This window comes from Mytilus galloprovincialis, chromosome 12, assembly GCF_965363235.1.
Source record: "Mytilus galloprovincialis chromosome 12, xbMytGall1.hap1.1, whole genome shotgun sequence".
Lineage (NCBI taxonomy): Eukaryota > Metazoa > Mollusca > Bivalvia > Mytilida > Mytilidae > Mytilus > Mytilus galloprovincialis.
The window spans coordinates 16716938-16839518 of record NC_134849.1 but is presented as its reverse complement, the minus strand read 5'-3'; the positions used below and the strand labels follow the sequence as shown (position 1 = coordinate 16839518).

At 32.1% G+C, this 122581-nt stretch overlaps 3 protein-coding genes across 5 annotated transcripts in view; 1 reads left to right on the top strand and 2 right to left on the bottom strand.

Annotated features, from left to right (window-relative positions):
* Positions 1-16180: 16180 nt before the first annotated feature.
* On the bottom strand, positions 16181-78274 carry LOC143055525 (uncharacterized). Its single transcript, XM_076228685.1, has 35 exons — positions 78158-78274; positions 74352-74471; positions 73430-73522; positions 72845-72916; positions 72295-72360; positions 71280-71456; positions 70759-70846; positions 69583-69644; positions 67525-67608; positions 66413-66538; positions 65593-65665; positions 64878-64973; positions 64376-64488; positions 63245-63299; positions 62155-62301; positions 61748-61875; positions 61249-61335; positions 60203-60393; positions 58124-58226; positions 56255-56346; positions 55318-55399; positions 52490-52609; positions 47730-47849; positions 31930-31989; positions 31041-31272; positions 29524-29781; positions 27296-27445; positions 26482-26730; positions 25576-25640; positions 22564-22635; positions 20284-20409; positions 19127-19829; positions 18382-18443; positions 17179-17362; positions 16181-16661 (listed from the first exon to the last, which is right to left on the bottom strand). Exons 1-35 carry the CDS (start codon positions 78167-78169, stop codon positions 16549-16551), a joined length of 4581 nt encoding a protein of 1526 aa, XP_076084800.1. The 5' UTR covers positions 78170-78274; the 3' UTR covers positions 16181-16548.
* Positions 78275-79125: 851 nt separating this feature from the next.
* On the top strand, positions 79126-93292 carry LOC143054338 (uncharacterized). 3 transcript variants are annotated; one of them, XM_076227322.1, is made up of 6 exons: positions 79126-79485; positions 80352-80432; positions 81377-81457; positions 85494-85703; positions 89749-90019; positions 90831-93292. In XM_076227322.1, exons 3-5 carry the CDS (start codon positions 81403-81405, stop codon positions 89775-89777), a joined length of 294 nt encoding a protein of 97 aa, XP_076083437.1. In that variant the 5' UTR covers positions 79126-79485; positions 80352-80432; positions 81377-81402; the 3' UTR covers positions 89778-90019; positions 90831-93292. The 3 variants fall into 3 exon arrangements, with proteins under 3 accessions (XP_076083437.1, XP_076083435.1, XP_076083436.1); XM_076227320.1 differs by lacking the exons at positions 79126-79485; positions 80352-80432; positions 85494-85703; XM_076227321.1 differs by lacking the exons at positions 79126-79485; positions 80352-80432; positions 81377-81457; positions 85494-85703 and adding an exon at positions 85716-86188.
* Positions 93293-114128: 20836 nt separating this feature from the next.
* Positions 114129-122581, bottom strand: part of LOC143055662 (uncharacterized) — a 13676-nt gene continuing 5223 nt past the window's right edge. The window contains exon 2 of the mRNA XM_076228826.1: positions 114129-115185. Within this exon, the coding sequence (XP_076084941.1) occupies positions 114135-115185 (1051 nt within the window). The 3' untranslated portion in view covers positions 114129-114134. The remainder of the gene's footprint in view (positions 115186-122581) is intronic.

The window sequence follows — 122581 nt, the reverse complement described above, 5'->3', positions numbered from 1 at the left end:
AGACTGTGCGTCCGTTAGTTTGTTCATCCGCCAGTCTGTCCCACTTTAGGTTTTAGTTTTTAGTCAAGGTAGTGTTTGATGAAGTTGAAGTCCAATCAATTGAAACTTATTACCCCGATAGTGCAAGTGGGGCATCTGTGTACTATGGACACAATCTAGTTTTGCCATTTCTTTGGTTTTTGTTCACTTATGATTTTGATATTGATGGCAAAGAATAAACAAGTAAAACTATAAGCTACTGCTCACTCAGTCTGATGATACCCCTACTGTGACTGCATTATATCAATAGTATAAAAAGATGTACGGTAATTGTTTGGTAAACAGGAAGTTGTTGATTGATGAATCTGAAAACCCATCACAGGGTATAGCTGACTCTTAAAACCTTGAACCCAAATTTCAGAAATCATTGAAATGTAGTTCCTGAGAAAGATGGGACAAAAAATATCGATGGAACCATGCAAGGGTGAACAGATGGGCCCGACCTTTTTTAAAATAATTACTATGCCAGGTCTAATCATTTATAGCTTGTTAAGTCTTTGGAGTGATTTAGAGATGAATATTATTTTCCATTTTAGACTACATGTTGACCTCTACATTTTTTCATTTTAAACTTTTATTTGCTGCCTCATTCATGTCCAACCTTTTGCCTTACTCTCTTACTTTCTGATTAACTTTTAAGTTGTAACCATGCCACATTCTGTATGTGCCTGTCCCAAGTCAAGAGTGTAATTCAGTGGTTGTCGTATGTTGTTGTGTAGCATATTTGTTTTTCATTCATTACTTTGTACATATTAAAATTAGGCGGCAAGTTTTCTCGTTTAAATAGTTTTACATTTGTCATTTCCGGGCTGACTATTGGGTATCAGCTTTGCTCATTGTTAAAGGCCATTCAGTGACCTATAGTTGTTAATTTGTGTCATTTAGTGACTCTGATGGAGAGTTGTCTCATTGACAATCGTACCACATCTTCTTAATGTTATATATCAGACTTCTATAATTTGTTGCAGTTAGAAGTTGAAGCTATTTCACTGGAAATTCTAGATCATATTGACATTTTCTTAAAAAATTAGGGCTATTGGTACTTTACGGAACGGAACGGAACGGAACGGAACGGAAAGGAATTTCATTTAAGGTATCCAAAGGGGGCACTTATCAAAATTTCGAAAAATCTTTAAAACAAAACAAACTTTAAAATTTCTGTGTTTTACGGTTTTCAATATACAAATAACACAAATGTATACTTAATCTCATCTTCACAGGTGAAATGTGTAATAATGTATAACATCGGGAAATATTCTGTAGATGAATATGTCAGATTGTTCTGATAAATTATCATGAAATTAACGCATTTGCAAGTCATGCATTATGATATCTAGACTGACCTCACGTCGTCCTTGATTAGAGACAGTGATCAAAAGGAATCTGATTTAAACTTTTTAATTTATTTTTCCGTTCCGTTCCGTTCCGCAAAGTACCAATTGCTCTGAGGAATTGGTATTTAACGGAAAAAACGGAAACAGACATCTTTAATGTAATTAAAGCAGTATGATAAAAAAAAATTGTCTGACACCTCTTTTTGCATGAGTGGTATGTGTTTTAGATAGCATTTTCGACTTGATCAATAATAAAAAATTTAACACAAAGGCAGGTTACACAAAAAGTCTTTCTCCTTCCATCGGTAATTATATTTTAAAAAAGAGGCCTTCAACAGCCCGTTCCGACGATGATTAGAGACAGTGATCAAGTTGAATCTGATGTAAACTTTTTAATTTATTTTTCCGTTCCGTTCCGTTCCGCAAAGTACCAATTGCTCTGAGGAATTGGTATTTAACGGAAACAGACATCTTTAATGTAATTAAAGCAGTATGATAAAAAAAATTGTCTGACACCTCTTTTTGCATGAGTGGTATGTGGTTTAGATAGCATTTTCGACTTGATCAATAATAAAAAATTTAACACAAAGGCAGGTTACACAAAAAGTCTTTCTCCTTCCATCGGTAATTATATTTTAAAAAAGGGGCCTTCAACAGCCTGTTCCGACGATGATTAGAGACAGTGATCAAGTTGAATCTGATGTAAACTTTTTAATTTATTTTTCCGTTCCGTTCCGTTCCGCAAAGTACCAATTGCTCTGAGGAATTGGTATTTAACGGAAAAAACGGAAACAGACATCTTTAATGCAATTAAAGCAGTATGATAACAAAAAATTGTCTGACACCTCTTTTTGCATGAGTGGTATGTGTTTTAGATAGCATTTTCGACTTGACCAATAATAAAAAATTTAACACAAAGGCAGGTTACACAAAAAGTCTTTCTCCTTCCATCGGTAATTATATTTTAAAAAAGGGGCCTTCAACAGCCCGTTCCGACGATGATTAGAGACAGTGATCAAGTTGAATCTGATGTAAACTTTTTAATTTATTTTTCCGTTCCGCAAAGTACCAATTGCTCTGAGGAATTGGTATTTAACGGAAAAAACGGAAACAGACATCTTTAATGTAATTAAAGCAGGATGATAAAAAAATTGTCTGACACCTCTTTTTGCATGAGTGGTATGTGTTTTAGATAGCATTTTCGACTTGATCAATAATAAAAAAATTAACACAAAGGCAGGTTACACAAAAAGTCTTTCTCCTTCCATCGGTAATTATATTTTAAAAAGGGGCCTTCAACAGCCCGTTCCGACGATGATTAGAGACAGTGATCAAGTTGAATCTGATGTAAACTTTTTAATTTATTTTTCCGTTCCGTTCCGTTCCGCAAAGTACCAATTGCTCTGAGGAATTGGTATTTAACGGGAAAAACGGAAACAGACATCTTTAATGTAATTAAAGCAGTATGATAAAAAAAAATTGTCTGACACCTCTTTTTGCATGAGTGGTATGTGTTTTAGATAGCATTTTCGACTTGATCAATAATAAAAAATTTAACACAAAGGCAGGTTACACAAAAAGTCTTTCTCCTTCCATCGGTAGTTATATTTTAAAAAAGAGGCCTTCAACAGCCCGTCCCGACGATGATTAGAGACAGTGATCAAGTTGAATCTGATGTAAACTTTTTAAGTTTTTTAGATGAAAATAACAAATCTTCCAACAAAATGACTAAAATGTATAAAACCAATGCATGAATATCGCCCAGCAAACATCCATGTAATCTATATTTATTGTAGCATGCTAACATAAGAAATCCGAGCTATTTAAAACGTTTCTCTTGTTAAAATGTTTCTTAGGAGAGGATCTGGTTTTGCCAAACTTTTAACAATTATTTAAGAGTGCTCAACTAAATAGAAATTTGTATAGTGAAAAAGTCTTCTCTATAATAATAACAATTATCTTTGCTGTTTCTGAACACCTCAAATATATGTACACAACTCTTAACATGGGCGATCTAATATTAAACAGAATTTTAATTTAACCAAGGATTTGTATAGTACTATACAAATCCTTGATTTAACTAAACAAGTTGTACTATTACACCATTGCTCTTGATGGGATACAGCGCTCACGGCGACTTTAACAGCGCCTCATTATATAGATCAAGATCCGAAATCGGCAGCTTTTAATTATGCGTGTTATATTTGTTTATTGCTTTTTTTTCTATAAACCGGAAACGCTGTTTTTCTCGCTTTTTATTGGTTTACATTTAGTAGTGAGTGCAAGTAAAGGGGTCTCTTATAACTTACTATATTGGATGTGCTTTGTTCATTGTTGAATGCCATTAGGCATACGATGTTTTATTGGGGTATACATCTTTATTAGTTCGTCTTTTGATAAAAGTTGTCTCATTTGTAATCATACCCATTATGTCTGCTATGTTTATATAGACTACACTGCATTGGCTCTGCGATTCCAGTTTCCTTCTGTCGTCGTCAGACAAGTATAATATTACATGAACATTCCGTCTGTCATCGTTGATTGAATTTATTTCCAAAAGAAGAATCATGAAATTTATAGTAGGATAAACAAAGAAGATTAACACATAAATTTTTATTTATATTCAAACCAAATTAAATCAAAATTCAAATCCCGTGTCTACTCTTAAAAAGTTTGCGTACAAGGATCTGACAACACTCCGTTTTACTTTCTGTCCTGGTAGTTTTTACATCAGCTAATAAAAATTTAAGCTTTCAAATTTTAAAAGTGTGTATTAATCCGACAAATCAAGAGAACCTCAAAAGATCTTTAAACAGAAAGTAAAATTTTGCGTTTTCAGATCCTTATAAGCAACGTATCGACACATTTTATATGATCTTTAGGGACGGACCATTTAACTTGCAGAGGGGGAGGCATGCGCGCATTTTATTTTTATTTTTGGGAAGTGGCGCGACAAATTATTTTTTTCAAATTTAACATTATTTTTTATGGTAAATATCCTCTGTCAAAATTTTTTTTCTCCCTTTGCTGGCCAAATTATTTATTTTCTCTATTCAGAATCAACATATTTATTTACGAAAAAAAAACATTAAATCAATTTTCAATAAGGCTCTCTATAGACACAATATTAACAACATGAATAAACATAATCTACTACTACGGTTTTTTTTTAACGACCTTGACAAAAGCCCTTGCACGGTTGATATAAACCAAATCAATCTAGCAATACACAATGATGAATAATAGTATAAATATTAAATTACATAAACAAATACATGAACAAAACGGATTACATGATAGTGTTTTGAGTTTTATTGTTAAAATATATAATGATTTGTAAGTATACTTGAATGACGATACATTTTTTTGATTTTTTGATTTCTTTGGATAGTGAATTCCACACCTTTTGACCACTAAAAGAAAAGCTTGGTTTGTATAATTCTGTATTTGATTTTGGAACAATACAATTATCTGAAAATGAGAGTCGAGTACTGTATGACTGTTTGCTATTTGTAGTTACAATAAGATTTGACTAGTATTGGGGTACCAATCCATTGTTTTATTCATACATTAATAAGGACTTGTGGTATAATATTCTATTACATGTATTTACTGGAATTATTCCAGATTCTTTAAAAAGTTCAACAGATGGTTTTTGAAAATCGTGTTCATTTAAAATAATTCTAGCTTCCCTTTTTTGTAATTTAAGCAAACTGTCGATTAAAAATGTGTTACAGTTGCCCCATATTGAACAACAGTAGTCAAAATTTGGAAGAATGTATGCATTATAAAATAAAATTCTTGCATTATGATTTAAATATTTCTTGATCCTTTTTAGGTGAGCTAAAGGAAGAATTTACCTTAAAGTTTTTAATAACATATTTGATATGATCAGACCAAGACAGAGTTGCGTCCACAAAAATACCAAGGACTTGTTCACGCTGACTTTCATTAATATATTGATTATTAATGAAGATATTAAAAGGTTCATTACACATGACAGAAAGTTTGTGTTTTGAACATAAACACATTTTCTTTGTTTTGGAAAGATTGATTAACATTTTGTTTTCATCACACCAATGAGAAATATTTTCTACAACAGTATTTAGTGTCTGGCTATACAACTTTTGTTTTTACCAGTAACAGAAATAGTACTATCATCAGCCACAAGATCACTGTTATGATTTGGATTACACAAAGGCAAAAAATTAATGAATAATAAGAATAATATGGGACCTTAAACGAACCCTTGAGGTACACCTGTTTTTACTTTTAATACACCTGAAAAAGTATTTGAAATGTATACAACCTGCTGTCTATCAGTTAGATATGAAGTAAGCCAGTGCAGTGAAGAATAAGAAAATCTGTATTTTTGTAATTTCTGGAGGAGCAGTTTATGATGAAGAACATCAGAAGCTTTACAAAGATCCAGAAATACTGCTCCTACTAATTCGCCTTCATCAATTGCTTTTAACCATTTATCTAACAAAGTTGTCATGGCAGTTTGACAGGAATGGTTCGAACGAAAACCTGATTGCAGGACATACAACAGATTATATGTGTCCGTATAGTTCATTAAATAAGTTTTTAAGTATTTTAGATACTAATTGTAAAAATGCAATTGGTCTGTAATTAAATACATCATTTTTTAACATTTATTTTCAAAAACTGGTATGACTTTAGCTAGTTTGAATAATGATGGATAAACTGATTTTTTAATGCTTGAATTAAAAATTTGACATAAGGGAACTGAAATAAGATGAGAAGTAATTTTTAAAAACTTTGCACTGATATTATCAAGACTGCTTTTATTACATTACAGATGCCTGTTTCCGTTCGATTCCGTTAAATACCAATTCCTCAGAGCAATTGGTATTTTGCGGAACGGAACGGAAATCAGATTCAACTTGATCACTGTTTCTAATCATCTTCGGAAGGCCCCTTTTTTAATTTATAATTACCAATGGAAGTAGAAAGACCTTTTGTCTAACCTGTCTTTGTGTTATTTTTTATACGTCCGTCAATTTTGACGGGATGTATTATGGTATACAAATGTCCAGTGTCCGTCCGTCCGTCCGTCTGTCCGTCTGTCCGGTGTAAACATGTCGCACCGTAACTTGAAAACGACTTATCCAAATTTCATGAAACTTTACATAGTTGTTTCTTATGATGGTAAAATGATCTGTATACTTTTTTGTGAAAATAAGATTACAACTTTTTGAGTTACGGCACTTTGTAACTAAAACAGGGGTGTGTTTTTTTCACATGTCGCACCGTATCTCAAAAACGATTCTTGATTATGGCTTAAAACTTAAAATGCTTCTTAGTTATATTAATCTTAATATCTGTATACTTTTTGGTGATGATTCAAAATTTCAATTTTGAGTTATTGAGTATTTTGTAAAAAAACTAGAGGCTCTAAAGAGCCTGTGTCGCTCACCTTGGTTTTTGTGAATATTAAACAAAGGACGTAGATGGATTCATGACAAAATTGTGTTTTGGTGATGGTGATGTGTTTGTTCATCTTACTTCACTGAACATTCTAACTGCTTACAATTATCTTTATCTATAATTAACTTGGCTTAGTAGTTTCAGAGAAGATTTTTGTAAAACCCAACAACAGGTTGTCCGATTCACCTGAAAAATTCAGGGCAGATAGATCTGGACCTGATGAACATTTACCCCATGTCAGATTTGCTCTTTTTTGAGTTATAAGCCAAAAACTGAATTTTACCCCTATGTTCTACTTTTAGCCTGGGACCGGGTCACGCCACACATTTTTTAAAACTAAATACCCAAATGATGATTGTGGCCAAGTTTGGTTTAATTTGGCCACGTATTATCAGAGGAGAAGATTTTTGTAAAAGATAACTAAGATTTACAAAAAATTGTTAAAAATTGACTATAAAGGGAAATAACTCCTAAAGGGGTCAACTGACCATTTCGGTCATGTTAACTTATTTGTAAATCTTACTTTGCTGAACATTATTGCTGTTTACAGTTTATCTCTATCTATAATAATATTCAAGATAATAACCAAAAACGAGAAAATTTCCTTAAAATTACCAATTTAGGGAGAGCAACCCAACAACAGGTTGTCCGATTCACCTGAAACATTCAGGGCAGATAGATCTTGACCTGATGAACATTTTTACCCCTGTCAGATTTGCTCTAAATGCTTTGGTTTTTGAGTTATAAGCCAAAAACTGCATTTTACCCCTATGTTCTATTTTTAGCCGGGGTGGCCATCTTGGTTGGTTGGCGGGGTCACGCCACACAATTTCTAAACTAGATACCCCAATGATGATTATGGCCAAGTTTGGATTAATTTGGCCCAGCAGTTTCAGACGAGAAGATTTTTGTAAAAGATAACTAAGATCTACAAAAAATGGTTAAAAATTGACTATAAAGGGCAATAACTCTTAAAGGGGTCATTTGACCAATTCCGTCATGTTAATTTATTTGTAAATCTTACTTTGCTGAACATTATTGCTGTTTACAGTTTATCTCTATCTATAATAATATTCAAGATAATAACCAAAAACAGCAAAATTTCCTTAAAATTACCAATTTAGGGGCAGCAACCCAACAACTGGTTGTCTAATTCATCTGAAAATTTCAGGGCAGATAGATCAAGACCTGATGAACATTTTTACCCCATGTCAGATTTGCTCTAAATGCTTTGGTTTTTGAGTTATAAGCCAAAAACTGCATTTTACCCCTATGTTCTATTTTTAGCCGTGGCGGCCATCTTGGTTGGTTGGCGGGGTCACGCCACACAATTTCTAAACTAGATACCCAATGATGATTATGGCCAAGTTTGGATTAATTTGGCCCAACAGTTTCAGAGGAGAAGATTTTTGTAAAAGTTAACGACGACGGACGCAGGACGACGGACGACGACGGACGCCGGACGCCGGACGCCAAGTGATGAGAAAAGCTCACTTGGCCCTTCGGGCCAGGTGAGCTAAAAAGGGGGGGGGGTTTACATGTCGCACCATATCTCAAAAACGATTTATGATTATTGCTTAAAACTTTACACACTTCTTTGTTATATTAATCTAAAGATCTGTATACTTTTTGGTGATGATTCATTTTTATATTTTAGAGTTATTGAGTTTTTTGTAAAAAAAGAGGTTTTTTTTCACATGTTGCGCTGTATCTCTATTGCTTAAAACTTAACAGGCTAATGTTGCGTCGGGTTTCCAAATACATCTTGTACAATCTTCCTATTGAGCGGGAATAAGGAATGAGTCAGGATATACTAAGCATGACATCCTGTACAACCCTGTGTTATTCAAAAAAGATTTATGTTTTTTCACAAGACGACGGGCGTATCATGCGCTCATGGCGCAGCTGTTTATTTAAATATTGATCAAGTCGAAATGCTATCTAAAACAATTACCACTCATTCAAAAAAGAAGGGTCTGACTTGTTTTTATCATACTGCTTTAATTACATTAAAGATGTCTGTTTCCGTTTTTTCCGTTAAATACCAATTCCTCAGAGCAATTGGTACTTTGCGGAACGGAACGGAACGGAACGGAAAAATAAATTAAAAAGTTTAAATCAGATTCAACTTGATCACTGTCTCTAATCATCGTCGGAACGGGCTGTTGAAGGCCCCTTTTTTAAAATATAATTACCGATGGAAGGAGAAAGATTTTTTGTGTAACCTGCCTTTATGTTAATTTTTTTATTATTGATCAAGTCGAAAATGCTATCTAAAACACATACCACTCATGCAAAAAGAGGTGTCAGACAATTTTTTTTATCATCCTGCTTTAATTACATTAAAGATGTCTGTTTCCGTTTTTTCCGTTAAATACCAATTCCTCAGAGCAATTGGTACTTTGCGGAACGGAACGGAACGGAAAAATAAATTAAAAAGTTTACATCAGATTCAACTTGATCACTGTCTCTAATCATCGTCGGAACGGGCTGTTGAAGGCCCCTTTTTTAAAATATAATTACCGATGGAAGGAGAAAGACTTTTTGTGTAACCTGCCTTTGTGTTAAATTTTTTATTATTGATCAAGTCGAAAATGCTATCTAAAACACATACCACTCATGCAAAAAGAGGTGTCAGACAATTTTTTTTATCATACTGCTTTAATTACATTAAAGATGTCTGTTTCCGTTTTTTCCGTTAAATACCAATTCCTCAGAGCAATTGGTACTTTGCGGAACGGAACGGAACGGAAAAATAAATTAAAAAGTTTACATCAGATTCAACTTGATCACTGTCTCTAATCATCGTCGGAACGGGCTGTTGAAGGCCTCTTTTTTAAAATATAATTACCGATGGAAGGAGAAAGACTTTTTGTGTAACCTGCCTTTGTGTTAAATTTTTTATTATTGATCAAGTCGAAAATGCTATCTAAAACACATACCACTCATGCAAAAAGAGGTGTCAGACAATTTTTTTTTATCATACTGCTTTAATTACATTAAAGATGTCTGTTTCCGTTTTTTCCGTTAAATACCAATTCCTCAGAGCAATTGGTACTTTGCGGAACGGAACGGAACGGAAAAAAAAATTAAAAAGTTTACATCAGATTCAACTTGATCACTGTCTCTAATCATCGTCGGAACGGGCTGTTGAAGGCCTCTTTTTTTAAAATATAATTACCGATGGAAGGAGAAAGACTTTTTGTGTAACCTGCCTTTGTGTTAAATTTTTTATTATTGATCAAGTCGAAAATGCTATCTAAAACACATACCACTCATGCAAAAAGAGGTGTCAGACAATTTTTTTTATCATACTGCTTTAATTACATTAAAGATGTCTGTTTCCGTTTTTTCCGTTAAATACCAATTCCTCAGAGCAATTGGTACTTTGCGGAACGGAACGGAACGGAACGGAAAAATAAATTAAAAAGTTTAAATCAGATTCATTTTGATCACTGTCTCTAATCAAGGACGACGTGAGGTCAGTCTAGATATCATAATGCATGACTTGCAAATGCGTTAATTTCATGATAATTTATCAGGACAATCTGACATATTCATCTACAGAATATTTCCCGATGTTATACATTATTACACATTTCACCTGTGAAGATGAGATTAAGTATACATTTGTGTTATTTGTATATTGAAAACCGTAAAACACAGAAATTTTAAAATTTGTTTTGTTTTAAAGATTTTTCGAAATTTTGATAAATGCCCCCTTTGGATACCTTAAATGAAATTCCTTTCCGTTCCGTTCCGTTCCGTTCCGTTCCGTTCCGTTCCGTAAAGTACCAATAGCCAAAATTAGAACTAACACAAGGTTGATATTTAAAGTTTTTTTATTCATTCAACTTTTAAAATCAATGTCATTAAACTAAATGCTAAAAAGGATTATGATAGTCCTTGGTCATTTTTTGCTGGTCAGGTGCAATTGTTTCTTGTTTCTCTACTGAACCAGTGCAGTGTACTCCCCCATGTTGAGGAGCTGGAGTATTGCATGACCTTTCCCTTTCTCTGTAACCTTGACAACCAGAATTGACGGTACATGATGACCATTGTCCCCAATCACTGAATTTTCCATTGACAGCTGTCCTAAATTACAGCAAAAATTATCCGTGCAGAACAAAACTTAAACTTGATCTGTAACTAATCATGAGTAACTCACATATAAAAAAGCAGCCCAATATCTGAAAGCATTTAGAAAAGAACTCCGTATAACAGTGATTTTCAACAATTTATCAAAGTCCATAGCCCGTAATTTGTCAAAAATTAGCGGAGCGAAGCGGAACAAAACTTAAACTTGATCTGTAACTCATCATGGTTAACTCATATACCAAAAATCATCCCAATATCTGAAAGCAATTAGAAACTAGATGTGTCAAAGCGACACAAATGGCCCCATCTCAAAAAGTTGAAAAATCTGCAATTTCAATAACACATGTGGACACAAGCATGATGGAAGTCTAAACATATAAAAAATCAGCTCAAAATCGGGATGCTTAAAGAAACAAGAGGCTCTCAAGAGCCTGAATCGCTCTCCTTAATTCTTTTGGTTAAATCTCTCATCAATGATTATTTTGGCTTTTCAATTTATTTAAATGTTTTTTGGATCGTCCTATTTTCTTCAAAAGCCAAAAAAAATAATCATTTTCTCCTATGTTCTATTTTAGCCATAGGAGCTATGTTTCTTGACATACAAGGAAATAAAATATAAAATTTATACTAGATACTCTGAAACTCATTTAGCCTAAGTTTGGCTGAAATTGATACAGCAGTTTCAAAGGAGAAGATTTTTTAAAGTAAGTCAACATGATGAACAAATTGTGAAAAAAGTCTTTAAAGGGCAATAACTCCTTAAGGGGTCAATTGACAATTTTGGTCAAATTGACTTAATTGAAGATCTTACTTTGCTGAACATTATTGCTGTTTACAGTTTATTTCTATCTATAATTATATTCAAGATAATAAACAGAAACAGCAAAATTTCCTTAAAATTATCAATTCAGGGGCAGCAACCCAACAACAGGTTGTCTGATTCATCTGAAAATTTCAGGGCAGATAGATCTTGACCTGATAAACAATATTACCCAACGTCAGATTTGCTCTAAATGCTTTGGTTTTTGTCGAGCCTGCAACTTTTGTTGCAGAAAGCTCGACATAGGGATAGTGATCCGGCGGCGGCGTTAGCTAACTTCTTAAAAGGTTTATATTTTAGAAGGTGAAAGACCTGGATGCTTCATACTTTATATATAGATGCCTCATGTAAGGAAGTTTCCGTCAGTCACATGTCCAATGTCCTTGACCTCATTTTCATGGTTCAGTGACCACTTAAAAAAAAAGTTCAGAATTTTTGTAATGTTGAATTCTCTCTTATTATAAGTAATAGGATAACTATATTTGGTATGTGCGTACCTTGCAAGGTCCTCATGCCCGTCAGACAGTTTTCACTTGACCTCGACCTCATTTCATGGATCAGTGAACAAGGTTAAGTTTTGGTGGTCAAGTCCATATCTGAGATACTATAAGCAATAGGGCTAGTATATTTGGTGTATGGAAGGACTGGAAGGTGTACATGTCCAACTGGCAGGTGTCATCTGACCTTGACCTCATTTTCATGGTTCAGTGGTTATAGTTAAGTTTTGTGTTTTGGTCTGTTTTTCTCATACTTTATGCAATAGGTCTACTATATTTGTTGTATGGAATGATTGTAAGGTGTACATATCTAGCGGGCAGATGTCATCTGACCTTGACCTCATTTTCATGGTTCAGTGGTCAAAGTTAAGTTTTTAAGTTTTGGTCTTTTTATCTAATATTATATGCCAAAAGTCAACTATATTTGGTGTATAGGAATATATTATGATCTATATGTCAGTCCCGTAGGTTTTATTTGACCATGACCTCAATTGCACGGTTCATTGCACAGTGTTAAGTTTTTGTGTTTTGGTCTATTTTTCTTTAAATAGAAGTAATAGGTCAACTATATTTGTTGTATGGAAGCTTTGTTAGCTGTACATGTCTGCCTGGCATGGTTCATCTGACCTTGACCTCATTTTCATGGTTCATTGGTCTTTGTTTAGCTATCTTGGTTAATGTTAAGTTTATGTGACAGTTGTAATAAAGCTTTATACTTAGGACTATCAACATAATATCAATGATTAGTAAAGAAGGCGAGACATTTCAGTGTGTGCACTCTTGTTGAGTTATAAGCCAAAAACTGCATTTGACCCCTATGTTCTATTTTTAGCAATGGCGACCATGTTTGTTGATAGATCATAACTTCGGATACAATTTACAAACTAGATACCCTAAGGAACATTCAGTTAAAGTTTGGAAGTATTTGGCGCAGTAGTTTCAGAGGAGAAGATTTTTGTAAAAGATTACTAAGATTTACGAAAAATGGTTAAAAATTGACTATAAAGGGCAATAACTCCTAAAGGGGTCAACTGACCATTTCCTTCATGTTGACTTATTTGTAAATCTTACTTTGCTGAACATTATTCCTGTTTACAGTTTATCTCTATCTATAATAATATTCAAGATAATAACCAAAAACAGCAAAATTTCCTTAAAATTACCAATTCAGGGGCAGCAACCCAACAACAGGTTGTCTGATTCATCTGAAAATTTCAGGGCAGATAGATCTTGACCTGATAAACAATATTACCCCATGTCAGATTTGCTCTAAATGCTTTGGTTTTTGAGTTATAAGCCAAAAACTGCATTTGACCCCTATGTTCTATTTTTAGCAATGGCGACCATGTTTGTTGATAGATCATAACTTCGGATACAATTTACAAACTAGATACCCTAAGGAACATTCAAATAAAGTTTGGAAGTATTTGGCCCAGTAGTTTCAAAGGAGAAGATTTTTGTAAAAGATTACTAAGATTTACGAAAAATGGTTAAAAATTGACTATAAAGGGCAATAACTCCTAAAGGGGTCAACTAACCATTTCCGTCATGTTGACTTATTTGTAAATCTTACTTTGCTGAACATTATTCCTGTTTACAGTTTATCTCTATCTATAATAATATTCAAGATAATAACCAAAAACAGCAAAATTTCCTTAAAATTACCAATTCAGGGGCAGCAACCCAACAACGGGTTGTCTGATTCATCTGAAAATTTCAGGGCAGATAGATCTTGACCTGATAAACAATATTACCCCATGTCAGATTTGCTCTAAATGCTTTGGTTTTTGAGTTATAAGCCAAAAACTGCATTTGACCCCTATGTTCTATTTTTAGCAATGGCGACCATGTTTGTTGATAGATGAAAACTTCGGATACAATTTATAAATTAGATACCCTAAGGAACATTCAGTTAAAGTTTGAAAGTATTTGGCCCAGTAGTTTCAGAGGAGAAGATTCTTGAAATAGTTTACGACGACGACAGACGACGACAGACGACGGACGACAACGGACGCCAAGTGATGGCATAAGCTCACTTGTCCCTTCGGGACAGGTGAGCTAATAAAAGATATTTAATAAATAAGGGGGGGGGGGTGTTCCTGGGAGTCGGAACCCCCTTTTTTTTGGACGATCAATGCATTTGAATGGAGACAAATTGGCCGCCCTGAAAAAGCCCAAAAGTTGCGCTGAGAAGTGGTGTTAAAACACCAACAATCAAACAATCCATAAGAATAAGAACTATGAGCGACAAGGGGAGATAACTTAGCTGCATCTATTTGAGGCTAAAGGAAAAGACATTATTATAAAATAGGTAACTTTTAATCATATATAATTAACAAATAACAATTTCAAATTTGTTCTTCAATACTTTGTTCAGTACTCACAAGAATATATTGATAACTCTTAAAAATTAATACATCAAATCTTAAATAGAGCCCAAAATTAGTGATAATATTTTTCTTATAAAATGAATTATTTCTAAAAATAGAAAGGTTCATAATCTAAACAATGACCTAAATAGTTTAGACGGTACACTTGCTCACAATAAAAACTTTTATTTCCCAATTAAGGTGGTATGGGTGTCTTCCTCCATCTTGGATTGTAAAAAACAGAGAATCAAAGGTCCAGATTTTCCATCAAGTTAGCAAAATTTGATGCAGGAATGCAGATCTTTAATGTGAATTTTCATTTATAAGAACCAATTTATAAGAATATAACTTATAAATATTAATATTTTTGCAAATGTTAACTATTTTTGGTTGTTTTTAGTTTTTTTTTTAAATTGGCATTTTAAGGGGAGATAACTCTAAAACAGTGCATTTTCTGAAGGAATCTACATGGAATTTTCCTATTTTTTATTTTAGCCGGAAAAAACGTACGGTGACCCTATCTTTTCTTTTTATATTCTCAAAGCAGTGTCTGAAAGCTATCTTTTCCTGAAGTATTTAACAATTCTATCATTTTGTTTACTTTCTAATCACAAAATGGTGCTTTTTCCTGTATAATCCATACAAAATGTGTCATTTTGTCCCGTCCTGTAGCTTGAGAAAATGCGCGGTGACCTATTATTTTTATTATATTTTTCGACATGTATCAATAGATACTACGTTGTGGCAAAGTATGAATAAATTCTATCATTTTTATTTTAGACTCCCATACCACCTTAACTGTAAGATGGTTGAAAAACAAGGCTTAGTTACAGGTGTCTAAACTTATAATTTTTAAAGGCTCCCTACCCGTAATTCAAAACTATTAAAACTTTGAGAAGACCTTAAACAAGACTCAGTCTTAAATTTAAAGATGGAATGTGCAAATAATTTGAATTAGGTTTAAAAAAGTACTGTAAATTCAGGTTTATACTAATTAGAATAATTCCACCTGGTAAGTATCACATTAATAAGAGCTCTGATATATCCATATATGTTTGAATGCAGATTTTTCTGAAATCAAATAATTCATCTCACAATTTCGTCCAATTTTAAAAAATTGCAATAAATAAATTCTCAGAGTAGTTTCTAAATTTACAAAATACAAAAAGATCTTTGCATTTTATTTGGTGATGCTGATTTATGTATTAAAAGTCTTAAGTTTTGAAAGTAGAAATGAAAAAATAAATAAGTGGTGCACAATGAAATTAAATGTGCTGTGAAAAGTGCAGTAGAATCCATTCTGATGTGCGTTTCGTCTACAAAAGACTCATAAGTGATGCTCAAATTCCAAAAAGTTAAAAAGGCCAAATAAAGAACACGCTGCATATGAACTGACATTAACACATACTTAAAACCGTAGCTTAAGTAAGAAACTTTATAAATACTAATATAAAATTATGCCATGGTTTTATCTAAATAATTAACATTACATTTACTGTTACATACAAGTTTTCTCTCACAACAGAATTGGTACAAGTTTTTAATCTCAATCATCTGGCATCTTTTACAATGTATTTCCAGTCCTATGATTAATTTCTAAATTAATTATGCTGAAGAAAGATTTTTTAACAATCAAACTTTTAAGGTTTTAATTTAGATCTTTTAAATAAAAGTTATGTTGAACTTGGATGAATTTTTATTAGCCCGTTTTATAAATCTATTGCTTCATGCTTCCCATTTAAAAAGGGGGGAAAATGTAAAGGTTAAATTACAGACAATTTGTGTCAAAAAAAGGTCCTCTAATTCCCAATTTCATAAGTCCACCTGTAAAGTGTGGATATCAATAAATAATCACAGTATGCAATCAACAATATAAATGACAATGTTTCTATTTAGAGCAATGTTTCTATTTATAGAAATATTTCTATTTATAGCAATCATCAAGCTAATGGATCATCAAATATATCATCAGAAGTTGTGGTTGTTTTTGTTGTTTTCTTAGGTTTTTCTTTCTTTTGTTTAGTTGTTGGTGATGCTTCAGCAAAAATGTCATCTGAAAAAAGTAAATATTTCAAAATATAAATTTATACAGCCAACTTCTGGACAACATTAAGAGATTGATGTCATATGAAAAGCTTACTTCACATAGATTGAGGTCGGAAAACAATTGTTGCAAATTAATATATTCGACATAAATTTTCGTGTTTAAATTTATTTTTATCAAAGTTTGGTCTTTCATATCTGCAGAATTTTTAAAGCAAATAAGTCATAGAAAAAACTTTTGAACTAAGTTTCTAGTCAATATGTGATCTTTTGATAAAATGCCTGTACAAAGTCGTGGTGATTCATTTGTTTTGTGTGTTTGAGCTTTTGATTTTGCCATTTACTTAGGGACTTTTGGTTTAGAATTTTCCTCAGAGTTCAGTATTTTGTTATTTTTCTTTTTTTTTTAATATTTTTTTGATCTGAGTTCTTAGATTAATAACTTAGTCAAGCATATTCATGCAGTGCTTACTGGTTGAATTTATATCTGAAAAAACTTTCTTTTAAAAGAATAAACTATTCCTTACCAGTATCATCTTTAAATATGCTCTTTTTAGTAGCAGCTGTTGTTTTTTTCTTTTTCTTCTCCTTTGGCTTTGCTGCTGGTACATCAGCAAAGATATCTGTTTCATCTTGGAATAAATCTTCGTCTTTTGTTTGGGCCTTTTTTGCTTTCTTCTTTGTTGTCTTTGAGGCAAATAAATCATCAGCCTTATGTGAAAAATTTAGGTCTCTTTTACATGTAATATTTGATTAGTTATTTTTTCATATAAGTGAGAGAGAAAAATATTTATATATTATGAACAAAATTTATCCTTGATTTTCTTTGTTTTTTTTGTCTTTAAAATGTGATTCAAGATACATATTGTAGCAAAAAAAGTGAGTGAAGAGTATTTGTATTTTATGAGAGAAAGTCAGAGAGCGAGAGAATGTAATCAAATAAAATTTATATGCAACCGTAATTACTATAATTGTAAAAATCAATTTGTCAGTGATATATATTGTATACTGAATTATTTTCTATATGTAACCCCTTGATACCCTTGTCAGGTGGTAGTGTAGGGGTACATGTTTGTTAAATCCTGGCTATTGCAAACTTTTAAACAAATAAAACATGAAAAAATAAGAGAAAATGACATTCCTAACACAGTGTTGGAGAATTTTAGGTTAACCTAAAACATTGTACTGGAATTAAAGCTGCTGCCATACCAGCAAAACAATTGCATAGTGACTAAAAGAAATCCTTTTTATTTCAAGAGTTCAAAATACAAGTATGCATTGAGGTACAAAAAAAACCCACCTGGTACTATTGGTGGTAATTTATCTGTCTGATGTGCAAAATTATTATATGGCATTGTCACTTTTTTTTATAAAGAAAACTTTCAGTTTTGTTTGGTGAAGAATGTTAATGAAAATATTACTGTGGATCCAGTTTTTTTGAAAAGGCAATTTGTACTTCATGAAATATTTAAATTCTTCATTTCTATATCCAGGAAATCCATGAAAAACTGGTATCTCACCAATTGTTAAAAATCCACAGTAAAAAAAAATTAAATTATTTATGCTAATTTGAAAATGGTTGAGTACTAATGAAAAAGTCTATTGTTAAATACTTCTAAAGGTGTCTTATTTTTTCTAATTTATCGAGTTTCTGTTGTACAGAAGTATCCACATCACTTTTTTTTTAAATTTGTTATCTGAATTCCAGATGACTAAATTTGAACACTTACATTTTCTTCCGTGGTGTTTTTGGAAGAATCTGTTGTCTTTGTATCTATTGACTTTGGAATAGCTGTAAGAAAGAGTATATACAGATATAAAACAGGATCATCAGCAGGTTCTGCATCAAGACTGTACTAGAAAATAAATGCTCATTAGTACCACACCATGTAGGCTTACTACCCATTTCCCAAAATTTTAACCCTGACAATTGGTAAATGTCCTTTACAAACATAATGTATATAATTTCAACAATAAAGATGTTCTCTAATAATACGGGATATTTCAAGAAGATAGGGATACCTAAATACAATATAGGACATTACGCGTTGTTTGTTTATTGTTTTGTACTTGTATTGTTCTGTTGCACCATTGTCAGAAGATTAGATGGAGGGTTGGGCTTCCACTAACATGTTAAACACTCAGCCACATTTGGTTTGTGCCTGTCTCAACTCAGGAGCCAGCTGTTGTCATTTTGAGCATTTTATAGCTGACTATGGGCTTTGCTCATTGTTGAAGGCTGTAAAGTGACCTATAGTTGTTAAGTTCTATGTCGTTTGGTGTCTAGTGATGAGTTGTTTCATTGACAATCATACCATATCTTTTTTTTTATATTGTATAAAAAAATCAAAGGCTGGCACAAAATTTGAATTTTTGCACATTAGTTGCTGTCTCATGGACCTCACCTCCACATTAACTTAACATACATGATGTGCTTAATAAGTATCATTTAAACTTTATAACATTTGTTCTCACCATTTTTTGGTTTTAAAGATGAATCTTCGAATATATTATCATCTGCACTTTTGGTTGCTGTGGCTACAGGTGGCTCTGTGGCAGGGGTTGGTGTAGTTGTAGTGTCCTTAATGGACGAAGAGGCAAATATATCGTTATCATCATCAAAAATTGTTTTTTGTTTCGTTTTGTTTTTCTTTTTAGATGCAAATATGTCCTCATCATCATTCAAGATATCTTCTTTCTTCTCTGTCTTTTTGGGGACCGGGGTTTTCGCAGAAAATAAATCATCATCAAAATTAGTTGATTTTGGCACTTTAGGTTTTGTTGAAAATATATCTTCTTCGCTTGTTATATCATTTTTCTTTGTTTCTTTTGGCTTTGAAAAAATGTCATTTGACTCTTTAACTTTCTTTGTTTCTGACTTCGATGAAAAAATATCATCACTATTGTCGTTTATTGCACTTTGGGTATCTTCTGTCGATTTTGAAGGTGAATTTGTGTTAATGTTCTCCTGTTTTGTTTTTGGCAGTACCACAGCAGCAGGTTTCGGAGGTGATGTGCTGAACATGTCTTCATTACCAAATAGGTCAGAGGTCGGACGGGGGACTCTATCATTTTCAGGAATAACTGGAGGCGGACTAGTATCAAAGGAAGGTTCTGGTGAGAAGTGCCGACTGTGGCGACTTGGTGGTCGTCTTTTGGTCTGTATTTTTGCCCTATCCTACAAAACAGAAGCCAAACATCCAGGTATAATACGCTGTAGTAGAAAGTACATGTACAAAAAGAAGAAAAAAATATTTTGTCTTTGACACTGAACTTATATTCTCATTGAAAACCAATTATTTGAGCCTTTTGTAATTTACATTTCATGCATAAATTATAAAAAGGGTCAAAATTATCATCCGTGAGCACAGCTTTTTTTTCCCCTGAGGTAGGTTAGCTTAACATACTGCTTTATGATGCCAAAGGCACTGTTATTGAAGAACATAATGGAAATACATCATTCAGATAGTATAAAGTTTCAGTGTTATTTATTTAACAATAATTAAATTAATTAACCCACATTTTAGAATACTTTCACACCTTCCGGCACCGAGCCGACCTTGCGAAGGCTGAAAAGCCAGTCAAGGTCGTTAAACACTTCCATATATATAGAATACTTTAAAATTCCATACCTTATTTGCACTTTGTAATGTTTTAACCTCTGCTGGTTTGTCAAACCCTATAGCCTCATTTTCAATTTTCTCACTAGGTGGGGCTGCACCTGGTAACAATGCAGCAGGGTTAATACCAAGATTCATCTACAATACAAGGTGATACTTACATTACTAGATGCATATTTATTTCATTGAGTTCATTTCTGTCATACATGTATTTGGTTTTATTTTTATAAATTGTTTTGTAATAAATTACACCATTATCATTTTTCTTGTTTGAATTGTTGAACATTTTTCACAAAATGGCATTTAAAAACCAACTACACAGTATGAGTTTTTCTCTTTGTCGAAGGCCACCTGGTGAACTAGAATTGCTTATAATTACTTCATTTGAACTCTGACGGTTAGTTGTCTCTTTGGCAATCATACTATACCTCCTTATTTTTATATTTCCATATTAGTTTCTTTCAATCAGTTTTATTAAGTCAATTTAGATTCTGTAAATTCATCAACTAAGCCCACATTTTGTTTCCCAGTTCATATATGATACATAGTAATACCAATATGGGGAAGAAGAAAACTCAGATGGATTCAATTACATACCTGCCAACTGTCACTATTTGCAGAGGATTTCCCCCATGGAGGCTCCCAAATTGAAATTTTGAAAGAGCAATTCTGTTCACAATTTTAAACAAAACAAGTTTACAATGGCTTTAGTCGTAACTAAGTATGAAGAATCCAAAAAACAACATTAAAATGTATTTGAAGACCCCCTTGAAGGTTTTTTAGGACTAGGTTAGCCATTTTGCACGCAAAACCCCCATGGTCATTTTGAAAAGTTGGCAGGTATGCAATTTTTTACATGGATCATGTGGATTAAGTAAAACATGTACTTTGTTGAACATTTAAATTTGTGGAACATAATCCACAAAAATTGGTATCCAACAAATAAGCTGTGTCAGATAGATTTCAAAGTTATGCAACTGTATAGTTTGGGGCTTTGTTTGTCAATACTGTAAATATTCATATTGTTTGAATTGATTAACTTTATTTCTATGGGACTTAAAATTCCCTTATTTTATATTTTCAAAAGGGTCTTTTTTCACATATTCGAGCAAAATGTTGATTTGATGGTTACCATGGCAACGGGCATAATACAGGGAGAATAAAGACAGAATTTTACTCATCTACCAAAGTTCTTATGATATAGGGCAAAAACAATTACTTCTGTGACATGTCATGAATCATCTTCTGCATGATTTTTACAAAGACCGGTACTTAACATGTACATTTCTTATACTTTGATTGATTTTAGAACATTCAAATACGAATAAAAATATGATTGTTGGCCTGTTTTGTGGGGTTCTTATATTGCCTCAATTTTCTAACAGTTGCATAGATATTTATTTTCAACCCAAAATGAGTTAACAGATGTATTGATAATCGTTTCCATATGGTAAAAAATGATTTCTATCAAACACAGCTCAAATAAAAATGAATCCATAGAAATCAATTAAGGTGGTACCCAACACCTTGACTAAAATTAATTTGGCTCATTTAATTTTCATAAAATTTTCACAAAATATTTACTTTGAGCCTTTGAAAAAAGTATAAAAATTTCAAAAAACTTAAACCAATCACTTTCTCGGAATAAATTGGTTGGATATATAGCAGTTTGACAAACACTGATTTTGATCATTGAGAAGCTTAATATTTCCTTAACAATACAATGTGATTAAAACGTTTAGCTAATTTTAACAGAGTTATCTCCCTGTAGTGTTAAGTACCACCTAAATAAGGTAATATTTGAGAATTTTTCATCAAAGACACAATAATTTTACATTGATTAAAAAACAAAACAAGAATTGAACTTCATAAGATAAGTTGAAAGAACTTGAAACTGATCAACGTATTGTTAAACAGTAAGAACAGATCAAAGTAATTAAAATCAGGTCAAGCATATGTCATGTAATAAAAAAGAATAAAATAAGAATCCCTTAGTGTGAAACCAGATGCAGTTTTTGAAAATACATACCGGTACTAATAATATAGTGGTTACAGGACAGAAATTTGTAATGCTTTGTAGGCTATAACTAGAAGTTTAACTATATAAACAAGTATATATGGAGAAGTTAAAAAAAGGGGAGGTAACTTCTACTTTCCATAATCATTTGTATTGCACTAGCTGTGTAGGATATAAAGACAGTGGAAGTTTGGAGGATGTAACCTGAGAGATTACAGCCTTATATGGAAAAGTGGAAAAAGGGGAGATAACTTCTACTCTCCAGAGTCATTTACCTGTAACTTTCCAATTTTTCCAACAGCTTTTGGTGGAGAGCTAGGTGATATAATGTTTACAGGTTTTTTGTGCTAATTAAAAATAAAAAAAAACATAAACTAAAAATAACTAAATCTACAAAATACATGTATAAATTAAAGCAAACTATACACATGGAAAAAAGTATTGCAACACCAAATTCAAATTCAAATTAAAAAAACACTCTTTATTTTTTTGTGATATAATTTGTTGAAATAGAACTAGTTACACATATTTAAATATCACCGGAGTTTAATCAATAAATATCGACTTGATAAATTCTTATCTGCCCATGCAGCTACTGTACTCGTAAACAATGAAACAGATGTTTTTATACTAATTGTTTTTCACACTTTAAAAAACCAAGTTTATAAAATTATATGATTGACACCTTGCAATTAGTCATCCACAATGCATAACTGCAGCAAGATTGCAGATAATCAGCATGAGAGAAGCAGGTATGTCGCTGTGACAATTGCATGTATTGTTGGTCTTCACCATTCCACTATAAGTCATTTTGAGAATAAAAATCAGGCAATTAACAATGTTAAAGACCTTCCCAGATCAAGAAGACCCCATTTAACATCTGCTAGGGAAAATCAAGCATAATGAAGATTTGTCAGAAGGAAACCCATTGCAAACAATACAATCCTAAAATGAGAGTGATGGGCATACAGGAGCCTTTAAACAAGAACTGTTCGAGATCGGCTCATCGCTACTGGTTATCGTGCGATAAGACCATTTCAGGGACATTGGCCTACGAACAGACACACAGTTGCCCGTGTCAAATATAGTGCAGAGCTCGCCAAAAATGGAAATTTGTATCGTGGATGAAGATCCATTGTTCCACAGAAATTCGGTTTATCTTCCTTGGCTCGATCGTAGCCCACATTTGAACCATATCGAGCATATATGGGATACTATTGGGCGTAAAGTGCACGAAAGGACAATTTAGTTCAAACACGTCATGAAATAAACAATACTCTGCTCAGGAATGGTTGCTGCTACCTTAGCAACAAATTAGTTGACTTATGCAGGAATCAGAAGACGTTAATATGCGGTTATCCGTTTGAATGGAGGCTGGGCACAAAGTTCTAATTCTTTGGCGTATAACAATCAACCATGATCTGAACAATCATCTAAAGATTAATTTTGAAATGTCTAACATTGTAAAGTTTGACTACAGTAAAAGTGGTAAAATGTATTACCAAAAATTACAAAAAACACTTCATTTTGTTATAAAAATTTTGGTTAGATAAAACTTTTTTTTTCATACATTTTTTGTTTGTTTTAGTGCTAATGTTGTCATTAACTTACATTTCAATATAATTTTAAAAATATTTTATCATATTTCATCCAAAATAAGTGGCTGATTTTTTAAGTTTAAAAAAATCAAGGCATTGCAATACTTTTTTCCATGTGTATATATCAAATAAGCAAAAAATCAAAACAACAAAATTAATTATTATTTCACTGTAAGGGCATATGATACAGTAGATATTGTACACTGATTTTATTTGTGAAAACTTTTGAAACAACTTTAATTTAATATGCTTTTACCAAATATGATACCTTTAATGATTTATTTTTATCTTTATTTTACAATATTCATGATGTATAATGAAAATGTTGAAATTTCATATTTCAATACTAAAAAATAATACATATTAAACATGATTAATTTCATAATACATAATTAGGTAAATGTGCAAAGAAAAAATATCATAAACAAATATATCAAATTTGGATGACCCTGCTACTGTATCATATACTCTTAAAACATAACACAATGTTATATCATACTTTTATTAATTTTTATTATTGTCCTTAATTTGTTAGTAAAAATGTTACCACCTGGGGGATCATCACATTTGCATTAAAAACAAATAAATTAATCACTGCGAATATGTTAAAAGAAAAGATCTCATTGAACTACATCAAGTAGTTTGAAAATCCCAAAATTAAATTGTCGCGTAGTGGAGAAAAATAGGCTAAAGTTGAAATAAAGTATTTGAAAAATAAGTTAATTTACAGTATATCCAAATTTGAATTGTTTTCATCATTTTTCGTAATACATTCATAAATAATTTAATTTTGGATGTAACGCGTCTTCTAATTGGCTGACGTTATTTTGTTATGAGCCCATAGACATTATTTAGTCATGTGACCGTGACGTCATCAACGTTTTTTCATGGTTTTCTACGGTTTAAAATGGAATTTAGAATTAAATTATAAGAAATGACTGTAATATTTTTTCTGTCTATTCGAAATAACATAAAAAATGTGGTGCACACTGTTAAATAACCCGCTACGTGCGTTATTCAGTGTGCACCAAATTTTTTATGTTATTTCTTCATAGACAGAAAAAATATTACAGTCATTCCTTAATTAACAATTTGGGCTCTAATGGCTTTCATTATATTTCGTCTGTTGCAAGAAAATACAGAAAAAGAAATTATTTTATATGAACTTGGTCTGGAAAAATTCATGGTGATAAATTAAAAAATTTCTATTTTAAAGCAGTGAAAATATTAGGTTTAAAGATTCTTTCTTGAATTGTGCAAATAAAAGATGTTACAAAAACCAAATTAACCCTTTGACTATGGTAAGAACACATATGTCCCTTATTAGCAGACTGAGCTAGGGACATATGTGTCCCTCATTACACCAGGAAAGTTTTGCAAACAAACTCAAGAATAATTTACTACTTGAATACTTTTAATTCAAACAAATTAACGTATAATGTCACAATGACATAAATGACGTCAGAAAATGTAATTTGACAATCTTTAGTGGAATTTTTTGCACAGCATAACACTCAAAGATAAATATAGTTTTCAACCCAATGTTCATTCTAAAAAAGCCACAACCAAAGGGTTAAACCGCTCCCCCCCCTTCCAAAAAAAACCAAAACAAGCAAACAATATAACACAAGTAAAACACATATCTAACACAACATACAAGTGATTATCTGATACCAATAAAATACTAACCTCATCTGAATCAGGAGATGACAACACCTTATTATTTGGAGATGGAGGGAGCTCATTGTCTGCATCTAAAAGATTACTCTTACATGTTACAAAGCATTCAGAAAACCTTCTTCATTAATAAACAAGAATGTGTCCCAAGTACACGGATGCCCCATCCGAACTTTCATTTTCTTTGTTCAGTGAACCATGAAAATGGTTTAAAATCTCTAATTTGGCATTAAATTAGAAAGATCGTATCAAAGGGAACACGTTTACTAAGTGTCAAGTTGATTGGACTTCAACTTTATCAAAAACTTCCTTGACCAAAAACTTTAACCTGAAGCGTGACAGACAAACTGACAGACGTACGAACAAACGAAAGACTAATGGACCCACAGACCAGAAAACATAATGCCCATAAATGGGGCATACAAATATATAAATTGTCTAGATGAAGTTGTTGCCTTCATTTTTTCACTTGTATATTTCATAATGTCATATTGTCTAATTTAGTTCATGATCACCTCATCTTTTCATCGTTATTTCACAGCATCTTCTTCTATGTTAACTTCATTATGTCATATTCTCTTGTTTATTTCATAGCATCATACTATTAGTATATTATGTAGTGTTATCACAAGATGACATCACAATAATGTAATATATATAGAATAGAACTTTCTTATTTTCCATTAAATCTGCTTCACAATGATGACCATGCATATTGGATAAAATTTTTGTCCGCATGAAACTAATGATATCTAAAGGAATTACTAGACAAAGTTTGCCCTAAATTAGCCAATGTTCATCACTATGACATCATTATTGACATAATTTGCAGAAAGTCTTGATGATTTAGAATTACTCAGGTATTATTCGGTTTTCAGAATCTAATAATGACTCTGTAAATTGTGTTTTAAAACAAACCTTTATCATTTTGTACTCCAGTCTTTTTTTTATTAGCACCAAATGGGTCCATCCCTCCAAACATGGAAACAGCTCCAGGAGGCTTCTTTTTAACAGGGGCAGGTAACTCTTCTGGTTTGTCTTCTACTGTCTTGGAATCCATTTTTGGTGCAGCAGACAACACATCTGGCTTGGTTTCCTGTTTTGCTGGGACCTTCTTCTCTTTAGGTGCAAATAGGTCATCTTCATTATCATCATCAAACAAGGAATATATAATAAATAATTTTCTTTTATTAAACTCGTGGCCTTCATACAAATCATTTAAAAAAAAATGAATAGAAATGAATAAAATAGAAATAGATATCATCACTTATAAAGAAAGAAAATATATATTATACCAAAACATAACTGTCAATGCTTATTGCATGATTTCATTTTAACAAAACATTTATCTTACTATAATGAACAGTCCTGTTTAACAATATACTATTAGCAGGAAATCTAATTGTTAGTAGAATACAATCAACTCTGATCTCCCATTTGAATGGCTGGATTAGAATTGTTTTAGTGAGTGATTTTTTTCACATTTTAGAGAAATATAAAAAGGTTTAAATTGGAGATTGCCAACCTATACTTTAAACTATTCTTTCCTGTTGAGAGATTGGTTAAGCAGCACTTATAGTTAGATAACTTCAAAAACTTTTAGAAAAATAATGGAATTTTGTAAAACTGAAGACTGAAAAATTTCATTGAAATCAAAGACAAACAATCATGCTATTTGTTGTTCCATTTGAATTCAAAAGTAATATATCCCCTTGCTAATTTGTTTTTTAACCTTTCTGTGGTGTGGCTTTTTCTTGTTTCTTTTTCAGAGCACTCATAGGATCCATTCCACCGAACATTGACACACCCCCTACTGGTTTCTTAGGTTTGACTGGTTCCTCTGGTACTGCTGGTGGTTTAGAACCAAATAAATCATCATCATCTGTAATAGATAAATATTCAGTTTTGTAACATATAACATCATATAAACCCTTTCAACTTATCATCATATTGTCGTTTGTTGCTGTGCAACATATTTATTTTTACCTATTTTTTTTGTACATTGTATCCTGCCTAATCCAACATCTGAGTATTCCTAGGTTCAATATCAGCCCAAGAGCCGCATGGCTTGAGGGCTGATATTTACAGAGGGCTGATAATTATACATGCGCAGGGTTTCCGCTGGCGGTCGCCATTTTCGCAAATTGCGAAAAAATAATAATTTTGGCGATAAAAATTCGTCATTACGAAAGAATTTGGCGAAAGAAATATATAAACCGAATTATTTTCCTCCATCTTGTTTATTTTCTTTTTTTCCAGTTTCTCGGACTTTACCCGATCAGAAAATACTCGGAATTCACCTTGACCTCATTAAGATTTAGATAGAAAATCAATAATCAGCTGATTGCATTTTATAGCTATCGACAACAAAGGACTAATTAATAAAGGTGTTGATTGAATTGTTTCACAAAATGATATGGTCAAATGGCTTTCGCTATAAATGTCACATACAGAATTTATTTACATCTTTGCGACGCACGTGTTTGAAGCAAACTTTTGACATCTCTCCCTTTAAAGATAGTTTTGAAAAGAAAGCTGTTGTTGTGACGAAAATTGTTCAAAAGCAAGAAAAATCTCCGATTTAAAACTTTAATTCTTTTATCCTTTGACTTTAATAAAGTCGTTTGAGTGACAGATGCACGTGTTTCTAGCATAGTTGTACGTCTCAACTTTTTCATTTACGATGGTCAAGAAAAGAATACTGTCGTTATGAAAAAATCTATCCAAAAGGCTGGGAACAACCCCTCGAATGAGAGTAACCCTTCAATGTAATGACTACACATGAAATGAGGGATCAATTTCATGTGATAAAAGCTTTTGTTTTGTTGTAAAAATTACTTCTTAGTACAAAAGGGCACAACAGGAAAAATATATTTATGTTACTTGGCGAAAAAAATAATAAAGTGGCGAAAAATATATTGTTTTGGCGAAAGAGGTGGCGAAAAAAATAATTGACCCAGGGGAAACCCTGTACATGCGATATGAAAAATGACATGTTATGATCTTTTTATCATATGCTTCAACAATGGAGAAACATAACAGATTGATCATGTTGATATATTGATCCTTTTACGTGGTTCCCAAATAGAAGTTCAAAGAGTGAAAAGTTCATGGACGTCGGACTACAAATTTAGTACATTCGATATGAAATCTTTCTATCATATGCCTCAACAGAGAAGAAAAACATTTTAATGTGGAAGAATCAACAAAAAATAAAAATTCAACAATATACATAATGAACACTGTTGGGAAAAATCTATTTTTTTTTAAAGTAACTTTCTAAAATATGTTTGAAACTTTTAAAAAATGCATTTATTTAATAATTTGTTTAGTTTTTTGTTTTTGTATTTTGTTTTTATTATTTTACACAATACACTTTTCAGTATCCAAATATTTGGTTTGTATAATACTTTGTAATGTTATTTTCACTCAAAACAAATCATTGAGGTGTATTTTCCAGAATTTGCAGAGTATCACCGAACGCCATGCGATAACGTTACAGAAAGGCATGTGATAAACTTTTCATATCAGCCCGCTAAGCACCAATTCGAAAAATATGGAATTTACGTAAATTTTAATGCTATTATCATACAGTAAAATTCATATGTCATTTAGTCTAAGTATATGATAACACAGGTTACACTGTGCATGTATTGGGTCATTAGTTTTCTCTTTTGAATTGTTTTACATTTCTCAGTCCAGAGCCTTTTATAGCTGACTATGCAGTATGAGCTTTGTTCATTGCTTAAGGTCCTACGGTGACCTATAGTTGTTAATTTCTGTGTTATTTTGACTCATGTGAAGAGTTGTCTCATTGCAATTGGCAATTATACCACATCTTCTTTTTATAATCAAAGCAATTGTGTCCAACACTCAGATTAGCAGTTCATCATCTTCAAGCTACTCTATCAATGGTATATCTCTCTTCTAAAATATTAGTAAAAATTAAAGTTACATTACCTTTGGAATTTTCATTTTTATCAGCGACTGGTTCCTTCACAGAAGTTTTCTTTGTTATGGAACTAAACATATCATCTTCCTCATCATCAGGCATTAACAATGATTTTGTCTCTGGTTTCTTGGTTCCTGGCTTTGGCATACTAAACATATCATTGTCATCATCGTCAGGTATCAGCGAAGACTTAATATTATCTTTCATTGATCCAGATTTTGGAATACCAAAGAGGTCATCTTCATCTTCATCAAACAGGGCACCTGCTGCATAGTATATTATAGATAAGTGAACTTTGGCAGTCATTAATTAAGATAACATGAGCAAAAGAATATGCCCAGTATAAGTTAATATATATATAAATTTAGTCTAAGATTTCATCATTTTCATTCCATCGATGGACACTTCAACTGCTAATGCTAAAAATGCCAGCCTGACACAGCTCTGATTTTCACAGAGACCCAAAAAAGTTCTTTCAAAACTGTTACTGTTTTTTGCTTAAAATCAAATTATTGTTTTAAAAGTAAACAGTGAAAAACATTGAGAAAACAGGTAAAATTAAATTTTTATACTTTTTAACATCAAAATAGAATTGAAATATTCACTGATTGGGAAATTCTTAGACTCCTCACCTATGTAATAAAAAATGTTTTGTTCATAAAGAAATAATTACAATGTTTTCATTAAAATGGCACTAGCTACGAGATATATAAAAAATCTAAAGTAGGATTTTTTTTGTTCAATTTTTAATGAAAGTGAATTAGTGAAATAATAATTTACTTTTATTAGCTAAAATGGTTCAATTTTGTCAAATTAAACTAAGAAATATTGATAATGAGTTATTCACTTGCAAGTGAATAACTCAACCTCATTAAATCTGTATTCATGTGAACTCTTATTTAACCCCATAGAAAGAGATGAAATAACGCATGCATTGCCCATGTATGGTTATTTAAAGGAACAGAATGTCAACATTGAAAGTGAAACAAAGGTAAATAATTTGATTGGCTAATTCGATCCTCAAAAAAACTTTCTTATAAAGGAAAAACGACGATAAACATAAATTCATAATTTATAAAACAAAATTTAACAGACCTATAAAAAACCAATTGCACAAGTTGCTTAATCTATTTTTATCTGTGTTTATGTTTGCATCGCTTATATGGTCATAGAACATGTAGAAGGTCAACTCGATAGTTAATTAGAAGGCGTCTTGGCTAAAATTATTACAAAACGAAGCTGCATCTTATTGAGACCATGTCCTGTAAATTGTTTATTTCATACTTTTGATAGTTTGGAAAAATGTTTTTCATTGTTATAAATAGAATATTAGAATTTGAGTCAAATTGGTGAACATAAATTTGGCAGCTAGTGCCCCTTTGAAGCAAAAAAAATGTGACAATATCAGATTTGCAATCATAAAACTTTCAGTTTTTTATGTAAGTGATTTTCTGTCTTGAATTTTTACAATCACATTAATAAAATGCATGCATTCGTTTCTGAATTTACATTAATGAGTATTAACCTGCTGGAGGGGAAGGAGGAACTGGTCTGTCGTCTGCATCCACCTCTGGCTTGTCCTCGACCTTGACTTTAGGCTTCTCCTTCTCAACCTTGACCTCTGGTTTAGACTCTTCCTTCTCCTTTGAACTTTCTGACCTTTTTCTGTTTTTGAGGGCAGCCATTGGATCCATACCACCAAACATGGACACACCACCTACTGGCTTCTTCTTGGGTGGGGAGGTAGCCATTTTTTCCTGGAATAAGAATTAACACATTTTTAATTCAGAAGCATTGGTGTCAAATATAACATTTCTTCAAAGATTGAATTTATTCTTATTGTTTGGCAAGTCTGTAGACAAAAACCTTAAAATTGAACAGAAAGTCTTTATTTTGGTCTGTTTGTCAAGTTTGTAGACAAAAACGTTAAAATTGAACAGAAAGTCTTTTAATTATGGTCTGTTTGTCAAGTTCTTTTTCTGAATGACATAATAAATTTAATACTTTACTGAAAATTCAGAAACTGTCTAAAGCATTTTTATGCACATGTCCTAATTTTTCATTTTTTTTTCATATAGATTTCACTGTTGGTTTTCATGTTTGAATGGTTTTACTCTAGTCATTTTAGGGTCCTTCATAGCTTGCTGTTATGTATGAGCCAAGGCTCTGTGTTAAAGGCTGTACTTTGACCTATAACAGTTTAATTTTAACATTTTGAGACTTGGATGGAGAGTTGTCTCACTGGCACTCATATCACATCTTTTTATTTCTATATATCTAATTTCATAAATTCTGCATAAAAAGAGTATGAGTACAATTAGAATAGAAAATTTGAATTATGATGTGCAAGCACTTTTTTGTAATAATAAAACCAGTGCAAATATTTGATAATTCACGGTGCTGATCTAACAAACCTCTGTCACAGGACTGGATTGTTCTTCATTGGATACTACACTGCCTTTCTTCTCACTTATCTGAAAAACATAAGTTTTGGTAGAACTTGTAATCAAAATAACCTGATTGTGAAAGTACATTTAAAAATAATAATAAAATTCAATGGTATACATGTTCTACTTAAAATGGGTAAAGTGTCAAAGAGACACATGCGACAACAACCTGACCAAAGAGCAGAACACAGCCCAAAGCCACCTATGGGTCTTTCCTTTGGAATTTAGTTCAAACAGGGTTTCCACCTAATGGATCTTCAACACTTTAAGAAAGTCCCATACTGGGAGGCAGGCTCCAGCTGGCTCCTACATGTATAATTAAGACTAAATGTTGATCTCTTTATGCCTCGTTTAATTAACTCATCAAATTACACATAACCCATAATATATTTTTATTTATAAAATACTTTCACGTGTATTGCTATGAAATAAATGAAATATTCAAGGTGACAGCAAACCTACACTACAAGCAATTCAAAATAAAATCAAGAGGAGATGGTTAAATTATGGGTGAGCATTACAAGCACTTAAATATACACTATTATCAATCTACAAATTATCCATAGTCTTGTTAAAAAAACTTGAAATATGATTAATTGATATTTCTTTTAAGCCCCACCAACTCAAAAAGGCTGTATCACATAGTCCTATATATCTTTATGTAAGCTCAAAAGGGATAAACACACACTACTCTCCACCCCCACCCCTATACTTGTATGCATGTAGATTCTATTACCACCCATCCCCCCACCCAAACCACTTGGTAAAGTTTAAGGTAAAAACTGATGCTAGTGCACTATTAGTCTCAATGGTTGCACTTGTAAGGCACACAAACAAACAAACAGACAGACAGTTTAGCCACAACTACCGTATCTTAACTCCAAACTTAAAAACCAACAAAAATTTTACAATGGAAAATTGTAACTCATAAGTACATTCTCACTTAAATAAATGAAGCACATAAAACAAACCTGTATTTTACTGTAATATTTGTTCAATAAATCCACAACCATGTGTAAAACCACTGACACTAACATTTGTTATATTTACAACACTGATCAATATTACAATTAGCACAGATCTGGTCGTGTATATGATGCTGCAGATTACAACTTTTTGTTTATGTTACTGATAAAGCTATTAGCAGCAGTGCTGAATGAGGATCATAGCTGTATAGTAAAATAAAGCCAGATGTAGTCTGCATTGAGGCTCGTTAATTCCTAATCAGTATCAGATAATTAGTAGCTACCTGAGGTGTGTACCTTGTTTTTTATCAGATAAATCACTAAGATTCATTCATAAAACATACAAAATCAAATGTTATACTACTTCACAAAGGTACTTACAAAAAGTATTAAATATCCTCAATTAATGTCGTACTTTACTCCTTACATAAGATGAAATTTAAAACTGTTTGAGATTTGAAAACATTTATAACTGCTTGAAACCTTTACTAATTAAAGAGGAAGATGCAATAAGAAAATAAGAATAAATGTGAATACTATTGATATTATGAGTAAAATATAATCAGAATAAAAGAACTCAACTCTATCCCCCCCTTTTCCCCTTTTACCAAAAATGTTTGAAACTAATCTACTTATTGGAGATGAAGATGCAAAAAGATAAGATGTGAATACTATTGATATTGACGAAACATACAAAATCCTACCCCTTCCTTTTATCTAAATTCAAATCCAAATTCCAGGACATTTGAAATCAAACAAAGATTGTATTCAAAACAAAAACCGTATTCGTAACAAAAAAATTGTATTTAATAGCATAGGTTTAACAACTTTGGTTCTTTAGAACTCAGTATACATAAACATTTTTTTGGTTTTGTCATAAAAATGTTCAACAGATGTTGAAAAAGTTTTTATTATACCAATTACTATCATAAACTCATGATTTAATACAAGTCTAGATACTTTGACATTTTACAACCAGATGCTCCGCAGGGCGTAGCTTTATACGACCGCAGAGGTTGAACCCTGAATGGTTGGGGCAAGTATGGACACAACATTCAAGCTGGATTCAGCTCTAAATTTGGATTGTGATTAAATAGTTGACACAGCATAGGTTTCTGACACAGAATGAATGTGTTCTAATGAACTTAAAATTTTTGTTTTCTGTTAGAGCAATTCACTATGCTGTTGAATATTAATCCTCTCAAAAAAATGTTTGAAGCAATTTTCTTTTTTATTTATGAAATTTCAAATGAGAAAAATTGAACCCAATTTTTTTAATCACATCCGCCTTTCCCTTATTCCAAAACTAATCTCAATTAAAATTTCTAATGGAGTTTGCAACAATAACTACTCATTTAAATACATCATAAAATATTAAGATGTAAAAAAACTGCTTGTTATCACTGAATGGTAAAGATTATTTTAATTTATCAGTTGGTAGTAAAAAGTGAATATACATTGTATATTGTATATAACAAAGATTTAAGTTGATTCTGGACAAAGAAAGATAACTCCAATTAAAAAAAAATCTTGCTATTGCACAATATTTTGCAATTAGATATTTCTTGCTTACTATTCTGGACAAAGAAAGATAACTCTAATTAAAAAAAAATTTGCTATTTCACAATATTGTGCAATTAGATATTTCTTGCCATTGCGCAATACTGTGCAATTGGAAAGACTTGCTATTGCACAATACTTAATATAATAATTTTAGATCCTGATTTGGACCAACTCGAAAACTTGGCCCATAATAAAAAATCTAAGTACATTTTTGGATTCAGCATATCAAAGAACCCCAAGATTTCAATTTTTGTTAAAATCAGACTAAGTTTGATTTTGGACCCTTTGAACTTTAGTGTAGACCAATTTGAAAACAGGACCAACCAGGTGCTCCGCAGGGCGCAGCTTTATACGACCGCAGAGGTCCAACCCTGAACAGTTGGGGCAAGTATGGACAAAACATTCTAGCGTGATACAGCTCTGAATTTGGATTGTGATCAAATTTTTGACATTACATGGGTTTTTTTTTTACACAAAACAAATGTCAAGATTTTACAAATTTTACAATTAAAGATTTCTTCTTCAAACTTTTTAAATCTAAAATTAAATAGTTGGCACAGCATAGGTTTCTGACACAGAATGAATGTGGTCTAATGAACTTAAAAGTTTGTTTTTGCCTTTTAGCAATTCACTATGCTGTTGAATATTAATCCTCTCAAAAAAATGTTTGAAGAAATTTTCTTTTTATTTATGAAATCTGAAATGAGAAAAATTTAACCCCCCCCCCTCTTTTTTCACATCCCCGTTTCCTTTTTTCCAAAACTGATATCAATTCAAATTTCTAATGGAGTTTGCAACAATAACTACTCTTTTAAATACATCATAAAATATTAAAATGTAAAATAAAGTGCTTGTTATCACTGAATGGTAAAGATTGGTTGGTAGTAAAAGTGAATATACATTGTTTATTGTATAAAACAATAAAAAAAACTTCATCAGCAACATTTTATATTGGCAAATTTCCAATGAAGTTATTTACATAAAATAATGGGCAAATAAAAATAGAAAATGACATCATAGTCATGTCTGGCAAATGTCCAACATACATTATCTAAAAACATTTTAGATAAGATAAGGAAATAAGATGTAAAAAAACTGCTTGTTATCACTGAATGGTAAAGATTATTTTAATTTATCAGTTGGTAGTAAAAAGTGAATATACATTGTATATTGTATATAACAAAGATTTAAGTTGATTCTGGACAAAGAAAGATAACTCCAATTAAAAAAAAATCTTGCTATTGCACAATATTTTGCAATTAGATATTTCTTGCTTACTATTCTGGACAAAGAAAGATAACTCTAATTAAAAAAAAATTTGCTATTTCACAATATTGTGCAATTAGATATTTCTTGCCATTGCGCAATACTGTGCAATTGAAAAGACTTGCTATTGCACAATACTTAATATAATAATTTTAGATCCTGATTTGGACCAACTTGAAAACTGGGCCCATAATAAAAAATCTAAGTACATTTTTGGATTCAGCATATCAAAGAACCCCAAGATTTCAATTTTTGTTAAAATCAGACTAAGTTTAATTTTGGACCCTTTGGACTTTAGTGTAGACCAATTTGAAAACAGTACCAAAAATGAAGAATCTACATACACAGTTAGATTTGGTATATCAAAGAACCCCATTTATTCAATTTTTGATGAAATCAAACAAAGTTTAATTTTGGACCCCGATTTGGACCAACTTGAAAACTGGGCCAATAATCAAGAATCTAAGTACATTTTTAGATTCAGCATATCAAAAAACCTAACTGATTCATTTATTGTCAAAATCAAACTAAGTTTAATTTTGGACCCTTTGGACCTTAATGTAGACCAATTTGAAAACAGACCAAAAGTTAAGAATCTACATACACAGTCATGACAGTTAGATTCGGCATATCAAAGAACCCCAATTATTCAATTTTGATGAAATCAAACAAAGTTTAATTTGGACCCTTTGGGCCCCTTATTCTGTTGGGACCAAAACTCCCAAAATCAAACCCAACCTTCCTTTTATGGTCATAAACCTTGTGTTTAAATTTCATAGATTTCTATTTACTTATACTAACGTTATGGTGCGAAAACCAAGAAAAATGCTTATTTGGGTCCCTTTTTGGCCCCTAATTCCTAAACTGTTGGGACCTAAACTCCCAAAATCAATACCAACCTTCCTTTTGTAGTCATTAACATTGTGTTTAAATTTCATTGATGTCTATTTACTTAAACTAATGTTATTGTGCGAAAACCAAGAATAATGCTTATTTGGGCCCTTTTTTGGCCCCTAATTCCTAAACTGTTGAGACCAAAACTCCCAAAATCAATCCCAACCGTTCTTTTGTGGTCATAAACCTTGTGTCAAAATTTCATAGATTTCTATTAACTTAAACTAAAGTTATAGTGCGAAAACCAAGAAAATGCTTATTTGGGCCCTTTTTGGCCCCTAATTCCTAAAATGTTGGGACCAAAACTCCCAAAATCAATACCAACCTTCCTTTTGTGGTCATAAACCTTGTGTTAAAATTTCATAGATTTCTATTCACTTTTACTAAAGTTAGAGTGCGAAAACTAAAAGTATTCGGACGCCGGACGACGACGACGACGACGACGACGACGTGATAGCAATATACGACGAAAATTTTTTCAAAATTTGCGGTCGTATAAAAACCATGCCATCAAAAATTAGAGTGTATTCAGATCCCACCTTATATACATTGTAATACTTATTATATAATAATCTGATAACTTATTGGAAGTTAAACAAAACAGTTTATTATTCAGATGTTTTTAAAAGTACATAAATAAAGATGTATATCTAGTTCTTATATAAAACATAGTACTTACAGTACATAATACTGCTGTAGAAAGAATATAATTCTACTATATATCATTTTAGGTCCATAAATTGTAAATATCAGTTTAAAAAATCATTTTAAATGAACAAGTTGTAAATATCAGTTGATGTTTTGATACAGGACAATTAGTTTTAAAAAATGGCCACAGAGGAAGTGCATACTTCATATTATCTGCCTGGATACAATAAATTACCTAACAACTAGTCTTAAATCTTTACTGTACTATTAAAGCATCTGAATTTAATACTATTTTGATGAGCTTCCAATGAACTATCAGGTTATAAAATATAATATTATATTATGTACCTATTTATAAAAAAATATATTATTAATGTCCGAAAATCAAATTTCTGACTAAAATTATACAACTTATAAAATTAATTTGGATGCTATTTGAAAATATCAATTAATGAATTTTGAGAGATAAATATTATCAACTTATGATATACTCCTAGGTTAGGGAGCTACCATTTGATTTTTATGGGGGGAGGGGGGGCTAGGATGAAAAATTTTGTCCTGCATTTTTTTTTTAGCTGTAATCTCTGTCCTGCCTTTTTATTTTTCACTCTTTTCAGTCCTGCCTTTTTTTTTTTTAGTTTATCCTGACTTTTTTTTACCTAAATTGTCGTCCTGACTTTTTTTTTTTTTGCAAATGTGTCTCATCCTGCTTTTTTTTTTTACTCAAAACTCCTGTCCTGCCTATTTTTTTCAAATTTCATCCTAGCCCCCCCATAAAAATCAAATAATAGCTCCCTTAAAATATACGTTCAGACAAGGTGTTATAAAACACATAATGAAATGGCTTTTAACATTTATTCATATTTCTATAAATACTATAATGGAGGACAGATATGATGTCAGTATTTTATAATTTCATAACCTTTTATCATTACTTAGATCTTTACTGATTGCACACCATTGACAGGTAATGTAGTAATTTACACTAAACTACAAATGTACTTTAAACATACATCTACAGGGAGGAAAGGAGGTAAAAATTCTTCTTTAAAAATCTTTATTTTCATCCGTCTTAAGGATGTTTGCTACTCTGTTAAAAAATAACAAGCTTTTTAAAAGTAAAGAAACTAAAAAAGTAGAAAAAAATGGAGTGTCCCTGCGCTCGTTTTCGAGATATAAGCCATTGAAAATTTGGCGGGAAATAATTCTCTCTAGATTTTTCATATATTTAACATTGGCACCTTCTTTGTTTCAAAAACTATGAAAAAATAACAAGAATTTTATAAAGTTTTGAAATACAGCTTTTTAAACTAAATGTAATAAAATTATGAAAAGAAAAGTAGTGGTTAATGGGCAATTTTTTTTAATGACAATACATGGATAAAACCAGAGGATTCCGAAAATCTGGCAAAAAATCAAAAGATGGAGGAGCAAACATCCTTAAAGATAAGACAATTTGTTTAAATAGATGATTTACACTCTCTTTATGTCTAAACCTGTCAAACTGAATTTTAAGACCCCCTTAACGTATATAATTGACAATATTTTGAGTTATTAAAAAAAACTAAAAAAAATAGAGCTGATAGTCTTTTCTATAATTTTGATATGATTTTTCCAAATAGTAGTACACTTAACTGTAAAAATCTTTGAAATGAAGCATGTACGACTTTTAATTTGAAATAACTGTCTAAAAGAAATGCAATATAAAAAACTGTCCATACTATAACTGAATATTTTCAAATACAAAATAAGCATTGATTTTAAGTTGAATAAGTTCATTCCATTTGAAAGTTTTAACTCTCAAACTCTATATACTTGTTATGATTCCTTAAAGACATACCATTGATTCATGTAAAAGTATTTCCATAATTCTCCAAATAATATTCTTAATATTTGTATCCTAACATAAGTTTGATTTTCAACCGAGTTAAGTACAAATGTACATATCAAATGTAATAATGTGTAGTATTTCACACTTAAAGTGTAACTATTAACAGGGATCCTGCTATTAACATGGTCCTATTACCTGTACACACCCCTTTTTCTGCTTTAAATGATAGTAAATGTCAATGAGTCACAGGTCAATACACTTAAACCAAACTTTTGAACTAAACTTAGCCAGTACAGATATATCCTTCTTTATATTTCAAATTGTTGTATGCAAAGGCAATAAGTGAAATCCCAAATAACTTGTATCTGGCTGCTAAATGTTAGAATTTAATAGAATCTATGTAATTACCAAAATTGACACACCATTTTTTTTTCAATACAGACTTTGCTGTTGCGAATTGTCTCCCCCCTTTCCCCTCTCTCTCTCTCTTTTTGTATTATACAAAAAAAAAAAATATTTCAAGAAGTTTTCTTTTTCATTTCTGAAATCTAAGCCCCCATTTTTTTTCACCTACCACCCCACCTCTTTAAAAAAAAAAATATTTCCCTCAAGATATGGTCATAATTTCAATTAAATTTCCAATGGACTTTGCAACCATAATTAACAATTATAATACATCAAACCAGATGCTCCGCAGGGCATAGCTTTATACGACCGCAGAGGTTGAACCCTGAACGGTTGGGGCAAGTATGGACACAACATTCAAGCTGGATTCAGCTCTAAATTTGGATTGTGATTAAATAGTTGACACAGCATAGGTTTCTGACACAGAATGAATGTGTTCTAATGAACTTAAAATTTTTGTTTTCTCTTAGAGCAATTCACTATGCTGTTGAATATTAATCCTCTCAAAACAAGAATGTGTCCTCAGTACACGAATGCCCCACTCGCACTATCATTTTCCATGTTCAGTGGACCGTGAAATTGGGGTAAAAACTCTAATTTGGCATTAAAATTAGAAAGATCATATCATAGGGGACATGTGTACTAAGTTTAAAGTCGATTGGACTTAAACTTCATCAAAAACTACCTTGACCAAAAACTTTAACCTGAAGCAGGACAAACGGACGGACGAACGGACGAACGGACGGACGAACGAACGGACAGACGGATGGACGGACGCACGCACAGACCAGAAAACATAATGCCCCTCTACTATCGTAGGTGGGGCATAAAAATGTTTGAAGAAATTTTCTTTTTTATTTATGAAATTTCAAATGAGAAAAATTGAACCCAATTTTTTTAATCACATCCCCCTTTCCCTTATTCCAAAACTAATCTCAATTAAAATTTCTAATGGAGTTTGCAACAATAACTACTCATTTAAATACATCATAAAATATTAAGATGTAAAAAAAACTGCTTGTTATCACTGAATGTTATTTATTATAATTTATCAGTTGGTAGTAAAAAGTGAATATACATTGTATATTGTATATAACAAAGATTTAAGTTGATTCTGGACAAAGAAAGATAACTCCAATTAATAAAAATCCTGCTATTGCACAATATTTTGCAATTAGATATTTCTTGCTTACTATTCTTGACAAAGAAAGATAACTCTAATTAAAAAAAAATTTGCTATTTCACAATATTGTGCAATTAGATATTTCTTGCCATTGCGCAATACTGTGCAATTGAAAAGACTTGCTATTGCACAACACTTAATATAATAATTTTAGATCCTGATTTCGACCAACTTGAAAACTGGGCCCATAATAAAAAATCTAAGTACATTTTTGGATTCAGCATATCAAAGAACCCCAAGATTTCAATTTTTGTTGAAATCAGACTAAGTTTAATTTTGGACCCTTTGGACTTTAGTGTAGACCAATTTGAAAACAGGACCAAAAATGAAGAATCTACATACACAGTTAGATTTGGTATATCAAAGAACCCCATTTATTCAATTTTTGATGAAATCAAACAAAGTTTAATTTTGGACCCCGATTTGGACCAACTTGAAAACTGGGCCAATAATCAAGAATCTAAGTACATTTTTAGATTCAGCATATCAAAGAACCTAACTGATTCATTTTTTGTCAAAATCAAACTAAGTTTAATTTTGGACCCTTTGGACCTTAATGCAGACCAATTTGAAAACGGGACCAAAAGTTAAGAATCTACATACACAGTCATGACAGTTAGATTCGGCATATCAAAGAACTCCAATTATTCAATTTTGATGAAATCAAACAAAGTTTAATTTTGGACCCTTTGGGCCCCTTATTCTGTTGGGACCAAAACTCCCAAAATCAATACCAACCTTCCTTTTATGGTCATAAACCTTGTGTTTAAATTTCATAGATTTCTATTTACTTATACTAACGTTATGGTGCGAAAACCAAGAAAAATGCTTATTTGGGTCCCTTTTTGGCCCCTAATTCCTAAACTGTTGGGACCTAAACTCCCAAAATCAATACCAACCTTCCTTTTGTAGTCATTAACATTGTGTTTAAATTTCATTGATTTCTATTTACTTAAACTAAAGTTATTGTGCGAAAACCAAGAATAATGCTTATTTGGGCCCTTTTTTGGCCCCTAATTCCTAAACTGTTAAAACCTTAACTCCCAAAATCAATCCCAACCGTTCTTTTGTGGTCATAAACCTTGTGTCAAAATTTCATAGATTTCTATTAACTTAAACTAAAGTTATAGTGCGAAAACCAAGAAAATGCTTATTTGGGCCCTTTTTGGCCCCTAATTCCTAAAATGTTGGGACCAAAACTCCCAAAATCAATACCAACCTTCCTTTTGTGGTCATAAACCTTGTGTTAAAATTTCATAGATTTCCATTCACTTTTACTAAAGTTAGAGTGCGAAAACTAAAAGTATTCGGACGCCGGACGACGACGCAGACGACGACGACGACGCCAACGTGATAGCAATATACGACGAAAAATTTTTCAAATTTTGCGGTCGTATAAAAAGTCTTAAAATAGAAAATGACATATAATATTAAATCAGCATTTAATAGGTACTTCTCAAAATAAATTGCTAAATCATCTCAATACAATACAATATTTCTTTTTACATAATTTAAAAGCATAGTTTGAATTACCTTGATCCCTTACACTGCTTTTAAATTGTCTTAGGTAATTAACCAGGAAACCCTGAGGAAACATTTATTACCCCCATTTTGCCCCTAATTCCTAAACGGTTTGAGCCATAACCCCCCTAAGCCAATCCTAACCATCCCTTTTTGGTATGGAAACTTGTGGTATAATTTCAAAGAGATTGATTCACCTTTACGCAAGTTATTGTATGGAAACTAGAAAAATGCTTATTTGGGCCCTTTTTTGGCCCCTAATTCCTAAACTGTTAGGACCATAACCCCAAAATCAATCCCAACTTTCCTTTTGTGTATACAAAACTTGTGTTTTAATTTCATAGATTTCTATTTACTCATACTTAAGTTATTGTCCGGAAACCAAATGTCTTCGGATGATGCTGATGATGACATGATACCATTATACGATAAAAAGCACCAAGTTTGTACTTATTTAAGCAATTGGTGCCGCAAGTTGAGCAGACCTTGATCACCTGAGATCACCCCCAGATTTGGATGGGGTTTGTGTTGCCGAAACAGTTTTTGGTTTTCTAAGTTATTTTATATTTTGTTGCTTGTCTTATTCCTTTCAGGGCCTCAGGGAAGATTAGTTTATTGTAACTAACTGAGTTTACCCTCTTTAAATAAAGAATTTATTATTATTATTATTATTTGCTTGCCATGGCATTATCAGTTTATTTTAGACTTATCAATTTGAATGTCCCTTTGGCATCCTTCGTCTCTCTTTATAGAGTTCTACCAAAATGTATATGTTAATGTTTACCAATTTATCTAAGATACTGGTGAAAACAATGAGACACAAATCTTACAAAAATTAAGGGAACTATAAGTTCATATAATAACAAGAATGTGTCCTCAGTACACGAATGCCCCACTCGCACTATCATTTTCTATGTTCAGTGGACCGTGAAATTGGGGTAAAATCTCTAATTTGGCATTAAAATTAGAAGGATCATATCATAGGGAACAAGTGTACCAAGTTTGAAGTCGATTGGACTTCAACTTCATCAAAAACTACCTCGACCAAAAACTTTAACCTGAAGCGGGACAGACGGACGAACGAACGAACGGACGGACGGACGAACGAACGAACAAACAGATGCACAGACCAGAAAACATAATGCCCCTCTACTATCTTAGGTGGGGCATAAAAAAGAAGATATGGTATGATTGCTAATGAGACAACTCTCCACAAAAGACCAAATAAACTCATATAGATACCAGGATTAAATTTTGTATTTACACCAGACATGCCTTTCGTCTACAAAAGACTCATCAGTGACACTTGAATCTAAAAAAGTTAAATGACACAGAAATTAACAAAAATAGGTCACCATCCTGCCTCCAACAATGAGCAAAGCCCATACCACATATGTCCAAATATCATATTATTCATGGATGAATTACCTTCATGGATATCTTGGGCTTATTTACAGAAAGATGTACCGATTCAGTCAAACACCGAAGGATTTTTTATATTCACAAAATAAAATATCCTCAAAAATACATGTTTCCTCCATGAAAACCATTTAACCATTGGTGTTTTAGAACCTCAAGTCCATGAAAACCATTAAACCATTGGTGTTTTAGAACAAAAGTGAAGAAAACACTACGGTAATTGCTGCCATGTTGGCAACTCTTTAATTTACATGTAATGCAGACAAACAATCATGGTTCACACAGTTTTCTAATCTTTAAATGAAATTGTTTTCCACAATTTAAGATTCTTAAAGTCTTTTATTGTGCAGTCAGCATTCAATGGGTACTGTAAATTCAGAAATTATTGGGTGCATTTATTATTGCGATTTTGTCATTTTTAAGTCTAAAATGCTATTTTAATTTATGCGATTTCGGGGGAAAATCCTGCTTAATTCATATGAAATATTTTAAAATGCGAGTTCAAATTATTGTGTTTACAACTCTGTCGCATTTTTCACCATTATAAAAACCTCGCAATAATTTCTGAATTTACAGTACAAAATTAAATTTAAATGCAATTGTGTATGATTGGATTAGGTAATCCCCTCTCCACCCCAAAAAAAAAAAAGGGTATGTGTCCAATCAGCTGAATATTTTAAGGCATTAGGAAAACAGTATGTTTTCCTGTTATTTTCACAAGTCCAAAGCCTGTAATTTTGTTAAAAATTAGTGGAGCAGAATCGAAGTATACTGGATCTGTAACTTATCATTGTAGAATCACAAATGTAAAATTAGCTTAATATGTCAAGGTGTTCAGAACAAGTGAAACTGCGAGCTACTGCTCACTGATGATACCCCCGCCGCAAGTGGATAATATTAATAGTGTAAAAATATGCAAGTGTTCGGTAAACAGGAAGTTGTCGAGTGATGAATCTGAAAACGCATCACAGGGTATAGCTGACTTATATAAATCCTGAAACCAAATTTCAGAAATCCTTGTATTGTAGTTCCTGAGAAAAATGTGAAGAAAATTTTCAACTTGGCTATCATGTGTAAAATCATACAAGTGTTCGGTAAACAGGAAGTTGTCAAGTGATCAATCTGAAAACGCATCACACGGTATAGCTGACTTAGATAAACCCTGAAACCAAAGTTTAGAAATCCTTGTATTGTAGTTCCTGAGAAAAATGCGACGAAAAATATTCATGGGACGGACGGACTGACTGACGGACTGACGGAAGGACAGACAGAGGTAAAACAGTATACCCCCCTTTTTTAAAGCGGGGGTATAAAAATGTGTGTATAACACAGGCATTTGTCTCAGATTTTTTTTTCTTATATACCTTAATATAACACAAGGTACTTAACTTGTATTTTAGAACCAGGTGCTCCGCAGGGCGCAGCTTTATACGACCGCAGAGGTCGAACCCTGAACAGTTGGGGCAAGTATGGACAAAACATTCAATTTGGATTGTGATCAAATTTTTGACATTACATGGTTTTTTTTTACACAAAACAAATGCCAAGATTTTACAAATCAATTAAAGATTTCTTCTTCAAACTTTTTAAATCTAAAATTAAATAGTTGACACAGCATAGGTTTCTGACACAGAATGAATGTGGTCTAATGAACTTAAAAGGTTTTTTTTTGCCTTTGAGCAATTCACTATGCTGTTGAATATTAATCCTCTCAAAAAAATGTTTGAAGAAATTTTCTTTTTATTTATGAAATCTGAAATGAGAAAAATTTAACCCCCCCCCCCTTTTTTTTTCACATCCCCGTTTCCCTTTTTCAAAACTGATATCAATTCAAATTTCGAATGGAGTTTGCAACAATAACTACTCATTTAAATACATCATAAAATATTAAGATGTAAAAAAACTGCTTGTTATCACTGAATGGTAAAGATTATTTAAATTGATCAGTTGGTAGTAAAAAGTGTATATACATTGTATATTGTATATAACAAAGATTTAAGTTGATTCTGGACAAAGAAAGATAACTCCAATTAAAAAAAATTCTTGCTATTGCACAATATTGTGCAATAGGATATTTCTTGCTTACTATTCTAGACAAAGAAAGATAACTCTAATTAAAAAAAAATTTGCTATTTCACAATATTGTGCAATTAGATATTTCTTGCCATTGCACAATACTGTGCAATTGAAAAGACTTGCTATTGCACAATACTTAATATAATAATTTTAGATCCTGATTTGGACCAACTTGAAAACTGGGCCCATAATCAAAAATCTAAGTACATGTTTAGATTAAGCATATCAAAGAGGCCCAAGAATTCAATTTTTGTTAAAATCAAACTTAGTTTAATTTTGGACCCTTTGGACTTTAATGTAGAATTTGAAATTTGAAAACAGGACCAAAAATGAAGAATCTACATACACAGTTAGATTTGGCATATCAAAGAACCCCAAGGATTCAATTTTTGATGAAATCAAACAAAGTTTAATTTTGGACCCTTTGGACCTTAATGTAGACCAATTTGAAAACTGGACCAAAAAACTTCAATAATCAAGAATCTAAGTACATTTTTAGATTCAACATATCAAAGAACCCAACCGATTCATTTTTTGTCAAAATCAAACTAAGTTTAATTTTGGACCCTTTGGACCTTAATGTAGACCAATTTGAAAACGGGACCAAAAGTTGAGAATCTACATATACAGTTAGATTCGGCATATCAAAGAACCCCAATTATTCAATTTTGATGAAATCAAACAAAGTTTAATTTTGGACCCTTTGGGCCCCTTTTTCCTAAACTGTTGGGACCAAAACTCCCAAAATCAATACCAACCTTCCTTTTATGGTCATAAGCCTTGTGTTTAAATTTCATAGATTTGTATTTACTTATACTAACGTTATGGCGCGAAAACCAAGAAAAATGCTTATTTGGGTCCCTTTTTTGCCCCTAATTCCTAAACTGTTGGGTCCTAAACTCCCAAAATCAATACCAACCTTCCTTTTGTGGTCATAAACATTGTGTTTAAATTTCATAGATTTCTATTTACTTAAACTAAAGTTATTGTGCAAAAACCAAGAAAAATGCTTATTTGGGCCCTTTATTGGCCCCTTATTCCTAAACTATTGAAACCATAACTCCCAAAATCAATCCCAATCTTTCTTTTGTGGTCATAAACCTTGTGTCAAAATTTCATAGATTTCTATTAACTTAAACTAAAGTTATGGTGCGAAAACCAAGAAAATGCTTATTTGGGCCCTTTTTGGCCCCTAATTCCTAAAATGTTGGGACCAAAACTCCCAAAATCAATACCAACCTTCCTTTTATGGTCATAAACCTTGTGTTAAAATTTCATAGATTTCTATTCACTTTTACTAAAGTTAGAGTGCGAAAACTAAAAGTATTCAGACGACGACGACGACGACGACGACGACAACGCCAACGTGATAGCAATATACAACGAAATTTTTTTCAAAATTTGCGGTCGTATAAAAATGTCAGGCGTGACGAAATTTCTTTATATGCCGCTTTCTAGGCTGTCAACCCCACTAAAATGTTATACACCATTGTAAAGATAAATCAATTTAGATTTACGATTTAACAAGTTTTAGTGGGGTTGACAGCCTAGAAAGCGGCATATAACAGAATTTCATCACCGCCTGACATTTTTCTAAAATGCAAGTTAAGTAGCTTGCCTGAAGCAATGGAGGGTCCATGACCTTTGATCAAAGATATTAAAAGATCCTCCTTTATTCTTAGAAGGTCCAATTTGTATTGATTTTATATTTTTGTTCAACCTGCAAAAATACAAAAGTCTCTCACATGTAACTTACTACTGTTGGGAAGGTCAGAACCCGTAAATGGAAGGTCACGGACCTCGAACCACTGCTTATTTGAACTCAACAGATGTCAAATTCATAAGAACAGAAAGAAGAATGAAGTGTTGTCAGATACTTGTAGACAAATCTATATTTTATTCCAATTGTATCTAACTTAGCAGCATAGGAAAAGATTGGAACCTTCCGCAATACTTTGTAATCTCTAAAATGAATTTCAAATAAGAAAAAACATACTTTTGGAGGAGATCCAAAGATGTCCACGCCCGGTGACTGTTGTTCTTCCTCTCCAAATAAAAGGTCATCGTCTTCAAACAAATTCTTATTCTTCTTCTGACTCTCTGTCTTCTTCTCAACCTAATGAGGAATAAAATTAATATGAATTAGGTGTTACCTATTTGTGACTGATATTTCTTTCCTTATTGGTTGTAAGACATAATCTTTATTTTGTAATGATGTGGAAATGTACATTTTTGGAAAATCTTCAATGTTATCATTCAAATAAAGGTATAGATTCCTGAGAATTTTATCAAGTGCTGATCATACATTTTATTTCCTTTTTTGGGGTTTGGGGAGATCATAGTATCAATATCAATTCCTACTTGCTTCAAGAACTATTGTGTATACAGAAGGATGTAACTTATCACACTATAATATGACCTAACAGTAGAACAGATCTATTTCATTGAGCAGTTATAGGTATTGACTGAGTTCAATTTAAAATAGATATAAGAAGATGTGGTATGAATGCCTATGAGACAACTCTCTATCCAAGTCATAATCTATAAAAGTAAACCATGATATTTTTTCGTTAAATAATCAAGAATTTTCTCAATATACTGCTGAAATTTACCCCAAGGAACTTACTTTAAATAAATCAAATTTATTCGGTAATAACTGTCCTGGATTTAGATATTTCGGTTTTAAACGGGAAACTCCACACTAAAATTTACGACAAAAGAGACGATTTTTCGTTCCCTATTGTTAATTTTCCATTTTTAGATGGTGATGTTCCTTTGGCACCATCTTACGGTGTTTATATTTCACAACTTGTTCGCTATGCCCGTGTCAGTTGTGACGTTTTTGATTTTAACGAACACAATCTATGTATTACTGGTAAATTATTAAACCAGGGATATCGTTACCATAAATTACTTAAAACCTTTACTAAATTTTTCCATAGATATAAAGATTTGGTTTTGAAGTTTGGTTGTACCTGTAGAAAACTTATTTCAAACGGGATAGGACATCCTCATTTTTACGGAAATGTTGTTAACCGTGCCCGGAAATTTAGAAATGATCCATGTACAAGATGTAAACTTGTCGCTCCTTTAAATAAACTTATTTTTAAAGGTTACCTATTCAACACTGTAATAAGATCATTGAATATTGTTTTTATTGGTATAAATATTGATTTTGTTATCAGTAAATTAAAAGCTAACTAAATATTACTAGTATGTTATATGCACATACATATTCATGGATCTACAATCTGTCGATACCTGTAACTTGGCATTGCACAAGGTCATGTTTTTCTCTGGCTGTTTATGACGTCTTTACACTAAATCCATTGGATGTTGGATGTGTACGGATTGATAGTTTAGTCTTAGATGCATGATTTTTTTATTAGTTGTTAGTGGCTTTGAACTAGCTGTCAGATAACTGCGAGTACTCTCAGATCTGTTCATTGTGTCTTTTTGTGTCGGGATGTATATATAGAATAAAGGACTTTTTGTTTTTGATACTGACTTTATCACAGTAAAATATCAGGTGAGCCCGAAGGGCGAGCCTGATATTTTCTGTGATAAAGTCAGTATCAAAAACAAAAAGTCCTTTATTCTGTTTATCGGTAATTTAAAAAAAAATAAAAAATTACTACAATAATAGAGAAAATAACAAACGAACTTCTTTTTCGCGTCGAATCACGGCGAATCACACTTGACGTCACAGGTTGCATTACGTCATTTGAAATTTTGTCACAGTGCAGTAAACATGGCGTTCTCTTGCACAAAGTATTGAAAAGGAATTATTGCATGTGTTTTATTAATATTCTGCTTTGGACATGACTCTAACAATGGCAAATCCAATGGTAGCATACCGGTAAGTCAGATTTCTTTTTTTTTCACAAAGCATCAACATAGAGGGGGATAGGAGGGTCCTGATCCCGAATTCCCGGGTTTAAAAACACGAAATCACGAGTTCCCGAATTTATATCACAGGAGTTTGACTGAAGTCCTATCAATAAGCCGGGGTTAAAAATATACCAAAGTCGACTATCACAGTAGAGCTTCTCTCAAACTCCTGTGATTTAAAGGTGATAGTCGACTTTGGTATATTTTTAACCCATTATTGATAGAATTTAAACTCCTGTGATTTAAATAAAGTAAATCCCGATATCCCGAAATCACGAGCTTAAAGACACCCGATCCCGGAGTCCCGATTAAGGTCCTATCCCCCTAGAGCATAGTAAGTCAGGACATTAGAATGATACGATATGAATCAGCAGATTTTTCATCGATCATCATTTTAAAACGACGTCAAGTTATAAATATATTTTACTTAAGCTGACTTTAATTTGTTAATTATCTAAACAAGCTCATTTCTTGTCTACTTCATAATTATTTCAAACATTTTAATAGATGGTGCCCCGGTTACCCCTTTTTAAAATTTATCTTAGATCCGCATATGAATAAGTTCACTTTTTTTGTTCTTTGATCTATGAATATCTGTCTTTAAATTGACAATGAAACCACATCTTTTAAAATTGCATATATGATGGTCCCACAAAAATGTTGAAAATGCGTAAATTTCATTTTTTTTAGCTTCTCTCATGCGATAGCGGTACCTTTTTGGTTACTATTTATGTGTTGCGTTTAAATATGAATTGTAACACTTTATAGTGACTGAACAGGTAAAACAAATACTTCTCAAGAAACAGAAAAAGAAAAATACTTGTAACAGCACCAGGCTATGTATTGGTATTGTATGAATAAAAATTCGGATTGGAACACCATGAACGATGTGTTAGTTGTACTTCAATAAAAAGTTCATATAGATATCAATTATAGATAACGCATTTTTTTTCAAGTCTGTCGGCTTTTTTATGCATTTTCTGTTCACATTTTCACAACAAAATAGGATAAACTAACTTTGTGAAAGTTATAATCAATGTCAAGTGTTTCATTCGCCAAAAATTTCGTGCGTTTCTGCGATAAAAATCACGCGCAATTTTGTGAATGAAAGGGGAAAGTAGATCCTTACGCGTTGCATTCGCGCATGTCATTTGCGTACTAACCCAATAATTTTTATATCACGGCCAGTCCACTGATACTGGCATTATCAGCGAGTACACATCAAAGGAAAAATGTACAAATTACCGATAAAAGTACTGGGCCACGTCCACTTGTATTTTTGTCCATCTGATGAGTTAAGCCTTTTTCAACTGATTTTTATAGTTCGTTCTTATTTTGTACTGTTATACCACTGTCCCAGGTTAGGGGGAGGGTTGGGATCCCCCTAATATGTTTAACCCCGCCACATTATTTATGTATGTGCCTGTCCCAAGTCAGGAGCCTGTAATTCAGTGGTTGTCGTTTGTTTATGTGTTATATATTTGTTTTTCGTTCATTTTTTTACATAAATAAGGACGTTGGTTTTCTCGTTTGAATTGTTTTACATTGTCTTATCAGGGCCTTTTATAGCTGACTATGCGGTATTGGCTTTGCTCATTGTTGAAGGCCGTACGGTGACCTATAGTTGTTAATGTCTGTGTCATTTTGGTCTTTTGTGGATAGTTGTCTCATTGGCACTCATACCACATCTTCTTTTTTGTAGGTCATGGTAAGGTCTTCAAGACTGAGCCTTGTTTCACACCGAAAAAAAAATAATTCTAGATATCTAATAAATGAGTAATGTGTCTTTAGGACAAAGATGATGCCCCACTTGCATACAACAATATAAAGGGACATAACAATGACACTACTCAAATTGGTACTTGATCTAAGTTCTGTGGTAATAAACATTGTAAAGCAGTTTCATAACATTTGGTTGACACAAACTTAAGCTAGAAAACTGCTTTTGTAAACATGGTAAAGGGCATAACTCTAGAATAGTAAAAGTGAAACCACCAAAATTAACTGTGATTTGTGGTAATAAGCATTATCTATAAGTTTCATAACATTTGGTTGAGGCAAACTAAAGTTAGAGAACTGAAACCAATTTTGGGATGAACGTACTCACATATGAAGGTACAGACGGACAAGGGTAAAACTTATTCCCCCTTAGCAGTGGCATAAAAAAATATTTAAGACATCAACACAGAAACAGGAATTCATTTATCATTTTCTTAAAATATGATGACTTTAAACATATTATCTCATTATTTTAGAATTTTTTTGACTGATGGAAATATAATATGAAAATAAAGGGAGATAATTCATCCTTCAATAAGACTATAGCTGAGAAACTCCTTGTTTTAAAAACCATCACTAATCTATAAATAAAGTGAGATAATTCATCCTTCAGTAAGACTATAGCTGAGAAACTCCTTGTTTTAAAAACCATCACTAATCTATAAATTAAGGGAGATAATTCATCCTTCAGTAAGACTATAGCTGAGAAACTCCTTGTTTTAAAAACCATCACTAATCTATAAATAAAGGGAGATAATTCATCCTTCAGTAAGACTATAGCTGAGAAACTCCTTGTTTTAAAAACCATCACTAATCTATAAATAAAGTGAGATAATTCATCCTTCAGTAAGACTATAGCTGAGAAACTCCTTGTTTTAAAAACCATCACTAATCTATAAATAAAGGGAGATAATTCATCCTTCAGTAAGACTATAGCTGAGAAACTCCTTGTTTTAAAAACCATCACTAATCTATAAATAAAGGGAGATAATTCATCCTTCAGTAAGACTATAGCTGAGAAACTCCTTGTTTTAAAAACCATCACTAAACTATAAATATGTACTAAACACAGAAATATATATTTACCTTTGTTACTTTAGGTTGTGCTGGTTTCTCTCCAAATAGGTCTTCATCTTCATCATCAAACAATGACAAAGTGGTCTTAGCAGGAGGACTTTTTACTGGTTCTGATTTCTTCTCTGGTTCCTGGTTAAAACACACATTAAATAATATCCTTGTCATAAAACAAGGAAACACACTGTATTGAAATTTAAGGTGGTACCTAACACTACAGGGAGATAACTCTGTAAAGTCAGCTCAACGTTTTAATTACGTTGTGTTGTAAAGGGAATATTAAGCTTCTCAATGATCAAAATCAGTGTTTGTCAAACTGCTATATAACCAGTGTAATTTTTCTGACCAAATGGTTGGTTCAAAATTTTTGAAATTTTTATATTTTTGTTAAAGGGTCAAAGTAAATACTTTGACAAAATTTTTTGAAAATTAAACGAGCCAAATTAATTTTGGTGAAAGTGTTGGGTACCACCTTAACAGGATCAATGTTAAAGAGGTTATAAAAACATAAAATACATGACTGCATTGGTGACAAAGCACATTATTATGTCACCCGATCGACAATGTCGGGTGACATATTGCTTTTCCTCTGTTTCTTTTTCTGTATTATTATTATTATACTTCCACCTAATTTTGTCCGCCCGCTTTCTCAGAGCCAAAAGTACCAATCCGAATGATGGTGCACTATAACAAGGAACCCTGACTCCCCAGAGTCTGTGCAAAATTGGAACTAAAAAATGGCTGCCATCACCATGGAAACGGAAAAATGGTGAAAAAATAAAATTTTGGAGTTCCTTGAATTATTTGAGAATGCTTAAGCTTAAAATCTTTAGATTTTAATACAATGTAGGTGCCCACTATATACAGGTTTTGGCTGATTTTGGCACATTTTGGAACTGCTATGTTGCTATGTTGCCATGGAAACTACACCAAAAATTTCAAAAATATGGAAATGCTCCAATTTTTTTGAAACTTTAGCATAACGATGAGCAACTTTGGTAGATGTGGAATTTGGCGTTGGAATTTCCAAAATGTCTGCCGTTTCCATGGAAACAATGCAAAAAGGTCAAAATGCTCCAAAAACTTCCGGGTTTGGTGAATAACTTTGGTATGCTTGAACTTAAAATCATCAAATTTTTATGCAATATAGTTGTCCACTATATACAGGTTTTGAATGATTTTGATAATCATTGGAACTACTATGTTACCATGGATACAGGTGCAAAAATTTTAGAATGCTTCAAAATTGATGAAACTTGATATGATTGTTAACTGTCAAGTCTAGATATGACTTTTGAAGTTGGAATTTCCAAAATGGCCACGGTTGCCATGGAAACTGCAAAAATGTCAAAAATTCTCAAAATGGTTTTAACTTAATGAAATTTGATATTATTGGTAACTGACAAGTTAAGATAAGACTTTTGACTTTGAAATTTTCAAAATGGCTGCCGTTGCCATGGAAACGGTATAAATGTGAAATACTTTAAAATGCTCTGAATATACTGAACATTTACAAAAAGATGAATAGCCATGCATATTTGTGCATTTACTGTTAAACAAGTTTGAAATGGCTGCCGCTTAGTGGCAATAGGGGGAAGGGTGACATCCGCTATTGCTTGCAATGGCAATTCTAGTTTTTATTATTATTCCACACTTTTTTGTCCAGACTATTTCTGAGAATAGGATGGACCAATTGTTATGGAACTTTACCAAAATGTTAAAGACCATGTGCAGAAGTGCAGTCGAGGGTTGGCATATCCAACATGGCTGCCGTTGTCATGGAAACAGAAAGAATGTAAAAATGTAATAGAACATTCTAGAACATTAATGTTAAAGTAAATCTACGACCATTAAATGTTATATTATGGTATTATATTATGGCGAGCACAATATAAAGCAGCAGTATGACTTTGGAATTTTCAAATGTTGCCATGGAAACTGTGCAAAAAAAGCAAAATTTTGAAAATTCTTCAAATCTGTATGAAACGTTACAGAAATGTTAACTTGTTAATCTAGATGCGGCTTTCAACTTTAGAATTTCCAAAATGGCTGCCGTTACCATGGCTGCTGTTTAGTGGCAATTGGTGGACCAGGGTGACATCCGCTATTGCTTGCAATGGCAATTCTAGTTAATGTATTATAATTTGTCCATGAAAAAAAATTATCATTGATAAACAAATTGTTATTATAGATATAAGGGGTCATCCATAATTGTCAACCCTTTTCCAAAGTGTACAAAACATACACTTTTTCAGACACCCACCCTCCCTCAAAAAGTGAACATCAAGCATTTTCAGATTTCAAGACAAGAATCAATCATTCTTAATAAAAAGAAGATCCTGTCTATTATAGTTTAGTTTGATATACAAATTTGCATTGAAAATAAACTGAAACATATCTGACTATTTTATTTGATGACATCTATCTGTGATGCTTGTGTTTCGTCAGAATAAAGAGTATAAAGATACCATTTTGTTGTTTTGTTAATGTACAATTTCACATTATTTTCAAACGCATCGATAATAAATGGCTTCATTGCTGTAATAATGCGAAAACGAAACAATTCCGGAAATAAAAAAAAAAGCGTACGGTAAAAAATGATTTTTTAACCCTCTCCCCCCAAGGGTACGTTTTGTACACTTTGGAAAATATTTGACAATTATGGATGACCCCTAAAAAGATGTGGTATGAGTGTCAACGAAACAACTCTCCATCCTAGTTTGTTATTAGTTTGTCTGCAGCAGCCATCTTTTATCTCATAACATGCAAGGATCACAAAAAAAATTACATCTCCTTATTATTTCTTGAAATACTTTCAGTCAAGTTACTTTATTCTTTACCTTAACTTCATTGTCTGTTTTCTTCTTTAAGATGTCTGCTCCTCCAAACAATGACACACCTCCAACTGGCTTCTTCTTTTCACTGAAAATATACAAACCATCTTAAGGTGGTACCTAACCCTACAGGGAGATAACTCTGTAAAATCAGCAGAACGTTTTAATGACGTTGTGTTCATAAGGGAATATCGAGCTTCTCAATGATCAAAATATGTGTTTGTCAAACTGCTATATAACCAGTGTAATTTTTCTGATTAAACGGTTGGTTCAAATTTTTTGAAATTTTTATATTTTTGTCAAAGGTTCAAAGTTAATACTTTGTCAAACTTTTAAGAAAATTAAACGAGACAAATTAATTTTAGTGAAAGTGTTGGGTACCACCTTAACAAGTGATATTTCACAAAACTGACTGATTCTTGGTACTTTGGGGGCAATATCTGTCCAATACATCTCCTTTAATGTTGATTGAAACCAGATGAAAAAAAAAATTTACACCAACCTGTTTGAACCTATTTATACAGGACTGCATAATTTTCGTCCAATAACCTTAGTATATAAAAAAAAAGACTTCAACTGAACTCATGTTTGCCAAAAATTCAAGATTTGACAGCAATGAGAATATGATATAAATCAGAGAGTTCAAACAAAAAAAAAACCCCAAAAATGCAAATATATACTGATATATATTTAACAGATTACATACAATGCATTTAACAACAGTTTGGGATGAAGAGGATAGTTGATAACTCTAGACTTTTGGAAGTTTGTTTTGCATAATGTTAACTGGAATCCACTTGTACAGTATGATACACAAATAGCATGGGAGGTCCTGTTACCCTATCTATGTATAATTGCCATAAAATTATAACTGCACAAAGATGTTCGTTTAATTTTTTTTTGAGTGGCCTAATGAAAAACACAACATAAAAAAATATCCAACCTTTCTTTTGGTTTTGCTGGTACACCAAACAAATCTTCATCCTCATCATCATCAAACAAGGATCCAGCTCTGGCCTTAGACTCAACTGGTTTCTATAAAAAATTAAAATACTCACAATACAAAGTGCAATGAGTGGAAATAACTGTTAGTCATATTTTAATCTGGTACTCCACTTTCACTTCAATCCATATCAGCTTCTATTGTAACCTTGTAATACATAATATTTATAGGTAACATTAATGTAAGAGGGTTAGTGCTATAAAACCAGGTTTAATCCACCATTTTCTACATTTGAAAATACCTGTACCAAGTCAGGAATATGACATTTCTTGTCCATTCGTTTTTGATGCGTTTTGTTATTTGATTTTGCCATGTGACTGTGGACTTTTTGAATTGATTTTCCTATCTATTTTTTAAAGATGAGTACAAGGTATCTTTATTTTCACACTAAAAGAAAACAATGACAAGCAAACCTGATAATGGGTAGCAAATTAATCTGTAATCACTATTCCACAAAAAAATGGTACTGCAGATTCATTTGGGAACCAATTTTTGTGGATTAAAGAAAATTTTATGTTCATGATGTTCGTGGATATTTAATTTGGTGGTTTTGCCGAAGTTAGCATACAAGCTTGTAGAAGTTTACTCTTTTACCATTTTTATTTTGTGGTTCACCTGTACTGACGAAATCCAGAACATTTGGTATCCAACGAATAATAATAAATCCATAATATCCAAAGATATAAGATTGATACATATTAGGAGGATAGGTGTCACATATTTGAATGACCCCAACTACCAATAATATAAAATTTTCATTTTACATTTTAATTCTTACAAAATTGTTTTTTTTTTTTTTTATTCAACAATATATTGCTTGCTGTTAACAATTTACTTCACTAGTCCAGCATTCTAGAGAAGGGTATCTTTGTTTTAACAAGAAATCCAGGATTTCTCTCTGTTTAACAATAAAACATTACAATTTATCTAATCTATGTTATAAATATTTCATTTTCAACCGTAAATAAATAAGTATATATGAAATTTTAATTTATCAATATGTGTATCTAGCTTGTTTGGAAAGAAAAAGTTTCCGGAAATAGTTCACACTTGCAGTTATCGATTTTATATTATTGTATTAATATCTCTTCCTGGTTTGGAAATTACCAGTTTAGAATAGTGATTTATGATTAATATAATTAGCAATTCACAGGTATGTATTAATGTTTCGATTCTGGAAAAAAAGATAGTATGTAAATATTTTTTTTCCTTTTTTTTAAACGATAAAAAAACCCAGTGGATAACAAATACCGTTATCTCCACGCTTATCGGTGATAGGTAAAATTATTTCTCTAAATCAGTTCCGGATCTAAAAAAATTATAATATTATCCTTTTTCTTTTCTTTTTTGCTAGATTATACATTTGCAAACATAAAAAAATTATTACAACAATTTGACAACTTTATCAAGTAGACATTTATTCTTAGTATGTTTACTAGTTGCCTGCACTTTGTAGCTGTACATGAATTCTGCTTTAAATACAGAATATACATCTAAAGATTTTGTTTTCTGTTCAGACATATAATTTGCCTTATATATACAAAACATTATAATAGTAATCAGATAATTAATTTCATAGTATTGCTCATCATTTATTTTATAACCCCATACTAAATTTTTTAATGTTAGAATATTACAAAATTGTAAAAGAAAATGCAACCATGAACAATTTATTAATTAGAGCATCTCCCATTCCCTAATGTATCTTAATACAGGACTTAGCATCATACCAGAATTTTGGTGAAGACCATAATACTGTCTCACCTTTTAACCAAAATTATCCTGGCATATTTCATTAGACATACTTACTTTTTGTGGTGCAGCCTTTCCTACAGGACTTTTAGTACTTGCAAATAGGTCATCATCATCATCAGCAGCAAACAAAGAACTTACTGGTTTGGCCTTTGATTTACTGAAATATAATAATTAGACACAATTAATTATTAGGCAACAATCTAGGTTTTCAGTAAAGTGAAGGCGTGAAACTTACAAAGGAGTAGGTCCAGTAAGACCCCTTTTTGGCCCCAAAATATAGCAGTTTTACAAAATTGTTAAAATGTAAACTTTTAGTCATTTATTGGATAGGAGAAAGGTTCTGCTACATAAATATGGGCTCTTTTTGCCAATACAATGCACATATATTGAGAACTAGCACCATTAATTCATGCTAAATTACTGAAATCTTCACAATTCCAGCATTTTAGTTAAATTTTAGACGGTTTCCGTGTAAAACGAAAGTGGCCGCATTCGTGTTCATCCAAAATATTGAAATGGAAGTTGTATTTAATGATAATACATAACATATATAAAGATTGAGGATGAACACGGATGCGGCCACTTTCGTTTTTGACAAAAACCATCTGAAAAGTGACATTTTTTCGCATATTTGGTAGATTTCTCATATTTTAGCCAGAATCGGATCGTTTTTAATGACTAAATAAGTTAAAATCTTTCACATAAATTAATTGCATCATATGAAATAGACACTTAAGTGTTGAAAAAGTGGTCAAAATCTTTCGTCCGATGAAACTGAAATTTGAGGCCAAAATCGATCCTTATGGGACCTATTCCTTTGCCAAGGAAATATTATGGTAAAATATTGGGGTTTTTTTTAATTGTAGGAGGCATTAGCTAGGTAAACCTGCACCTGAATCCGTCCCATCATACTTTAATCATGAATAACCTGTCAAATCTGTAATATCGAAAACTGGTTGATAAGAGACCAAGTAGCAAAAAAGCAAAATATTTACACACCAATTTGAAGCTGTTTACAATGATTTAAGGAAAATCTCTATTTAAACAAGCATTCTGTGAGTATTGCATGGCAATACATAGTCCCCTACTGGTTAAAAATACATTCTAATGGAACAAAATACTAACTTGATCTATAACTTGTAACGGTGTTAACTTCATAAAATAACAAACCAATCTAACACTTAATTCTTCAAACATTTTACTATTGAAAAGGGAAAAAATTCCAAAATTTCTTTTATCTTAAAACAATGTCTTCTACAAATATTTAAAAAAAAAAAATGAGTAGGGGACTAAAAAGTGTGCTGTTTATAAAGTACACATTCAAACATATGACTTTACTAGGAGAAGAGTTGAATTTGCACTGAGGTGTGAGATTTGCACCCTAGTGGTGATCTCAATGTGAAATTAAGATGAAGACAAGTTATCAAAGTGTGTCCCTTTACTTTAAGATTTGTACATTTAATAGCGGTTTTTTTCTCATAAAGTATACCAAAATATCTCTTTCTTTTCTGTTCAAATAAGCTCATTCAATTAACAATTTTCACAAGTGTAATTCCTAATTGGTGCTTTACATCTGGTCACAAAGTAATTATAAATGTGAATTTGTGTTAAAGTATGTAAAATATTTAAGGTAGATTCATGGTCTACTGCCATCTTGGATTGAACAATTGCAGTACAAACTCTGTCTAATCATTTGCCCAAATATGCAAATTTTTAATTTTTACTTGTAGCAAGAACACAATTTTGGTGACACCATTTTTTATTTTTATTTTCTTAAAACATATTATAAAACCTATATACTCACAATTTATTTTAAAATTCTATCTCAAAGATATGCACACAAATGTTTTTTCATGAACAATCTAACCAAATTTAGGCAATTTTCAATGACTCATGGCTTGGAAAATAGCCCGATAACCCATACTTTTTAAAATATTTTTGAAAAAAAATATAGGACAATCTTTCATTTTGGCAAAGTATAAGAAAATTCTATCTAAAAAAATATATACTTATGATCTACCCAAAGGAATAACATGCATGGTTTACTTTTATAAATTGTGACTTGGATGGAGAGTTGACTCATTGGCATTCATACTACATCTTCTTATACCTATAAGTATCAATTTTTTGTACCTGTCTGCGCGAGGTTTAGCAGGTGTAGAGAACAGTGCATCGTCAGCCTCATCATCAAACAAGCTATTTTTAGATGAGCTCCGTCCTTCTTTTTTCAATCTGTCTACTTGTTTTGTTGAAGTTGTTGAGGAACTACTTGATTTGATACTACTGGACCGTGACTTCTCTCCATCAGACCAATCATTATCTTCCTGTTAGAATATAATGACAGTAATATTAAGTAGGTAGATCTTAGATAAGGGACATAACTCATTCAATTATATATAAGTCCCTAACAAATTTGATAAGATCTGTTTTGCTCAAGTAGAGTACATGAAATGATCACTAAAATATAATTATATTATTTGATTTTTACTATCTGTGCCATATTTGACCATTTAATTGCTTTAATATAAGACAAGTGTAAGGTTTTGATTTCAAAACAAGAACTGCAGAAACTTATTTTTTCCCAAGCAAAACAGTGAAAGTTCTAAATTAGCATATTATCAATATAACTAAGTAGTACCATCTTTTTGTATACCAATCATCATATAATAATAATGTTTAGGTGAATGAATTTAGACACAACTGTGAAAAAGTAGTATTGTTTTATCGGGGCCTTTTATAGCTGACTATGCGGTATGGGCTGTGCTCAATGTTGAAGGCTGTACGGGGACCTATAGTTGTTAATGTCTGTGTCATTTTGGTCTCTTGTGGACATTTGTCTCATTGGCAATCGTACTACATCTTCATTTTCATATCAATGTGTGACCAAAAACAATTGCTTTAAACCAACTAATGGAAATTTATTTTTCGCAACTTTCCTCAAGTAGAAAAATAACACGATTATAAATCACCAAGAATATGTAAAACTAGAATTTTTCTTTTTTCATCTACATCTACATCAAGTAAACTTAATTTATTGCGAAATAGGCTTAAAAGGGATAAACGCGAAATAAAGTTTCCGCAAAAATAAGTTGTTTTATAGTCATTTTAATAAAGATGTCTGCATACTCCTCGAGTGAGGATGCATCTTTATTTAATATTACACTATTGTATAAGTTTACCTCATCTGAATCCTTTCTTTGTTTTTTAATGGCTGCAGCTAAAGGATTAGGTCCACTACCAAACATGGAAACTGCTCCAGCAGGCAACTGAAAAAAAACAATACTTAGTATCTGAGATTTCTCTTTTTGATTAGGAAAGTCACCTTGTTAGGCCCATGGCAAGTAATTTACTATTTGGGATAAGCTGCTTCAATTCAGGAATTTCTGGACAGTTCAAGGCAGGTAGATGCTTTCTGGAAAAAATTGGTGTAAAATTGTGTACTCTCACAATTTCCTAACCAAATATTGACTTTAATGGTGTTTAATGGTTTTTATTAACCCTCAGAGTCCATAGTACTTAAATTCAGGGTTTCATCATGACTTCTTATCAAAAAGACTAAAAATTTGTATTTTGTAGAATAGTTTTCATCTATCCAATAAATTGATGAAAACAGGTATCCTAATAAATATAAATAAATGCACATTAAGTTGAAATAATAGAAGGATCAATTAAACAAACCTTTTTCTCTGTTTTCTTGTTTTTCTTCTCTGGCTCAGCTTTCTCCTTCGATGATGAGAATAAATCTTCATCCTCATCATCAGCAAACAAATCAGACTTAGCAGGGGCTGGCTTCTTTTCTGGGATATCTGTTTCAATTGAGTAAAAATATCATTAAATTATGGCTTTCTTTTTAAAAACTTCAACTTTAGGGCTATTCTATTAAACTAATAAGAGAAGGTAGGAAGGGTAAGTTTTACATTTTAATATAAATGGAATGAACATTTAATAAAGCACTTGCATTCAAACTTTCTAAAAAATAAGTAATAAAATATGGACTACTCACTATAAACATAGCCAAAGCATTAACATGAACTGTAGCATAACTGACAGTCTCAAATGTTTTTTCGTAGCCTTAAAATATTTACCTTTCTTTGATTCTGTACCTGTGGGAAAGAAATCATCGTCATCATCTTCTTCTTCATCGAACAATCCCCCACCTCCCCCTCCAGATTTTACTACAGGTTTCTCAGATTCTACTTCTTTCTTCTGTTGTTTCTTGGGACTTGAATCAGCTATAAAATAAAAATGTAAACAGTAGTCCCACTCTACATCTTTCCTGTGGACTTACAGGTTATTTCTGTAAATTTTGACAATGCAATTTCCCATAGGAACTACTTTTACGGCTAAAACTGTACCACTTTTACTATAAAGTTTTTAAAAAAATATTATCTCAGAATTGAAAGTTCATATGCACTACAATTTTTTTCAAAGGTCAAAATATAGGGCTGTGCAGCATATTTTCAACGTTTCTATGCCCTGAACTTCTCAAGAGTTGAAACTAACACTAATTTTCTTATCTACCCCTACCTCATGTACCTCGAATGAAGGGTTACCACAGATTTCAATATAAACAATATGCACATGTATATTTACTGGTAACATTCCCAAGTTATGTCTCTGTGAGATGGAACACAGAGAGCATAACTGGGAACCAGTATGTAAACAAATATTAATTTTCTATGAATATTCTAGATCTCTCCAAAAGAGGCATGGTTTGAGAACCAGCTAAATTTACAAAGTTCAACCTGCAATACAAAACAAATGAAGAGGCTGCAGATTTTCATCTCACAAATAATATAGTTTGCAATAAGCATGATAGGTATCACACTATTTCAAAAGTGAAATTCATTCTATACATGTACTGTGGATTCATTAATATTCGTTGGAAACCAATTTTCCTGGATTTCATGAATACAGGGTAACCACGAATTTACAGGTTCAACGAATTAAAATTTTACTAAAGGAATGTATACCGACTTTGCCAAAACAACAAAATTAGTTATCTACAAAATGCAATTTTTTCTCAATCCATGAATATTGGTACCTACGAAAATAAATGGATCCACAATGTTGAAGAAAATACTGGTTATGTTTTAGACTGCATATTTTAAAATTAAAGATAAAAATCATTTTTTAAACAAATTAATAATATATATATAGGGTAGCTATAAATACCTCTCTTCTTTGGTTTCTCTTCTTTCTTAACTTCATCATCAAACAGGCCTCCCTCCTGTTGAAATGGGATAAAAATATACATTATTTTTATATTACTATCAGTGATTTATTGAAATGTCCAATATAAATCTGCAAATTGTACAGGAAAAGTTTAAAGGACAAGGTACGATAAGGCCTGTTTTTGGCCCGCCTATTTTCTCATTTTTCAAATTCTGTTTTGGAAAGCTACTCATTATGTTAAAATATTCCATGATGTTTGAAGTTTGTTTAGATGAACTTAAAAACCACTAAGTTTCGCAACTGGGTGAGGTGAGGGGGGTTAACTTTCTGTTATTATTCAAATATTGTAATTATTATTCATTTTTCAGGTGATTTTACAACAATTTTTTTATTTTTTTAGCGCCTGCGCCAACGTGACCCAGGATTTTTTTTATTCCATTGTCTTGAGAACTGATTTTGCTGTCTAAATCACCATAATTTTTTCCGGGTCACGTAGACGCACGCTATCAAACGGGCCTTATCGTACCTTTTCCTTTAAAATAAAATTATGAAGAACTATACAATCAGAAATATCTTAAGCTTTGTTGGTTATTGTTGTTGGTGTTTTAACGCCACTTTTAAGCGCCACCTTTGGGCTATTTGGTGGACACCAGTTTTTATTGGTGAAGAAAGCTAGAGTGCCCGGGGAAAACCACCGACCTTCGATAGGAAACTGACAATTCTAGTCAATTAAGATTGACCCAGACGGTCAGGGTTCGAAACTCACAAACTTATTGTTGAATACAGTAGTAGAACTGCTTAGACCCCTTGGTCACCAAAGCCCCCTAAGTTTGGTGGAATAGTTTTGCATTCTTGTGAAAAATATTCCATAGAATCAAGAAATATGATAATTTTTTCACTAATTTGAAGCTAATTGTAGACAATTATTTTTTAAACAAAAATTTGTTCAACTTCAAATCAACTTCTTTTCATATCTTATGTATAAAATTTTGTGAAGACTTTTGATCAATAGTCATCAATATAATAATCTTCAATTTAGTTAAAACTAAAAAATTAAAATTAAACTATGTCATCGAAAAATCTGTAAAGTGTGTGAATAATAAAAAAAATCCATAAGTGAAAACTTCTTACATCATCTTCATCATCATCAAACAATCCTTTACCAGTAGAAAACAAGCCTCCTTTTGGTGCAAAGAGATTATCATCTTCATCTTCTTGTATTGAGGTCGGAAACATATCATCATCTATAAATAGACATTAAAACATATCATCATCTATAAATAGACATTAAAACATATCATCATCTATAAATAGACATAAAAACATATCATCATCTATTAATATACATAAAACCATATCATCATCTATAAATAGATATTAAAACATATCATCATCTATAATTACTTATTAAATAGACATTAAAACATATCATCATCTATAAATAGACATTAATCATATCATCATTTATAAAAAGACATAAACCATATCAATTAAATTTATCCTCCCAAAAAACACTTTATCAAATTTTACAAGGCCTAGGCCATTGCCAGACACAGCATGTCAAAGTCTTACCTATGTGAATTTATTATATGTATGTCATTACAATATACTATATAAGTATCAATATACAAACCATCTGTATGCTTTTTGGGTTTGGATTTCTCTTTCTCTTTTTCCTTCTTGTGTTTTTTCTTTTTATGACTTGACTCAGATTCTGTTCGCTGCTTTTCTGCAATGAAAATAAATATCCTTAGCTTGAGTTCTTTGTCAATAACAAACAGTAATTTATGTAAAATATTAGAGTTTTTTTTTTTTTTTTTTACTATATTATAATCAATACTAGCATCTCAACAGAAGGATAGTTGTAATGTGTGTAACCTGTTCATATTCTGTATGTTCCTTTTATCAAGCCAAGAAATTTTTTGTTCATTGTTTGGTACATAAATCAGGCTTTTGCTTTTCTTGTTTAAATTAACAAATCTATTTATCTATAGCTTTCTATACATATATAGTATATGGATTTTGCTCATTGTTGACGACTGTATAATTCTTATATCTACATCATTTAGTCTCTAGTGGATATAAGTGTCGCTCGTGAATCATACCACATTGTCTCAAGATTATATCAGTAGAGCCAATTCAGGTAATTATGTAAAATTTTTCATAATATGATATATTTTTCTTCTAGCTGTGTGGGTGCAATCAACTCAAATCTTTATTGACTAGGTGGTTTTCTCTTGGCACCCTGGCTTCCACCACCAAAAAAAAACTGTCCATCACAAAATAGCCTAAAAGCAATGCTTAAAAGTGGCTGTAAAACACAAATAAATAAAATCAAGTCTCCTAACCTTTATGTTCTTCAGGTACCACTTGAGGTGCTATTCCTAACTTGGATGCCAGCTCATTAGCAAACCCACCAACCTGTGATAATTAATCAAAGCAAAGATCAATTAAGGAAATATTTTTATAATTCTACACATACATACAAGAACTAGGTATAGTTTTGAAGAAATTTGTTAACAGCATGTTCAATATTTGTTGTTGAATAAATGAAAAAGTATAATTTTGTCTACTGTATATTCAGAAATGTTTGCTTGCAGAAGTTGCTTAGTTATTTGGATTATTCAACAAGAGACAAATATAGGAAATTAATTTGTGGTGAAATGAGAGTTTTTTTTGCTCCTTGTTAAGGTCTCACTGTGACTTTGAGATAAAGAACAGTGATGAAAGCAATGCTCCTGTGATTTTTGTATGTTTTATTGTCGTGTATTTACTGACTTTGTGTCATTGATGAATACCCCATATCCTTTGTTTTTCTATTAATAGGATTTCAGAAATTGCTTCTCGCAAATGTTATCAGAATTCAAAATGCAAGTACATATTCCATTGCAACCTTGCAATACCAATATAGAAGTACTGCAATATTTCTAAATTTACATTATCTTAACCTAAACTTTCATCCTTATGAAGTTCTTTTGTTTAGTGTTTAAACAACAATGTAAAAAAATAGTTGTTATACATCAAAAAACATTTGCAAAAGAAGTACATAGAAAAAAATGTATGTCATATTTTTTTTAGATACAGACATACTTAATTTGGCAGAAAAAGGAGTTCTTTTCATATTTCATATCTGATATTCAGATGTTTTCAATGTAAATAGTATTAAACCTTTGTATCTTTAGATTCTTCATTTTCCACTTTTTCCTCTTCAACATCAGATTCTTCTGTTTCATCGCTTTCATCACTATTTTTCTCCTTCTTTGCCTCAAACAAATCTCCTTCACTTGATTCAGACTGTTAACAAAAAACATAATTTTGGGGAATCAATTTCATTTATGATAAATTTTTACAGTTACAACAAAAAAACATTTCTATTTTTTTGGTTTCATTTCAGTCCTTTCTTTATCCACTTGCCTTAATATTTCAAAAATATTCTGAACATGAACTACATACAAAAAATCAAGTACAAAATATTTGTTATATGTTGAAAGACATTTGCTCAAGGAGAAGTATAAAGCCAGATAATATATATACTGTAAATTAAGAAATGATTGCAATGTTTTAATATTGCCAAAAAATGTGACAGATTATAATCACGATAAATTAAACGTTTCAATTTTTTTATATGAACTAAACAGGATTTCTCCAATATGGCAAAATTTATGTTTGCATTTTAGTGTAACATCACAAAATCACAATCATAAATGCACACAATAATTTCTGAATTTTCAGTATAAGATAATATTTAACATTTAAATATAAATTGTAAAGGGTTGCCTGGTATCCTATACATTGTTTGTGACTGCTACGGATAGTGTAAAATTGCAATAGTGATTGCAAAAAAAGACTCTTTTTTTTCTGCAGATTCCACTGAGGCATTATAAAAGTTATTAGGAGGGCCCTCAGGATTATAACACTTTACTGGAGTGGCAGTTTTATTACAGGAAAGGGACAACAAAACAAAAGACAAGTTCAAAATGGCGATTAAGAAAACCGATCTCAACAAAATGACCGTAATTATTTCTGCAAAAATATAAAATTTGACCAAAATCCCAATCTGTGCTTTAGGACATGTGGATTTCAGAATCGGCCATGTCTGGCATATATGACCCTTTCCGGCCCCTTGATCGGGGCCATGGTGCTATATTTTTTGGAAGGCCAGTGCTATGTTACTTCCCATGGTGCTCTTTGAAATTTCTGGGGAGACCACTGTATCATGTGTGTCACTGTTGATGTGTGTTTCCCTGAAACATTTCCTAATCTGATTAAGATCACTTTACCTCAGAAGACTCTGTCATATCAGTTCCAGTTCTTGGTTTAGAGACTGGTTTCTCAGTTTCTGATTCATCTTCTGATGAAGAGTACTGTAAAATAAATCAAATTATGAGTTCTGAATATATAATCATCAATACACAAAACTGTGGATTCAGGTATTTTCTTAAATATCAATGATAATGGATTGAGGAAAATTGAATTTCCATGGATACTTTTAAAATCCATTATCCTTGTAAAAGCCTGCATAACAATATTAAGGGAACTTTTATTTTGTTGAACATACAAATTTTTGTTCCCATATTTTTGTGAAAGAAAAAAAAAGTTTTAAGGTGGTACATAACACTACAGGGAGATAACTCTGTACAATCAGCTAAACATTTCAGTTAAGGTAATATTAAGCTTCTCAATGATCAAAATTAGTGTTTTCCAAACTTCTATATATCCAATGAAATTTTTCAGACAAAGTGTATGGTTCAAATTTTTTTAAATGATTATATTTGTCAAATGGTCAAAGTAAATATATTATCAAAATTTTAAGAAAATTTAACAAGCAAAATTAATTTTAGTCAAGTTGTTTGGTTCCATCTTAACCCTTTCAACGCTACACAAAAAAATAGAAAAATGGCTGCTGCTGCTGCATTTTTTTTGTGTTCATTCATTAGAACAGTATATTCCTTTTCAGACTGCTGTATCTTTTTTATGATAAGAGATACAGAAAAAGTTATTGCATGAAAAATGCTCAGGAGAGTATGAACTGTAATGTTAGGCAGTTATTTCAGTAAAATTTTTATCAGGTTACCTGCATTTTCAGGTAATTAACAGGTAGAGGTGTAATTTGTTACATTTGTGTTGAATTTTGAATAAAAACTACTTTTCGTCTTCATCTAATTTGTTTTTTTATCTGCCATATAATAAAGAAGACACGAATTGCTCGATTCCGTAGCGTATTGCACCATACACAACGTATTATGTAATCATGGCTCAAATCAGTGGCTCCGTCCTCAAAATTTTCAGTCAACCTCCGTTTTCCCCCCTTTTTCTACGTCTCGTAATGATCGATCAAATCATATTTCCCACACGAATTGAATGTAATAAACACATTGAGATAACAAGAAACCTTTTAACTAATCCTCGTCATCAGTTTCGCCATAGAAATGCTGAAATATTTCCATATTTACAGCTTCGTTTCCGATTTCCGCCATTTGCATTTGTCAAAATATTTGGGTTTATTTTCCTTCAATTTTCCTTCTACTGCATGATTTTACAATGAAAATTGCCGGGATTTCAAGCGCAAATGAGACCTTGCATATCCTCGATTCATACAAGGAAAAATTAGAGAGGACCCGAATAAAAACCGAATGGTTTAAGAGTCCTTACGAAAAATCTGTTGTCATCGCGGCATATGCCGCGAATAGCAGTGGCGGACGGAGTATGTCATCGCGGCATATGCCGTGTATAGCGTTGAAAGGGTTAAAATAAAATGAAGTCTTCTCTAATGACTGGTGTTGACAAGTGACTATTCAAGAGCAGCAATTGTATTTGATTGATTGATTGTTGGTTGCTTAACGTCCAGTGGCAAATATTTCATGCATATTCAGGACGAGAACAAGTTAACAATAAATACAATAGGTAGGTTTTGTCATAATAGAGGCCATTCAGGATGATGGTCTGGGAAATTTGGACTGCCACTGGAAAATGAGGGTATATTGGATAGGGACAGAAATTTTGTCTTGCAACAGGCCACCTACGGACCCCTCAAGGAGTTGTTGCAAGGGTTCTTAATGTGCAAAGAGCGTGGCACTCTCTTTACACGAGGCATTGGATTTAACGTCCCCATTCTGAAATGACGTGACTGCAAACTTGATACATCCCGCACAGCCAAACAGACGTCCCATTTCAGCAAGCGTTTTACTGTCGGTTGGGAGAAGACAAAGTGACCATATTTCTATTCCCCAGTCACCCTTGGGGACTATTGTATTTGAAAGGTTGTACTTATGTATATATTATAATATTGCAATAAATCTATAAAATATAACAGTGACAAAACAGAACAACTGTTGTACCTCTGATGAATCTTTTTCTGCCTCACTCTCACTTAGCTCACCATGGCCAACTTCTTCCTCTTCTAAAAATAGAAATCATCAACAGTCAATATTTATTTACAGAACACTACAATTCAGGTTAAATTAAATGCACTCATACTATGGAGAAGTCAAGCCATTCTTTTTCTTTTATCGTAGTAAATAACTAAACACTCAATATCTAGAAATATGGGCTAACCTTTTTATTGGATTATTAAACAAGATCTGAGATCAACAGGAGTAGTCTGTCCATGTTTGGCAGGAGGAAATGGCAATACTACCTGAGCTATAGTGTTTATGTTTCATTGCTTCACATTCGGCCATCAATATACATGGAATTTGATGCCACTGTCATACAAGTGAGAGGTGTAGCTAGCTATAAGACCTGGCTTTATCAACCAGTTTCTATATAAACAAATGCAAATGAACCAAGTCAGGAAAATGACAGTTGTTATCCATTTGTTTGATGTGTTTGAGCTTTTGATGTTGACATTTGATTAGGTACTTTCTGTTTTGAATTTTCCTCAGAGTTCAGTATTTTGGGGATTTTTCTTTTTATGCATATGACAGCAACGGATTCTTCAAACTGTAAGTCACATACTGTATGGGCCATTTATTTTCATTGGTATCAGTGTGATGAATAATCAATTTTTCTTGGATATTTGATTTGGTTGTTTTACTTACATCTGCAAAGATACATGAACATTTTGTTGAACATTCTAATCTATTGCTTCACATTTATCAATGAAATCAACAAAAAAGGATAATGATTCCAAACATGCCAAAGGATCTGACTCTTCGAAAACTTTTGGAAATCTTATATTTTTTAATGCATGAGTCTTATTCTATAAGTTTACATTAAATCTAAATTATGATAATTTTGGTAAGCAGAGATACCAATACATATCCAAATTGATTAAGTATGACATCCATTATCACTGAACTAGAACTGATATAATTTTTTGCTGAAGTACGCCTGAGGGTGCAAGATTTTCTCGCTGCAAAGAAGACTCATTGGTGGCCTTCGGCTGTTATCTGCTCTTTGACACATTCCCCATTTCTATTCTCAATTTTATTAGATATGATTTGACTGATGTGGTGCTTAGATCATGCAGATATGAAGATTAGAACAAGGATCCACAATTAACAAGTTTTTACCTGATTCTTCTTCCAGTCCAACATCTTCATTGGACATAAAGTTAGGAGTACCAATAAGGTATGGTAGTGGTCTGCTTATGTAGGGATCCTAAAATAGAAAACATAAGTTAACGTTATAATTTGTATTCCTTCTTTGATTGCTAACTAGATTATTCTTTTTCTAGATTAAATGTTTCTATTTTTTAATTTTAAGAATCAATAATCAAATAGCCAAATCTATTCCACCAACTTATTTTTTTTGAAATTTTAATATTATATACAGGTCAATCTACATGTCATAGAAAGATGCAAGTAATGTCATAATACAAGGCATTTGGGAAAAAAATAGATATAAACTGAATGTATATTTTGAAATGAATAATGAATGAAAATGAAGAAAAAAAAATCTTCAAAATTCGAATTAGTTTTGTTTTTTTATAGCTTAATATTATAGTATATGATATGTGGGTCATATTGTTGAGGGCCATACTGTGACCATTTAATTGCTATGTAAATGTAGGATAGTGTCTTCTCCTACAAACCTTAGCCTCTAATATAGGATCCACCCTGTAGTTTGTGTCGTCGTCATCCTCTGAGTCGGAGTTAACAACATTAGAATCTAATGCCTCAAATGCTTCCTCTGTCACTTTTATTCCTAACTGTAAGGCTTCTGATACTTTGGGTATTAATTCTGCTACTCTCTGCTCTATTGTGTTTTCCTGAAAATAGATGAATAAAAATAAATAAACAACGTAGGTTATTTTTGTGGATTGTCTCCCTTTTTCACAATTTCAATGCAGTACAAATCTTTAATGTGGGTGTTTATTTCATGCATCTAATGTAAAATGACCCTTTCAATGTTATCTATAACAACACTAATGTTAATTCTAACAGACAATTCATACAGAAAATGATTACATTGTCTTTGTTTTGAAAATCAGTGAAAAATGACCCAGTGTGTAAAATGATAACCTTGCATTTGTTTGCTGTTTCATTGAATTTCAACCTAGATATTCATCTCCTTTTATTAAATGTATTGTCTCTATATTCAAATAATCAAATTTTGGATGCTACATGATTTCTGATTGGTTGAACTTGTTTTGTCTATCAGCTCATAGACATAGTATTGTCATGTGATCTGAGTTTACCAAATTTAATGTTTTCTTCAAAAGTTACTCTTTACAAATATATAATTTAGAATTGAATTATAAATAATTACGGTAATACTATTTTTTTTGGATAATTTGAAAAAAATTTAAAAATATGTCGTATATTTTTAAATAACCCGCTACATGAAAATAAATAAACAGGAAAATATCTGAAAAGTCTGAATTACCAATACCTTTTTAATTCTATAGAAGCATGCTCACTTTGATTGAGGGAAATTTGGGTTTTAAAAAAAGATAAATCAACCTAAAGAAAAACAAAAGTGATTTGTTTTCCATTTTTTGTTTTTTATTAGAACTTCTGATTTGGCCATTTCATATTCAGGGACTTTCTGTTTCGAATTTTCCTTGGAGTAAGGTGCTTTTTATTCCACTTTTTATTAATATTTACCTGTGTTTCTTCTTTGTTTGATTCTTTTGCTGTATCCTCACTGTTAACATCTTCATCATAAACTCTCTAAAATATAAATGATGTAATATGTCTGAGGTCATTTTTTTCATTTTAATTTTATATCAACACTATTTTCAACAGTCAGAGCATTCACATCTATTTAAGTGAAATGAAGCATCTCTTATTCGAAAACAGTCTCAAATTTACTACGATATGCTCACAAATTGCAACATTTTCCCTGAACTTAGAGTAAACGAACAGTGTTCAGTATTAGGCAGAAAACAAAGAACTTTGTGGTGTGAAAAACTGTAAGAAAATGCATGCATATTATCATGCAAAGGTAAATTCTTAGACTAGCAACTGAACAAAGCATTTCTGTTTCTATTAGTATATTTACTCTAACATAAGTGTTTCAATAATTACAGTGAAAGTATTTATATATTTTTTTAGCATTTAAATAGTTTGTTAATTTATGTTTTCACTTTTAAAATAAAATCATTGCAAAAGCCAGAAAATACACAACAAAGATTTTAAATCATCTGATACTTACATTTTCCACAAACTGTGTATTGGCCAGCATAATGAAATCATTGAAAACATTGTGTACTCTTACACCTGTCATCTGAAAATATAATAAAAATAATTTTAACTGTTGTCATAAGTGCTGTGTTAAGAAAATAAGATGTTAGTGCATGGAGGTTAAGATTTCGTTTCACAACTGAGCTTCTTTTTTTTACATTTTTTACACTAAAGTATACATATGATTATAAGGCTGTTAGATGTTAACTTTTTTCTCAATTTTACACCACAGAGGAAATTTCTCTTCTTATTATATGTGCAGTAAGATAACTAGCATTGACAACTTTATCACTCCTGTCAACAGAAAATTATCAGTAAAAAAAAAAATATCAAAAGAATCTTCCTTTCTATTGTTCTACATGTTCTACATTCAAATTGGCTAAAATTGTTATGGACAAAATATGGAGCTCAAAGCCTGTTCTCAATATTATACAATATTTTAAAATAACTTCATATGCTAGGAGAATTTAATTAGACGTCATCAACCTTTATTCAATATACAGAATTTTCTAGTATTTTTATATCAATAATATTATGAATATATTGTTTATATTACCTTTGTTTCATGAAGAAGGCCGTCAACCTCTTTTCCAATCTCATGCACTCTCGAGATCATTTGTTGAGAAAAATCTTGTAAATGATGTAGTAACTATAACAAATAATCATGAATCTTTAAAAAAATATTTTTTTGTCAACAAAAAGATAGATAAATTTTGAATTCTTCAAACTTTTAATCATTTGCCACATTTAAATTAGTTTGTAATAGTGCAGGATCTGAAAAGACAGATTACAGTGTAATTTTTTTTTTTTATTATTCAAATAACATGACTATCACATTACTATAACATGTATAAAGAACAAATTTTCTTATAAGTAAGTATATTTTCTCAATCGTAATTTCAAACTTTAATCAACATAAAGCCTTCATGAAGAAATTAAAGTGAGCAAATGTACAGCTACATGCAAGAAAAGAGTATACTTTAAACTTCAGAAATTAATGCATGCAATTAAATCTTGACCTCTAGCATGTCTAGCAGAAATACAAAATCTAATTAATGTGATTGTACTTTTTTTACGAAGGAAAGTCAAAGTATGAAAGTTTTTTATTTTTGTGAATCTGATACTGTTGTATTAGTGGCATACATTAATAAAAACATGACAAACATTGCAATAATTTTTGAATTTAAAGCATTACAAATAAAAGAATGAAAGACAAAAAGTAGTGAAAATGCCTTTAAATGACAAATGCAAGATGCTTTCAAAAATAATGTTCATATTGGGTTTTTTCCATTGTTCTATTAGCATCATTTGAACCCTGAAGTTTTTCTATGTTGATGGGTAAATATAACATGAATCTTAATTCTAATTCTTAACTTCATGGTCTATGCTTTGCGAATACATAAAACTTCATAAAATTGACAAGGAAAACAGAGCTTCTGTTATTTAACTGACATCATAGATAAATACTGTTATCCTACCCCAGCATCGCCAGCAAGGGACCAGTTGTTGGCATTCTTCCTCATCTCATCCATGGTCCAGGATTTTTCCCAAAGCCTTGTACCATTGCTAGGGGATTCTCCAGCTACTGGACCATTCATCTACAAATAGAAGAAACACTATTTATGTTTTATGTTCATTATATTTGGTGTTTATGAATTGTTTTAATTAAATGGTGTCACAACATTTGAATTCAGTAAACAAAAGGGAATTCAGTTAACAACAAGTTGAACTGTGGGCAACTTGCAAAATGAACAGTCTTTAATATGTATTTTTTCCAGTTTTAGAAAAGGAATTAGACCTCAGAAATTAATTTTTAAAAAGCTTTCATAGCCTTGCACATCATGTACATTTAACATTTTTAATATATTCCATTGTATTTGTTAATCGATCTGTTCAGAAGTAATGAAACATATTTCTTTTAGAGTTTGCTGTATTTTCCCCCTTAAAAAAAATGCCATTCCATTCGAATTACTGTGCAGGGCTCACACTACTTCAGAATTATAGGGAGAAGTGACTTCTCTTTTTGAAACTGATAGGGAGAAGTGGTGAGATTTGAAAGAGAAGTGCTCATTCGCGCGGGTGCGCTACAATGTTTGGATTTTACAATAGTATAAAGGGCCATATGTAAATAATGTTCTTTTTATGTTGTTCAATTCATATGAGTAAAAAATTACAATTAAAGTAACATTTGAAATTAAAAGTTGTTTAAGTTTTACTAAGGTTCTTGTGAGAAACTACCAACTAAATATCTAGCACTAACAAAAAAAAATTATTTTAATAAATGTAAAGAAATTATATCAATTACAATTTAATTAAAAATTATCTTGTTTATGAAATTCAGTGTTTCTCATAAAAAAAATATAAAAGTTATTAAGCTGGGCCATAATATATTGATATTAGTATAATAGTCTCTGAGTTAAGCAACTTTAATCAATAGTTTGAAACATTCATAAAAAATATAGGGAATTATATACACCAATCAATTAGATGTAACCAAAAGTCTCTTAATGCGTGTGGGATGCGTAATTTTTCCCTTTGGGATCAATATTCTTCTGTCAGCTGTTCCATCCGTGCGTCCGTAGTAATTATTGTAAAAGTACGGATTTCGGTCATAGCTGGTCCGGTTGAAGTCCGTAGTTTAGAAATCGGTCAATGGCGGACGAATGCAAGAAAATTTACAAAAATAAACGATGTTTGACAAGTTATTTGGAAAGGAACATGACGGTTTTAATGCAATAAATGGATTAAACATTTACTGGAGGCAACTTTTATCACGTTTAAATGAAGTAACAAACTTATTTTGCCGCCGAAATTTAGGTTGATGTACGTTTTCGAGTAACAAGCACCGGAACTTACGAAAATGCACGAAGTGATAAAAAGTTGTATTTTTATCAAATAACCTGATACACACTGCGAAAACAATGCTTCAACCTCTTTTCTAAAGATAATGAATAGTTTATGTCTGAATTTCTTTAATTATCAGTAAAAAATTGATGTTTCATCAACTTGGTAAAAATTGAAAATGTCCGATGACGGAAGCGACTGAAAGCGACTTTCGTCAAGAACAGGGCGACTTGTTTTCGCTTTTGGGGGTCGGGGAAAGCGAAGTGACAGTCGGGAGGGCGACTTCTTCGCCTAAGTCGCCTGGTAGCGTGAGCCCTGCTGTGAATTTAAAACGAAAAATGTTTTGACACTGGAAAAAAGCACTAATTTGAGGAATAGTTTCTGGGGTGGTGGACTATTACAAATATAATGGTTGGGACACAATCTGTTTAAAAATAATTGACTTTTTTAGACTTGATTTCAAACAACTGCATGAAGCATGAATTCTTGCTGAACTTCATCATACATTGTATACAGAGATACATGCAACTTACTTGGGCTCATGACTTTCGTAACCAAATTTATTTCCCATGGCCTACATACATGACATATATGTTTGCGATTCCAAATGTAAAAAAGAGGTATTCAGATTTTTGTCTGCATTGTTTATTTTAGAATGTTTTGTTTTATGATTATAATGGTATAATTTGGTATAAAAAATTTAATTCAGTGATACATGATTATGATATACATACATTGTACATGTATCGTCGTGTCATATGTTATGGTATGTCAAATGTTTTCGTATCATTCATATTTTATCGGTTTTGATTGCACACGCATATTTTGAGACGTTTTTTTTTCGGTTTCAATATCTAAAACAACAACACCACTACAACTTGACAAATCTAAACCATATTCAAAGTCGCTTTTAAAGACTTTAGAATAAATTTAATAAAACTGACCTATTTAGCCATTTTTATTTAATGTCAAAAATATGCATCGCTAGAATAGTTGTTGAAAAAATTCTGAAGGGTTAAAATTAAGTCCAGATATGTTTTTAGCCTGTCAGACACAGGATCTTCAAGACATGTGACTGTCATGTGTTTTTTTTTTTACGTTTTAATTACAAACCAGGGAGTTAAAATTAACAGGGTTCTTATATAAAATGGTTGTTCAAACTCCATTCATTCAATATTCTATTGACAATTCTTTTTATATATCCTTAATACATAAAGAGAAAAACAGTCTTAGCTTTTCACATTTAATCATAAACTTTAAAAATTGCATTTGTAATTCCCCAAATAATGTCTTTAGTAGAAACCCAGTGCCAATCTGAAAAAAAAATCAAAATTTAACGATTTCAGCACATGAAACACCAACCTCTAACTATTAACTAGTAATTTATTTTTAGTACTGAAAAGTATTAAATAACTTTTTTCATGATTCAAGCGATCACCAGAACCACGACTTTAGAAAATAGTCTTTTCTGGGTTTTATAGTCATTTCCTGTCCGTGCACTAATTAAATTTTTATGTCATACGAAAACATATGACACCGTTTTTTTGACATACAAAAATCGCAAAGTAATCGAAAACAGTAAAAAATTGTAGTAAGCCTCGACGAAAAAAACTAGATACCTAAAATCGTTCTACAGGACATGCTTTTTGGATTTGAGAAAACACCTGAATAAAAACTCAACAGTGAAAACCGTACGCAGTGAAAGTTGGGCCACCCTTAAAAAAATTGTTTGTTTGGCATTGCCGCCCCACACTATCAGCAGGTTGATGTAAGGCGTCAAAGAAAAAAATTATAATAGCCTTTCAAGACGTCATAATTATTTGGACTAAGGGAGATGCTTTCCCCTGCCGGCCTCTTTGACATTACTTTTGGCAGACTTTTCCTATTCCATGTCATTTAAATGTTTGCTCCCAATACAGTGTAAGGCAAGCGCTTTTAAGATCGTGATTTGAAATAAGTAAAGCCAGGAACAAACTCGGTAGATACGATCAAATTCCGGCACAATTTCGATTTTTTATATATATAAAAAAAAAAAATTCTGAAACGCAAATAAAATTATTTGGGCGGCAAGTTTTTCAGTGGGTCGGGCGGCAATGCCAAACAAATGAAATTTTATTTTAGGCCTTGTAATTAGTATGAAAACACATCACACGATGATAAGAGTTAGACAAATAATTGTATTTGAAAATGAAAGTTATAAATATTTCCCAGTTTAAAGGTTAAATTCATCATGTTCATGGTGTTTCCTTTTAATGTGGATGTTAGTTGAACCCTATGTATGTGTATTGTGATCATTTGTAATAAAGTTTTGCGGATATAATTTTACAATGTCAACAAAATTTAACCATGTTTGCAGTTGATTTATGACTCTTTAAATATGTTCGGTGCAATGTCAGTGTTTACATCTTGATACTAATGTTTCCTCATGTTTTCTGTTTACCTCTTGTTCCATTATAATATTATTTTGATGTATAAATGATTAAATGTGGGTGTTCATCTATTTGTATTTTTCCATTTCCTGTGGTCTGTCACATGATCACAGTAAATTATCTCCCTTTAAGAGCCAGTCTGCCATAAAACCATGCAAAATCTCATATTTCGTCCAAATTGGTAGTTACAACTTGGCAACATTATATATATTTCCAAAATCTTTGGGTATTTAGGAGTTAAGATGAAATTTTTTTTTTTTGTTAATTTACACTATTTCCCATTTAACAGCCTAATTTGCATATTTGGGAATTATTTAAAAAAAATGCAAAAAAAATCACCATATTTAGGTACTTTTTAAAGGTCTGGATAATTGATATATCTCTTAAATATAACATTATTTTGTTATATTTTGCAAAGAACATCATTAAATTACCAAAAAAAAATGCATGTTGAGATTTTTTTATGTTTTGGCAGGTTGCCAGAGAGGTTCGTGCAACAGATGTATTAGATAACTTGCATATAATACATGTACTCAGTAGGAGTTTTCTCTCAAGATCATATATTTTTTTTTGAACTTTTATTCTTTTTTTAAAGGTGCATATCAGTTCTAAGACACAAAAAAAATTTGAGCCTGGCAAATAACGGGAAGTTAGTAAAAAATGCACCCCAAATATCTATAAAATGCACTAATTCTAATAGTTTTTGCCCCTTAATATTTTAACTAAAACTGATCAAAGTAGACTTATATTGATTTATTTTATGCAGAAAAATTATTTCTGTCTAAATATCATTTTTTTAAAGTTATTCTGCAAAATTTAACATTAAGTTACCCAAAGGTAGCCTCGATGTTATGGTTGTGGTTGGATTATCTCCCTTAGTGGAAATCTTTAACTGGCAAGATGGCAGCTTCCAGTGATGGAAAAGCAGAAGTATCTATTCGATGCGATTTTTCTCACCTTCAAGGTTGTTGTGGACAATCAAAACACTATTCTTCCATTCATTTAGAAAATGTTTATCAATGTACAAAGGACACAACCACGCACTTTCAATCTCTTCACTGCACTGATGCCTCTTTGACTTTATCCAACTCTCAGTTCCAAGAAGGACTTTTGATTTTATATAGAAGTGGTATTTTTTCAATTGATCGTGCGTCTTTAAATTTGTCCATATGTCCATGGCACAGAGACTTTTTTGGGATTTATTGGCGGGACAATTCAGCAAAGTGCAAATTTAAAGAACATCCTGCTGGCAGTAAGGCAAAAGCTGTAAGAGGAACAACACCAACCCAGTCCAAAGAATACTGGCTTTTGAAAAGAGAACTCATTCCAATTGGATCAGGTAAAAATCGAATATAAAAGTCTTTTGCTAATTACAAAATAGTGAGGTATGACCTGAGGGGGGATAGGACCTTTCTCCTGACTCTGGGAAGGGTATTTTTAATCTTGGTGTTTCAGAATTGATCCTTTTGGGATCTGGGAATTTTTGTTTCGAATTTCTGAATGTCGGGATTTAAATCTATTTAATTTCCTGACCTCAGGATTTCGTGTTTTTAAGCCCTGGATTACAGTATCAGGACCCCTCGAACCCCCCTCTTACCTGATACTCTTTATTTTCATTGACATTTTGTGTGGCCATGGATGCAGTGTATTTCTTAATCTGGTCGTTTCCAACCTATTCATTCGTAACTAACTAGGTAATTTTGTAACCGAGACATGTCTCAACTCTATAAAAAGTAAAATCACAAAAATGCTGAACTCTCAAAATCAAATCAGAGAGTCCCTATTCATGGCAAAATCAAATGACAAGACACATCAAAAACTAATGGTCAACAACTGTCATATTCCAGACTTGGTACAGGCATTTTCAAACCTAGAAAATGGTGAATTAAAACTGGTTTTATAACGCTAAACCTCTCACTTTGTACGACAGTCTTATCAAATTCCGTAATATATTTACAACGATGCGTGAACTAAACAGACATTTTTTTTTGTACACACAATCTGAATCACCATCTTCGATTTATAAATGCAAACTTTAAATTGCAAGACATTAGTCAAAAAATATGTCAAGATATCAAATTGTAAATTATAAATTTTTATCAAGGCATGATTGTGCTATATTGATGTTTTGAATGTGTATGGTTACATTAGCTGGCTTCATTATTCCATTTTTTATCAAAGATGTACATTAACTTTAATTTGTAGGTCTCTGCAAGCAGTGTTTTACCAAAATTAGACAAACAGTAGATGATGGGGGAATCAAAGTTGATTCAAAAGAAGATGTTGGTAAGCAAACATACATGTACATGATGTATGAGAATGTTATTGCATTTATAAAAATAAGTGGTTTGATCTCCAATGAGACAATGTTCAACAAGAGACCAGATGACATAGAAATTAACAACTATACATGTACCGACAACCACTGATGTACATGTAGGTCATCGTACTGCTATGTTGGGCTTAGAGACCACTGTAATATATCATGTATATATATATTCTACTAGTAATTAATTTAGACAACAAATGCATGACATGGACAATGTATACCTGCCAACTTTTCAAAATGCAAATGGGGGTTTTACATGCAAAATGGTTCTTATATGTTCAAAACCTACAAGGGGGCCTTCAAATATATTTTAATGTTAGTTTTTTTTTGGCTTCTTCATATACTTTTACAAGCCTGAAACCAATGTAAAATAAATTGGTTTTTTTTTAAATTGTGGACAAAATTGCTCTTTTAAAATCTCCAATTGGGAGTCTTCATGGGGGAAATCACCCGCAAATAGTGGCAGTTTGCAGGTATGACAATGGAGAAATATAATATTGATCTACATGTACATACCACAGTAGCAAACGTCTGATCCCATGAAAGTCATAATAAAAATGCTGTGGATGTTAAGTTCTCTGGTATCTTCTATAATCAGAGGCGGATTTAGACCGGGCCCCCCCTTTTTGGGAAAAAATTTGGTTGCTTATATAGGGAATCATTGAAGCGTGACTGGAGCGGGCCCCCTCTTAGGTCAGTCAGTGGGCCCCCACTTATGAAAATTTCTAGATCCGCCACTGATAATTTACTATCAATTAATCTATATATTTTCCAGCTGCAGAAAAGAGTCATGAAGTTCTAGATTAAGATTAAAATTATTCCACTTTAATGTGTAACAGAGTCTTTTCTTCTCAAACAACTGATCGCCAAATATCAAACTAGACTGCTTATTTTTTTACAGATTTGTATCAGTCGGTGCAGATTAAGATGGCATGTGACATTAATGTTGATGCAGAGAAAGTTCGTGTAGAAAATGAATCAGGTAAGTGTGTAAATAATACAATGTAATGGTAAAAGTCATTTGTAAGGATTAGCAGGGGCGGATCCAGCCATTTTTAAAAAGGGGGTTCCAAGTATATGTCCCCATTCAAATGCATTGATTGTCCCAACCCACCTTTCTGGATTTGCCACTGATTAGAATTTCAAAGATGAACCATTGTTATGCAGAAGTTCAGTGTGACATTCTTTTTTTTATATATATACAAAAAGTGAGGGTATACTGTTTAACCTCTGTCTGTCCATCTGTCAGTCCGTCGGTCTGTCCATCCACCCGTCAAATGAAAATATTTCGTCACATTTTTCTCATAAACTACAATACAAGGTTTCTGAAATTTGTTTTCAGGGTTTTTATAACTCAGCTATACTGTGTGATGAGTTTTCAGATTGATTCATCACTCTACAACATGTTGTGATATATAAACTTCCTATTGAGCAAGAATAATGAATGAGTCAGGATATACCTAGCATGACTTCCCGTACAACCCCCGTGTTATTTTAAAAACATATATTATGTTGGTTGGTTTTTCATAAGACGAAGGGCGTATCATGCGCTCTAAGCGCAGCTGTTTATTTTTTTCTTTATTTTTTTTATAGATATATTAGAGAAATGACGGAATGACAGAAAATACAATGCAATTTTCAATATAATTAATATTTCCAAATGGCATAACTCTTTTAAAGAATAGTTGATATGCACTGATTTTCGAACGTGTCCATACGATATCAGTTTTATAGAAAGTTGGCAAGAATTGTACACTTGAAAAATCTAATTAACCAGAAGTCCGGAAGGACAGACAGGGGAATGGACATGCGGTATTTTATATACGCGCTGTGGTGAAAAAAATATATAGTTATTTACCAATAAAATTACGCTATGAGAGAATGATTTTAATCGCAACTAATTGTAGATCATTGTAATATATCCAGTCCTCTCGCTATTAATTCAATCGTTTTTTCGCCAAATCAAAAATTTCAAAATTATAGTTTCTCTGTCTGGACAAAAGCATCCATTAGCAAATTGAAGATTCTCCTTTGTAAGATTTTGCTTCTGTTTCCTGACCACATAAAACAGAAGATGTGGTATAATTGCCAATTAGACAACTCTCAACAAGAGACAAACATGACACAGAAATTAACAACTATAGGTCACCGTACGGTCTTCAACAATGAGCAAAGCCCGTACCACATAGTCAGCTATAAAAGGTCCCGAAATGACAAGGTAAAACAACTCAAACGAGAAAAGTAACGGCATAATTTATGTGCTGCAATTTATGTACATAAAAAAGAAGTTCCGTTTGCAGGAGAATGCTGAGTTCACACCTAATTTGAATTAGTTTAATTCGCATTCGAAATGTTTTACGTCCTAGCGTAAATTCTAATTCAAATTGCAATGCGCGTCAAATTTGATTACTGTCCAATCGACGCTAATTATAACTTTTATAAAATTTGTATCAACAAAAACGGATTTTCTCAGTGATAAAAACGTAAATTAAAGGATATTAAGGAGTATGTGTAATGAAACAGCAGCCAACCAAACAAAACAAAACAAAGAACAACAACTAGAGGTCATCATACAGTATGAAATAATATACGAGTGTGTACAGTAAATGTACCTGTATGTCATGTTCTAAATTGCCGAGTCTTTAACTTTTGAAAGCCGTAAAAATTATCAACAGTCCGTAATAACTTTTCTTGAGATGTTTCTCACTTAGACCACAAACACAGAGAGGTATTTGTTATTCACATGATTTTACTTCCGAAAACAATGTTACCAATTTATAGTTAGTACTTTACAAGCAATATTTATACATCTGAAAAATGTCGCGGGTAATTTGAAGCGATAACGTCGAAATTGTCTGCCAGCGACGTCGTGCACTTTAGCGCTAACGTTGAGGTTACAAAGGGGTGACGCAATTTTTTAGGATTAATCGCGATTATCATGGAATCCAGCACGGTGACCTATATTTTTTATTTGAGATTTGGAGAAAGCAGGACAAAATGCAGTTTATTCAGAAAAATGATAAAAATGACATTTTCAGAAACAGTTTTTTTTCCATTTTTTTAGGTTTAGAAAAATACCACTTTGAGCATCTGGTCCGCAATGTCAAGCAAGACTTGAATAATTTTATAGTTATTCGTGTAGTGATTTATTTTTTTCTTTATTGCCACTTATCACAGCTTCAGATTGAACCAGATCTTAATAATTTACGACGAAGAATATCTGCTCCAAAAATTTTATAACATTGCCTATTTTTTTTACAAAATTGCACAAATCCCCAATTTTCAGCCTCAATTTTCTCGAAAACAAGCACGGTGACCTATGTTTTATTTTGTATTTTAGTTTATAACTCGCCAAGGCCTACAACATATTTCAAAATTATAAAAATGACATTATATCGAGAAACTGTATCGGATGCCCTTAACAAAAACTTCACTGAAACTACTAAGACAAACTTAACCAAACTTGACCACAATCATCATTAAGGTATCTAGTTTAAAAAATGTGTCCAATGGTCCTGACCACCATCCAAGATGATCGACTTGGCTAAAAATAGAACATTGGTTTAAAAGGCATTAAGTGAAACTAAAGCATTCAGAGCAAATCTGAGAATGATAATAATAGAATAACTAATCCAAGAATTCAAATAGAGAAAAACATTCAACGAGTGTCCAAACAACACATTAATTCACAAATGTGCGTAGCGCATGAGTTAATCATCAGTGTTGTTCAGTCACGAGTTGAATAGATTCTTAAATTTTGGTCCCATTTTCAAATTGGTCTAAATTAAGGTCCTAAGGGTCCAAAATTAAACTAAGTTTGATTTTAACAAAAATTGAATTCTTGGGGTACTTTGATATGCTGAATCTAAACATGTACTTAGATTTTTGATTATTGACCCAGTTTTCAAGTTGGTCCAAATTGGGGTCCAAAATTAAACATTGTTAGTTTTCAACAAAAATTGAATTCTTGGGTTTTTTGATATGCTGAATCTAAACATATACTTAGATTTTTTATTATGGGCCCACTTTTCAAGTTGGTCCAAATCGTGGTCCAAAATTAAACTTTGTTTGATTTCAACAAAAATTGAATCCTTGGGGTTCTTTGATATGCTGAATCTAAACATGTACTTATAATTTTTATTATGGGCCAAGTTTTCAAGTTGGTCCAAATAGTGGTCCAAAATTAAACTTGTTTGATATCAACAAAAATTGAATCCTTGGGGCTCTTTGATATGCTGATTCTAAACTTGTATTTAGATTTTTGATTATAGGCCCAGTTTTAAAGTTGGTCCAAATTTCGGTCCAAAATTAAACTTTGTTTGATTTCAACAAAAATTGTATATATGGGGTTCTTTGATATATGCTTAATCTAACCATGTATTATATTTTAGATTTTTGATGTTTGGGCCCAGTTATCAGATTGGTCCTCATTGAGGTCTAAAGGGTCCAAAATTGAACTTTATTTGATTTCATCAAAAATTGAATTCTTGGGGTTCTTTGATATGCTGAATATAACCATGTATTTCGATTTTGGATATAGGACCCTAATAGGTAATGTCCAATTTAAAATTTTAAGTTTTTTAAGTTTAAATTCTTAGACCACATTCATTATGTGTCAGAAACCTGTGTTGTGTCAACTATTTAATCACAATCCAAATTCAGAGCTGTATCAAGCTTGAATGTTGTGTCTATACTTGCCCCAATGTTCAGGCTTCAAACTCTGCGGTCGTATAAAGCTGCGCCCTGATGTTTATCAGGATGAAGTCTATCCGCCTAAACGTTTCAGACATTTGTAGGTTAATATTTCAGATACTTGACATGGTATAGCATGGACACTTAACCAGTGGATAGTTTTGGGGTTAAAGATAGTTTAGTACAGCTCGATACGCCAAAAGTACACAACATAATTTACTTTAAAAAATAGTTATTCCATATATTATGGGCATGTATCTATATTAGAATTCATTCCACTTTAATTCAAATATTTTTCATAGCAGATGTATTTCTTATATTTTCAGATAGAGATGAAAGCCAAACTTTAGATGCTGATTCTCAGACAAGTATGTTCACAACATCAACTCATTTTTCACAATCTTCAGCATCAGATTGGGAAGCCGATAACATGTCTGACAGAGAGAAACTGAACAGAGCTTTGCATATCCTTAGCAATGGAAAGCATCCACCATTTAAAAACCAACTGAATCTGGCATGGGATGAGGCATCAAAAAGTTCGAAGGCTTTTTACACAAAATTATCTTCTGAAATTATAAATTTAGTTTTAAGTTATATCGTACCTGGACAAGTCGATAAAGTTTTTGCATCTGTAGTAGAAAAGAGTAAAACTGACGAAACACAGTCAATATTACAACTGGATGTTATGACTGAAGCTCTTATTAAAGCCTACTTAGACCAGAATAGTCATCACACTCAGCTTCAAATCTTATCACTGTTTGCCCACAAATTTACAAAGCAAAAACTTTTGACTTTAATTCCTGGTGTAACTATGTCAAAGATTGATGCAGCCAGAAAGCATGCAAATTTGGAAAAACCAGGCCAAATGCTGAACACTCCAAGAATTTATAGAATGCGTCTCAGTCAGCCACAACTGATGCACTTTGTTGAATTTATATCAAGCCCAATGTACCACCAAGCTGTAGGCTATGGATCAAAAACACTGCAGCTATCGTCTGGCCTAGAGATGACAATTCCTAAGGTAGTTAGAAATATCATAACATCTAGATTGATCACCTGTTATACTGCATACTGCAAGGATCAGGGCTATGAAACATTCAGTAGATCAACATTATATAACATCCTCAACTGTTGTGTAGCATCACTGAAAAAAAATCTCCATGGACTTGACAATATAACAGCTGATGGGATGAAAGCAGTAGAAAATATTACAGACGTGATATCAAGATTACAAACATTTGGGCTAGAGGAAGAAAAAGCAGACAAATTAAGACAGATGATTTACAGTGCAAACCAACATTTAAAATTTGAGATGAAGGGCCATTTGTCATCTGAATCAACATGCATTGATCATTGCACAGTACATAGTTTAAGTGATGCATCATCAGTAAACTTTAGATCAAATTGTAACCATGAGCATACTGATGGATGTAACAATTGCTGTCTGGTGAACAATTTCTTTCATCAGATTGAAACAACATTCAAAAGTCTTGTATCATTACCAACTGATGTTATTGATGAATTTGACCATGACATCAATAGAGCAAAAGACCAAATTTTATCATGGAAGGCTCATTGTTACAGAACTGTCCACCAAGATCGAGCAAAAACTGAAGTATTAAGAAATTTACAAGACAACCAAGCATTAGTTGTGATGGATTGGGCTATGAAACTCTTACCCATCAAGCATAGAGAAGCTCAAAGTGATTTCTTTGGTAAAAAAGGGATTAGTTGGCATATATCATCTCTTATCCTGTCTGGGGATTCTAGTGACTTGAATGTTTACACATTTGTTCACGTCCTTGAATTGGGGAATCAAGGCTGGTTTTCTGTTGCCCACATTATATCAGACCTTCTACTACAGATATCCATTATTCATCCAAACATCTCAGAATTGATACTAAAATCTGACAATGCTGGCTGCTATCATTGCATACCTCTGATATCCTACATTCACAACTTAAACCTACATGGAAATATGGATATAAAGATTTCACAGTACAATTTTAGTGAGGCACAATCAGGGAAAGACATTTGTGATGCCAAAACAGCTCACTGCAAAATGCACATATTGAGGTAAGGAAAATATTACTGTAGCACATAAAATTTTGTAAGCTTGCTGTTTTTTATTTATTATTTATACAGGTAATTATAATCAGCATTATTTCTCTAATTTTGGTACTTTCTGCACATTTCTTGAGTGAATAAAGAAAAAAAGTTTCTCGTCACATGTGAAATGATATTGTTCTCAGCAAATGATGGTCAGAATTTAATTAGAACATTAAATTGTCTTGATTTCATCTTTTATCACACCACTCAAGAAATGTGCAGAAAGAACCAAAATTAGAGAAATAATGCTGATTATAATTACCTGTATGAGTTAAAAACTGCTAGCTTACAAAATTTTATGTACTACAATAATGTTTTCCTTACCTCAATATGTGCATTTTGCAGTGAGCTGTATTGGCATCACAAATGTCTGTCCCTGATTGTGCCTCACTTAAAATGTACTGTGAAATCTTTATATCAATATTTCCATGTATGTTTCAGTTTTGAATATAGGATATCAGAGGTATGCAATGATAGCCGCCAGCATTGTTAGATTTTAGTATCAATTCTGAGATGTTTGTTGAATAATGGATATCTGTAGTAGAAGGTCTGATATAATGTAGGCAACAAAAAACCAGCCATGATTCCCTAATTCAAGAAGTGAAAAAATGTGTAAGTCACTGGAATCCCCAGCATGATAAGAGTTGATATATGCCAACTAATCCCTTTTTTACCAAAGAAATCACCTTGAGCTTCTCTGTGCTTTATTGGAAGGAGTTTCATAGCCCAATCCATCACAACTAATGCTTGGTTGTCTTGCAAATTTCTTAATCATGTTAATGCTTCAGTCTTTGCTCTATCTTGGTGGACAGTTCTGAAGCAATGAGCCTTCCATGATAAAATTTGGTCTGTTAACATCATGGTCAAATTCATGAATAAGGCCTAAAGTAAAATATTGTTTGTTTCCCCAATACCTAGCAACCCTGTGCAAAAATGGTCCAACTCATAAAATTTTATTGTCGTAACTAAATATTATTTTATTCATTTCTGATTTTCGGGCTTGCCGGATCATTTAATAATATTCAGGCTTGGCAGGGTCGGGATTGGGGAAACCAAGAATATATCAATTTAGGCCTTATATCAGTTGGTAAGGATACAAGACTTTTGAATGTTGTTTCAATCTGATGAAAGAAATTGTTCACCAGACAGCAATTGTTACATCCATCAGTATGCTCATGGTTACAATTTGCTCTAAATTTAATGATGATGCATCACTTAAACTATGGACTGTATAATGATCAATACATGTTGATTCAGATGACAAATGGCCCTTCATCTCAAACTTTAAATGTTGGTTTGCCCTACAAATCATCTGTCTTAATTTTTCTGTTTTTTCTTCCTCTAGCCCAAATGTTTGTAATCTTGATATCACGTCTGTAATATTTTCAACTGCTTTCATCCCATCAGCTGTTATATTGTCAAGTCCATGGAGATTTTTTTTCAGTGATGCTTCACAACAGTAATGCAACAACGTGTGTAACGTTTATTTTGATTTGATAATGTCACTTGTTTACATGGCATCAATTGACAATTGATGCTATGGGACGTACGTGCAAGCGCAGACGTCATGTGTCCGATTTTAAATACATATTTTAACGTTGTTTTCAGTCAGTTTCATTAGAATGGAGACAACAATATTGTTGTTTAAGCTCTGACTGGGGAATTAATGGTCGCAAATACCTGTTTACTGTCTCTGCTAAGGCGTCACCAGTAAACTTTATTTGCAACCAACAAATCCCCAATTGATACCGTAGGAACTGATAATACATTACAGTTATCTCCTAAATTAAGGGTGTTATATAATGTTGATATACTGAATGTTTCATAGCCCTGATCCTTGCAGTATGCAGTATAACATGTGATCAATCTAGACGTTATGATATTTCTAACTACATTAGGAATTGTCATTTCTAGGCCAGAAGAAAGCTGCAGTGTTTTTGATCCGTAGCCTAGCTTGGTGGTACATTGGGCTTGATATAAATTCAACAAAGTGCATCAGTTGTGCTTGACTGATGCGCAATCTATAAATTCTTGGAGTGTTCAGCATTTGGCCTGTTTTTTTTCCAATTTGCATGCTTTCTGGCTGCATCAATTACACCGGGAATTAAAGTCATGAGTTTTTGCTTTGTAAATTTGTGTGCAAACCGTGATAAGATTTTTTTAATTGGTCCTCATTCATGTCATTAAGGACCAAATGGTCCAAATTAAACTTAGTTTGATTTTGACACAAATAAAATTCAAGGTATCCTTTGATATGATGAACCTGAGCATGTTTTTATATTTACCCTTCTGGACAAAGCTTTCCAGCTTATTCGAATGAGGATCCAAAAATAAAAACTTTGTTTGCTTTAAAAAAAAAAATGTTTGTGGTACTTTGCATGTTTCATATGCTGAATCTAGCCATGTATTTAGATATTACATTTCAGGCCCAGTTATCAAATTCATGCAATAATTTTTTTTTTTCTTTTTCAGATATACAGGTGAGGGTCATGATGTTTTGACACCAGAAGACATGATTACAGCTTTAAATTCAAATGGTGGTGTAAAAGGAGTGTTTGCATCTGTAATTGCTGTTGACCAGAAGTATGAAATAAAGACCAAGGCAAAGATACCAAACATCAGTTCTATGAACAATTTTGAATTTCAAGCCTATGGAGTGGTAGTGCGACGTGCTTATCAAATAGGAAAAGGCCAATGTTACCAATTAGATAAGACAATTCCTGTTCCACTTAAAGGATTCAAGGTATATACATACAGGCCAACGTTTTGAAGTAAATAACTTTTATATTACCTGTACTAAGTCATGGTAGTGAGGTTGTCAAAATGGTTGTAGGATTAAGTTCAAGGTCAAACTTTTATTAAAGTTCAAAATTGCAGACCCATATTTTATGCTTCATTGACTGACATTAAAGTTTAAATACATGTTCATATCTGAGCAACTATACATGGTAGGATCATCCAGCCTTATATTCACATTATACATCAGACACAGACTTGGATGCTAAAGGTACTTCAATACCGGTAGTTCACCTCAACTTTATAGATGTAAACTTAAAACTGCTGATGTAGGAAAGAGTTAATTAATAACCAACCAACATTTGTAATCCCGACAAATATAATGTGGCATATTTAATTGAATTTGTTGCATGAATGTTCGATCCTTTTGATTATGAATGAAATATTTCAATTAGGGCGTATTCTTCATAATTGCATGTTTAAAAGACATACAATTTTTTCTCTTCTTGCCTTGCAAAAAGTATTAAGAATGTAAAATGGGGAATGTGTCAAAAATACTGCAGCTAATAAAAAGTTGGGAAACAGCCAAAGCAGACCTTTTGGTCTTTAAAAGCAAGGTTACTCCGGATTCCAAAGGCTAGCAGCAACAGGATCCTAAAAACATGTAAAACAATTTTAGAAATGGACATTACACTGAACTCAGAAACATATAAAAGTATGTCAATTCCTTAATATTTGTTTCATAATGTTGTAAATATATATATATATATACATGATATATAGAAATCAAAAATTAATTGATTTTTTTTATTTTCCAGATGGTTGTCCCATTTCCAGAATTTGTAGAAGAACACCATGGAAAAGTGGCAGCATTAAAAGAAAGTGTTGACATGAACGAAAACAACAATCAAAACAGTAATGTCACTGAAAATATGTTAGAAAATGATGAGCTAGAAAATGAGAACTGTGATGGCCTTTTTGCATGCCCTGAACAGAGCTGTGTTAAAGAGTATACACATCCCCGATTTCTGGAGTCACATATTTGTAGAGGAAATCATGTCTACAGTAAAAATGAAAATAGTTATGACAAGGTCAAAAAAATTTGGTCTGAAAAGTGTATAGCAGTAGATAGGCAGTATAAGGTATTGGTAAAATCTGTATCGTCAGAAGTTTCAGAGACCAAGGAAGGATGGGCACTGAAAACATCCAGGCCTTGCAAACGATTCACAAAAAAGGTTAAAGACTACCTTTACAACATCTACCTGAATTGTGGCACAACTGGGAAGAGACCTAACTTTGATAGATTGTCAATAGAGTTGAAAATGCAAAGAATTGAAAATGGAACAAAAATGTTTTCTAGGGAGGAATGGCTTTCTCCATCCCAAATTCGAAGTCTCTTTGCAAATTATGTAAAACTTGGTTCACCAGTATTGATAAAACCAGAAATAATTGAAGATGATGAGGAAATTTACAATGTTCTGCAGGAAATAGAGACCCTTGAATACCATAATGGAATTTCAGAGTTGGTAACAACTATTGGTTCTCAGTTTGAGTAACTTTGAACTCTTCATGTAGCAACACATGTATCTGTTATCATGTTTATTTGTAATTTAAACTAATGCTAGAACTTTAAGACAATCATTGTCCATAGAGGTTGTGAACATGCTTCGCCACTGTTGGTTTTTTTTTCAAGATATTCTGAATCCTCTGGTTTCATCCATGTAGTGCCATTAAAAGTTTTGCCTGCAAACTCTCTACTTTTCTTTTTATAATTTGTTTACATGTATAATTTAAAAAAAAACTGCTTTTTTAATAAACCTTTAAAATACTTGTTATTTTCATTTTTTTCCCTTGTTTTGTACATGTATACGTAAGTGCCAATGAAAAATATATGAACAAAATTTTCAGCCAAAATTTCATTGTTTTATATCTTGGAAAACAAACACACAAACCATTAATTTTTTCTGGCATTTTAGTTCCTTTTTTTCATATACTTTCAATTGATGACAGTCTTTTAAAAAGCTTGTTACATAAAACAGATTTGTGAATATACTTGTACTTCAAAATATCTACCTCTTTAAAACTTTTGATCACCCATCGAGTGCCTAGATTAGAAAGTTGTGTCTATCAGAGCTTATCTAAAATAATGTGGCCATTTCTTTTTATCTACGAAAAAAGTAAATATGTGCCATATAAAAGTTTTTGGTTTATATCTCAAATTAAATCCAGATAAAAGAAAGACAGTTGAGGTGGCCCTGCTTCTTCAAAATTCAAAAGCTTTTCCAAGATTATCTTGAATGTCTTTAATCCCCTCTCCAAAGACCATCTCTTTTCTGTTTGTTGATACTTTGAGATTTTGATGTTTAGTCTCCTAATGATGAAGTAGAAGTGGACTTAGGTTTGCACTGTGTCTGTCTGTCAGTTTGGCATATCAGATTTTTTTGTGCTTGTAGATTTTAATTTGATATTTGATTTATTGATTTATCATGACAAGTTACAGGTCAAATTCATTTTTCACGCTTTAAGCTTTTCTCTTTGTTCAGTTAAAGCCCTTTCTTTAGAATTAAATTTTTTGATAAAATACTTATTCATCATGTTCATTAGAAGATTTCTGTTCAAACGAAAATAACTCATTTTTTTAAAGACAAAATGACATTTTGGTATTTTCCTTTTCTTTGGTATTTAGTGGTTCAATTTTGTTCCAGTCTGATATTTGTGTGCAGAGTTGTGGTCTTTGGACATGTAAAATTCACTCAGATAATCACATTTCAAAAAGTTTTTTGGTTATGCTTGAAGATTTTGTCTTGATATTTTTATGAAGTTTACACCATGACAAATTATAGATCAAGTTAAAATTTTGTTCAGTTGCAATGAATTTGTAACGGGTTAGGGACTATGTACATGTATTGCCATGCAATAATCACAGAATGCTTGTTTTTATCAAAATTTTATCAACTCTGATGCTGCAAAATTCTTTGATATTTATTTATAATAGATATTGATAACTTTATTATGTTAAATTTTTTCAGATCTATCATACTTTTATTCTTTTTTGCTAATACCTTATAATATTAAGCTTTATCATGTTCATGCATGACTAAAAACTTGTATTTAGACCATTTTGCACGTTTTTCTTTACGGTATACCACCAAAATATTATATAAACAGTAAAATCATAACCATTTTAATGGCAATGTCTGCTCAACAGTTTAACCATTTATCTGTGTATATTTGTTTTTATTACATGTGGTTATGAAATAAATTTTATTGCAATTTGAAATATTTGTGTTTGTCTCAGCTGGTAGTAATAGACCAACTGTATCTTACATGTCTTATTTGCAAGTCTCAAGTTGCTAGAGATTACATTCTAGGAGGAAACTGAACAAACTCCCAGAAGTGACATAGGGATTATAAGTATCTCTTGTATCTGGTTCATGTCCCGTCACAAAATTTCAGTTGCACTTTTATGAGGAACTATTAGGAGTAGTCTCTTTATATTTGGCCTAAAGCTTTATCACAATTTTACAAAATATAGAACTTTTTGAGGTAAGAAGCACAATTCTATGATATTCACAAAACTATAAAATCTTCCACTTTTCTGGAAATAGATTACATATAAAAAGAAGATGTGGTATGATTGCCAATAAGACATGTGTCCACAAGAGACCAAAATGACACAGACATTAACAACTGAATGTACAAGGCTGTGCAGTTTGAACAATTTTGTCTACATTTTTATACTATTTTAGAAAAAAAAATATCCTGATTTCATCTGAAGGAGTAGTGCTTAGAATTTTAAGTACCTTTACGATAGTTTTTTGTCTAAATTGTAAGGGGCTGCATTCATGTTTAGTCATTATCTTTTATATGTTAAACAGTTTTATGAATCAATATAAATACAACATGCTTTAAAAATTTAAGACTGAACTCAATTGAGGCCACTTTGAATTTAGACAAAAAGCGTTAAAAACTAGCATATTATAAACATGATAAAATGCTAAAATTGTGAAGAACTCATGATGATATTGCTTGCTGAGTGTGCATAGTATTGTAATTAAAACAGCCTATTTTTTAGTTACTAAAGTAATTTTCTTATGAATAAGTTTTTATTTTAAACATATTGTAAAAATGCTCAGTTTAGGGGAAAAAAGGCAAAAAAAGGGTCTTACCGGACTAACTCCTTTAGTATATTTTCTAATTTAAACTAAGTTAAACTTAGTTTATTCAATTAATATAAGCAGTAAACATTAGTTTAGTCATTATTTTTCTAGTATTTTGACTATCATATAGTTTTGAAAAGTTTCTATTGAAACAGATGAAAAAATCACAAATTCGGCAAAATTGCCATCATGTCCATCTTTAATTATGATTTTTTTGTAAGAAGGTATCATTTGCCAGGCTCCATTTTCTTGTATTTTCTAAATATATATATAAGCTTTATGATATATTACATTTAATTGAAAATAAAACATGATCTTACAAGATTCAAGCCTTTAAATATATACAAATTTTGCTGAATCGGCACTTTTTCAAAACCATGCAGTTTCAACCTGTCAGTAGGGGTATTGAGAAATGTCACAACTTTTTGAATTATCATAATTTTCTTTCATTTTAAGTTGTTTGTTAAGATATTTGTTATCATTAAGCTGTATTTTTTATATAACACTAAAAAAAATCGGGTCAAAATACCCTCAAATAGGCTAAAAATGGCCTTTGTATGTACAGAAATGGACAATTATCGAATGTTTGGCATACACAAAAAATGGCTGAATATTTTTTCAAAATATTTTGCACAAATAGTTATTACATATAAGGTATCTAAAATACAAAATATCAGTCTGATTGGAATATTTTGGATTTGGACAATTTTGCATGGTTTTATGGCAGACTGGCTCTTAAAGTACATATTCTCCAGTCCCCAGTGTATCTTTCTCCTAATTACACGGACCACCATGGTCCAAGATACCACTGTTAACTCGAATATGTATGTGTCCTCTTTCGACAAAAAGTCTCTTCCCTTAACTTTTTACATTTCTTTGTTTCAACCGAACATATTTCAAATAAATGAAATTTGTTATGTTTGCATGGTTATTAATTAAATATCATAATTTTTGTTCTCACGGTTTGATAACATGATTTGTCTCTTTGACACATTTCCCATTTCCATTCTCAATTTTAGGAAACGACAACACGCAGTTTTACCGTGACATGTCACAAGTTAAAACAACTAATATCATATTTTATTTCTTCATAACAATTTAAAGTTTTCCTTTTCCTTTGATATCTAGACACACCCTTAAGATTTCAGTCTGATTTCAGTGACTTTATAGGGCTTTATTTTGACTGTGACTATTACACTTACTATTAGTGTATATTAAATAATAGTCCCAGATTTTGCATGCGAAAACTTGAGGTTTTGTACGGGGAAAATTCAGAAGTTAGAAAAAAGCCTACACCTTTGAAGTTAACTTGATATGGTTGCTGCCTAAAACACATCATAGTTTTTTTTGATAAAACATTCTACTGAAGATCACAATTTCGTGTCTGATACGAATATTTTTTTCAATGATTAAATACAATAATGCTGCAGTTCAAGTTCTTGTCATGGATATGAAATGATTCTACAATGATGAGACATGTCAAACACACATTTCATAATTAATGAGCACAAAAACTATTTACATTTATGAGTTTTAAATTACAATTTCATCAAAATCGGACCTCATATTAGTTTTAACAACGTTTTTTTTTTAAATGTTGTCATTATATGGAATATCAGCTAGTAGTGTTTAGGGGTGAAACACCTTTGAACTAAGACTGTAGTAATCCATGACAATTTGATCGATTTCCAAATTCTAATGATATTTTTTATATCATTGCGATGCAAAGGCGTTCCCTGAAGATCAATATCTTATTTACATTAAAAAATATATATAGAAAACAAATAATATGAAAATAAAACCAAAACAGCCACATATTTATCAATAACTAAATTAACCCATATGTCAGTATTCCGGCATGCACCTTTAACTTTTACCTTGGTTAACAATTGACTAAAAAAAAATCGTAATTTATATATATCAGTAGACTTATCACTAACATGCTATAAAAACACAATTTGAACATTGTTTTGCCCTAGCTTTTCTCATTTAGTTTATTTACATTTCATGGAACAATATTAAGTTTTTGTATTAACCTCTCGTGAATCATGATTCAACATGTACAGCCCCTCTTGGTTTGAATAAAACATTGTTTATATGGAGTTTTTTATATTCCAGTTTTATGTTCTGTCCTTCTTTTTTCTTGAAAATATGATACAATTTTTCCTACCGACTATTATTTCAGGATCGTACTGTACGTTTTAACACAAATGTGCGTCTTTTGAGTCATAACTCTCATTTTCCCCTTTGCTTGTATTCGGCAAATTTGGCAATTGTAAGTATTGACTTTTTTGTCTAGTGTTTCCTGTGCAAAAGATCACAGTCACATCTTGTTACATCTGCACTATCCTGAGACATATTCAAGTTATCGACGGGATCGTTCTACCAAGAGTCCCATTTGAATATAATTTACACCCATGCAAATTATTAAATTGCCTCGAAAGAATCTTGCTATTATGAAAACGAAATGAATTTAAACTTTTGATTTTCCTCTGTTGATTAATTTAAAACTATTACCAACGTTCAAAGATGAATAAATTTTACTTCTTTTGCCTCCTGTTTTAATAACTTTGTCAATATAAGCTTTCATACAGAGCATGATTTACCCTCCATATTGAACAAAAAAGGTTTTAAGAGTTAAAACAGAGTTAACTATTGTCTCTATAACTTGTTCATTTTTCATTTTATGCCGACCAAACAGCACTGAGTTGTATAGATCTTTTCAGAAGAAATTCTTTATTACTATTCATTGCAGATGGTTGTGTATATAAAAGTTCCATGCAGGTACAATTTATGACAAAAATAAGCAAAGACCCATCGAAACAACATCTGATAAACAAATTTAATAATACTTTTAGATATTTGGATGATATTTTGGCTCTCAATAATGACGACTTCAGTATGTATATTAAAGAAAATTATCCTGTTGAACTTACTTTAAATAAAGCTAATACTAACAATGACCACTGCCCTGTCCTCGATCTTGATATCTATATCATTAACAGAAAGCTGAATACTAAAATTTATGATAAAAGAGATGATTTTCATTTCCTATCGTTAATTATCCATTTTTAGATGGTGACGTTCCCTTGTCACCATCTTACGGTGTTTATATATCTCAACTTGTACGATTCGCTCGTGTATGTAACAATGTTTTAGATTTTAACGAGAGAAATTTATGTATTACTGAAAAATTATTACACCAGGGTTTTCGATATCACAAACTAGTCAAAACATTTACTAAATTTTATCATCGGTATAAGGACATCATTCGTAAATATAGCTCAACATGCAGACTTCTTATACGTTCAGGTATTTCACATCCAATTTTTTATGGAAATATTCTTTATAAAGTACAAAGGTGTCAGTATTTACCTCAAAAACTAACAAAACCTTTGAATAGACTTATTAAGAAGGGATATAGTTACGATACTGTTGTCAGGTCATTAAAGATTGCATGTTTTGGCGTTAATATTGATTCACTTATAGGGTCTTTGCATCGGAACTAAACACATTTATTAAAAAACCAGTTGTTGGCATGACACGGGTTATGATCTTCTCATATATGTTATGATGGTATGATACTAAACCCCTAACGGGAAGGATTGTGCCTGATGTTCATATGATGAAATCATAATCTTTCAATCAGTTTAATTGAAGTCTGGAGCTGGCATGTCAGTTAACTGCTAGTAGTCATTATTATTATAGTTATAGCTATCATCATTATAGTTGTTATTTATGTATTATTGTCATTTTGTTTATTTTCTTTGGTTACATCTTCTGACATCAGACTCGGACTTCTCTTGAACTGTATTTTAATGTGCGTATTGTTATGCGTTTACTTATCTACATTGGCTAGAGGTATAGGGGGAGGGTTGAGATCTCACAAACATGTTTAACCCCGCCGCATTTTTGCGCCTATCCCAAGTCAGGAGCCTCTGGCCTTTGTTAGTCTTGTATTATTTTTAATTTTAGTTTCTTGTGTACAATTTGGAAATAAGTATGGCGTTCATTATCACTGAACTAGCATATATTTGTTTAGGGGCCAGCTGAAGGACGCCTCCGGGTGCGGGAATTTCTCGCTACATTGAAGACCTGTTGATGACCTTCTGCTGTTGTTTTTCTCTATGGTCGGGTTGTTGTCTCTTTGGCATATTCCCCATTTCCATTCTCATTTTTATTATACTTGCACATCATGGAGCCGTGAGATATGCGCTGATGTGATTTGAATTGAATTAATAAATATAATAATAGTCAACGAAAAAAATACATATTTACTTCTGTGGGTCGTAGTGCATTGACCAGTTTACTGCAAAGTCTTTTAATCTTAAAATTTTCATCGACATGTTTCGTTTTCATTCTAACGAAAATACATTTTCAAAATTAACACGTCTTGCTAGTCCGACTTCCATCCTTTCCAAATAAAACTTGGTAGGACAAAAATATTCATAACTACCGACTATACTTGTTTCAGGGACCACACACTGAAAAAAGTTGACTCCAGTAAGTGATTAGGAGTCACAATAAGCAACACACTTTTTAGGAACAAACATATTGTATGCATATTTCATTTTTAAAAGAATGCAGGATATGCTATGGAAATATATAGTAAATGACGCAATGTGACAAAAAAACTGATAGCAGAGATCAATACAATAATAATATAACTAACAAATAATATCAGATCTAGCTTTCCATGCATTCTTCAAATATTTACAGAGCTTAATTGTAAGCGATTTATAAGTAGCTTTCATTCAACAAGGTAGTTTAAAAGTATTAGGTCATTAAAATAATAACGTGGTGTTATCTTCTTTTTATGAAATCAAGGAGAATATCAATGTAAGGATAGTGCTCCCCTGAAATGCTCATCTCTCGAATAAAACGCATATAGTGATTCGGCTTCTTTTGAACGTATTTTTAAGTGCGTATTGTTGTGTTCTTCCTTACTCTACATAGGCTAGTGGGAGGATTGAGATCTCACAAAACAAGTTTAATAAACCCCGTCGCATTTTTGCACTTGTCCCAAGTCAGGTGCCTCTAGCCTTTATCAGTCTTTTATCTTTTTTTAATTCTAGTTCATTAATATGTTTAACAGTTTAGTATGACGTGCATTTTCACTGAATTAGTACATATATTTATTAAAGGGCCAGCCGAGGTCCACCTCCGGATGCAGGATTTTCTCGCAGCATTTAAGACCCATTGGTGGCCTTCGGTTGTTATCTGCTCTTTAGTCGGATTGTTGGCTCTTTGAAATATTCCTCATTTCCATTCTCAATTTTTATCTATTGTTTAACACTTGCTAAGACGGGTGCTTAAGCGTATGGTTTTAATCATTGTTGAAGGCCGTACTGTAACATGTAGTTGCTAACTTGTACGTAATTTTAAGGGATTTTTAAAATAATTTTTCATGATTAATCATGTGAAATTACATACTTCGGTATAGACACGAATTATAAAAATTAAGTAACACTTGTAAAATTGTACCAAAAGTATATTCAATACAACTAGTAAACAAAAACAGAAAACCATATTACGATATCCAAATACAACTGTAACAGATTAGTAGGTCAAAATCAGATGTGTTCACAGGACTTGTCTAGTTGGAGCAGACCTGTCCTATAGGTCGTGTCTCAGTAGAGCAGGCATACCAATAGGACTGCAACATCAAAAAGACATAGTCTGGTATATGATGGATAACGTTATCTTGCTTGTTTACTCAAAATATATCTTAAGTCAACTTCGAAAGTATCCACAATGTTTGCTAACATTTATTGTTTCTACAGGATAGTATCATGCACACCCATCTCTATAATTTTAAAAATGAGAATTATAATATGATAAATAGCAGTATTTTGGTAATACCCCACTGTCTGCTTCATAGATTCTATAAAACTTTTATATGCTGAATCGAATCGCCCAATACGCAAGTAGCAATATCCAAGCAAATTAAGCGCTCTAAAATGTTGACATCCACCCTGAGCTTCCATAACTGCTCTTTCTAGTTTTTCTAAATATGCGCATGTTTTTTGCACGTTTCCAGAGTGGTACATAGTAAAAGTCAATAGAAAATATGCATATATCACAGGATGTATGATGATTAATCCTTCAGGGACAAGTTGAACAAGGGCACATTCATACTTGACAGGATCAGGTACAAATAATATATCAGTTGAGGAAAACATTAAATCAAAACCTACACAAGCACTTGTTTTTATATTTCCTGTTAAAAAAGGGCCTTCAGTTTGAAATAACATGTTACTGGACGTCATTCCAATCCCTTTATGTGTAGAACACTCCCCTGGATAAATTAAAATTGTTTCTTCATTCGTTTTTAGAACACGAGCAAGTGTGTGAATGGCCAAGTTCAATTCGTTAATATAAAGGTAAAAAGTTGCAAGATAAAGATATCCAGATATTCTATCTATATCTATTGCACTTAGGATTGCTCTTTCTGCGCGTATTTATTCATCTTCATTTAGTTTTTTCAGTGCTTCACTAAGTCTAATACTCACTCCAACTCTGATTGTCAGAAATTTTCTAACACTGTTTAAGAAATCATCGTCAATACCATCATACTTATTAGTACTAACATATTTCCAGATGAACCACAGTGTCTCAAAGTCGTAAATTACTATACTGTAAAAAAAAAAGGTGATATGCCTTTATATGTGTATAACTGGTCATGTAGATATCGGCGTTTGTGAAACGACGTTACGAGAAAATCCACATCATCACATAAAAGAAGGAAAGTTTTCGGATCTCCATTGCTTTTGCTCCATGCTTTACTTACATCTTCTTGGTACAGTAGATTGATTACTGCTTGAATAACATTTTTCGAAAGTTCTTTTATTTTTCTCAATAAACCTCTGTTTTCTTTCAATATCAGCGAATTTTGTATACAACAAATTTATATTTCGATCAAAGTAATGTTGGAGTTCTCCGTTTTTAATAAAAGACAGTATAAACAGCAAGCAATCTTTGACAAGGCCCAATAGATTATACTCGTTCCATTCGTTTAGATCGTGCGATTCTGAATACCAGAATACTGCGGTTTTCAAGCAATACGGGCTAAGCTGGTCTTGATACAATTGTTCCAGTTCCGATTTCAGTAATACTTTCAGCAAAAAATAAAGCTGTATTTGAATATCATTAAAACTCCACACAAGCTCCCGTTCACAAAGCAAAAATGACAACCGCCATTCTAGATGACTATTCTGGGATGTCTTGTCTCCAACGGGAACAAGATGGCAATCAAGAGAACGAATCTTCTCAATCAGATCTTTCTGAGGCCAGTTGTATTTACGTTGTCTTGTAACCCACTCGTCTGCTTCTGTTGGCCACCCATCGTACCTTACACCAAAACAAAAGTCAATGTCAAATTCAAGGAAACCTTTTCCGGCCATAAAACCATGAGAATAAATTTCAGTACGTGTTGCAGCAGCTGGCCCATGTTGTGAGTAATTGAAAGCATTTGGTGCAAACCTCTTAGAAACAGCGACTGAGAACTGTAAAATTTTTTCGCTAGACAGAAGATTTACTTCTTTGTCTTTTTCTAGCATAACGATTATATCTTTTCCCAAAACCTGAAATAAATCATTTTCCGAACTATCAAGCTGTTTTAAAACGAGCGTGAAGAATCCTGCTCGACATTTTGTAGAATCCATTCGGAAGATATTGGTATTTCTGTGGATTCTTTTCTTTCCATTCGAACAAACTAAAATATTTGGAATGGCCATCATCATATCATAATCACTACCTGGACAATACAAACCTTCTGCATAACTTCCACCACAATGTATTTGACACATTTCATTCCTTGCAGTGCTGAACATAGTGTTACAGTGTACTATGTTTTTGTGCAAATTTGCTATTTTATTGCTTACCCCTTGCTCTGTGATATATAACGTTTTAGATACGATGCTTGAAATTTTGTGGACGTCTTCCATATTTATATTTACTAAAAATTACATCATATTGCATTTTTTTATTGCACTAATTAGTGTGATTCATTTTGTGTATTTCTACATTGTTTCACCTGCACATTGACATGCTTTTCAATCTGAAAAAATAACTTAGACGTTTGTCGTGTTGTCGTGAAATAGAAATTCAATCCCAATATACGTTTCAAATATTTAAATCAGATATTTGACCAACATGTTGGTGCAATAAGTCTCAAAGGTAGTCAGAGGTTTCGATTTTTAAGGAATAGAACACATTTGCTTTCTACACCTACTTCTGTCTGCTAGCAATTGTCAGTCAGTTTTGAAATAAAAAGCTTCGTGATTAACATACACCGGTCGCCCAGTTTATATTCGCACTGCTCCGAAGTGCCTCTAACTGAGCAATATATTTAAAAATTTGAGTCTATGCAATCAGAATTTGTTTGTTTGGGTTTAATAATTCCTCAAGTCAGGAGTGATATCAATTTGATCACAGAAACATAGGCGCAATTAGGATCATCCCAGATCCATAACTGCAAAACATCTTCTGAAAGTGTTACTGCATCTAGAAAATTTGAGATATTGACGCTTTTTCTATTTAATCAAAATAATTGTTCTTTTTAGAACAATAGAACAGAGAAAGTATTTATTTTAATATAACTTCTATACAACTAGGATGTAGTCGTCTCATACTTTGGGGCTGACGCCACTCAGATATGAGAAGCAAACATAGATACGATATTCCCGTGCTTGCATTTCTTATCATGATTTTCATGATAGAGGGTTGTTGCTCACAAAAAGCAATTAAATCAAGAGTTTCAAATGGTGAAGTTGAAATCATCACTTCGTAAATTTTACGAACGCCATCACGAGTTGGTTGACCGTTATGGAATAACCGTTTCACAAATGATATCGGATATGTTTCTTACGTCGTAACTACAATTCCCTTCCATTTCATGAATGTGACCTACCGAATTAGACTATTACCGGATTTGTTATCAGTTTTATCACATTTATATATATAAGCAACACGACAGGTGCCACATGTGGAACAGGATCTGCTTACACTTTCGAAGCACCTGAGATCACCCCTAGTTGTTGGTGGGGTTCGTGTTGTTTCTTTTTTAGTTTTCTATGTTGTGTCATGTGTACTTTTGTTTGTCTGTTTGTCTTTTTCATTTTTAGACATGGCGTTGTCAGTTTATTTTCGATTTATGAGTTTGACTGTCCTTCTGGTATCTTTCGTCCCTCTTTGATACATCCAATGCATTCATTTATCTCTTGATAGCTATATGTGTTTGTGTGTTTAATTATGTCTATTCAATGTTTAAAGTGAAATTTTGTAAAGTTAAATTAAAACCGTAAAAAATGGAAAAAAACACGTTTAATAATTTATTGCGTCCGAAGTGCTTTTCTGCATTTACCTTCATCAGGAACACTCAAAGCCAAACATTTGAAATCCGAAGATGGATAAGTACCGAAAATCGTTGAAGAGCTATATTTCAAATATACCTAAAACAAATAAACCAAGTTATCCAAATGAAGCACACACACTCTCATACATTTTCTTATATACTAGTATTACTAATCATACATTTTCTTCTACAATATGATAGACAAAGTTTAAATGTCTTTTAATCAAATCAAATCTGATCAAATATTTTATTGTCTTATAAACTTTACCGCTTGTGATCAACATGTATTAACACAATAAACATATATATACATACATATCAAACATGAACAATAAAAACAGCATCACAATTTATAAAAACAAACAAGCTGTTTAGAGTCCTCTGCCTTCAGTTCTAATGACCTTTTCAAGAAGGATGTATGGTTTTACTTTTTACAAGAAGTAAACAAATCATTAGCAATTTTATAATACGAACACGGAAGTACTGAAACATTTGTTTATTTATTTTCGGGGATAAGAAAAACACATACACCATGTACACCAAACAAAGGTTATTATACAGATGAAAAGCACATTTCTCAACTCCACTCACGTAAGATATTTGAGAAAGTATTATCCTCATTGAAATATTCGCAGCTTATTCTCTTTTACCTTGTCCTTATATATAAGTATATTAAAAAGGGACATAACTGTTGACAGATATAAAGATATACAAATATATTTATATTATTTTGATACTGCATCCGCAACAGGTGTACAACAACATTTTTTTGGGGAAATCGTGTAACTCGGACGATTCTCATTAGAATTATGAATAATGATAATGTGCATGCGAATGTGTAATTATAAAGTTAATGCATATTGGGACAGAAAAAGGGAGGGGGTCTTATAGAAAACTATAGAATATGTTCACACTTTGCAAAAAATGTCTTTTATTAAAATCGTGCTAATTCAAAATATATCATAAAAAATATGGGTCAACGAGTTTTTTTTCAGGCTACAAGTAGTGAAATAATGTTCTTTTCGAGTAAATAAAAAGAGACAAGGGGAATCCAACTCTTTCGTTTCCTACATAAACAAAATGTGTAAATATATAGTCCATTCCTTTATATAAATTAATATATCAGTTATCTCTCTTGATCTATTAAAGATTTAAAAAAAAAAATCGATGACAACTTTTTCTATTTTTGTCAAAAAACATGTTATATCATACTGAGATATCATAAGGTAAAGTCGTATCTTTATCTTTCATTTAAAAAAAACTTCACAAGTAAATTCCAATTTAGCATCGAATTATAGTAAAATGTACACGAATTATTTGTTGCTATTTGCAAACAAAGATTTATCATTCTCACCCCTACACACAGCAGTTATAGTAAAATATTTTACCTTGTTTTTATGTACATGTATACGTTTCTTTTTTTTTAATCAACTGAACTTGATTGTACGTTTATAAATAAGTCTCTACTTTATCTATTCCATTAAATAATTTACAAATTAAACTAGAAAATGTTGAAGAATAAATTAAAATATTTAACCCCTGTCTCGTGTAAATGCGCAAGTACTTTTCAGAGGTGTTGAATGTAGATTTTGGTAGATTATGACAAACTTGTATATACAAAATATACTATTTTACAATTAGACTAGTTGTTTTTATCTCGTATATATAAAAAAAGACGAAATTGTCAAGGCACTAAAAATTGGACAATTGCCTTTACGGGATTTCGGTGGATGGCTTTAGCCAATATCAACTAGAAATGAAATTATGAAAACAAATTTACTTTGAAAACTTACAAAATCCAGAATAAGGGTTGCTTTTGGCAATTTTTGGGAAAGCGAATTTGCTAAAATTGTATTTGTAGCAATTTCAATGATAGTATTTTCTTCGACCCCCAATCTGTTGTGTCAATATTCTGGTAACTTAACAACGGGATATTTATTTTCATTTCTTTCATTACAATAGGTATTTTTAGATATTATAAATTAATTAAATTGTTTATTAAATTGTATCACAAATAATAGGATTTGTGATGGAATTTAATTAAGTGGGTATCAAAATCCACAATTTTTACTCTAAAGAAAATATTCTTTATAAAGCAAGCCATATAAACATTATCATTCATTTCATTTCTGGCTAATCTGATTTAAAAAAATGATTAAAACAATGCTTATGATTGTTTTGTATAATGATTAAGATTATAACACAATATTGACTGCTGTACACCTACTTTTGACATTTTTACCTATTATGGCTGTTTATTTTGCCACACATCGAATCTGATAGGACTGTCATACAAGTGAAAGGTTCAGCTAGCTATAAAACCAGGTTAATCCACAATTTTCTACATAAGAAAATACCTGTACCAAGTCAGGGATTTAACAGTTGTTGTCCATTACCGTAGTCAAACACAGCATTTTTGTACACTGTAACAGTGTAAACAAGTGCGTTGAAATCTCGGTATATTATAAAACAGGGTTCATATTCATATCCGTCTTTAAAACGGCCTCGTCTTAATATGCGTGTGATATTTTATAATGGACGTTAACCACCAATCTATCATCATCTTCAGATATATACGTTTAAATTGATTTTGGGTTCCGCAAGCATTTACGATGATTTTTTTTAACTGTGTTGTCTGTATTGCGTTTGATTCTGGTTTAGGTGCTGCTTCTGGACTGAATTGTGTTTCAGGTTCAATGGCATATTAATGAGGGAGATGTAAACAGCGACAAGACTTCCATTGGACCCCACCTCACCTGACTATTTTGCTTATTCTGTCAACCAGGCGTTTCAAATTGAAGTCTTTCCCAAAACAACAAGGGGATATAACTCAGAAAACAGCATCGCCACATGTTAATGGAACTTAGAAATTGTCGGCGCATGTTAATAGACATATTTGAATGTTTTATGTCTTATGAACATATGTATAAATATTTATTTGTTTTGAGATTGTGACAAATTGATGACTGCAGTACCCACATTTTGACTATTTTACCTATTTAGTCTGTTTTGTTCACGAATCTTGGTAAATATAATGGAATTTGATGCGACTTTCATACAAGTGAGAGGTTTAGCGCTATAAAACCAGGTTCAATCCACCATTTTCTACATTTGAAAATGTCTGTACCAAGTCAGGAATATGACAAGTGTTGTTCAATTGTTTGGTGTGTTTTATCATTTGATTTTGCCATTTGATTAGGGACTTTTCGATTTAAATTTCCCTCAGAGTATAGTATTTTTGTGACTTTACTATTTGCATAATATAATGCATGTCAATGAAAATCTGTTATATTCGATCTCTGTTTTTTATCACATCATAGACTCGGGTGTTCATTTAGTCACGCTAGAGATACGACTTTGGCACACTTTTTTGAATGTTTGTTGTTTGTTTCACGTCATGAGGCAAAAACACAATTGGAATTTCCAGCATTAGGGGGCGATTGGAATAAGGTGTGGCCAAATTTGAATGCTGCATTATTACCAGACGTTGCTGTGTATTTATACATCACAAACTAAACAACGAATCACTTTTGGAAGGGCTTTACTGCCGGTCAAAAAAACACCATGAGTGACCATAGTTTTTCCCTCAGTAAACTATGGGAGTAATCCATGTTCAAGAAGAGAACAACCAAAATAAATGCAAAGTGTTGATCCGTTAACAGGAAGTCGACCGGGAAGATAGACGGGACATTTGGTGTTATTATCTTATACATCTTAATCTCTATAAAAACAAACAAAATTAACATGTCAACAAAGCAAAATAAAAAGGCACATATTCAAATGACATTGGCAAAAACGGAAGACAACAATTCATATATTTCCCATAGCATAATAACACAGATTGATAGGTACGGAGCCACGTCAAAAGTATATTCCCAAATGAAAGTAATAATTTACAAAAATAATTAAAAGAATACTATAACATGTTATTAAGATGATAAACAACGTCAGTACATATATAAACTATACTTCAAGACCATCGTGTATTATTTGTTATTTACAGTAGAAAATTACAAAATCCGGGTTATGGCTTGTTGTTTGCAAATTTTTGGTAAATCAAGTTAGCTGTTTTAGATATTTGTAGCATCATTGTACTTTTATTCGTACTCAAAATGTTGTTTCAATATTCAGTAAGGTTTTTATAATGTTTAATTAGCAACTGAATATTTTCGTTACTTTCATTATAATAAGTATCTAAAGATACATAAATTGTTCAAATTGTTAAATAGTATGATCTTGTATCTCAAAAAGGGATTAACGGTGGAATTTGATTGAAGGTGGTATTTCACGTATACATTTTTTTTTTATTGTAAACAAAATATTCTTTATAAAGTAATCACGTACAAACATTATCCTGCAAATCATTCCTGGCTTAATTGATTTTAAAATTGGTTAAAACAATCGGCTTTTATGGAATTTTGCTTGTTTGTGTGCGAGGAGCTCGAGGGTAGGTTTTATTTGCCTAAATTGTATAAAACACGAATCCATTTTTCCCTTATTTCTTTTCTAGTAAATTTTACGAACCCTTTAATATCGTGCATTCCTAAACTGTTCATGGCATTATTGTGAAACTCTATTCGAATGTCTAGCGATCGATTATAAAGCGTCAGAATATATGATTTTTTTCAGATACAGAATTGTCTCGATGGTCTTGAGTTAAACTGTCTAGTCCTGAGTGCTGAAAGTCATGGGTTCGATCTCCAGACTATCAAACCAACGAAATTGAACAATGATATTTGCTGCTTATATCTTCCTTTAAAATGCCAATGCTATTTGCCTTGCCTATTGACATAAAACACCAATCTATCATCGTCTTTACGTAAATTTAACATGGTTTTGGCACTCACGATCAACTTTTATACTGTATCTTTATAATGGTATTTGCATTGTTTTTTTGTCTTCTGTATTGCCAAAATAATGAGTTAAATGTTGTTTCTTGTTTGATATCTTAAAGTTCTATTGCATATGAATGATGTAGATTCAAACAGCGAAAATACAATTGGACGCCCTTTTTAAATGTGTATTATGCTTCTTCTATCGACCAGGGGGGATCAAATGGAAGTCTTTCACAAAATAACAACGGTTGATAACTCATAAAAGAGGGTTGAGATACCAGAGCGTCAGTAATACTCATAAATCGAAAATAAACTGACAACGCAATGGCTAAAAAAGAAAATAAGACAAACAGACAAATAATAGTACACAAGACAGAGCATAGTATTAAACTAAAGACTATGCAACACGAACCCCACCAAAAGGGTGCTCCTGAAGGGTACGCAGATCCTACTCCACATGTGGCACCAGTTGTGTTGCTCATGCTATAACAAATCCGGTAAACAGTCTAATTCAGTAGGTCACATTCATGAAAGGGAAACGGCATAATGAACATATCCGATATCATCTGTGAAACGGTTATTCCATGACGGTCAACCAACTTGGGATTGTGTCCGTAATATGTACAAAGGGATGATTTTAACTACCCCATTTGGAACTCTTGGTTTAATAGCTTTCTTGTGAGCAGCAACCCTCTATCAAGGAAATTCTGATAGTAAATACGGGCCCGGGAATATCGTATCACTTGGGAGCTATATACTCCGTATGCTGGCGCTGCTAGAATATTGCTACAAAGAAATGGAAAGTTCACAATTTGGAAGCTTACATCATCTCTTTTGTCGTTAAGTCTTAACTGTATTTGTAGTATCCTTTATCTCTAGTTCAATATGCGTTCATCATAATAACAAATTTTGAATCATTTAGTGATAGAACATCATCTATATAGCGGAAAGTAAAGTAAAAGGATGTTGCTTACTTCTTATCCTTTTTTCTAAGAGGTTCCTGGTTGAAGTCAGTCTCATTATTAAAAAAGGAGGACGAAAGATACCAAATGGACAGTCAAACTCATAAATCTAAAACAAACTGACAACGCCATGGCTAAAAATGAAAAAGACAAACAGAAAAACAATAGTACACACGACACAACATAGAAAACTAAAGAATAAACAACACGAACCCCACCAAAAACTAGGGGTGATCTCAGGTGCTCCGGAAAGGTAAGCAGATCCTGCTCCACATGTGGCACCCGTCGTGTTGCTTATGTGATTACAAATCCGGTAAATAGTCTAGTTCGGTAGGTCATATTCATGAAAGGGAAGGGGGTTGTAGTTACGACGTAAGGAACATATCCGATATCATTTGTGAAACGGTTATTCCATAACGGTCAACCAACTCGTGATGGCGTCCGTAAAATTTACGAAGGGATGATTTCAACTTCACCATTTGGAACTCTTGGTTTAATAGCTTCCTTGTGAGCAGCAAACCTCTATCAAGAAAATCATGATAGGAAATGCAAGCACGGGAATATCGTATCAATTGGGAGATATATACCCCGTATGCAGGTGCTGCTGGAATGTTGCTACTTAGAAATGGGAACAAGTCGGCAATAAGAGGTGCAACATTGGTTCCCATTGGAATGCCGACAATCTGTTGAAATACACGTCCTCCAAACGTAACAAATATGTTGTCAATCAAGAAACCAAGCTTTTTGATAATGTTAGTTTCTGCGAATTTTTTGTTTGAATCAGTGATTCTTTACAAAGTAGGATATATCCCTTCATTAGACAAGATACTTGTACATGAAACAGCTTCGTCACGTCGCCGACTCATTAATGGATGTCAATGACAATTCTGTTCTACCGTACAGAGGAGTAGTACTTTCTCTACACAAGGCTTTAACGTCCCCAATCTGGCCGGATGTTGATTCGAATTTATTCATCCCGCACAGCAAGAAAGATGTCCTTTTTGGCAACAGTTTCAGTTATTATATACATCCCCGGCTTTCAAATAATGGGTTTTAAACGTTCCTGATGAAGATAAATACAGAAAATTTCTCCGGACGCACGAAATAAATAACGTGTTGTTTTATTTTTGTACAGCACTTATTTGATATATATGCTGGTGGACTATCAGGACTCGAGGGTATCATTAGCGCAGTATTCAATACTTCGGTACTGCCATGATTAATAAAAAAATATCTTAAAGTGTCCGTTTAAAAATTTAAAAATTATTAAATAAATAAGGTTTTAACTCTTTCAGACAAAGTTGACCCAAGATGCATTTTCCTATTTTGTAAGTACTTATTAATTAATTGGTCATATAGGTCGTTACTTGTAATTGAATATCATTGTATGTTTATAAATATGTATATCAGTTACTATTTTACAACTTGTAACTTGTACTTTTATCAAGCTAATCTGAAGAAAAAAACTGATGGTGTTGTTGGATTTAAAATGAAAAAGTTATGAAAGCTAAGCCGTTTATTATATTTGTCTGCATGACATGATAATAAGAGGGGCATATTGATACTTGCCTTGCAAAAAGTTATAAAATGTTCTTTTTTCTTTTTTATTTTAGGTAAGTGAATTGGAATATAGAGATATTGGTTTGCTGTCTTTGAAGGACTTTCCATGGATAGTGAATGAACATTTTAATCAAAAATAAGATATATGATATCTTGCATAGTATTTTTCTCTATATGTTTATGTAATTTGCCACTTTTAAAAAATAAATTTTAAATTCTTGGAAAATCATAATTTTCCTGTGATGAGAGACAAAATTAAATTAATAAAAATCTGAAGAGGTTTAAATGTGCTAAAAATTTTTTTAATTTAATACATTACAAGATATTCTTTGAAAAGTTCAAAGGAGAGAAGTTTTTAAAGATTGAATGTTTAGTATAGTTAACGCAAACATGTGTTTACCTAGAAAAATGTGCTTATTACACGTCATTCTTTGGTATCTTATTTCATGTTTTAATGATACAGGTAATATTTTGTGTTGTCTTATTTGTGAATGCTGGTCATTCTGTATCGTCTTGGGAAAGTTGGTATTGCACCTTTAGTACCTCTATTTGTGAATGCTGGTCATTTTGTACCGTCTTGGGAAAGTTGGTATTGCACCTTTAGTACCTACTGTGAATGCTGGTCATTCAGTCTTTTTTTGTGAATGTTACCAGTTCATTATTTATTGATGTAATAATCTTCTTTTCATACATCATGTACATGTATTTGTGACCAGATCTGGCAGATCTTCATGTTTTTTTCAAAAAGATTTTACTAAAACAGGACAAACATAACTTTTTTTGTGTTTTATTTGAAAATAATAAACCTCTTATTTGGTCCAACAGATATTTGGCTCTTTTTAGGTGATCTTCTGAAATGTGGCAAGTTGTATAAGATGTGTATAGTATCATGTGTTTCAATTTACAATTTTCTTGTAGTTCAATAAATTGTTCATCATATATTCTCATTCTTGTTTTCTTTTTGTGTATGCATCAATACATACATGCATATTTAAGAAATATCCAGCAGTTGTTAGAAAATGAGTACACACCAACTTTATATGACAATTGAAGTTAATCTCAGCAACCTGGTAGATATTAAGACTTTGAAATTGGTTTAAAAATGTATTGGCTGCTTTTTTTCTGCTTCTATATCTTAAGATTGGAAAAATCAATTGTAACCTGCTCATTAATGGATGTGAACTATTGCTGTATTTGATATATTTTAATCATAAACCATAGTTTGTGTATCCTAGAAATACTTTTGTTCCATAAAAGAAACATTTCTGGTAATTAAGTCTTTTTTGGTGAAATTAAAGGAATTGTGAAGAAAAAAATATTTGGTCCACCATAAGAAGAACTTTTTACCATTTCAATCATTATTATAGATATAGGTGAATGTGGTATGATTGCCATTGAAAAAAAAATCCACCAGAGACCAAAGGATGAGAAGGTAAAAAAGGAAGGTCACTGAACTGCCTTCAACAATAAGCAAAACCCATACCATATGATGAGCTATAACAGACCAAATTCTTGCAAATCTTATCATAATACAAGACATTATTCAATTGATGCCTATAACTTGACAGTACAAAACTGAATTTCAAGAGACTCACTGGCTTCTGTTTTTATTGGTTGACTAGTATATTATATGACATTCAAGATAATTAATGTCAATGTTGTTTGTAAAATCTGACATGATTTATGAGTAATTGTTTACATGGTAGCTCTAAAGGTACTGCCTACTATTCTTTGCTCTTAAGACTACTTAATGGTTGATTTTGGCTGAGACACAGAAAAGAATGTGAACTGTTGGAAATTTTTTACATTAAAAAGAACCTAAATAAAAAGGTTGTTCCTGAGAAGATATTTCCTAGATCTTCATAAAATTAATTCTATTTACTAACCAAATATTGCTGTACATTCAAGCATAGAAGAAAAACAATATTCAAATGACAGATTAATTTCACAGCCCCCCTCCCACCACACACACACAAAAGTAATATATACAACATGACAACACAAAAACACAGAACTTGAATATCAGAGAGTGGGAAAATCAATATGCATGTGTACAAATTCTTAGCCTGGGTATAGTTGAAACTGATAGTGAATTTGATAAAAGAACAAATAAACAATAAACAAAACATTTGTGTACCTGTACTAAAAATATGGAATTAATAAAAATTATAATATTCTTATAATTTTTAAAATTGGTTGTGTCCTATTAATGTCTTGCTTAAAAAGGAAAAATAAATATCAACAGTTGTCCCAATTAAATTTTGAGTAACTGTTCAGTGCCAAATATGTAACAAAACACCATAGAAGGTTATTATATTGAAAGAAATTTAAGAAACAGGAATAATATTCTTTCATTTCGGGCATCATCAGGGAAACGTATTTTTCTCGTGAGTATTAGGTAAAGTCCAGAGGTGTTACGAAGACCGGGATTCCTACCGCTTCGAGTCAAATTCTGACTTTAGGACTGGCACTGATAACTGACACATTTTCATCCCTGAACAAATATCCTTCTTTTATTAACATAAACACAATCTGTAATAATTTTTCTACTGAAAATAAATGAAATACGACCAGCATATCACGATTTAAGGGAATAAATTACTATTTTCTAGGGTGTCAACGCCGGAAAATACTGATTCAACTTTTGTCAGGACATCATTTTTACGTCACATTGTGAATTCTGAGCGGAATCGCTTAAAACGGAGATAAACAATGTTCCAAGTAAACATTATGATGCTTGAATACCAACATGGCATCGACACATAAAGAGCAAAAACGGAAAATTCATTCCCGATTTTGCAGATCAAAAACGTCATTTTGTTTACGTCTAAATCACGTGATCAAAAACGTCTAGAGGAACTCTCCTGCGTCACTGGCTTCCCGGCTGTGTCGGTTCTTTTACATTCTCTGCTTTCAAATATTCGTGTTAGAGCGTACCGGATAAAGGTAAATCCAGAAAAGCGCTTTTGACGCCTGAAATTAATAACGTTTTTTTTTTCTTTTTTTGATGTTAGAGTTCTTTCGTTGATTTATGAAAAGTTGTAATGTTATGAATTTTTGGTCTATGTGTTCTGTTATTTAAAATAAAACCAAAGATGTTTTAAATTATAATAGTCGGAATCATAATTCTTCACGCAGTCTCTTGAAGTTCAATACAGATCAATGCACAAATCGTACATTCTACATGAATTAACTGGACCAATAGTACCAATATTATGCTCTAGGGAAAAGAAAATTAAAAAGATTTGTTTTATCGAACAGAATTTAATAACATTTGTTTTTGTATATGGAAAATGCGTTTGGCCTCATGATAAATAGCATAGTCAGCGGATAAGGCTTCTTGAATGTACAAATCGTCTTTGAAATTCACGAAATCTTCACTTTCATCTTCAATGTCCTCCTCATTTTGGTGGAAACTATTTGTATTTAAAGCTCTGTTTGTTTGAATTTCGTCATTACGATGAGCTTGTGATGGACTTTTGAAGTCACAGTTCGTAAATGGTAATTTGAAAGACTTTTCAAGCATGCGCAGTGACAAGTCAAGTTCTTCACTTAGTCCAATGAATGAGATCATTTTATGTAAATTATTCACAATGTACTGTGTTATGTTATCCTTGAAATTAACTATTAATTTGTCTAAAATTAAATTATTTTTAGTCCAACATGAGAGTTTCTTGCTATTCATAGTTGACGAAATATTAAAGTTTTTTAAATACTCATCATTGCATATATGCGGTGAGAAAAGTAACTGTTTCAATAACACGTTTCCCTGGCTTAGAATCCAGCTCCGTAAAGACATATCACGAGGATCAGACGAACCACAAATTTCGTCTTCCGGAAATGTCTGACAATGGTTATGACTAGATATAAGTCTCTCTAGGGGGTCTCTTAAAAATATCACATATGAACACATTTGGTTGAGATTTTCACACATTCCGAAAGTGAATTTTCCTCTGTGAATCTTTATTCGGTCTTTGTACTTATTTGTTAATTTATTTCCGGAATCCCATAGTGCTCTGTTTTCGCTTGACATTAATGGCGACATTGGCAAATCGTATGCATTTGAAATATTATTTAAACATTTTATCATATTTGAACCACCGGTTCTAGGATGATGAATGAATACTAAACTTGAATCTGCAAGTGGTTTGTCTGAATAAACTCTTCCGCTCATGAAATAGTTCTGATGCATGTTTTTGTGACGTACCCATGGTGTTATTTTAGTCATTATACCATCTAAAGTTGCTGTATTGTGTTGTTCGTCATTGAATCTTGAGATATTCCTTGGATGAGAGGAACCTCTGAAATAAAAATATATAGATTAATAAATATTCCGTCGGTTCATAAACAATAGCAATAATAGAAGATAACTGTATCAATGAAATAAAATTAATAACAATTTACTAAGGAAGTCATTTTCAGAGATTGGATATACTTAGTAATTTTAAAAGAGAAGGATTTAGAAATAATAATGTTTGGCCTCATCGAATCATTGGTATAGTTTTATAAAAAAAAATATCCTAAGACACAAGTTTATCATATATGGTTGCAAAACTTCAAAACTGCCAGCATTGTCTGACTATGAGATAATGTCATTGTCATTTAGATATGTCACTCTGAATGCCTTACCCAAACATATATATTTTGATACGTAAATGTTGTTCGAACATATTTTTAAATGAAAGACATTCAAAGGTACAAGGCGACTATCCAGTTGTTTCCAAACCATTCGAACGCAAAACTTTGCGATATAACACGCAAACCTTTTTTAAATCTCAGAAATGATAAAGTATTCTTTAATAGAAAGTTATTGAATTTTCATTTCAATATAGTGAAGTATATTTAAGATGATTGGATATCAATTTGAATGGAGAGAACATAATTTTATTAATAAAGCATATTCATTCTATACATTTATTGCCAAAGGGTAGCTTGTTTGAATCTCACCAACTTTACACAGTTCTCAAACGCAGGCTTACTTTGGAAGTATATTTATATTCGGTTATAGCTATAATATATATTAGCAGGGTTGATCTTTTTTCTTCGGTATAACCTCAATTTACTCAATTTTCTTTGTAATATCTATACTAGTAGTAACATAGATAGCGTTTAGGGGGCCTTTATAGTTTGCTGTTCAGTGTGATCCAATGCTCCGTGTTGAAGACCGTACATTGGCCTATAATAGTTTACTTTTACGAATAGTGACTTAGATGGAGAGTTTTCTTATTGGCACTCATACCACATCTTCTTATATTATTCTGCTCATTATTAGTCAATGATATGATTTAATTATTCAAGCATTTTACTTTGCAATGACTACAAAGGTGATAAATTTTAATATATATACAGCCTCCTCTATCAATAACTGCTGTTTCCTTTGAATCTTAAATAAGGAATAAGATAAAACAAATGTTTGCTTTATTACGCAAATGTTTGCGTTATAACGCAAAGGTTTGCGCTGTATCGCAAAGGTTTGCGTTATAACTCAAACATAGGAAGAAATATAAAAAAAAAGTTGTGAGGCGCTTATACGCTTCAGTACAAAACACTAAAGTTCGAAATCAATTAAATATTTAATAACAAGCGGTACTAGTCAGTCAGGCCCAGTTAAAAATTTTAAAAATAAAATTGAGAATGGAAATGGGGAATGTGCCAAAGAGACAACAACCCGACCATATTTAAAAAGGCAACATTCAACAAAACGAGTAAGTGTTATGTCAATGAGACGCACGCGGATTTTTTTTTTACCAACGACCTACACAATCTACGGGGTTTATTTTGTATCTTCAAAATCATACAAATGTCGTTTTTCTATTGATGTTTTATGCACTCTGTGGGTTGAAGACAGGAATATTGAACACAAAAAAACTTTCTACAATTATTTTGAAAGGAAAATTTTAAAAATCATGTTTAAATAGACTAATTTTAAAACGCTTGAAATCAATTTTTATTAGGAATGTAAAGTATTCATCTTTTCATTAAGATCATATAATCTTAATCAGAAGTAAAATAATACAGATTTGGCGCACTATTTATCGTCGAGAGCTTCCATGAAATACTTTCCACTGGACATAATGCCTACATCAAACATTCCCATTAAATAATATTGATTAAGATCGGAAAGACACTAACTCCCGAAAACTTAAAGGAGTATGCGTACTAGCAGATATTCCATGGAAAACCGATGCAATCTGCTGTTCGTCAAAAAGTTCTTTTTTCACCAATTCGAAGATGGTCTAGTAGAGAAAAAAAAAGGCAGTGGCTATTCGTCCGGCTAGCCGGACAAATAGTCAAAAATGTCTATTCATCCGGCAAGCCGGACAAATAGCATTTGTACGGGTTTTCGCTATTTGTCCGGCCAAAAATATAATGATGAAGATATAACATCGTGTTTTGAAGGTTTTAAATAAAGCACGAGTTGTTTCAAAATATATTAGCTAACATCATTTTATGAAAAAGATCTCATTCTAATAATAAAAAAAAACTATACATTTGATTCAGATTTTTTTGTTCTAATATTCTAAAGGAACTTGGGTTAGGGAGGGCAGAAATGATTCTCTTTTTTGTTCTTCTGCCTATGAATTTCCTGTAAAGCAAATAGTCGAGCCAATCATTATTGGCTTCATCTTTGAATCCAAAAAATCCTGAATTTATTGTTTCTGTGAAGTTTGGTTAAAGTAAGGTCCTCATATGATTATGCACGATCCTTCATTTAAATTGTTAGGCGATTTTTATTTCATAGGAAATTAGAGAAAAGGTCAGGCACGTGTAACCTGTCCCCAAAAGTAGGATTGTGTTTTCGATAAGATTTTTTTAGAAAAAAATGTGTATTAGATACAACAGAAAAAAGGGGTGACCCCCCCCCCCCCAACCCTGGTGTCTTATTCCCAGTCCAGGCATATCAGTATGCTCATATATCTCCGTTGTAGTATAACTGAAAATAATGCATCCAAGCAAGTTTGATATAGTACTTTTTTCCGAATGCGTCCATAAGGTAAATGGGGGTAATTCATCAATTTCACTTTGATTTCAGGCTTATTCCTCACAGTTAACATGTATACGCTATTGTTCTGGAATCACTCCTATAGACATTTGTTTAAAGCAATCACATTCTCTCTGGTTTTCTCTATGACATCTCTAAATATAAATCACGATCTCCAATTCTCAAAACGTCCATTGCATACGCGCGTGTGTTATCCGACACCGCGTGTGTTATCCGACACCTCATCCGGGACACTTTCCGCGTCACATGACACTTTTATTGATATCGAAGGTTTGCGCATCTGCAGACGGATGGCCGGACGAATAGAGATTTTTAACTATTCGTCCGGCTAGCCGGACGAATAGACACTCCGAAAAAAAAATAAGATGTTTTGGTGTAATTACAAATGAGACAACTCTCAAACCGAGACCCAATGATGTAGAGGTTATCAACTATAGGTCAATGTACGGCCTTCGCTCAACACTGGTCAAAACCCATACCGTAAAGCAAATTATTAAACTCCTTTGTGTTACAAATATTTGTACCGCAGCACCTATGTTAAAATGTGTCCACTGATTCGCCCTAATTTTTGATTGTCCAAAAAATGTTGAACAATACTTTAATACGATATATATACTGATCTTTTTAAGCGAACATTCCATCCAAACTTTATCTTATAATTACATTACCTTTTACAATCGATCAGTGTTTCATTTCTCATTCAACGAACTCAAAACACATTTCATTGCTCAATTGAAGTCAACTTAGTGTGACAATTATGTTTTTTAAGTTCGTATTAAACCTTTTTAACTGTAAAATTATTTAATAATTTGTTTAAGATTAAAATCTGTCAGCGGGACAATGAACCATCAGAAACCTGATAAAAATTTATTAAATCATTCAAAATTTCAATAAATATCGTTAATAAGAACTGTGATGTACAAAACTGTCCCATTATTTTTAATTTCTGCACACAAAAACAGCATCGAGCATGTTAATTAAACGCACCGAGTGACTCGTGCCAATCATTCAGACGCTTGTTTATATAACTCCTGCCATACTGACATTGACAAGATCCTAACCAGTAACTGACAGGTGAGGGTATAGGGGGAGCTACACGATAACTTTTCTGTGGTTTGAGAAATAGAGCTGGTAGGATGATACTTTTAGATCGTCTACGCACTTGTCATATCTTAATAGGCCTGCTAAGATGGAGAGGTTTTAGGGTTAGAGAGGTCATAACCAGTTACCGATAGCTGAGTGAGAAGTCTGCTAGCTACAGATCTCGAGGAACATTTGATTGTGTCTGGGAGAGACATCTTATTTTATCCCCGGCTTAGTATATATATCTAGGATTTTGATTGGTTAACGCACGTCGTTACAAAACCCATAGCCCCTGGGTGTTGCTAACCCATATCCCCGGACGTTGCTAACCATTATCCCGAGGAACCTCACGCAAGTTTTCCTTAGTTCCATAATTGCTCCTTGTGAAATATTGAATTCTGTAGATTATCACTGATGTTTGTGACTAAATATTTAATTCATTAACGATTTTGTCCTATTATGCCGCCGGATAATTTACACTCATTTCATTAAATGCATCACTTGACTGTCACATTTTTAAGGAATGGGACTGCTGACCTTGCTATGCAAATGACCCACGTTGACGTCACACCATCTATGACGTAACTCTCACAATATTGAGCGCCAAATTTGACTCAATCCATTTTCTCTGTATCCGTATTAAAAACGTCTTATATTTGACTACCTGTAGGGTTCTACCAAAGGTAGTACACCAAAGGTAGTATCCTACACCCCGTAAAAAATATGTAAAATTTCGAAATTTCAATTAACCTTTTTTAGATAATGAAAAATAACGTTGTTTTCACGTTACACTTTGTACCCGAATTTCCGTAAAACTCGCCAGATTCGGACTAAGACCGGGGATAAATTCGTTACGCCTCATGGTGTACTTGGGTACTTCAGGGTGTTAAAATATCCATATCTACGGATATGAACGTAGATAACTTATAATATTCTATGTACTCTTTCGATTTGAGAAATGTTGCTACAGAAGCTTATTAATCATGGATATGGTCACAATTGTTAATTAACTGTTGATGAAACTTTGAATTTGTGAAATACTAAGACTTTTCTTAAGTTACTTTAGTTATATTTGGCAAAATATTTAGGATTTTTTTTTTGGTCATCTATGCTCTTCAACTTCGTACTTTATTTGGCCTTTTATAAACTTTTTTTGATTCGAGCGCGTCACTGATGAGTCTTTCGTAGATGAAACGCGCGTCTGGTGCACATACAATATTTCGATCCTGGTTTCTATGACGAGTTTATTCATTTAAGAAACCTTGTTATGCCTAAGTTACATGTACATGAGAAAAAAGTAAGCTATGTAAATAACGTTGGCCATTAATTGAAGATAATGGGGGAGACGGGCAGACAATTTATTGAAAAGAAGGATTCTTACTACAAATAATGATAATCTGATGAAGGTTATAGACATAAATATAACAATTTATAAAAGTACATGTAAACCATTATAGGTCATTGTTGTACGGCATTTAACACGAAGCCTTGGCTGAGCCCCTCACTCCGAACACCAAGCTATAAAAGGCCCCCAAAGATTAAAAGTGTAAAACCATTCAAACGGGAAAACCAACGGTCTAATCTATATAAAAATGAGAAACGGGAAACACTTATGAACCACATCAACAAACGACAATTACTGAACATCACATTCCTGACTTATGAAATATGCAAACAACTGCATCAGTATTAAACGTGTTAATGGTACCAAACCTTCTCCCTTATCTGAAACAATAGTGTAACATCACAACATAGAGAGACACACTATATAATATCAATTGGAATGGCTAAACTCAATAAAAAATGCATATATAATATTTCAATCTGTTTCCTATTGCAATTTAAATACCAAATACATAAAATGAAATGTTGAGTGTGCACCAATAACACGGCAAACGAACGACAGCAACACCAAGAGGACATATAAAAAGATATAGTTGTTAGTTCTTAATCTTCCGTCCCCATCTTATTCTATTCAAGTCGTAAATGGATTAACCAGAAACGATGAAAAATGTGTCTGCAACACAAGTACATTTGTCGGGAAAGGGAAAAAGGGGGGGGGGGTAAACTAGATCACCAATAGTTTGAATAGTATCATTGAATTAAAATTAGAAAAGAAATATTTAAATAATGATAGGATATAGATCACACTCCACTAATAACCCCCAAAATACAACATCTAAAAAACACTGAAAAGTAACCATTAAAACACGAAATATCAAATAAGTTTGTTTTATTCGATTTGTAAGTACCTTAAGGAAACTTTATATGTTTACATTTTTTTATGATGGATTGTCAAAAAGTCTGGCTGGCGGACGAAAAACTGAAAAACACAGCTTTAGTCTCGGACATACAATGTATGTGTAATCCTTTGTTCATGATTTTTCTTAAACTAAATAAAGGACAAGGTCCAACCGATGTTTGGTCACGATACGTCAATTTCCTGATAGTGTAGCATCACGCATGGCATCACGCATGGCTTCAAACAAACGTGTTAACTTGCGTAAAAAATACAAATGTTTGCATTGAACGTGTAAACTGAACGGCTAATTAAACAACGCTGGTATCTGGAACAATTAACTTTTATTACCTGTGTGGTCTTTTAAACAATGTTAAATACTTTGAATTATATGATTTAAATTCTTGCTAAATACAAGAAATCACGAAATTCACAAACAGAAAATCTCATTATATCATAACCTGATCGATTCATTAAAGTATTTAAGCTTTAAAATATATCGCTAAACTGATTTGACGCAAGGTTATATTAAGCAATTCATTGAGACTTAAATTTTGTAGATGGAAATAAGTTTCAAAGGATTGCCTTTATATAATGTTGCGTCAAAGTAGTTAAGTTATAAATCTTGTCGTGGAGTTATTGAAATACTCAATGAATAACATAATATTTGGGCACTGTGACTGTTAATAATATTTTTATTTCTGTCTGCTGAGTGCAGACTTGAACGTGGTAGATAAATATTCACTCTGTCCTTTTTTACTAAGTTTTGTATTTTTTATAGTGTTTTTTTAGACTTCTACTTGTCGTTTTCGTTTTTTTACTACGTTTTGTATTTCAATTTTATAGTGTTTTTTTAGACTTCTACTTGTCGTTTTCGTTTTTTACTAAGTTTTGTATTTTTTATAGTGTTTTTTTAGACTTCTACTTGTCGTTTTCGTTTTTTACTACGTTTTGTATTTTTATAGTGTTTTTTTTAGACTTCTACTTGTCGTTTTCGTTTTTTACTAAGTTTTGTATTTTTTATAGTGTTTTTTGAGACTTCTACTTGTCGTTTTCGTTTTTTACTAAGTTTTGTATTTTTTATAGTGTTTTTGGATGAGGAAGTAATTTAACAGCACAAGTCGCTATGAAGAGAACAATTCCTGTGCGTTTACATGCATTGTTTATAAACACAATTGGAAATTACACCATACAACGGAAAACGGCTTGACTGGTTTTTATAGTTTGTAATTATGCTGTACTGTTACACCACTGTCCCAGGTTAGGGGAGGGAATTGGGATCCCGATAAAATGATTAACCCCGCTACATTCTTTTTGTATGTGTCTGTCCTAATTCAGAAGCCTGTAATTCAGTGGTTGTCATTTGTTGCCG

Coding starts and splice junctions, on each gene's coding strand:
- LOC143055525 (XM_076228685.1), bottom strand. Junction 72,917..73,429: donor GCCTTCTTCATGAAACAAAG/GTAATATAAACA, acceptor TTATATTTTCAG/ATGACAGGTGTAAGAGTACA. Junction 52,610..55,317: donor AAACAGACAATGAAGTTAAG/GTAAAGAATAAA, acceptor TGTTTTAACCAG/GAACCAGAGAAGAAATCAGA.
- LOC143054338 (XM_076227320.1), top strand. CDS start 89,789: ATGATTACAGCTTTAAATTCAAATGGTGGTGTAAAAGGAGTGTTTGCA. Junction 90,020..90,830: donor TTCCACTTAAAGGATTCAAG/GTATATACATAC, acceptor TTTATTTTCCAG/ATGGTTGTCCCATTTCCAGA.